Source organism: Chlorocebus sabaeus, chromosome 8, assembly GCF_047675955.1.
Source record: "Chlorocebus sabaeus isolate Y175 chromosome 8, mChlSab1.0.hap1, whole genome shotgun sequence".
NCBI lineage: Eukaryota > Metazoa > Chordata > Mammalia > Primates > Cercopithecidae > Chlorocebus > Chlorocebus sabaeus.
This window is the reverse complement of record NC_132911.1, coordinates 21,617,867-21,751,946: the sequence shown is the minus strand read 5'-3', so window position 1 is coordinate 21,751,946 and position 134,080 is coordinate 21,617,867. Positions and strand designations below refer to the sequence as shown.

Genomic DNA, 134,080 nt, shown 5'->3' with positions numbered 1-134,080 from the left:
GGGAGGCCTAGGCAGGCAGATCAGTTGACACCAGGAGTTTGAGACCAGCCTGGGCAACATGGTGAACCCGTGTCTCTACTAAAATACAAAAATTAGCCAGGCATGGTGGAGCATGCTTGTAATCCCAGCTACTTGGGAGACTGAGGCATGAGAACCGCTTGAACTCGGGAGGTGAAGTCTGCAGTGAGCCAAGATCATGCCTTTGTGTTCCAACCTGGGCAACAGAACAAGACTCTGTTAAAAAGAGAAAAAAAAAAAAAGAAGAAGAAGTAGGAAAAAAGCCCCCAGAAGGAAAGTCTGGGAAGAAAAAAGGAATCATGAGTGTAGTAAGTGACTGAATAAAGGGGTAATAATAGTGTGCAATAGATGGATGACTTAGCCTAGATCCTCAGAAGGTGGGGCCTGAGACAAAGATTAAGTGCAAGTATTTGACTGGAGAGTGTGATCCCAGGGACTAGGAGTGAGGGACAGGGGAATGATGCAGGGAGGGAGGGAGAGCTTACTCAAAGATGCATTAGGAAGTTGGCCACTGCTACAATGATCTGGGTGCTGTATCCATCAGGACCATTTGAGAAGCCATATGAAGTCCATGGCAAGACTACCTATCCTTCAGGAGCAAGGAGGATGCTTGTACCATTGACTCTCTCCTTTCCTTTGGTCAAAGACATACCTCAAGGAATGTTAAACCCCGGTACTTTGTAGTTGCACCATGGTGTTCCCATCCTGTTCCATGCCTTGTCGTCAACATGAAAGTCTCAGGGAAGAAGGGAGAAGATGCACAGAGCAAGCCTGAGGTTAAGTACTATCAGGTTGTATCTGTGTAGACCTGGTGGTTACCCACAGAGAACTGGTCAACACAGTGCTGCCTAAATAAAGAGAAAGGTAAGACTGAGAAGATGTGCAAAGGTTCATAGAGATGTCCAATACAATGAAGTTTTTAAAAAGCCAAAAAAAAAAAAATGATAGAGCCAAGAAGTTAAGAAAAATAGGCATATAAGTCAGGAGAGAGATAATTATAATAAAAGCATTATAAGGTTCTGGAGGAGGGTAATAAGAATTAACTCTACACTCACTAAGTATGCACATTAAAATTTTTTAAAGAAATAAAGTGAGCCTACACAATATGGTGAAACCCTGTCTCTGCAAAAAATTAAGAAAAAAAAATTAGCTGGGCATGGTGGCACACGCCTGTAGCCCCAGCTACTAGGGAGGCTGAAGTGGGAAGATTCCTTGAGCCCAGGAGTTTGAGGCTGCAGTGAGCTCTGATCATGCTACTGCACTCCAGCCTGGGCAACAGAACAAGACCCTGTCTCAATTTTTTTTTTAAGAAATAAAATCTATATATTTCCAATCAGTGGAGGAAAAACGAATGAGAAAAAATTAATCTAAACAAAAAGACAAAGAAGAATAAAAATTTATCACAGAAAAATCTGGACAAAAAGGAAACAAAATAAATGACAGAAATAAATTCTACTGTGTTAGTAATTACAATATAAATATGTCGAACTTTCCAGGCAAAATACAGAGATTGATCAGACATGGTGGCTCACCCTGTAATTCAGCACTTCGGGAGGCTGAGGTGGGTGGATCACTTGAGCTCAGGAGTTCGAGACCAGCCTGGCCAACATGGTGAAACCCTGTCTCTACTTAAAAAAAAAAAAAAAAGAAATTAACCGGGCATGGTGGCATGTGCCTGTAGTCCCAGCTACTCAGGAGGCTGAGTCAGGATAATCGCTTGAACCCAGGAGACGGAGGTCACAGTGAGCTGAGATCATGCCACTGCACTTCAATGTGAGCAACAGAGCAAGACTTTGTCTCAAAAAAAAAAAAAAAAAAAAAAAAAAAGCAGAGATTATCAGATTGGATTTTAAAAACAAAAATCCAGCTATATAGTGTTTAGTAGGTACAGATAGACATAAGTAGACATGAAATACAATGATAGAGAAAGGTTGAAATTCAGATGGTGAAAACATAGGCCCAGTGCTTTGGGAGGTGGGAGATGACTTAAGGCTAGGTGTTCAAAACCAGCCTGGGCAACCTGGTGAGACTCTATTTCTACAAAAAAAAAAAAAATTAGCTGGGTGTGGTGATGCATGCCTGTAGTCCTAGCTACTTGGAAGGCTGAGGCGAGAAGAGTGCTTGAGCAGAAGAATTTGAGGTTACAGTGAGCTAGGATCCTGCCATTGCACTCTAGCCTGGGTGACAGAGTGGCATCCCGTCTCTCTAAAAAATAAGAATAAATAAAATCAAGCAAGCACTAACCCCCTCAAAAAGCAAGCAAGCTGGAGTCGCCATGTCAGTATCAGACACAGAAAACCTTACAGCAAAAAGTAGTATTAGAGAAAAAGGGGCTCACTTAATAATGACAAGATTCAAGGAGTTAAAACAATTCTAAATTTACATGCAGCTAATGACATAGCATCAAAATATATAAGGCAAAAGCTGATTAATACGAAGTAGAAAAATCTGCCACCATAATAGGAGACAACAAGCTCTCAGTAATGGACCAATCAAGCAAACAAAAAAAATTAGAGAGGCTGTGAAAGATTTGATTGACACAGATAATATGCTTTATTGCCTTTATTTTGTATTTGCTATATATTAATACAAAATATATTGCCTATATTTTGTATTTGCTGTTTGTTTAACAAATACTTACATAGGGCTTATTATGGACCAGGCTTTTGTCAAGAACTGCAAAGTTTTTTTGACCTAATGCCTTTGAGAGCCAAGATGGTATCACTGCTCACTTCAGTGAAATTCAGGGATAAATTTCATACCGTCTTTTCTGATTGGATGACTCCCATTATAAGGATAACTCCCCATAGAGTATACATAAATAACAAGTCAGTTACCTCTGAGCAGTTTAGGGTAGCCTCATTTGACGAGATCTCTGCAGTTGTCTAAGGGTCATACAATCTACTCGTGGTGTTTCCTTAAGGTCTCTTACCACTCACTGTAAGGTTCAAGTCACCGTGATTTACAGAAGGAGGCAAATTAATGCCTAGCTTCCACATACCAAGGGTGCTCATGGTGGTCCTGGGAAAAAACGTGTTGTTTATCATGTTGGGGCCCCCCAAGTAGGATGTTACATCAGCTGGGTAGGCACAGGTTGACAGTGCCTCCAACATAGCCTCCCAGAAAGTCTGTAGCTCTACAGTTCTTAGACCAGTTCAAAAAACTGGATATGGTCCTTATTTTTGTTCTTTTTGTTTGTTTGTTTGTTTGTTTGTTTTGAGACAGAGTCTCACTCTGTTGACCAGGCTGGAGTGCAGTGGTGTAATCTCAGCTCACTGCAACCTCCACCTCCCAGGCTCAAGCAATTCTCTCACCTCAGCATCCCAAGTAGCTGGGATTACAGACGTGCTCCACTGCCACCAAGCTAATTTTGTTTTTGTTTGTTTGTTTGTTTTGTATTGTTAGTAGAGACGGGGTTTCACCTTGTTGGTCAGACTGGTCTCAAACTCCTGACTTCAAATAATCCACCCACTTCAGCCTCCCAAAGTGCTGGGATTACAGGAATGAACCACCATGTCCAGCCTGGTCCTTATTTTTGAAGGAACTACAAGAAGGTAGCCAGCTCACCCTGCTGTATTTATCCACACCACCAGGCAGTGGCATTCATCCACTCAGTGGAATGGCTGAAGAATGGCTAAAGGAATGGGGGTGAGGAAGGCATCTGGAGGTGCTGATTGGTGTTTTATGGGAAGGTGCAAGAGATAGGTCCAGGTCCAGCCCCTGCTGATGCCAGCAAACTTTTAGCTAAGATGAAGGAGGATGATGGTTAAATCAAGGTCAGAGTGGTCTGGCAGGGGCTGGCAGACTCAGCAGCCAATTAAATGTAATGGGGCCGGGCGTGGTGGCTCATGCCTGTAATCCCAACACTTTAGGAGGCTGAGGTAGGTGGATCACCTGAGGTCAGGAGTATGAGACCAGTCTGGCTAATATGGTGAAGCCCCATCTCTACTAAAAATACAAAAGAAATTCGCCAGGCATCGTGGCACATGCCTGTAGGCTGAGGCAGGAGAATCACTTGAACTCGGGAGGTGGAGGTTGCAGTGAACCAAGATCGCGCCACTGCCCTCCAGCTTGGGCAACAGAGTGAGGCTTTGTCTCAAAAAAAATAAAATAAGGAGCTTGCAACAGTTTGAGAAAACCAGGGTATTTTCCTTTGTAAGGAGGCTCCAGAAGCAGTTATGATAGACAAACATTACTGTCCTCCTCTCTCCCATATCTCCCGGGGACTGAGGTGGTCCCTGTGGTCCCTTCCTGGCCAAAGTCATTACTCTGCCTCCACGGTGTCTCATTCCAGTAGCTATAAATTAACCTTGTGTCACACCCAGGCCTAAGGGTCAGGTACAAGAAGGACAAGGCCATTTTTCCCTAGAAATCCAGGCCAAAAGAAATACCTAACAATTTCATTATTTGTTATTATTATTTTTTTGGAGACAAAGTCATGCTCTGTCACCCAGGCTGAAGTGCAGTGGCATGATCTCAGCTCACTGCAACCTCTGCCTCCTGGGCTCAAGCAATTCTCCTGCCTCAGCCTCCTGAGTAGCTGGGACTACAGGCGCACACCACCACACTGGACTAATTATTTTTGGGATATTTTTAGTAGAGACGGGGTTTTGCCATGTTACCCAGGCTGGTCTCGAACTCCTGACCTCAAGTGATCCACCCACTTCGGGCTCCCAAAGTCCTCCCAAAGTGCTAGGATTACAGGTGTGAGCCACTGCACCCGGCCCAATTTCATTAATTAAATAGTTAGGTCTAAATGTCTTGATACATATTCATGTCTTCACAACTTAGTAGCCATTTGAAAGAAAGAACACATATGAGTTGAAATAAAAATAATACTTTTATCCTTTTTTTTTATTTTTTGAGATGGAGTCTCTCTCTGTGGCCAGGCTGAAGTGCAGTGGTGTGATCTCGGCTCACTGCAACCTCTGCCTGCCAGGTTCAAGCGATTCTCCTGCCTCAGCCTCCCAAGTAGCTGGGACTACAGGCACGTGCCACCACACCCAGCTAATTTTTGTATTTTCAGTAGAGACAGGGGGTTTCACCATGTTGGCCAGGCTGGTCTCGATCTCTTGACCTCGTGATCCGCCTGTCTCAGCCTCCCTAAGTGCTGGGATTACAGGCGTGAGCCACTGCGCCTGGCACTTTTATCCCATTCTTAAGTAACCACGATTACTTGCTAATGGGATGTGCTGGGAGCTGCTGAAACCTTGGTATCAGGTTGGATACCACTACACTTATCTCTACACTGGTATTCATACAGTATTTAGTTTTTATCACAGCAACTGCAGAAAGTCCAACTTCACGAAGTTAGAATGTTATCTAAAGGATAATAATCTATTGTTGAAACCATGATCTATCTTTTCATAGCAGTTTGCATGATTTCCTACAGATGTTGAGTATCATCATGTTTCCCTTAAAAATTTAAAATATTCTCTGGTGCTCCATGGGGCTTTCTGCTGTGGCACCTTGGGTGCCTCAGGACACAGTTTGAGAACTGTGGTCTCACACAGAATTATTCTTCAGTTTGGGGGACAAAATCCTTGGAGAAAAAAATCAAAATCAGATTGTCATACCTTTTTTTTTTTTTTTTTTTGAGATGGAGTCTTGCTCTGTTGCCCAGACTGGAGCGCAGTGGTGCGATCCTGGCTCACTGCAACCTCCTCCTCCAGGTTCAAACAATTGTCATCCCGTAGCCTCCTGAGTAGCTGGGATTACATGTGTCCACCACCATGCCCAACTAAGTTTTGTATTTTTTCAGTAGAGATGGGGTTTACCATGTTGGCCATGCTGGTGTCGAACTCCTGACCTTAGGTGATCTGCCAGCCTCGGCCTCCCAAAGTTCTGGGATTATAGGCATGAGCTACCACGCCTAGCCCAGATTGTCATACTTGATATTACTTCATAATTAGTTTGAATGTTAACAAATTATATAAAGAATTAATATTAAACACACACACATACACTTAATCAGCATTGAAGTTGAGTCCCCTAGGCCCCCTTTTGGCTGGGCAGCCACCACGGGGTGAACTAACCAGGTGGGATGGGGCTGCCATTAGGAGAAAGAAAGAAGCATCGTGCCCAGAAGCAAATCCTGAATTTTCAAAATAGTTCTATAGAACATCCCCACTTTTCATCTTGATTAGTACCCAGGCAGTGGTCAAGAGGGAAAGCTCTCTTTCTAAGAATGGTCATATTCAGTGACCAAACTATCTTACTAATATATAGGGACCAGGAAAAGGCAATGGAGGCAGAGTCAGAAATTGTATTGAGCTGATTTTTGAGGAGGCTGTTCCAACACTCAACAGTACTAGATGGCTGGGCCCAGTGACTCATGTGTGTAATCCCAGCACTTTGGGAGGCTGAGGCGGGAGGATGACTTGAGCCCAGAGTCAAAACCAGCCTGGGTAACATAGAAAGACTCATTCTCTAAAAAAAATAAATAAATAAAAATAATTAGCTGAATGTGGTGGCACATGCCTGTAAGTCCCAGCTACTTGGAAGGCTGAGGCAAAAGGATCACTTGAGCCCAGGAATTCAAGGCTACATTGAGCTATGATCACACCACTGCACTCTAGCCCGGACAACAGAGAGAAACCCTGTCTCTAAAAAAATAAAAAATAGAAAACACTGGATACCTGTGGATGGTGGGCAGTCTAAAAGTCCCATTGACGACGTTGTGCCCATTGCCATAAAAGGTTGTTAGACTGCAATGTCCAGAAAGCCAGAAGTATGACGAAGATTAGTTTATAGCACCTCAAAGTTAGTTTCATGTGCCAGAATCAGTTGATTGGACCAGGACAACAGCACTGTGACCTGAAAAAGTGTCAACAGCAGTGAGCCAGAAGCCCCAAAAGGGGTTCAAAGGTTGGATGGACTCAACTGCCACACCCTGTGCAATGCGGCCTCCTCCCCGGAGACAAACAGCTCACCTGTTACTCCTTTTATTAGGAGTCGCAAGTCTGGCATGCAGTGATAGCTTGTGCATCTGAAGCAGAGTCCTCTACTGGGTGCCCAGTCTGTGGGGGGTGTGCTGCCATGTCTGGTACAATGATCGATCCAGAAAGCAAAGGTGTTAGTCTGGGCGGTGCAGACTCAATTGGCACCTTGATTCCAGTTGGTCTCATCAGAGAATACACCCTTACCATGGGCACCTAGATCGACCAAGACAGTTCAATCAGCAGCTGCAATTTGTTTCCACAGTTCGTGGCCAAAGACAAACCCAAAAAAGACAAAAATCTTTTTTTTTGAGACAGAGTCTTGCTTTATGGTCCAGGCTGGAGTGAAATGGTGCAATCTTGGCTCACTGCAACCTCTGCCTCCCAGGTTCGAGCCATTCTCCTGCCTCAGCCTCTGAAGTGGCTAGGATTACAGGCACCCGCCACCACACCCAACTAATTTTTGCATTTTTAGTAGAGATGGGATTTCACCACGTTGGCCAGGCTGGTCTCGAACTCCTGACCTCAGGTGATCCGCCTGACTTGGCCTCCCAAAGTGCTGGGATGACAGGCGTGAACCACTGTACCCAGCTAACATAAATCTTTTTAAAAAAAGTATTACTTTTAGACATGTGTCTCACTATATTGCCCAGGCTAGAGTGCAGTGACTGTTTACAGGTGCAGTCATAGCTCACTGCAGCCTCTACCTCTTGTGCTCAAGTGATTCTCCCACCTCAGCCTCCCAAATAGCTGGGACTGCAGGTGTGCACCCATACCAGGCTAGAGAAATATTTAATCTGCCAGTTTGTAGTTTTCCAAGTGGCACAACTAAGGAGCTAGGTCATTGTCAGCAGCCTGAGTCAGTAAAAATATAACAGGAGGTTCATCAAAGAAGACTGACCTGGGTTATGAGAACAGCTGTGAGTTCTGCCTACCAAGTGGAACGACCATATCTGCTTTCCATTCCACACAGCAGCCCAGTGGACAGCACTGACTTCAGCTTAGCCAAGCCATCAGTGAACCAGGCACAGGCTTTTAGGGGAACCTCTGTGGATTGTGAGCTGTGGGGCGGAGGATAAAATGTCCCCTAAAAGAATAGCCGCCGTTTTTTGTGGTGGTGGTGTTGTTTTATGTAAAGCCAAAATGCCACTAGGGCCAGGCCAGCTGCATACTGAATGTATCATTTCCATCGGACAAGAGGTTTGTCAGGCCCTTCCCACATTGTTAGCTTTGAGTTGGAATCATGCCACCCCAAAATGGGACTAATCAGTCACCAGGCCTTTATGAGGATGTGCTGTGTACACTTTGTCAGGTGCTCAGGTTTTTTTGTTTGTTTGTTTGGTTTTTGAGACGGAGTCTCGCTCTGTCGCACAGGCTGGAGTGCAGTGGCACGATCTTGGCTCACTGCAAGCTCTGCCTCTCGGGTTCACACCATTCTCCTGCCTCAGCCTGCCTAGTAGCTGGGACTACAGGCGCCCACCACCATGCCCCGCTAATTTTTTGTATTTTTAGTAGAGACGGGGTTTCACTGTGTTAGCCAGGATGGTCTCGATCTCCTAACCTCGTGATCTGCCCGCCTCGGCCTCCCAAAGAGATGGGATTACAGGTGTGAGCCACTGCGCCCGGCAAGGTGCTTAGGATTTTTTAAGAGACAGCATCTTGCTCTGTCATCCAGGCTGGAGTGCAGTGGTGTGATCCTGGCTCACTGCAGCCTTGAACTTCTGAGCTCAAGCAATCCTCTCGCCTCAACCTTCCGAGTAGCTGGGACTACAAGTAAATGCCACCTCTCCTGGATAATTTTAAATTTTTTTTTTTTTTTGTAGAGATGAGGGTCTTGCATGTTTTCCAGGCTGGTCTCAAAATCCTGGCCTCAAGTGATCTTCCTGCCTCAGCCTCCCAAAGGGCTGGGATTACAGGCATGAGTGCTCGGTTTTGATGAGAACCCAACAGCAAATTAAGAGCTGCTTTTCAAAAGGGGTGTATCTCTTAACGTTGGGAAGACAACAAATCTAAAATCCCCCAAGAGGCACCTCCAGGTGATGGTTGCCTCCCTTTGGCACATGCCCCAATCAGCAAAATCATCAGTCAGCAGGACTTAGGTCAAAGGGGTCATTAGGGTTTTGGGGTCCCGAAGACCCTAGCACTGCTCTATGTGCAGTACTTACCAGTGGGTAGAATCCCCTTCAGCTTTTATGAGCATTCATAGAACACTGATGTAAAACACCAGTGCCTGTTGTACATGCAGCTTGGGGAGCCACAAGGACTGTATGTTGAATAGACTCAAAGCCCTCCTCTGTAAGGTCAGTGTCCTGGAAAAGTGACGGACATTCTTTCGCTGGGAGGAAGCTAGGAGACTTTCCTGCCATTATCAGTTTTTTTTCCCCTATATGCTCAGAAATGTGGTTACGGATTCTTTAGTGCATACTTGCAGCATTCACACAATAATAGTCATGCCTCTATTCTTTCAACCAGCACTTATTTGGTGCCTATGGTGGGCAAGAAATTAGAAGTCCTGGGGATACAGGCATGAACAAAACCGTCTCTACTCTATAGCTTGTGTTCTAGGGGGAATATCAGACAGAAAAAGGGAATACATGATATGTCAGATGGTGACAAGTGCTATGGAGAAAAAGAAAACAAGAAAAGGGGTGTAAAGAGTGTCAGAGGCCAGGTGCAGCTCACTGTTGTAATCTCAGCACTTTGGGAGGCTGAGGTGGATGGATCACTTGAGGCCAGGAGTTCAAGACCAGCCTGTCCAACATGATGAAACCCCATCTCTACTGCAAACAAAACAAAACAAACAAACAAACAAAAAATTAGCCAGGTGTGGTGGTGCATGCCTGTAGTCCCAGCTACTGGGGAGGCTGAGACATGAGAATTGCTTGAACTCAGGAGGTGGAGGTTGCAATGAGATGAGATAGCGCCACTGCACTCCAGCCTGGGTAATAGAGTGAGACTGTCTCACAAAAATAACAACTTAAAAATTAAAAACAAAACAAAAAAAGAGTGTCAGGGATGGGAGTTTACTAATTTATGTAGGGTAGTCAGGAAAGCCTCAGAGACCTGAAGAAATGGAGGAAACAAGACATGCAGCTATCTGGGGAAAGCAAGTTCTACGCAGGGGGAAAAGTAATGGGAAAGCCCTGCACCTGGAACTGGCCTGCTACAAGACAAAAGTAGCAAGGCCTGTGCGACTGGAGTGGGATGGCCCAGGAGGAGAGCGGGACATGAGGCCCCTGGGGCCCCAGGAAGGTCCCATGCTAACTTCTGTAACAGACTGAACAGACTGGCGGTGGATAGGAGCGGGTGATGTATCATTGAAGAGGCAAAATGGGGCCGGGCATAGTAGCTCATCCCTGTAATCCTATCACTTTGGGAGGCCAAGGCGGGAGGATTGATGGAGCTCAGGAGTTTGAGATCAGCCTGGGCAACATGCTGAACCCTGTCTCTACAAAAAAAATAGAAATTATTTTTCTGTATTTCATATCATGGTGATGTGTGCCTTTGTCTAAAAAATAAAAATAAAAAGAGGCAAATGTAAAAATCTGATAAAAGGATGTTTGGTTGAGAGTGGCAGTGCTGGAAGTGGGGAGAGATGCTAATAGTCTGGACAAATTTCTTTGGATTATTTTGAAAAATGTAACCACAACACCATTATCACAGCTCAAAAGAATGAACAACAATCATTTAATATTATCAAATATCTAGTCAATATACAAATGTCCCTAACTGTCTCAGGATTTTTTTTTTTAAAGTTTGTTAGAATTGTCAAAGATAAAGCCAGGCCAGGCACAGCTTCTCATGCCTGTAATCCTAGTGCTTTGGGAGGTTGAGGGAGGATAATCACTTGAGGCCTGGAGTTTGAGATCAGCCTGGGCAACATAGTGAGACCCCTCTACCAAAAAATTTTAAAAATTACCCGGACATGGTGGTGTGTGCCTGTAGTCCCAGCTACTCAGGAAGCTGAGGTGAGAGGATCACTTTAACTCGGGAGGTCGAGGCAGCAGTGAGCAATAACCACAACTGCATTGCAGACGGTGTGCTAGAGTTTGACTACATCTCTAAAAAATTAAAAATTAAACAGCCAGACACCAGTTAAAGCAGTGAAGACAGATTTTATTTAGTAACTACTAACAGTAGGGGAACAGCTGAGTTCCATTCTAATTTTCAAAGAGGTAACTGGACCTCTTAAAGGGAGAAAGAGATGCGGGGTGTGGTGGCTCATGCCTATAATCTCAGCACTTTGGGAGGCTGAGGTGGGAGAATCTCTTGATCCCAGGAGTTCAAGGCCAGTCTGGGGAACAAAGTGAGACCTTGCCTCTCTCTATATATATATTTTTTAATTAGCCATAATCCCAGCTACTCAGGGGGCTGACATGGGAGGATTGTTGAGTCTGGCAGGTCGAGGCTGCAGTGAGCCATCCACCTCCCCATTCTCTTTCTCCTTTTGAGACAGGATCTTGCTTTGTCACCCAGGCTGGAGGGCAGTGTTGTGATCATAGCTCACTAGAAATAGAAAGTTTAAAGCCATGATTCTGGATGAGATTGCTGAGGGAAGCAGGGTAGATGGACAAGAGAAACATTGAAAGGCCAGAGCCCTGGGCATTCCATGTTTAGAGCTGGAGAGATGAGAAGTGCCAGGAAAGGAAGTGAGGCACACACATAGCCCCTGACATAAACCATCCACACTGTCATGACTCAGTGGTCCAGGATCACCCGAAGCAGACGATCCGCCTACTGATGTATCTTCAAAAGCCTGCAGTAGCCTAACACTAAGCCCCAGTGCCCATGCCACTCACCTCACTTCATCTCATCACAACGACATTGTACCAACCATCTCACATCATCACAAGGATGAGTACAATAAGATGTTGAGAACCACATTTACATAACTTTTATTACAGTATAGTTATAATTGTTCTTTTCTTACTGCTGTTGTTAATCTCCTACTGTGCTAAGTTATAAATTAAACTTTATCATAGGTATGTATGAGTAGGAAAAAACAGTATATCTACAGCTCAGTGCTTTCCAGTTTCAAATATCCACTGGGGGTCTTGGAACTTGTCCCCTGCAGATAGGAGGGGACTACTGTTTTGTATCCTGTGGGGCTGTATGTGTGGAGAGAGGGTGAATATGGGAGTGGTCTGTATGTGTGAAGGGGATCCATATGTGTGGGTGAGTGGGTGAGGGAGGTGTTTGCTGGAGCCGTATCTTTTGAGTGGACAACAGGGAACGGGATCTAAGGCCCACAGAAGGGTCTGGTCTCAGGGAAGAGCAGACAGTTCATCCATAGGTTTCTTTTCTTTTTTTTTTTTTTTGAGACTGAGTTTCACTCTAGTTGCCCAGGCTGGAGTATAGTGACACGATTTTGGCTCACTGCAACCTCTGCCTCCCGGGTTCAAGCAATTCTCCTGCCTCAGCCTCCCAAGTAGCTGGGATTACAGGCATGTGCCACCATGCCCAACTAATTTTGTATTTTTAGTAAAGACAGGGTTTCTCCATATTGGTCAGGCTGGTCTCAAACTCCCGACCTCAGGTGATCCGCCCACCTCGGCCTCCCAAAATGCTGGGAGTACAGGCGTGAGCCACCACACCCAGCCAAACAGTTCATCCCTAGGAATAGGAGACAAGAACAGGCACCTGGACACAGACTCAAGATGTGGTAGTGGGAACCACACCCTCTCCGACTGCTTCTATTTTCTTTTTCTTTTTTTTTTGACACAGTCTTGCTCTGTCACCCAGGCTGGAGTGCAACGGCGCAATTTTGGCTCACTGCAACCTCCGCCTCCCGGGTTCAAACAATTCTCGTGCCTCAGCCTCTTGAGTAGCTGAGATAACAGGTGTGTGCCACCATGCCTGGCTCATTTTTGTATTTTTAGTGGAGATGGGGTTTCACCATGTTGGCCAGGCTGGTCTCAAACTCCTGACCTCAGGTCATCTGCCTGCCTCAGCCTCCCAAAGTGCTGGGATTACAGACATGAGCCACCATGCCCGGCCGATTGCTTCTGTTTTCTTAATGCATTAAGAAGCAGTGTCCTCAGCTGAGAGTGAGAACTGGGGAGAGGCGTTGGAGGCTTGAGGATATAGGAAAGGGAAATGGGAGAGTAAACAGACAAGGAGAACGGTAGTTTATGTTTTATTTATTTTTAAAAATAAATCGTTAAATAAAGGTTCATAATTCCCCCACCCCTGCCAAGTAACAGAGGCATGTATCATGTTTCCTTTAAGGAAAGCTCCTGGGAGCATCCTGTCTTAGTCCATCTGGCTGCTGTTACAAATACCACAGACTGGGTAATCTGTAAATAGAGATTTATTTCTCACAGTTCTGGAGGCTGGGAAGTCCAAGATCAAGATACCAGCAGCTTCAGTGGCTGTTGAGGGCTTGCCCTCTCTGCTTTAAGCATGACAAGCATGACGCCTTGTTGCTGTGTCCTCACGTGGAAGGTGGAAAAGGGACAAACATTCCCTCAAGCCCTTTTATTAGGGCACTAATCCCATCCACTAGGTGGGAACCCTCATGGTCTGATCACCTCCTAATGGTCCTGCCTCTTAGTACTGTTGCATTGGGAACTAAATTTCAACATGAATTTTGGAAGGTCACAGACATCCAAACCTTAGCACTGCCCCATGTTTATGATTACATACCATTGTCCAGAAAGTAATGATAGAGTCACCTCTGCCCTCAAAAGAGGCTGAGAATGTGGTCTTTGTATTGAATGAGTACGTGCCCTCCTAAAAGTCAAGGCTTATTATCATGGAAGAAGGAAAGAGTGGATATTAAGGAACAACCAAGAGCCTCTATCACATCTTTTTTTTGAGAGAGAGTGTCTCGCTGTTACCCATGCTGGAGTGCAGTGGAGCGATCTCGGCTCACTGTACCCCTACTTCCTGATTTCATGTGATTCTCCTACCTCAGCCTCCCAAGTAGCTGGGATTAACAGGCTTGTGCCAACACGCCTAGCGAATTTTTGTATTTTTAGTAGAGACAGCGTTTCACCATATAGGTCAGGCTGGTCTCAAACTCCTGACCTCAAGTGATCCGCCCGCTTTAGCCTCCCAAAGTGCTGGGATTACAGGCGTGAGCCACTGCGCCCAGTCTCACCTTTAATCTTGCCAAAGCCTTTACCTTAGTTTCCATAGAAATAAGAACTTTTTCTTCAGCACTCACATTATATCATTTATATATTTAATAAAAATTATGCATTTACCATAATTTTATGCATTTTTCTTTTTTTTTTTTTTTTGAGACAAAGTCTCACTCTTGTTGCCCAGGCTGGAATGCAATGGTGTGACCTTGGCTCACCTCAATCGCCACCTCCCAGGTTCAAGTGATTCTCCTGCCTGAGCCTCCCGGGTAGCTGGGATTACAGGCATGTGCCACCACACCTAGCTAATTTTGTATTTTAGAGATTTCTCCATGTTGGTCAGGCTGGTCTTGAACTCCCGACTTCAGGTGATCCGCCCACCTCGGCCAATCTCCATCTCAAAGTGCTGGGATTATAGGCAGGAACCACGGCACCTGGCCCAACATTTGTACACACACACACACACACACACACACACACACACGTATTTTTTTTTTGAGACAGAGTCTCACTCTGTCACCAGGCCGGAGTATAGTGGTGTGATCTCAGCTCACTGCAACCTCTGCCTCCTGAGGTTCAAGCAATTCTCGGGCCTCAGTTACCCGAGTAGCTGGGATTACAGGCACGTGCCACCACGGGCCCAGCTAATTTTTTATTTTTAGTAGCGATGGGGTTTCGCCGTGTTGGCCAGGCTGGTCTCAAACTCCTGGCCTCAAGTGATCCACCCACCTTGGCCTCCCAAAGTGCTGGGATTACAGGCAGGAACCACGGCGCCTGACCCAACATTTGTACAGTTTTAAAAACAGAACATTAATTACACATTTAACTACAAATGCACTGCGATGCACATGAGAATAGATGCAAACATTCTGGAGGGAAAAATCTATCAAAAGCCTTAAAAATCTCATAGGATAGGACTTAGCAAACTCCTGGGCTCAACTGATCCTCCCATCTCAGCCTCCAGAGTAGCTGGCACTATAGGCTCATACCACCACGCCCAGTTAATTTAAAAAAATTTTTTTTTTTTTCTAGAGACCAGGTCTTGCTACGTTTCCCAGGATGGTCAGGAAAACCAAGTAGAGACTCCTACGGAAATAATTGAGGATCCCGGCAATTTAACAGGATTGTTTATCTTTTTTTTTTTTTTGAGATAAGCTTTCACTGTCACCCAGGCTAGAGTGCAGTGGTGCAATCTCGTCTCGGCTCACTGCAACCTCCCCCTCCTGGGCTCATGGAATCCTCCCGCTTCAGCCCCTCAAGTAGCTGGGAATGCAGGCGCAAGCCACCACGCCTGGCTAAGTTTCGTATTTTTGGTAGAGATGGGGTTTTATCATGTTGCCCAGGCTGGTCTCAAACTCCTGAGCTCAACTGATCCACCAGCCTTGGCCTCCCAAAGTGTTAGGATTACAGATGTGAGCTACCACCCCAGGCTGCATCATTTTTTAAATGATGAAAAACTAGAAAAAAACTAAATAGCCCAGAAATGGGAGATCGCTTGGGTGAATTTTTATAGTACAAAGACGGATTCCAATATAACCATTAAAGTTGAGTTGTACAATGTAAGAGACATTTCTAAAGGAATTCTTGTGATCATCTTGCCCTGGGGAAAGGTCTGAGAGTCACACTGAATATAGCTAGTTTAAGTACTGGTCATGCTTTCATTGGGAATATACTGTTTTGAGGGAATGAATCGGACAGAACTGTGTTGGCAGCACGGCACAGCCTCAGGATGCTTCACTCAAACTGTGAACCCATATGCCAACTCTCATGAATATGGCTGGTGGTACCCACCAGCCACTCCACTCCCACCACTTTATACGGAGAACCTGAACTGCAGGGGACAGAAAGCGAAATACCCACATTTCCCTAAATCTCTTGTGCTAGCATTCTGGGCATGCATGAGGTTTTACCAGTTGAGGTTTGAAAGGTGGAGGTAAACCTGAGGCCGCCTTCTTCACTTTGGCCGTTTTCCACTGCCAGAGCTGTGGATGAGCTTGACTCTCCTCTCTCTCACACCTAACATCGAATCTATCAGCAGATCATGCTGGTGCTACCCTTAAAATCAGTATCTAGAATCCAATCACTTCCCAGTGCCTCTGCTGTTAGTGGCCTGGCCAAGTCACTGCCATCCACTGCCCAGGGACTCCCTCAGCCCTGCTTCCCGCTTCACCCCCACACCGGCCAGCTCACCAAGTCACTTTAAGAATAAAGCCGGGCTGGGCGTAGCGGCTCATGCCTGTAATCCCAGCACTTTGGGAGGCCAAGGCGGGTGTATCACCTGAGGTCAGGTATTCGAGACCAGCCTGGCCAACCTAGTGAAACCCCAACTCTACTAAAAATACAAAAATGGTGGCAGGCACCTGTAATCCCCGCTACTTGGGAGGTGGAGGCACGAGAATCACTTGAACCTGGGAGGTGGAGGCTGCAGTGAGCCAAGATCATGCCACTGTACTCTAGCCTGGGCGACACAGCATGACTGTGTCTCCAAAAAAAAAAAAAAAAAAAAAAAGAATAAAGCCAAGGTCCCTGTGATGGCCTAAAAGCCCTCTCTCTCCCTCAGCTCCAGCCAGTCTGTCTGACTCTTCACTCAGCCCACAGCACTCTCCCCACCTGCATCAGATCCCGCTGGTTCACTTCCTCAAACTATACTGTCTCAAGGAGGTCTACCCTACTTGCTGCAACATGCCCGGCACCACCCAGAATCCCCTGCTCCCTGCAGGTTCCCAAACTCTTGTCACCTTTTAACCTTCTTCCTTAAGCGTATCCTCTGTCTCCCTCACTAGAGCACAGGCTCCTCCAGCAGGACACAGCCCTTTGTTTAACCACTGCTTTCCTAACTCCTGCAGGGTGCCTAGCACACAGCAGGCACTTTCTTCAGGTGTGCCAGGGTCCAGGTACAGCTGTGTGGTTCCCCAGAGGCAGTTGGGGCTGTGGGATTCCCTCATCCCTGGCTGGCAACTGTGGCAGTGTGTTGTGTTCTAGAACTCGGTCGAGCTTGAGTCTCCACCCTCCTGATTGTGGAAGAGGGTGTAGCTCCCTCACCATCTGTTCTACGGGGTTCTGATTCCTGGATGCTCAACCTATGGCTCATTCCTCCAGCCTTCCAACGAGTCTATAAACTTCTCTTCCTGTATTAACTCTTTCTGCATAGAATACCTAGAATGGTTTCTACTTGTCCAGTGAAACCTCATGCATGCCCTGGAATATACATAAGATAAAGTCTCCAGGCCAACAGTGATCAAGACTGCATTTTTCTTTTTCTTTCATGTAAGCTTTCTAGATGTGAAGACTGCATTTTTTTCTGACTAGATCTTAAATGTAGATGAGCCAAATAACAAAGTCCAACTTCTGACTCAGTTTTTGGGGAGATAGATCAGTGTTTACCCCAATGGAAGGGAACAGGAGAAATGTTTCAGAAGAGCGGAGGCAGAAAGTGGCCACGGCAGAGGGCTCCTAAAGCTAGCATCCCATCACCATCTCTGTTTTTTCAGATGACACCCCTAAGACCTGAGCCCCTTCTGGACCCCACACTCCACCTGTAGAACTTCAGTGGGGCCTTGTGTGGCCGAACCACAATCCAAGAGACATGTTCACATCATTTGTTGCTAGCCACCACCATCTCGAGGGGAAATGCCCCAAATGTGGAAGTATCTGACACCAGGACTGGGGTTTGGAGCACTGGATGAACAGCGTGGGTGCCACTCTTTTACTGTGTACTGTCCTAAGAAAGAAAACCCTTTCCCTTTGAAGAGCCTAGTGCTGAGTGCCCAATTCAATCGGACCACGCAGGGCGGTCTGAGGATTAAAAGATGCTACCTTTAATTCCTTCAGCTAATTCAGAAGTATGTGAAACACAAGATACTCATTAACGTGGAAGAACCGGATGTGTGTGCTTGTGGGTGCATATTATCTATTTTTCAGAGACAAGGTCTCTCTCTGTTGCCCAGGCTGGTCTTGAACTCCTGGACTCAAGTGATCCTCCCACCTCAGCTCCAGAGTAGCTGGGACCAAAGAATTGTACGTATTTTTGAGTGAGATAGAGTACACGATAAAACCACATAATTTATATCATTATAAATAACATACAAAATTTTAAAGGCTGAAATAATATACATGAGCAGTCATAAAATATAATGAAATCATGTTCTTTGCAGCAACATGGATGGAGCTTGAGGTTATTATCCTAAGTGTACTCAGAAACAGAAAATCAAATAGCATATGTTCTCACTTATAAGTGGGAGCTAAATAATGGGTACCTATGGACATAAAGACGGAAATAGCAAACACTGGGCACTCCAAAAGGGGGTGAGTAGAAGAGTGGCAAGGGTTGAAAAGTTACTGAGTACAATGTTCACTATTTAGGTGATAGGTATGACAGAAGCCTAATCCCCACCAGTACGCAATATACACAAACATGCACACGTGGCTGGGCGTGGTGGCTCATGCCTGTAATCCCAGCACTTGGGAGGCTGAGGCAGGTAGATCACTTGAGGTGAGGAGTTTGAGACCAGCCTGGCCAACATGATGAAACCCCCATCTCTACTAAAAATACAAAAATTAGCCAGGTGTGGTGGCACGCGCCGGTAATCCCAGCTATTTGGGGGCTGAGGCGGGAGGATCACTTGAACCTGGGAGGCAGAGTTGCAGTGAGCCAAGATCACACCACTGGGCGACAGAGCGAGACTCCATCTCAAAAAACAAAACAAAACAAAACTAACATGCACATGTACCTGCTAAATCTAAAATATAATAATATACACTAAAATGTTAAAACTGATTTTAGTAGAATAACAGGTAACTAAACATTTTAAAAATCTAGGCCTAGATGAATACTTAATGATTTTACATTGTGGTATTTTTTGAACATGGCAATAGCTACTGTGAATGGTCTATCCAACTGCCACTCCAGCTTCCTCCCTACTAACAAAACCCCAGCTCAAGGGCAAGTGTGCTCAGTGCCAGGGGACGCACAGGGGATGCACTAGTCGACCCATCCCCCTTTGCCAGGGCCCGGTCCGAGAGTGGGCATGCAGCCCACTCTGTAAAGAGACAGGGGTGAGGCTGCTGGAGCTGCTGACGGTTCTTCCCGGATAAGGACAGAATAAGAATGCTCCTTTACTACTGTCCACTCTGGCTGTGGACAACGTCATTTGGAGAATGATGCTTGGCACAGGAGCCGCCACTTTGCAACACTGAGGATGGCAGAGCAAATGGTTCCAAGGAAATTGTGATGACATTTTGGCTTCCACCCAACTCTAGAACTATCTATTTACAGACTTCTTGCTATGTGAGATAAACATTCTCATTGCTTAGGCCACCGTCAGGCTAATTTTCTGTTACTTGTGCTGATCACATCCCGTTATAGACAGTTATCTGCCTGGCACTGAATAAATGCCTCATGTTCACTCTAACTTAAAAGCAACCCTATTAAGCTACTAGTGTCTCACTCTTACATAAAATAAATAAAATCAAGCTTAAAGAGGATAAGTGATTTTTTTCCAACCCAAGTTACTGGTGGAGTCAGATTCAAACCTAACCGTGACTCGATAGCCCGGACTCTGCCACTTAATCATGTAGTTAGAAAAGTGTGCAAGCCTATTGTTCCTTCTTTCTGTATTTCACAGAAAGCGTATACACAGATGCAGGTAGCAGCAAATTTGCATCCACTTGCACTCATGTATGAATTTGGCTTTGGGCTCTTCTCCTCTGTCATTTGTCTGTATTCCTTGGTAGAAATGCATGCCTCACAGGCCCGACAAAGGCGGCGGACTCTCCTCTCTTTACCCACACTTATTGATGAGACCTAATTTGTGCATCAGTGATCTAGAGACAGGTTGTGCGGACTTTGATACAGAGTCATAAGGTTCAAGTCAAGACATCTGAACGGGCAAAATGAACGTGAAAGCAGTACAGGTTCTTCCTCAAACTTTCCTGGAAGAGTCAGAAAACTGAAGATTGAAAAACACCCAATATCTAACATCAGGCCATTGAGTTCATCCAAAAAAAGCAGAAGAGTATTTCTGAACCAAAGAAACAGAACAGAGAGGATGAGAATGGAGACCTGCTGGCTGTACATCAGCTATTTAAAGGAAGAAAGGCTGGAGCCCAGAACTAACCAAAGCTTAGCCTTCAACCAAACAGGGCTTCCCGGCACAGGTTTCCAAGGAACCCTTTCTGCTCCAGTCCTCTACAACGTGAAGAGCCCAGAACAACACTATCCAATGGAGCTGACATGAGCTTCAGCGCCGGAAAGGGCAATGTGGTCACCAAATAGTCAGTCAGCCTCACAGCTGCTGGCTGGGCAGGTTGAGGGCTTTATAGGAAAAGCCCAGCCTTGACAAATGAGTTACAGGCTTGAGGAACTTTGAAAAGGAAGGTGAGCCTGAAGGAAGATGTACCCAAAATCTAAGGGGCCACTAGGAATCAGGGATGGGGGTGGAGGGGAAACGGTTCTTCCTGGGCCCCTGTGGTTCATACTGTCCCAGAGGCCATGTGCCACGACACCAGCAAAGGGAAGCTGTGCCATCAGTATCTAACAGCCACACAGGCCGCCACATGAGACTTTTTTCTAACCTGCAAATGTCTCCCCAGCTGAACCAGGGAAAATACCAGCCCTACTGTCAAGACAAGAGGAGAAGCTATTCCTCCAGGGACAACACAGTACAATGACCTGGTAAAGGGAACAGGATCACAGACCCAAAAAAGTAACCCTGAGTAGGTGGCTCTGGCAGTGCTAGGACAGGAGACAGAGGCCGGCCTCTGTAACCCAAAGTTTTTGAAGTGGGTATCATCAGCCAAGTGTCAAAGAGGCCATTATTCAATATATCCCTAACTTCTCTTACCAAGGGTTTAGTTTTGTTGTTAGCAATATATGACTCCAGCTCATACATGAGTAATAACTGCAAAGGAAAGAGTATGGGGAACATGTCCTGGGCCCAACATGTCCCCCAAAGGCTTTTGCAGGGTGCTGGGAGGAAGTCTCTGACTTCTTCCTTTCTGTTACCTGCAGCGATTACAGTAACTCACACAGGAGGCACCTGGCTAAGACGAGCCAGGAGAAAAAGGCATAGAACAGCCTGACACCATAAATTTAGGGCATCAGGCCCGGGGTGAGGACAGGATATAAAACAGGAAGGGGCAAGAGTGGGGACGGGAGAGCTCTAGTCACTGCTTCTGGGAGACTTGAAATCTCTATTTTGTTTGAAAATAGACTCAGGTAGAGAAAAAGGACATGAATATTTATTGAGTGCCTGCTGGTTCTGGCCTTGTGCGTGGCCTTGTGCAGTTTTCATCTATAACAGCCCATGAATCCTCACCCAAACCCTGGGAGGTAGGTATCATCCCCATTTGTGTCGGATGAGGAATAGGAGGCTCAGAAAGGTTAGGTAGTTTGTCCAAGGACACAGAACCAGGAACTGGCCAGCTTGGACCGAGAGCTTAAGTCTCAGACTCAATCCTTGCGCTCTCTTCTATGCCGCCTCCGGGAGGAAGGAGGGAGCACCAGTAGAAGTTGCAGTCCTCACGCTTCCTGCCCCGGCGGCCCAGCAGGCACCAAGAGAAGCCAGCCCCTACCCACAGACCCTCCCCACCTACCTTGGGAGGATGCATCAGTGGATGAGATTAAGACATAAATACAAAAATAAATAGCAGGGCCAAGTCCCCAGCAGCAAGGATGTGCCATCTCCATGCTGCAGGAAGGTTCACTGTGCCATTTACAGCTGCTATGGGAGGAAGCCCTGGGGGACCTGGGACAATGGCTGCCAAAGGCTGAAGTGGGTGGGCTCAGTGGGCCCCTTCTGGGTCTCACAGATTCAAGAACAAAATATCTGGAGCAGGCAGCAGCCGTGGGCACAGGCACCGTCCTCCTCCATCTGCTCATTTTACCGGTGTTTGTGATCCAAGAGGGATTCAAAATCGGGGGAACATACAAGTTTGTGCTTCACGTGTCCCAGGACTGTCATCTCCCCTGTCCTACTGTCTCCAAGGCCCACGGACACCAGCTCCTGCCAATGGACAGAGACAGTGATGAGAACCACCACCACGTGCCCAGCATGTAGAGCTGTGAATGGGGACATGATACTCCCAGAAACTCCCTCCCTTATTTAGCACTGGCTCTTCAATCCTCCTCCACTCCTTAAAGGGTCCCTCCCTTGCCCTAAGGAGGCTCTTACCTGCAAGAAGGAGCAGGCTGTTCCCATGGTCACATCCAGAGTCACCTTGCCCAGGAGGAGTTGCACCCTTCCAGACTTGCGGATGAGTAGCTTGCCAACCTGACCCTCTGTCAGGTCAGCCAGGGTACAAGCATTCTCTGCCAGCTTGGCTTCCTACGCAGAAAACCAGAAGATGGACACTGGGCTAGCAGCTCTTTCCTCCATCTTTCATAAACCCCCTTCTACTCCCCAAGAGAAAGGCACAGCAAAGGTCAGAATGAGCTCCCCAAAGAGTGCCTTCTCCTAGGGCTGTCTGCTATGGTTAAAATACAAAACCCATAGCAAACAAATACATAAATGGACAAAATATCAGTAACTGCTGAAGCTGAGTTCTGGTACATGGCAGTTTATGTTCTCATTTTTTTTTGAGACAAGGTCTGACTGTTTCACCCAGATTGGGGTGTGGTGGTGCGATCTTGGCTCACTGCAACCTCTGCCTCCTGGGCTCAAGCCATCCCCCCACCTTAGCCTCCCAAGTAGCAGGGACTACAGGCACGCACCACCATGCCTGGCTAGTTTTTGTATTAGCCATGGTGCCACCATGTTGCCCAGGCCAGTCCCAATCTCCTGGGCTCAAGTGATCCTCCCGTCTCGGCCTTCCAAAGCGCTAGGATTAGAGGCATGAGCCACCGCACCTGGCCATATGTTCTCTCATTTGTATGTCTTTGAAATATTTCCTTGTAAGAAGTGAACACACACCCCTGCAACACACACACACAATTGGGGTTGGAGGTACAAAGCCCCATGGCTCTTGCAGGCATCAAGAAAAACCACCCATTATTGTCCATTTCAGCCAGGGTGGCACGGCTTTGCTTCCCGCTACAGGTCACCACTTCCCCTCTTAGTCCCCGACTCTATCCCACAGGCCTCTGCCTGAGCATACCCGGTCTTTCTCCTGCTTGATGAGCACCATCTGTCCATCCTCACCCTGCACCTCTGTCTTGATGGGCTTGATATCCTGGGTGGGCGGCTGGCCAGGGAGGGTGTCTGGCAGCTGCAGAAACAGTAGTTCCTCCTCCTTGGTGAGGCTCAGCTCCCTGAGCAGCTCTGCCACGGATACATCCTTTGGGAGGCCTGGGGTCTTCCTGGCTGCTTTGGGAGGAGCCTTCATCTTGGCCTCTTCCTCATCTCGTGGCTCCTCTTTCACTGCCCAGGTGATAGAAATGGAATGCTATCACGTGACCACCCTCCATACCAGCTCACTGTTACCAGCCCTTTGCCCCCGTCTGCTCCACTGTCACTCAGCCAGGGAGTGGGAAGGGGGCACTGGTTATAGAGAGGGGCAAGAGACAACATGTTTAAATCTCGCCTGACTTATCTAAAAAGCGACATCTGAGGCTGGGCCCACCGCTCCATGCCAACACAGGAACCCTCTGCGAGGGAGAATCGGGCATCTTTGTTCAGCTCATGTATCTTACAGCCGGGATGGGAGGACCTGCTCATGAGCAGTAGTCAGGGACACATGCAAAGGATGCCTGATGCACAGGATTCCTGGGGAGCAGCCATGGAATTGGAGATGAGAAGTTAACTGACAAGAGTACCTTTCACAGCAGGTACGTCCACCTCCATGTCTTCTTCCTTGGGGCCAGTCAGCCAAGGTTTAACATCTGGTTCGTCATTTTCTTCCTTAAAAAGCCACCCTGAGTGAGCCAGCGGCAGCTGCACAGGCATATTTCGAGTGTCGTTCCTCAGCCCGGGGTCATCGAGGAACTGCCAAAAAGAGTCTGAGTCATCCAGCCTGCTAGCACATGCACCTGGACTAAAGTCTGCTTTAGTCCCTTTCTAACCAAAGATTCCCGCTGCTCCCCAGGATTCCAGGACATCAGTGAGCTCTTCTGCCCCTCACCTGGCTCCCCAGAAGCCCTGTTCTACAGCCACAAGGAAGCCCCTTCCCCACAGCCTCCTGGTACCCACATCGTCCTTCTCCAGCATGCGCAAGATCTGTTTAGTTTCTTCGTCTGTCTCTCTCTTCTCTTTTTTGATGTTGATGATGTGAGAAGGTCCCATGTCTGATACATCCACTGTCTTATCCCAGTTCCCTGTGGGAAATCACCCAGGTCACTAGGGATCAATAAGGAAGATGCCAACAGCAAGGAAAACTGAACTGGGAGTGGGGAAATTCCACTGCTCTCGCCCTTCTCTTGGGCAGTCTGAACTGAAATTCACTGATTCCTTCCTTGTACCTTTTTTCTTCATCATTTCAGCTGGGCCCTGCTCAAAGATGGAGTGAGACTGGATCACTTCTGGGCGGCCTCGTCCTCGTCCATGCCCCTCTCGCTGTCGGTCTCTGTCCCTTTCACGCTTCTCCTTCTTGACAGTTACTTCTTCCTTAGGCCTGGAAAAAAGAATGGATTAAGGGAAACCACTCACTCATTGTGTCTCCAAAAACTGGCCTTACTCTCCCATACCACTTCACTCCAAGACAGCGGAAAGTTTGAGCCAATAATTACACCATGAGAAGCAGAATCCAATCCTAATTCTAGCACTTTTCTCACTTCCTTGATGAGGCAGGATTTTTTCAGTTTGCTTTACTTTACGTTCTTGTCCAAAAATGTAGATTTTGGTTTGCATTGGGACTGAAAGCAGGAAGGCAGAAATGCAAAGGAACTTCAGGGAAAGCGTGATACATCTTTGTTTAAACTATTGGCTCTCAACTCGGGCCATCAAAGAGAATCACTCCATTCTACTGCCAACAAGTTAAATCACAATTTCTAGAGATGGAACCCTAGACAGCAGTATTTTTTTTTTTAAAGCTTGCACATTAGAATCACCTAGGAGCCAGGGTTGAAAATCACTAGTGAAAAGAACTAAAGATATAAATTTAAATTTTGGAGCCACAAACCTAGTTACTTCTCCCCAAAGCCCCAAATTCAGAGCAAGTAAACAAGGGGCAAGTATTCAGAAGGACTAGCTACTTACTCTTCCTTGATCTTCCGACTGATGATATTTGGGGTGAAGGTTTTCTGAAAGCAAAATACAGGAGTCACTGATGTGTTAGGTTCTGACCCCAAAGTACAGAGGAAAATAAAAATTCCCAACGGGCATCTTCTACAGACCATGGCCACCATGACTCTCTTTGGCACATTCCACAGTGCTGTCAGTTTTATAGATACACGTGTGCCTGAAAAGAAGGAACATCATGGTGTGGTGGCAGTGGAGTTACGCATAGAAGAAAGGGGAACCAAAAACCATTTTTAACCAGCAGCCTTGGGAAAGAAGATCCTGAAAGAAGGTCCTCTGGGACTTCTAAAAGCAAAGGAATTTCTCTGGTCTCACCTCTTATCTTCAAACTGCTATAGAGACCAGTCAGTATCATGGGGGAACATCTCTAGCAGCAAGGCCTAAGTAGGGAAGGCCACAGATCTGCCAACACTCTCAATCAGTGTTGGCAGTGTTTTTCCATATTTTCCACGGCAAAGTTAGGTTTTTAAAGACTGCTTTATGTCCGGGCGTGGTGGCTCACGCCTGTAATCCCAGCACTTTGGGAGGCCAAGGCAGGTGGATCATGAGGTCAGGAGTTCAAGATCAGCCTGGCCAAGATGGTGAAACCCTGTCTCTACTAAAAACTACAAAAATTAGCCAGGTGCAGTGGCAGGCCTCTGTAATCCCAGCTACTCGGGAGGCTGAGGGAGGAGAATCGTATGAACCCCGGGAGGTGGAGGTTGCAGTGAGCTGAGATGGTGCCTCTGTGCTACAGCCTGGGCGACAGAAAGAGACTCCGTTAAAAACAAAACAAAACAAACAAACAAAAAAAAACTGCTTTTTTTGGCCGGGAGCGGTGGCTCACGCCTGTAATCCCAGCACTTTGGGAAGCCGAGGCGGCTGGATCACAAGGTCAGGGGTTCAAGAACAGCCTGGCCAACATGGTGAAACCTTGTGTCTACTAAAAATACAAAAATCAGCTGGACATGGCAGGCACCTGTAATCCCAGCTACTCAGGAGGCTGAGGCAGGAGAATCGCTCAAACCCGGGAGGCAGAGGTTGCAGTGAGCCAAGATCATGCCATTACACTCCAGTTTGGGGGACAAGGGCGAGACTTCGTCTCAAAAAAAAACACCAAAAACCTGCTTTATTCTTCTGTCATCCTGACCCCACCCCTTTCTGGGCTACTCTTGACATCCACAGTCATATACACATGGGAGAGGCCACAGAGCCTCGAATGCCATGCCTGGGATTCACGATACTCTAGATAACAAGTTTGCACACTGAGATGGTGAATTCTGAACCCTCTAAGACTGTGAAGTTTATGCCTGCCTGGCTTTCATGGGTTTCTTAAAGACGTCCAAACACACAATAAGAGTAAATAAACACTGTTCAAATTGCTTTTGAACGACTTTAACTTATTAGGATTCTCTGTCTTTCAACCACCTCTGGGAATCATTTCAACATTTTGTACTCAGTACCTAGATTTGAAGATAGGACAGGCTCCCTAGAATTTAAAGAGGGGTAGGCTTGAGGCCCAACGACACTCCTGACACATAGTAGGCCCTGCACAAACATCAGTTGAATGCCGGGGCTTGGAATTCAAGGTAGTTGAGTTTCTTTAGAAACGCGCCGTTGGATACCTTCTTGACTCCCCCGAGGGTGAGGTCCCTGGAACGGATGGAGGGAAGGCGGCCGGGGGTGAGGGGAGGCGCCGGCCGCCGCCCGATGAGCCCCCGGGCCCCCGTCAGGAGGGGTCGGGGCCCTCCTGCAGTGCTGGGCTCGCCGGCAGCGTTTCCTTCCGACATGTTGCCTGGGAGAGAAGGGGCGACGAGATTACCAGAGTGTACTGACACGCGGACCCTGGCGGAACCCAACCCCCTTGCTTTCCGGTCCCCAAGTCGGTGCGTCCCTCCAGTGGCCTCTCAGCTCCTCCCCTCCCACGTGGCGAGATTCCCGGGACCACCCAGGTGAGAGCCTTTGGCTCGCGACACGCCCTCTCTCCAGGAACCCCGCCCAGGAACCAGGCAGGGGCGCACCCGGGCCGCGGCTCCACACCGCGCGTCACCACTTCACCTGCGACGCGACCCGCTGCCAGCTTTAGGTCTCCGCACCGGGCGGAAGTCTGCGTGGCACGGCCTGGGCGCCGCCATCTTGGCACGGGGCGGATGTGACGTTTCGGGGGCGGGACTGGGCCACAGTATTTATCAGGCGGCGCTTCGCTCCCCTCCGCCTTCTCTTCCCGGTTCTTCCCGGAGTCGGGAAAAGCTGGGTTGAGAGGGCGAAAAAGGATGAGGGAACCGGTCTGGGCTACGCTATGTTGCGGTGCTCGGGGGTCTTGGCCCCCGGGCGGTGGCGTGGAGGTGCCGAGATCAGGGTCGCGGGTCTTGTCGGCCGCCAAGCCGCAATGTGAGGCTTCGCCTCGGCGGAGCCCCTGGGAGCTTGGGGGTAGCTGCTCGGGATGGGACGAGGGGCGCGGCACAGAGAGCGAGACCTGGACTTAGAGTCGGGGAGTCCTGGGCCATGCCGAGCTCTGTCTGTGGGTTCTCCATGGTGACCTTGGAGTGGTCACTACCTCCGGGCAGCGACCTCGCCCACTCTCGGGGACCCCTTCCCTGTGCTCCTGGTGGAGTCCTGGGGTGAGGCTGTGAGGGCAGCGTTGGAACAGCCGCAGTGGACCAACCGGTGCCCAGTCACACCCGCTTGGGATCACGAAGGCGGTGGCCCTCGGGTGCGCTCTTGGTCAAAGCCTAGACAGAATTGGAATACCGAGTTTGCTCTACTGCTGGAGGAATTTAAAGAACTTTTATTGACTCCAGCGTTTGTGATATAAAAAGTGTCATTTAATGTTATCTCCCATCCCCCAGACCGTATAAAAACATTATTACGGGGAGTTTGAGGAAAGGAAATCGTTTCTACCAGAATGCCATGTAGAGTACTACTATTAAAAATGTTGTAATGTGTCTAGTAGTCTTCACAGAGTTGTATCACAATTTCGTATCCTTTTTCTTTTCTTTTTTGAGACGAGGTTTCTGCATACTGCAACCTCTGCCTCCCAGCCTCAAGCCATGCTCCCACCTCAGCCTCCCGAGTAGCTGGGACTCTAAATACATGCCACCACGCCCGGCTAATTTTTTTTTTTCTTTTTTCTTCTTCTTTTTTCTTTTCTTTTTTTTTTTTTTTTGTATTTTTGGTAGAGATGGGATTTCACTGTGTTGCTCACACTGGTCTTGAACTTCTGAGCTCGAGTGATGCCACCCACCTCGGCCTCCCAATGTGCTGGGGTTACAGGCGTCAGCCACTGCGCCTGGCCTGTATCCTCCTTTTTCAAATAACATTTCTCTGTTACGGCATCAAAGACTGTGTAGTTCTCCAGTGGCTGTATCATGATTTAAGTATTTCCCTGATTGTTTCTTTTTTCCCTGTTTTAAATAATGCTGTAGTGAATATCTGGTACATTCGACGTGCTTTTTTTCGATTTTGTTTTGGTTTTTGTTTTCTTTCGGATTATATTCCTGAGATAGATTTCCCGTCCTGGGATAACTGGCCAAAAGAAGGTGTGTGTGTGTTTTTTTTTTTTTAAGTAAATATTTGGGATGGGCTTGGTGGCTTACGCTTGTAATCCCAGTGCTTTGGGAGGCGGAGGTGGGAGGATCGCTTGAAAGGCTCAGCAGTTCGAGATTGCAGTAAGCTACGATCCAGCCCCCGCACTCCAGCCTGGGTGACACAGCAAGACCCTATCTCTAAAAACATTTTTTTAATTAAACTTTTTATTTTGAGAACATGGTAGATTCATGTAGAGTTGTAAGAAACCATGTAGAGAGATCCCAAGTATTGTTTACTCATTTTCCCCCAGTAGTAACATCTTGCCATCAGAATATTGACATTGGTGCAGTCAAGATACAAGAAGTTTCCATCACCACAAGGATTCCTCTAGCTGCCCTTTTATAGCCACACTTCCCTCCCCCCACCTCTTCCCACCACGAATCTGTTTTCCATTTCTGCCATTTTGGTATTTCAAAAGTGTTATATAAATGGAATCGTACAGTATGTGACTTCTTGGGATTGCTTTTTTCACTCGGCATTGTTCCCCGGAGATCATCCAAGTTGTTGTGTGTATCAATAGTTCGTTCCCTTTTATTACAAAGTATTCATGGTTTCTTTAACCATTCACCCTCTGAAAGACATCTGGGTGGTTTTCCGTTTGGGGTTATTATGGATAAAGCTGCTGTGAAAATACATGTACAAGATTTTGTGTGAACATAAGTTTTTATTTCTCTGGGATAATTGCCCATGAGTGCAATCATTGGGTCATATGGTAGTTGTATCTTAGTTTTACAATAAACTGCCAAGCTGTTTTACACAGTGGCTGTACCATTTTGTGCATGCACATTTTATGGTTCTTCATTCATATTGCTAAATTGCCTTCAAAAAGGATTGTGTGGCCGGGCCTGGTGGCTCACGCCAGTAATCCCAGCACTTTGGAAGGCCAAGGTGGGCAGATCACTTGAGATCAGGAGTTCCAGACCAGCCTGGCCAACATGGCGAAACCCCGTCTCTACTAAAAATACAAAAATTAGCTGGGTGTGATGGTGCATGCCCATAATTCCAGCTACTCGGGAGGCTGAGGCACGAGAATCGCTTGAACCGGGGAGGTGGAGGTTGCAGTGAGCTGAGATCACGCCATTGCACTCCAACCTGGGCGACAGGGGGACACTCTGTCTCAAAACACCAAAAACAAACAAAAAAACCCCACAAAAAAAAAAATAAAAAAGATTGTGCTGAAATGCATCAACACTAAGAATGTGTGTATATACAATAATCAAACGTATACACATATACACACATTGTGGGCTTTTGATAGAGTCCTGGGTGAGGCTGTGTGGGCAGCCTTGGAACAGCCACAATGGGTCAACCAGTGCCTAGTCACACCCATCCTGGGCTCACAGCAGTGGCCCTCATGTGCACTCTTGGTCAAAGCCTGGAAGGAATCTGAATACCAAGTTTGCTCTACTGTTGGAATTTAAAGAACTTTTATTGGCTAGGTGTGGTGGCTCATGCCTGTAATGCCAGCACTTTGGGAGGCCGAGGCCGGTGGATCACCTGAGGTCAGGAGTTCGAGACCAGCCTGGCCAACATGGTGAAACCCCGTCTCTACTAAAAGTACAAAAATTAGCCAGGCGTGGTGGCGGGCATCTGTAATCCCAGCTACTTGGGAGGTTGAGGCAGGAGAATCGCTTGAACCCAGGAGAAGGAGATTGCAGTGAGCCAAGATTGCGCCATTGCACTCCAGCCTGGGCGACGAGAGCAAAACTTCATCTGAAAACAAACAAACAAACAAACAAACAAACAAACAAACAGGCCGGGCACAGTGGCTCACACCTATAATCCTAGCACTTTGGGAGGCCAAGGTGGGCGGATCTCAAGGTCAGGAGTTCGAGACTAGCTTGACCAACATGGCGAAAACCCATCTCTACTAAAAATACAAAAATTAGCTGGGTGTGGTGGCGTGCGCCTGTAATCCCAGCTACTTGGGAGGCTGAGGCAGGAGAATAGGTTGAATCCGGGAGGCGGATGTTGCAGTGAGCCAAGATCGCGCCACTGCACTCCAGCCTGGGAGACAGAGGAAGACTCCATTTCAAAAAAAAAGAACTTTTATTGACTCTGAAATTTATTGACTCCGTACACACACACACACGCACACACAGGTAGTACATAAGAATATATAATTTTAGGGTGTAGTGGCACCCACCTGTAGTGCCAGCTACTTGGGAGGCTGAGGTGAGAGGATCGATTGATCCCAGGAGTTGGAGGCTGCAGTGAGCTCTGATTGTGCTACTGCACTCCAGCCTGGGAGACAGAGGAGACCTTGTCTCAAAAAAACAAACAAAAAAGAGAATATATAATTTTTTGTCCACATCCTTTTGAGTATTGGCTCTTAGAATTTAAAACTTTGCTTGCCAATTTACTAATATATTAGTATTTTGTTATGTTGCTTTCTAAACAGACCTTTTTCAACTTCTTTCTGCATGTTGATTTTACAATAATCAAACCAAACTTATACCCTTTTCCTGTTCCCTACAGAGCTACACGCAACAGCCCTTAGTTTCTAATGAGAGCACGGGGTGAAATAGCTTTGGTTTCATTCTGTTGGGCTTTGAAGTTCACCAAGTAGTAGCTTTCCTGGTTTATTTTGTATTTTTAAAATACACTCATTCATTTTAGAAAATTTGGAAAAATTGAAAAAGCACTGAGAAGGAAAAGCTATCCATTATTATCCCATCAAATGTTTTATATACTTGAAGTCATTTTTCTATGCATTTAGATTTTTTTTTTTTTTTGAGATGGAGTCTCGCTGTGTTACCCAGGCTGGAGTGCAGTGGCACGATCTTGGCTCACTGCAAGCTCCGCCTCCCGGCTTCACGCCATTCTCCCGCCTCAGCCTCCGAGTAGCTGGGACTACAGGCGCCCGCCACCACGCCTGGCTAATTTTTTGTATTTTTAGTAGAGACAGGGTTTCACCGTGTTAGCCAGGATGGTCTCGATCTTTTGACCTCGTGATCCGCCTGCCTCGGCCTCCCAAAGTGCTACAATTACAGGCTTGAGCCACTGAGCCCAGCCGCATTTAGATTTTTTTTAATTGGGATATTTTACACAGGGGTCTTTTAACATTTTTATCTATTTATTTATTTTGAGACCAGGTTATGAGACTGGCTAGTTTTTGGTAGAGTCGGGGTTTTGCCATGTTGCCCAGGCTAGTCTTGAACTCCTGGGCTCAATCCATCCACCCATCTCTACCTCCCAAAGTGTTGGGATTACAGACGTGAGCCACTGTGCCCAGCTGAGCTTAGTTTGTTGTTAATAACGTTTTATTTTCACAAATATCATAATAAAGACAATAATCTCATTGTAATTTAACAAACTCTTAAGAACAAATACAGTCTTCTAGGTCTAAATGCAGGTTTAAAAGGTATGACAGATTCTGTCAAAAATCTGTTCTTGTGAATTTTTTTTTTTTTAAGATGGAGTCTTGCTCTGTTGCCCAGGCTCTAGTGCAATGGCATGATCTCGACTCACTTGCAACCTCTGCCTCCCGGGTTCAAGCAATTCTCCTGCCTCAGCCTCCCAAGTAGCTGGGATTACAGGTGCGCGCCACTACGCCCAGCTACTTTTTGTGTTTTTAATAGAGATGGGGTTTCACAATGTTGACCAGGCTGGTCTCAAACTCCTGACCACAGGTGATCCACCTGCCTCAGCCTCCCAAAGTGCTGGGATTACCGGCATGAGCCACTGCGTCCGGCCTTTTTTTTTTTTTTCCCTGAAACAGGGTCTTGCCCTGTCGCCCACGCTGGAGTACAGTGGCTACTCACAGCTACAATCATAGCTCACTGTAGCCTGCAACTCCTGGGCTCAAGGGATCCTCCTGCCTCAGCCTCCTGTGTAGCTGGGACTACAGGTGTGCACCACCATGCCCAACTAATTTTTAATTATTTTGTAGAGACAGAATCTCACTATGTTGCTCAAGCTGGTTTCAAACTCATGGGTTCAAGCGATCTACCCTCTTCGGCATTCCAAAGTGTTGGAACTACAGGCGTGAGCCATGGCGCCTGGCCTCCTGTGAATTCTTCATGGGCATTAAAAATGAATAAGAAACTGTTTTGAATATGTATTGGTAGAGTAAAAGGAATGTGAAATATGAGAACACTATCCAAGTTCAAGCTATTACATGTTCTCTGTGTAATTTGTCCTTGTTTATTTGCATCATTTTGCAGGCCATTCATTTGCTGGTTCCTCCTTATCGCCTTGACGCTTACATGTTGGAGAGCTCTAGAATTCTGTCCTTGGGGCCGGGTGCGGTGGATCAGACCTGTAATTCCAGCACTTTGGGAGGCCGAAGTGGGCTGATCACGAGGTCAGGAGATCGAGACTATCCTGGCCAACATAGTGAAACCCCGTCTCTACTAAAATACAAAAAATTAGCTGTGCATGGTGGTGCGCTCTTATAGTCCCAGCTACTTTGGAGGCTGAGGCAGGGGAACCACTTGAACCCAGGAGGCAGAGGTTGCAGTGAGCCGAGATTGTGCCGTTGCACTCCAGCCTGGGCAACAAGAGCGAGACTCCATCTCAAAAAAAAAAAAAAAAAAAAAAAAAAAGAATTCTGTCCTTGGAATTCTTTCCTATTTTCTCTATACAAACTCCCGTGACAATGGTCCAGTTTCTCAGCTTCAAGTGTACTGTGTGCTGATCACTCCTAAGGGCTCATCTCTAGTCCAGTGCTCCCTGAACCCCTGATGTGTCTCTGCCTATTCCATACCTCCAGTTGGATGTCTGCTTGGGCATCTCAAAACCTATGTCCACATCCAAACTTTTTTTTTTTTTTTTGAAACAGGGTCTTGCCCTGTCGCCCAGGCTGGAGTGCAGTGACATGATTTCCACTTACTGCAACCTCCGCCTCCCTGATTCAAGCAATTCTCCTGCCTCAGCCTCCTGAGTAGCTGGGATTACAGGCACGTGCCACCACACCCAGCTAATTTTTGTGTTTTTAGTAGAGACGGGGTTTCACCATGTTGGCCAGGCTGGTTTCGAACTCCTGACCTCAAGTGATCCACCTGCCTCGACCTCCCAAAGTGCTGGGATTACTGGTGTGAGCCACTGCACCTGGCCACATCCACACTTTTTTGATCTTTCTCCTCAAACTACTTCTTCAAAGTGGTTCCCATCTCAGTAAATGGTAACTGCATCCTGCTAGTTGTTCAAATTAAAAATCTTGCAGATTTTTTTTTTTTTTTTTTTTAATGAGACAAGATCTTTCTTATTCTGTTGCCCAGGCTGGAGTGCAGTGGTGTGATCTCGGCTCACTGCAGCCTCAACCTCCCAGGCTCAAGTGATCCTCCCACCTTAGCCTCTCAGGTAGCTGGGACTATAGGCGCACAGCACCATGCCTGGTTAATTTTTAAAATTTTTTGTAGAGTTGGAGTTTCACCATGTTGCCCAGGTTGGTCTTGAGCTCCTGGGTCTCAAGCGATCTGCCCACCTTGGCCTCCCAAAGTGCTGGGATTACAGGTGTGAGCCACTGCACCCAGCCTTGCGACTTACATATCAGCTACGACTTATATATCAGCTATTATATATCAGTATATATAATACTACGTCTTATATATCAGCTGTTCCAGGTACATCCGGGATCTTCCCACTTCTCACCACCTTGGTCCAGGCCATCATCATTTATTGCTGATTATTATAATTGCCTCCTAACTGGCCTCCTTCCACCTGAATCCTCCAAGTCTAGTCTCCACATAGTGCAACTGACCTGTTTCACTTTGGGACATCTCTGCTCTAAACTTCCCAATGGCTTCCCATTTCAGAGTAAAAATCAGAGGTCTTAGAATGGCCTGCGGCACGGCCCTGCATGATCTCTCCCGGCACCTACCATTTCTCCAGTCTCAACTCCTTGCACACTGGCTCCCCCTGCTGGTTCTGGACTGTATCAGGCAACATCCTGCTTCAGGGCCCCTGCACCTGTTACTTGCAACGCCCTTCCTCCACAAAATTCTACATGGCTCCCGTCCATCCTTTAATCAGGTGGTTTTTGTTGTTGTTGTTGTTTTGTTTTTTTTTTTGTCCCAAAGTCACCTTTTCAAAGAGTCCTCCTCTGATGGCCCTATTTAAAATCTCAACTCCCAACTTCTCCATGACGTTTCCTATCTCTACGTACCGACTTATTTTTCTCTAGAGTATTTATCACCACTCAACAGACTACAAAGTTTGTTTATTTATTTATTTACTTACCTATTTAATTATCTGTCTTCCCCCACCAGAATGTAAGCCCTATGAGAGCAGGGAATTTTTTTTTTTTTTTTTTTTTTTTTTTTTGGTTCTCCTTTCCCTGCCCACAACTGCAGGATCCTCATTGCCTGAAACAGTGCCTTATACATAGGTAAGCACCCAGTGAATTTTTTAAAATGGATGATTGAATTCCAATTTGTGATGAGATCAACTGGAAAATTTGGATGTGCATTAGAAAGAATAAGAGTAGATTATTTCCAGAAAGCAATTGAATTTTGGCACCATTGATGTCAAAGCCATCTGTGAGTTGTATTATCATGTCTTCTCTATAGATTATTCTGTAAGTGACTCTTAATAGAGTAAATGTGGCAAGTTTTGGGTGCATGGAGGGAAGGCGCTTTATCATGGTGATCGCTTGTATTCAGTATGCCACACTCTTGTCCTGGTTTTTTTTTTTTTTTTTTTTTTTTTTTTTTTTTGGCAGTCTGACTCTGTCACTCAGGCTGGAGTGCAGTGGCAGGATCTTGGCTCACTGCAAGCTCCACCTCCCGGGCTCAAGTGATTCTCCTGCCTCAGTCTCCTGAGTAGCTGTGACTACAGGCATGCACCACCACGCCTGGGTATCTTTTGTATTTTTAGTAGAGACAGGGTTTTGCCATGTTGGCCAGGTTGGTCTCGAACTCCTGACCTCGGACAATTCGGCTGCCTCAGCCTCCCTAAGTCCTGAGATTACAGGTATGAGCCACCGTGCCTGGCCTTGTCCTGGTACCTTGCCAAGCAGTGCACAGTGGTGTTCCATATTTCCTACATCATGTTCTTCCACTTTGGGTATAATTTACTGACTATTCCAGTACTGCAGTTCTATATGAGTCCTTCTACTTACGATTCTCTTTCATCATTCTTGATCTTTTTCTCTTGAAGTTTCCTTTATCCCTCCAACATTCTCTCGGTGTCTCTTCTATAGTTTGTCTGAGTTCTTTAATATAATTCATCATGTTCCCATGTCTTAAAGTGATTAAATATTTAAGTTTTCTACAAAATCTGAGATACGTATATATATTTTTTGAGACAGGTTCTCACTTTGTCACCCAGACTGGAGTGCAATGTTGTGATCATGCCTCACTGCAGCCTCCAAATCCTGGGCTCAAGCAATCCTGCTGCCTCAGCTTCCAGAGTAGTTAGGACAATAGGCCCATGCCACCATGCCCAGCTAACTTTTGTACTTTTTGTGAAGATGGGGTTTCACCATGTTGCCCAGGCTGGTCTCGAATTCCTGGGTTCAAGTGATCTGCCCACTTCAGACTCCTAAAGAGCTGAGATTACAGGTATGAGCCACCGCACCCAGTCATAAAATACTTATTCTTTAGTTTAGTAAATGCTTTTAGAATTAGGTTAATGCTCTTCCTTAAAATAGATGACCAGTGAAGATTGTAGGTTGTCTAAACATAATTTCAAAAAGAAAATGAAATAGGCACTGAGAAATCCATGTAGTTCTTATAAATACTCATGACCCACTCTTGTCATTGTAAACACATGTAAATGACCAAAGCGGTTTCCATGGACTACCTGGATATATGTGCATTCATTGGCTCACTGGATCTCCACACTGAGCTCAGCCATAGGGAAATACACATAAACATTTTGAATCTATGAAGTGCATAAGCAGTATTAAGACTGTAAATATGTTTTACTTATAGTCTCATTCTCTATTACATCAGACTCTGTATTTGCTATGCACCTTTCTACCAGAAAGAATCTGGCCCTGGTACTCAGACAGACCTGAATCTGAATACTAACTAGTTTTACTACTTACGGCCTGAGTACTCTTTCCCACCTTCCACCTTTTTTAAATGGAGTTGATCAGCTGGGCATGGTGGCTCACACCTGTAATCCTAGCACTTTGAAAGGCCAAGGCAGGAGGATCACTTGAGGCCAGGAGTTGGAGACCAGCCTGACCAACATAGTAAGAACCTGTCTCTATAAAAACAAAAAACAAAAAACAAACAAACAAACAAACAAAAAGAGTATGTGATGTACAGAAAAGATATTGGTAAGTGAAAAAAGAAGGTTATAAAACAGCATTCTTTCATTCTATTTTTGTTAATAAATTCTATACATGTATTGGCTGGGTGTGGTGGCTCACATCTGTGTAATCCCAACTACTTTGAAAGGCCAAGGCGGGTGGATTGCTTGCATTTAGGAGTTTGGGACCAGCCTGGGCAACACAGTGAGACCCCATCTCTATAAAAAAATTAAAAAATTAGCCAGGTGTGGTGGTGTGCGCCTATAGTCTCAGCTACTCAGGGGACTGAAGTGGGAGGATTACTTAAGCCAGGGAGGCAGAGGTTGCAGTAAGCTGAGTTTGTGCCACTGTTCTCCAATCAGGGTGACAGAGCAAGACCCTGTCTCGAAAAAAAATTAATTAAAATAATTCTGGCCGGGCGCGGTGGCTCAAGCCTGTAATCCCAGCACTTTGGGAGGCTGAGACGGGCAGATCATGAGGTCAGGAGATTGAGACCATCCTGGCTAACACGGTGAAACCCTGTCTCTACTAAAAAATACAAAAACCTAGCCGGGCAAGGTGGCAGGCGCCTGTAGTCCCAGCTACTCCGGAGGCTGACGCAGGAGAATGGCGTAAACCCGGGAGGCGGAGCTTGGAGTGAGCTGAGATCCGGCCACTGCACTCCAGCCTGGGCGACAGAGCAAGACTCCGTCTCAAAAAAAAAAAAAAAAATTCTATATATGTATTTAATGTGTATTTCTGAATGGTGGGAAAATGAGAGATTTTATTTCCCTCTTAAATTTTAAAATGAAATGTGCTTGTCTCTCTACAGTGATCATGTGCTACTTGTGTAATAAAAAGTTATTAAAAATAAAAATGCAGCAGAAATGCATCTTGGCGGTTGTTTGGTTTCACAGGGAGTGAGTTATACTTGGCACATTATGCTTTGCTCTTACCACGTGTTTCCTCTTGTGATCTGTAGAGAAGTCCTCTGAGGTGAGAAGTGGCAGAAGTTCCTAAAGGGCTGTGCCTTCACCTGTCGCCGGCACGCAGCTCCACAAAGGGGCGCTGAGATGGTTACTACTCATACTTGGGCCACAGGACTCTGTCACTCAGGCTGGAGTGCAGTGGCGCAATCTCAGCTCACTGCAACCCCCACCTGCCAGGTTCAAGCGATTCTTGTGCCTCAGCCTCCCAAGTAGCTGGGATTACAGGCACCCACCACCGCACCCAGCTAATTTTTATATTTTTAGTAGAGATGGGTTTTCACCATATTGGCTAGGCTGGTCTCAAACTCCTGATCTCAGGTGATCTGCCCGCCTCAGTCTCCTAAAGTGTTGGGATTCTTGTGAGCTACTGCACCTGGCCTGGGACAGAAGTGTAGTCCAGATGTCACGTGCTGGCCATCACCAGGAGGTTACATTTTGCATCTCTTCTGAGCTCATCAGCTCAGCGTGGGTATGTTAGAGCAGGACGTAGTCATGCTTGGCAAAGGGAGTGCTTAGTCCTGCCTCAGTGCCATGCACCACCCCACATTCTGTGGTTCAGGACCTGGCCAGACTCGCTGAGGTTCTCACAGCCGTTTAAGGCAGGGTTGGCTTCTGCTTGTCTTTGCATTCTGTGAACTCTCACTTTCTGCTGCTATTACCTCCTCTGACTTTTGCACTGAGAGCTGCCACCTCGACTCCCCCTTGGTGAGTGTCTCTTAGGCTCAGCTCACACCTTCTCCTGCTCACCAAGACCTCACCCTGGGCCTGCCTGGTGTCTGCTGCCCCCGTGCCAATCCTCCCCACCCCAGCCGCACTCCTGCTTCCACAGCTTCCTCTGGCCTGCACCCTGCATGTGCCCTGGAGCCGCCCACTGTTCTTTCTCTGAATCAGTATCTGTGCCCTGCGATTTAGTTGTATGCTCCTCATTCTCTAATTGTGTCCTCTAAATGGCCATCTTCTCTCCCCTAGAAGACTGTGGCCTCCTTGCAGGCAGATGCTGTCGATATCATGGGAATGAGAACAGTTTTGACAGGTGACTGGCACTTCTGATGTGCCAGGCCCAGGGCTGGACAATTTACCTAATTATTTCATTCCATGATGACAATAAACCTGTGTGATCCCATTTGACAGATGAAGAGAGGTTGAGTGGCTTGTCCAAGGTCACCTAGTTGGGCAGCGGTAGAGCAGGGATTCTCAGCACATCCATCTGACTATAAGCCTGTGCTTTTCACTGCTGCTGCAACCCTTTGTCCCTGCTTGTTGCTGGACTCACATTTCCTTGGGTGTTCTTCCTGATGGCCTCCACTGAGTCTGCTTCTTGATGGCAGAACAGCCTCCTGCTGCTGTGAAAGATATTACATTCTCTCCCCAAGATGCCCAGGGCCGGCTTCCTTTGTGCTCAGAGAGTGGGGTGGGCTGAGGACACTCAGAGCTTGGTGTGTTCTCCCACCCCCACTTTCTTGCTCTTGTGCACCCTGCACTGTGCCACAGCCTCTCTCTCAGCCCCTTTTCCTGCAGACACCCAAGCTGCCAGTGGGTTCTCGCCAGACCCACAGGGATCCCTGAGCTGCAGGTCTGCCATCTCTCACTAGAACTGGTAAGAAAATGGAACCACAGTTCACCAAAAGGCCCCAAGGAGAGGCTCCGGACTGAAGATAGTAACCCTGGGTTCACACCCTCCATCTGGACCTTTCCCCTCTATAGCCTCCCTCCCCTTCCCCCAATCAGAGTCTTTGCTTTGGGGCCCAAGCCCTTGGCTAAGCTCCACCCCTCTCCCAGCATCCTAAAGTTTGGGGGCTGCATTCAAGTCAGAGATTTCCAAGTAGGGGGTGTGTTGGAGGGACTTCTGAGGGCAGCTTGTCCTGGAAGAATGGGGGAAAGGCAGCGTGTGTTGCTGTCCCTGAGGACATCTGTGTAGCTCCCTGGGAGACCCTCTGCCCTTTCCCCCTCCCACCAGCCCGGCGAACAGGGACCAAGCCTGCTTATTATCACCTGACGCTGCGCAGCCACTGATCCCATTGGTGGAGCCAGATTCGGTCTGGCTCTCTCGTTCTTTCTCCCTTCTCTGCCTCTCTCTCCTCCACGCTGCTTTGATTTCGCTCTTGCCTCTCTTCTTGCGCTGCTCAGCTGGGAACATCGTCTCACCAGGGGCAGCAGCGACACGCGCTGCACAGCCAGACAGGAGCTGGCTGCGGGGCATGGAAGCAGCCTCCTTGGCAGCCGGGAGAGGAGCGAGCGCACACCACTGCCTGTGACCCAGGCGTCCGGCTGCTGTCCCCTGCCTGGGATCTCATCCACACAGAGGTCTCTCCCTGTCCTCCCTGCCAGCTTTTCCTCTGCAGAGCCCAGTGGAGCCAGGTGAGTACCCTTCCTCCCTGGAACATGCTGCTGTTGATCCTGAGTAGCCAGGAGCTGGGGTCGCTAGGGTCCTGCCACCACCCAGGGTGTCCACCTGGACTGCCAGGCCTGACGACCTTGTCCCCTCTCCCCCAGGCCTTTGGCAAAGTGGTTAATGGCTGAATCCAGTCTCTGGGGCACCATAGTTAGTCACCCCGTGACCATTCTGCTGCAGTCAGCGATGCCAACAGGGACAGCAGGGTGGGGGAAGCATTCCCTGTGGCAGGGTGGCTGTTCTGAATGGACATGGGGAAGGGGCACCGGTGTGAGCGGCATGTGTGTGTGCGCGCTTGCGAGTTGGCTGGAGGCTTGCTGGCGCAGATAGGTCTGTCTGCCGGCAATCATGCTCATGTGTGGGTTTTGAATGGTGTGAGGCATGTCTAGAAACATATCTTTCTGGCACACGTGAGGTACGTGTGTTGGGGGGACTTATCTGAGTAGCCTGTGGGTGTGCGTGGGTGGGGACACTATGAGGCAGTATATTTAGGGGTAACCATGTCCCTTGTCATGTGTGTGGGAGTGTATGCAGACAGGGGCTTTCTATGTGGGGAGGTGAGACCCAGAGCAGGATGGGGTGGGTAAAGAGAAGAGGGGGCAGAAACCATTGTCTGCGGGCAGAGCCACGTAGGTGCACAAACCTGTTGGCACGAAGGCTCAGGGCTGGCAGAGTGTGGCCAGAGGCAAACACATTTTCAAAGTCTGTCTTTGAGCCGGGCGATGATTCGAGAGAGAATACTAGACTTCGGGCGGGGGCTGCTGTGTGTATGAACACACATGTGTGTGTGCAGGCAGGCGTGTGGGTTGCGTGCCTTCTTGTGGAGGTGGCACGCATGCATGTTGGTGCCTGTGGCGTCCTCTTTTCCCCAAATATGGCTTGTGAGGAGGTGTGCGTGGACGTGTGTGTGTGAGCCTGTGGACATGAACATGTCTGGGTGTGCATGGAGGTGACAGCTTGAAGAGGGAAAACTGCGGGGCGTTCTTAGAATGTAGAAGGTGGCGGGAGGCACCTGAGTGTGTAGATGGGTGAGTGGGAGTGAGGACGTCCGTGGAGGTGTGGGATGCGGGTGGGTGGGCACTCTTGGCACATGTGTGTATGTGCATGCGTGCCTGCCTGTGTGTGGGTGTGTACATGCCTGTCTTGGGGTGGATCCACACAGGAGTGTGGGTGTTTCTCGGGTGTTGCCTCAACCTGTCCCTCACACCCTGCCCTTCCCCAGTCTTCTGGGTGTAGAGAACTTGGGTTCACACCCACCCCTCTGTCCACCCCAGCTCACTCACTGCCGCCCTCCCAAGTTAGGGTGGGGATGTCATCTCAGCTTTCCCAGAACTGCAGGGAGGAAGGGACAAGCAGACACCCAGGTCCTGGAGACCCCTACCACCACACACAGCTGCCCCTATTTCTAGGAGGACTCCAAGGAGAGGCAGGAATAGGTGCCTGCTCATGGGATGAGTGTGGGCTGCTTCTGAGTGTGTAGGTGGGTGCCACTCAGGGCCTCTTGGGTAGGAGTGTGTCTGTGTTCGTGTGCGTGGGTGCGTGTGTGTGAGGCACATGTGTGTCTCCCTGGGAGCTTCTCACCAGGATCCCAAGAGGTGGTAACTCCTCACTGTTCCACACCTGTCCCCATGAATTACAGACTGGTTTATTATGGTAGGGTTGCTTCCCAACACCCAATCCCATCTGTTTGATTTTGGGGTGGGCCTGGTAGCACCCCCATGCTTATTTACCGTAGGATTCCCCATGCACAAAGCCACTGGCATTTTGGCTCTGGAGTGGGAGGCTAAGATGAAACAGGACTTGAGTGACACCTGGGGCAGGTAAGGGCCATCACCCTTAGCCTTCACCCTGTACTTGCCATCCAGGCAACTCACAGGTTAATACAGAGGTGCCAGGCTCTGGAGCAAGCTTAATTGACAGGAAGGTGTGGGCTGGATCCTCTGGAAGCTATAAATAAAAGTACCTGCTTTTGCAGGCACAAGATGCCCTCACCACTAGCTCCTGGGCAAGGGGAGGAGAAAAAGAGGGAGAAAGAAGAGAAGGAGGTGACACTTAGAAAAATGAGGGGTGCCGGGAGCTGGGATGGAGGAAGGGATTGGAAAGCAGGAGACCAAATGCCCCTGGAGAACGCCCCTCCCCCATCTACGGTCCCCTCCCAGACGCTGTCACTCCCCTTCCCTTCTCTTTTCCCCATCCCGGAGCTAGGCCAACCAGGCCAGAGTCACGGCCAGAGTCAGCTCTTCCCAGCTAAAGCACACATGAGAGTGACCGTGATGAGGTCTTCTCATAGCTGGACAAGCAGCAGACATAGAGGGAGAACCAAAGGAGGAAGACAGGGAGGGAGAGAAAATGCAGTTGCTTGAAAGGAAATGATAGAAGGAGGGAAAGTACAGGGTGGAAACACCACGGACACCCACGCATGCACACACGCCACACATGTGCCCCTCCACCCCCACATATGAGGGGACACCACCTTAGCTTAATGATCAAGAGCTTGGGAGCGGGAGTTCAAATCATTTGCTCCCTGCGTGGCCTTGGGCAGGTTAGTACCTTCCCGACCTCAGTTGCCTCATCTGTAAAATGGAGATAATGATAGTGTGTCGCTGCTTCCAAGCTTGCATGAGAGGTCTGTGAAGTTATGAGCACAGATGTTAATGTTAAAAGTAATGATTGAAAGGAGTCAAGAGAAGATTGGCCGAAGAGAAAGAGGGATCGTCAAAAAAAGTTATGGGTGGAAAAAAGAGCTTGAAGCCGGCTGTGTCGCGTGCCCCTCCCACCACGAATGTGTCCACATGCACCAACGTGGCACTTGTCCTTCCAGCCATGTACCGTGGCAACCCTTGCTGACCCCAGCGAGGAGAGAGGCCTGAATCCGAGGGCCCTGGCACCTGTGAGCTCTTGGCTGTCACCTGCCCCAAGCCTCGCACCTCCGCTCCACAGCAGGTGCTTCCTGTGTTTCCTCCGCCTCTCACCCGTCCTCTCCACCCCCACCTCTTTCTCTTTTCACGCCTGCTGGCTGAGGGCCCCCTCCCTCCTCGGCTCCATCTGCTGCAAATCTGTCCCCGCCCGGCTTTGCAGCGTTCCCACTGCCTCTGCCACCTGTCAGGTGCCGTCTGCTCTGCAGACCCCTCTGAGGAGAGCAGAGAGCCCCCCGGGCAGGCACCCCGTTCCACCCTCCATCAACATTCTCCAGCCTCCCCTGTGCAGTCTTTCCCATCTAATTCATGAGGCAGGTGGATTCCAGGGGTCCTTGAGGTTCTGCCTCAAAAGGGCTATTGGGAAGAGGACATTCCAGAAAGCTCGCTGGGGGCAAGGGAGGTACTGACCCTTTTCCTCCTCCTCAGTCCCCACAGGAGACAACCCTGACGGGAGCATGGAGCTGCTGTCCACGCCCCACAGCATTGAGATCAACAACATCACCTGCGACTCCTTCCGCATCTCCTGGGCCATGGAGGACAGTGACCTGGAGAGGGTCACCCATTACTTCATTGACCTTAACAAGAAGGAGAATAAGAATTCCAACAAGTTCAAGCACCGGGTGAGTAGAAGGTGTCCCAGGAGCCCCTTCCCAGCTCCTGTTCCTGAAGGAAGCCGGATAAGGGAACACCTGGAAGTGATGGCTTGGAGTCAGAGGCCTGGTTAAAATCCACACTCTTCTTCCTGTGTCATTTTGGGAAAGTTACATGACCTCTCTGAGCCTGAGCTCCTTCCCTGGTGAAGAGGGAATAACAATGCTGAGCCTCGCGGGGTCGTGGAGAGGATGCAGTGAGTCATGTTTGCGTGGTGCTTGGCCCAGCGCCTAGCACAGAGGGAGCGCTGTTATCAGCGCCACGACTGAGACTTCAGGCAGGGGCAGAGAGCCCGGGTGGGGTGGGGCCGCAGGCATCGCCTATGGGGATGACGTCTCAAGTCTCCACAAAGCCCCGGCTCAGGGCACAGCCTCGCTGTTGGCTGGATGGGCTACGCGGGCCTCGGTCTGGGCGGGGCCCTTTTGCTGTGGCCTCAGTTCTCCCTCTCCGGCCCCTCACCTGCTGGCCTGCCATTTGCTTGACTTAGAAAAGGAATAGGAGAGAGTCTTCCGTGGGTGTGTCCTTTTCTGGGGTTAAAAGCCAGTGTGGGGGTGGGTGGGAGGAAGCCCCCCATCCTCTCAAGCTGGCAGAGGCAGGGGGAGTGAGGCGGCCAGCTGGCTCCCAGGCCAACGGCACCGGCGTGGGTTACTCACCCGCTCTCTTTCTCTGGAACCGGCTCTCCCGATCTGGGTGTCTTTTGGCAGGCCAGTTGCCACGGTGACGTGAATGTTCAACACCACCCCCTTAACCCTCCCCCCCAAAGAATAAGGCATATTTTCCCTTCCTCCCTGGCTTCTCAGCATTTGCCGTTGCCGTGGAGACGGCACTGCAGTGTGCAGAGCTCTCAAAGTCTCCTTAAAAAATGAAGGCCTTGCTGCCCTCAACTTCGTGGCTTTTCCCCTCCGTTCCCAAGAGAACAGGGTGTCAGGGGGGTTCGAGGAGGGGCCAAGGCTGGGGAGCATCTGTGTGGCCTTCCCAGGAAAATGGTGGCCAGGGTAGGAAGCCAATGGATCCTCAAGATTGGTCCTGCTCAGGAGAAACAGGGCCATCTGGGGAGTGGAGATTCTGGGGTGACGCCCAGATTGGGCATGAACCCCTGTTTGACGCCCGGCTCTCTGTCTGTACCCTATTTCTCAGGATGTCCCCACCAAGCTCGTGGCCAAGGCAGTGCCGCTGCCCATGACCGTGAGAGGCCACTGGTTCCTGAGCCCCCGCACGGAGTACAGCGTGGCCGTGCAGACGGCAGTGAAGCAGAGCGACGGGGAGTACCTGGTGTCCGGCTGGAGCGAGACAGTGGAGTTCTGCACTGGGGGTGAGGCCCTGCTTTCACACCCCTGTCCTGCTGCTTGGCACGTCAGGCTTAGTTGTGGTCAAAGCGGGGCTTCCTGGTAGTCAAGCAAACACTGATGAACGCCTTCTGTCCACCAGGCAGCATGCTTGGGCCACAGGGAAGGCACACAGGCATGACACCCTCCCTGCCTCCAAAAGCCGCCCTTTCTCTTCTCTCACTGGAGGCAGATGTGAACCCCACTAATCATGTTGGCAAGACCACTTCCATTAAGAAAGGGAGTTACTTTTCTGGCTTGGTACCAGATCACAGGCATCTTTTTAAACACTGTGGTCAAAGGTGCATGATGTAAAATTTGCCATCTTGACCATTTTGAAGTGTACAGTTCAATGGTATTAAGTATATTCACATTGTTGTGCAGCCAATCTCCAGAACCGTTTTTTCTTGGAAAACCAAAACTCTATACCCATTAAACAACCACCCCCCATTTCCCTCTGCCGGCTACCATTCTACTTTCTGTTCCTATGAATATGAGTCCTCTAAGTATCTCATATCAGTAGTACAATTGTACAGGATTTGTCTTTTTGTGACTGGAATATACCGGATTTACTTCCTTTTTAAAACTGGATAGTATTTCATTGTATGGATAGACCACATTTTGCTTAATCAATTATCTGTCAATGTGCACTTGGTGGAGCAATCACATTTCGCTTGTTCTAAGCCTCCACGTAGCCTGGGAAAATGGCCCCTGGTCAACGGCCCTGCAAACTCTCTTAGCAGAACTGAACTTGTAGACTCCAGCACAAACAGCGGGCTTATGTGTGCTTGGTCACTCGTGACTCAGGGTCTGTCTCCACAAGATTGCATTCTTTTGGTGTTCACGGTGAGAGCTGCTCCAGATCTCTCTGTCACACGGAAGGGGCACAGAACATTCTCAGCCCCGGGCCTCTGAGGCTGCTGGCTCCATCCTTTGCCAAGATTTATGCCCCAAGTCTCCTTGAGCTGCTGTTGTCTTTTGAGTGGTGCTTTTTCTTTTTTTTTTCTCCTTCTGTCTTTTTTTTTTTTTTTTTGAGATGGAGTCTCGCTCTTGTCGCCTCCTGGCTGGAGTGCAGTGGCATGATCTTGGCTCACTGCAACCTCTGCTTCCCGGATTCAAGCGATTCTCCTGCCTCAGCATCCTGAGTAGCTGGGATTACAGGCGCCCACCATCACGCCTGGCTACTTTTTTGTGCATTTTTAGTACAGATGGGGTTTCACCATGTTGGCCAGGCTGGTCTTGAACTCCTGACTCAGGTGATCCGCCCGTCTCAGCCTCCCAAAGTTCTGGGATCACAGGAGTGAACCACCGCGGCTGGCTGAATGGTGTTTTTTCTTAGTTCTGCTGCAGAACCCCACTCTCTGGAGGCCTCTTGCTTCCGGAGGGGAAAGCTCGGTTTCCCCTGAGACCTCCATGTGCAGTGGGCATTTAATTCAAATTGGGGATCTGGCTGCAATCCAGTCCACACTCCTCTCTCCAAACCAAGCACCCTGGCCAGGGATGCATCCACAAAGAGGGAAGGGCAGCTTCTTCTAATTTGTACCAAGGAGCTGTATGTGCCAGCAGTAGCCTTCCTGGGGCTCCAGGGTTCAATGTTGCTATCCTGTTTCCAGCCTTCCCTGTTTCTCCTGAGATGCTCAAGCTGAGAGCCATTGCTCCAGACCCAGGACTGCCTAAACATTGCCTGGTCTCACTTCTCCCTAGCCCCTCAGGAGCCCTCACCTGTAGCTACAGCTGGCTTCCATGGGGGGACGTGGGCAGCCTCCTATCTACTGGGTTTGAAGGGCTTTCCCAAAAGGACCTCAAGCCCTTTCAAGTCTTCCTTTTTCCCATGAGTCCTCTTTTCACATGAGGATAGCCTGGGATCACAGCCCCTGGGCACCCTGGTGGGATTACTGGGCAGCCCTCTGCCTTTTTCTGACCCAGAGAGCCCCGAGCCTCTGGCAGTGTTGTTGCAGAGGTGATGAGGACAGACAGCATGCAGCACTCTGTTTCCAGCAGAGGCCAGCTGGCCTGTTCCCATCTGAGTTTAAGGTTCTGTGACTGTCTAGTCGCCTCTGCTGTTCTGACAGACAGAGGTTGGCCGGCACGCACAGGGTGGGGTGGGGTGGGGACAGGAGGTGTTTGTGCTCCTCAGCTGGCCCTCAGCTCACCCACTGCATCTGGGATCTTGCAGATTATGCCAAGGAGCACCTGGCTCAGCTGCAGGAGAAGGCCGAGCAGATCGCAGGCCGCATGCTCCGCTTCTCCGTCTTCTACCGCAACCATCACAAGGAGTACTTCCAGCATGCCAGGTATGGGTGCAGGCTCCCGGCTGGACCCGCCAGGCCTCTCCTCCCTCCCAGCCCTTCCTGTTCCTGTCCTGGCTGTCTGAGGTCACCCCCAGCCTTGTGGCTACCAGTCCCTCCTCTAGGATTGACATGCCCTAACGTCACCAGGCTGGCTCTGAAGAGACTGCTGCTTTGGGGATTGGGCTCAGGGAAGATCAAGGGCTCTGGGGACAAGGCCTTCTGCAAGAGTGTTGTACTAATGAGCCTGGGAGAACGAGATCTGGGTTTGCTCCCGCTCTGGGACAGTTCTTTTCATGGAGGTCTACCACCACAGGTCTCTCTGATTCAGGCCCTTGGGCCAAAGGGCAGGTGGCAGGGAGTGCATAAAATGAGTGTTCTGATCACAAAAGGTTTGAGGAAGCACCCAGCTCGTCGCTTTTCAAACTGGGTGCTCCCTCCAGGGAGACGTGTCCGTGAACCCCTTAGAATGCTGCCATGGGGTTGGGGGGACCAGAGGATGAGGCTTGGTGGGCCCCACACCTGATGTCCAACCAGAGCAGCCTCAATTTTATTTGCCTGTGAGCCTTCCACATATAATTTCTTTTGGGGAAAAAAAGAGAGAGATGCTGCGGTCTAAAAGTGTTCGAAAATTGGTGATCTGATCCAACACCCTTGGCCTACAGAAGAGGAGCACGAGGCCCAGAGGGAAGCAGCTTGTTCATTCGAGCCAGGGAGTCACTTGTCACTGAAGACAGCCAGGATCAGGCAAGAGTGAGGCAGGACCAGGAGTACCCACCCTCCCCAGGCCTGCTGGAAAGTGCTCCAAGACCACATCCTTCTGAGGCTCAGCCAGGGCAAGCAGCTGCTCTGCCTCTTTTTTTTTTTTTTGAGACGGAGTCTCTCGCTGTCACCCAGGCTGGAGTGCAGTGGCGTGATCTCCGCTCACTGCAACCTCTGCCTTCTGGGTTAAAATGATTCTCCTGCCTCAGTCTCCTGAGTAGCTGGGACCACAGGTGTGCGCCACCATGGCAGGCTAATTTTTGTATTTTTAATGAAGCGGGGTTTCACTATGTTGGCCAGGCTGGTCTCAAACTCCTGACCTCAGGTGATCCACCCACCTCGGCCTCCCAAGGTGCTGGGATTACAGGCATGAGCCACTGTGCCTGGCCTCTGTCTGCCTTTATCCTTAGAGTCAGGGCAGTTTTAACCTCAGGGCAGTGAGGACCTTGGGAGTCTTTGGGGTTTGTATTAAAGAAGCAAGGCCTGCTTGGTGACTCAAACCTGTAATCCCAGCATGTTGGGAGGCTAAGATGGGATCGCTTGAGCCCAAGAGTTCAAGATGAGCCTAAGCAACATAGTGAGACCCTGGTCTCTACAAAAAATTTAAAGAATTAGCCAGGTGTGGATCACTTGAGCCCAGGAGTTAGAGCTTGCAGTGAGCTGTGATTGTACTACTGCACTCCAGCCTGGAAAGTGAGTCAGTGGCCCAGTTTGGACTCCTTTATCAGCGAGAATGAGAGAGACAAGGAGCACCCATGTGTGCCAGGCACCTTACTTGGTCCCAGGATGTAAAGATAAAGGCAGAGTTCACCCTTTTGAGAACCTCAGAATCCAGTCAGAGAGACAGTATGGAAAGATTTCATGTGAAAAGTACGTGTAATTGTTGAGCACAGTTCAGTGTCCTGGCCAGGTGAAGTGGCTCACACCTGCAATCCTAGCACTTTGGGAGGCCAAAGCCGGAGGATCACTGGAGGCCAGGAGTTCAGCCTGAGCAACATAGTTAGAAGACTGGGTGTCCTGCACATAGTAGGCAACCAAATATTTGTCAAGTGCAGGTGTCTGCTGTTCCTGGAAGGTTTTAGAGGGGAACAGACGCGTGGCTGAGGCTTGAAGGCTGATTAGAAGTGTGCCAAGCCAGACAGAGGAAGGTGGAAAGGGTGGTCAGTGCAGCAGAGGGAAGAGTCCTGCACAGGGGGCACAGAGGCAGGAGACTGCGTGTGCAGGGGGTGGGTAAGGAGGTGTGATGGCAGGAGGTGGGGAGTGGCGAGGAGACCACAGAGATCAGATCATGAGCCGCCATGCTTTTCACGCACGCCCCATCAAAGGGTTTCAAGTTGGGGAGTGACAGCTTCACATCTCTTCTCTGAGAAGGAGTGGGCTGGATGAATCCCTCTCCAGGGCCCTCTCTGCTCTTGCATTCTGGAATGTTCTATTTGCAACTAGTGGAGGCGGCTGCGGGAGGGCTGGGAGCTGGGCTGGCTCCCTCCCTCCTCGACCACACGCAGCAGCCAAGCCTCAGCCCGGCTCACCAGCCTCATCTTCTCTTCCCTTTGGCGTGTCTCCCTGGGGTGGGCAGGACCCACTGCGGGAACATGCTGCAGCCCTACCTGAAGGACAACAGCGGCAGCCACGGCTCCCCCACCAGCGGTATGCTCCACGGGGTCTTCTTCAGTTGCAACACGGAGTTCAACACGGGCCAGCCCCCGCAGGACTCCCCCTACGGCCGCTGGCGCTTCCAGATCCCAGCTCAGCGCCTCTTCAATCCCAGCACCAACCTCTACTTTGCGGACTTCTACTGCATGTACACGGCCTACCACTATGCTATCCTGGTGCTGGCGCCCAAAGGCTCCCTGGGGGACCGCTTCTGCCGCGACCGCCTGCCCCTCCTGGACATTGCTTGCAACAAGTTCCTGACCTGCAGCGTGGAGGACGGGGAGCTGGTCTTCCGCCACGCCCAGGACCTCATCCTGGAGATCATCTACACCGAGCCCGTCGACCTGTCCCTGGGCACCCTGGGGGAGATCAGCGGCCACCAGCTCATGAGCCTGTCTACTGCTGATGCCAAGAAGGACCCCAGCTGCAAGACCTGCAACATCAGCGTGGGCCGCTAGGGACTCCTGGGGAGCTGGGGGGCGAGGGAGAGAGGAGCAGAAGGTGGAGGTGGGTAGCCCAGGTTCAGGGAGCTTGCTTTCTCTCTCCTGCCCCCCTGCTCCCTCCACTCTGCCCAGCTGCCCTCCCCCCGCCCCTTGGCATTGGAGGCAACAGACGGTGGTCCTCTTGGTAAGTGTGGCCCACCCCCGGCCTGGTGGACGTGGAAAGGCTTCTCCTCCTCCGTAGCTGGCAGCTGGGCTGGATTTCTGGAGAACTTCCCTTTTCCTCTGGTTTCCTTGTCCTACTGTTCTTTGCCTCATCCAGGTCTCTATCTCCCAAAGACCTGCCCACCTCCTGGGGCTCTCCCAGGGAAGCCCCTCTGGGCCAAAGCCCACGTGTAGCTTGGCTGCCTCCAGAGGAGATGCAGAGAGCTGTGGGGCGATCTTTCTTAGTCCCACTCACCCCACTCAGGGCCAACCACAGAATGCCCCCTCCCTGCTGAGCTGGGTCTCTGGGGCTTCCCACTCCAGGCCCGGATCCCTTCCTTCTATAAATAGTCTCCTGCACCACCATGACACCCTGGCTGCTCCTTGCCCCAAAGAACCCTCTTCCTGCATGGGAGAGCTGTCCCTCCTTCTCCACCTGCCCACTGGGACACTCCCCCTGCTCTCCAGAAAGAAATTCTCTTTCTTCTCTTGGCACTGGGGGCGTCAGGCTGTCGGGTGTTCCTTCCTTCCATACCCCAGCATACCTTCTCCTTGCTTAGAGTACGGGGGTCTGAGACAGCAGCCACTGGGGTTGAGGAGGGGGAGGAGACCCCTGAGACCCAGAAGTGCCCCTTCCTCAGCTGGGAGTGGGCCGCCTCATGCTCTGCTGGAGCCTGGCATGGAACATGAGATCTGCGAGCTGTCCCGCGGGCCCCGGCACCCCGCCCAGCCGTGCACTTTGCTCACTCGCTCTGCCGTGGTGCCGTGACTGTACCGTGCCCATGCGTGACCTGGACTGTGGACCCTCTGCTGCTCCACCTCTCCCCTGCCCACTGGCTCTGTCTGCTCTCCTGCCACCCTGCTGGCCGGGAGCCCCTCCCCGGGGAGTTCTTGGTGACGTCCTTCCCGGGCCTCCTTGTGTTTTTGCCTCATTCCTACTGTCGCACAGGTCACCAGGGTGGACTCCCTACAATCAGCAAAGCAAACAGAGAGCCTGTGGGAGGGGCTGACAGCAGCCGCCGGCTGTTTGGGGGATGACGGAGGTGACATCAGGCGGAGAAGAGTGCAGCCTCACAGTGACTTTCTCAGAGGTGACGGAGATGATGGATGAGCGGCTGGATTTCCATGACGAAGGACGGAAGCATCGGCGGGCCAGCAAGACCATACCTCGGTGAGGGGCAGGTGGACAACCGTCACCTCTCTGTAGCCAGGGGGAATTGTGTGGCCAGCTGTCTCTCTCGGATGGGTCAGGAGGCCTGGAGGCTTCCTGGGGAAAGAGGTGTGGAGAAGGAGAGAACATGGCCCAGGCCCTTTCCTTCCCCCTGTGCTGACAGCATTGCTGTAGGGGTGGCCTGCTGCCCTCCCCTGGCCCTCATGTCCCCCCGGGGCTGGGGTCCGCCTGCCTGTGCTGTGCTTGCGACGTGCATCAATAAACCACCATGGCCTGAGGGCCCTGCTCGTCTCAGTCCATTTGAGCTGCTGTGACACAATACCACAGACTGGGTGGCTCAAAAACCGCAGATTCATTTCTCATAGTTCTGGAGACTCAGGAGGTCAAGATCAAGGTGCTGGCAGAAGCTGTGTCTGGTGAGGGCCTGCTTCACAGATGGCTCTTTTCACTGTGTCCTCACAGGGTGAAAGGGATGAGCAAGCTCTCTTGCCCCTCCTTTTTTTTTTTTTTTTTTTTTTTGTAGAGTTGGGGGGTTTCACCTTGTTGCCCAGGCTGGCCTCAAACTCCTGGCCTCAAGTGATCCTCCCACCTAGGCCTCCCAAAGTGCTTGGGATTATAAGCATGAGCCACTGCTCCAGGCCATCTTGGGCCCGTTTCATAAAGGCACTAATTCCATTCATGTGGCCCCACCTTCATGACCTCATCTCCTTCCAAGGCCCCGCTTCCAAAAATCATCACCTTGGAGTTAGAATTTCCACCTAGGGCTGGGTGCAGTGGCTCAGGGCGGTAATCCCAGCACTTTGGGAGGCTGAGGCAGGTGGATCACAGGAGGTCAGGGGTTCAAGACCAGCCTGGCCAATATGGTGAAATCCCATCTCTACTGAAAATACAAAATTAGCTGGGCGTGGTGGTGGGCACCTGTAATCCCAACTACTTGGGAGCCTGAGGCAGGAGAATTGCTTGAACCCAGGAGGCGGAGGTTGCAGTGAGCTGAGACTGCACCATTGCACTCCAGCCTGGGTGACAGAGTGAGACTCCATCTCAAAAATAATAAAATAAAAGAAAATAAATGTCAACCTAGGATTTAGGGGGGACATAAACATTCAGACTATAGCACCCCATCTCTTTGGGCCAGTGATGGGGTGGGTGAGTTCTGCAAACCACAGAGGAGCTCAGGTGGGAATGCCCACAGGACAGGCCACCTGGAATCAGCTCCAAGGGAGCACCTGGTCCACTGTGGGAGGCGGGGCTCAGGATGTAGAGCCGAGTCTCCAGCTTGGAAGGGACTTTGGAGTCTTTTGGTCCCACCCAGTGTTTCCCATATGGGGCCTCCCACATGGGGCCTCCCAGGAGAGGACCCACAGCATCTGGAGGCCCCATTTGGAGCCTCTGGAGGCTTTGAAGCCTTCCTACTACAGCAGCTTGCCATTGCTCCAGACCCAGATGCCACCAAATGTCCCTGTTCCAAGTGCCTGAGTGTGCCCGCTCCCCGACAGAGCTTCCGTTTACAGATCCGAGTCACTTCTGCATCTATCATTTTATCGTTGTCATTATTATTTTTGAGAGGGAGCCTCACTGTGTCGCCCAGGCTGGAGTGCAGTGCACGATCTCAGCTCAGTGTAACCTCCCCCTTCCCAGGTTCAAGCAATTCTGCCCCCTCAGCCTCCCAAGTAGCTGAGACTACAAGTACATGCCACCACACCTGCATCATTTTTGTATGTTTAATAGAGATGAGCTTTCACCAGGTTGGCCAGGCTGGTCTCGAACTCCTGACCTCAAGTGATCCACCCACCTCAGCCTCCCAAAGTGCTGGGATTCCAGGCATGAGTGAGCCACGGTGCCTGGCCATTATATTTATTTCTTGAGACAGGGTCTTCCTCTGTTGTCCAGACGGGAGTGCAGTGGCATGATCGTGGTTCACTGCAGCCTCAACCTCTGGGACCCAAGTGATCCTCCCATCTCAGCCTCCAGAGCAACTGGGACCACAGGCATATGCCACCCTGCCCAGCTAGGTTTTAAAAAATGTTTTATTTTGTAGAGACGGAGTTTCCCTGTGTTGCCCAGGCTGGTCTCAAACTCCTGGGCTTAAGTGATCCTCCTGCCTCCCAAAGTGCTGGGATTATAGGCTTGAGTCACTGCACCTGGCCTGCATCTATTATGAACTTATTGATACGGTCCTGTGCTGGAGTAGAAAAGCTCTAGAGAAGTCAAAGTCCTCACCAACACTGCCTGACTCAAGGCCACGTTCATGTGTGTCATCCAGAGCTCAGGGCATAACCTTTTTGGGGTAGAAAGGAAAGCGGAAGGGCAGAGGACGGCTCCTGAGGGCCTACTATGCACCAGGCATCTGGGTGCTGTCACACACATCAGCTTCTTTAGTCTTCACGATGTTTCTGGGGAGTATTATTCCCACTTAACAGAAGTAGAAACGGAGGCACAAAGCCTTGCTCGTGTCTCATAGCCAGTAAGTGATAGTGCCCAGGCTTTGACTGAGAAACCAGAATCTTCCCCTTTTCCGCCCTATGCCTGTCTCCTTTAGTGTATGTCAGGGGCTACCTGGGATAGTCCTGTTTCAGACACAGTGACACCCCCAGGGGTCCCCTCCACAAAGCCAGTTAAGCAAGTCTGTGCCTAGTTCCAGAATATCACCAGGGGGGGCTGTGGAGTCACGGACGGCATGGAAGCTTGTTTTAAAGCCGTAGTGGAGTGGAGCAGGACGTGGTGCCATGCACCTGTAGTCCTAGCTACTTGGGAGGCTGACGTGGGAGGATCACTTGAGCCCAGGAGTTCAAGGCTGCAGTAAGCTATGATCATGCCACTGCAGTCCAGCTTGGGTCACAGAGCGAGACTCCAAGTTTTGAAAACCAAAGGGAGTAGTGGGCAGTAGCTCAAATCCAGCATTCTGAGGATAGAGTGACTCGGGATCAACCCTTCTGCCTCTGGGTGGGCCTGCACAGGATTCTCCACTCCCAGGTGAGAGGGCTTCAGTCCTCCAGAGGGTCAGGCTCCAGTCTTCCTTTTGTGAACCCTTTTGGGTTTCTTGGGAGGAGAGATTGGCTCCCAGAGACCTCATAGTGGAGCATGAAGGCAGAACGGAGGTAGGGTTGTGGGGGTCCCCAGGCAGGTTCCTTCGGAGAGCCTTCCGCTTCTCCTTCCTCTGTCCAGATGGCAAGTCCTGGCGTACAGCCAACCCTGCCATACTTGCTCGAAGCACCAGTCAGACAGAGCTGGGTCAGAAGGTCCGCTGGAGTCCACCCTGGGGTCCTTTCTGGCCTGTTTTGACTTGGTGGAGGGAGAGAGGTCCACATGCCAGTGCACACACACACACCCCTACACACGTACCCTCCCTGGGCTGGATTTAGAGGACAGCCTAGAAGGCACAGACAGCTCCGAGGTGAGGGACAACCCTGAACCCATAGCTGCCACTGCCCAGCTGAGGGGCCCTGAGTTAGCTCTGTCTGGCAGTGCAGGCAGCCAGGGAAGAGAAAGTGGCAGCCACAAGGGGAGGCTTCAGATTCCAGGTGAGGGGTTCCGCTGTGTAGGCACAAACACATAGACATACCTGACACAAACACATGGTGGCACATGCTTGGTCCCCGACACACACAACTCACAACCGAAACTCCTCTTCTGCGGTGCACACCCACACTTCACTGCCGTTCCTCTGTCCCTGGACCAGCATCTTTCCTTTTAACCCTGGGCATCCCACAAAGTGGAGGGAGGGGAGGCACCCGCTCTGAGGACGCTAGCAGTTCCATTCGGCTTCTGTATGTGTCTCTTCTCCATGCTAGGAAAGAGGTGGCTGGGGTCCCAAGGAAAGGGACGAGGAGGGTCCATTCCCCGAAGTGGAGGGAGGCCTTCAGGAAGCGGAGCTGAGGTGATTGGCCATAAAACAGCTTGGCCACAACATCTGGAGCAGATTGAAACCAGATGTTCAAGGGATGGGGGAAGGGAGGGTGTGGGATGGAGGGGGCTGGGGCAGCAGAGGCGGCAACTCTGGTTGGCGGGAGACTGGGCTGGGGGCTCAGGGTTCTCCGGGGAAGACATCTGGCTGCCTTGTCCCTCACTCTCCGAGTCAGGCATTACTATTTTTGCAAACTGGAGCAACAGATCTTTTCACAGATCCTAGAATCAGCCTTGTGCGTAGGGACAGTCGAGTACAGGGTGTGACTTGGGAGGTGCCCAGAAAGGGCCACCAGCTCGCCAGAAATATGTCCCTTGCTGTCCTGCAGCCCCTCCTTGCTGTGGGCTCAGCGTTGCCCCTCCAGCAGGGGGAATTCTACACTAAGCTCCTAGTGCCTGCCTGGAAACTACTTTTGTACCTGAAAGTTTCCTTTTAGCACAGGAGTACAGTTGTCTGGGAGCTAGCAGAGGAAAGGAAAAGCAGGCCCATTTATTAAGAGCCCCCTCTTTGACAGGCACCATGACCGGCTCTCTTCCAAGGTTATCTCATTCCTTGTTTTTCCTGTCACTCAGACTGGAGTGCAGTGGTGTGATCTCGGCCCACTGCAGCCTCAACCTCCCAGCTCAAGCAATCCTCCCACGTCAGCCTCCTGCATAGCTAGGACTACAGGCATGCACCACCACTCCCAGATAATTTTTTAAACATTTTTTGTAGAGACAGGGTCCGACTAGTCTCAAACTCCTGGGCTCAAGTGATCCTCCCACCTTAGATTCCCAAAGCATTTGGGATTACAGGCATGAGCCACTGTGCTTGGCCTCATTCCTTCACAACCATATCACCCCACACTGAAGAACCTGAGGTTCAAAGAAGTGATTCATCCAGGGTCGCATAGCCACCAAATGGTGGAGCTGGTGTTCAAAATGGGTTTTGTTTGCTCTCAAGCTTGTCACCTTTTTACTACTGGGGATCCTGTAGGGTTAGAGGGAGGGGCAGGGAAAAAGAAAAAAAGGGAGTGAGGGACAGAGCCAGGCACTCAACTTTCCTTGTTTTACAGCTGAGCCAACACTTGTCGCTGGAAGCTGCCACATCTCTGCTGAGGGTTCCAGTCACTTCAATTGCCTGGTGCCCTGCCCTCTGACTGCTTCGGAGACAAGATGTTGGATTTTCAAATCTGTCTCTCAGGACATGGCAGGAAGGGTGCTGGGGACAGGTGATAGGTTTGGGGAGCAGAGGACCAGGGAGGGGGCAGCGGGCCAGTGTCACAGAGCTAAGCGTAGCAGAGCCAGGTCTCCTGACTGCCAGGCTCATGCTGCCCTCTTGCCCGACGGCTCCAGAAAGTTCGAAGCTCCCAGGGATGTGCTCACCTTGACCTGGCTACTGGGGCTGGGAGTGTAGGGTCGGGGCAGCTGCATCTTGGCTTTTCCCGTGTGAATGCTTATCATGAGTGCAGGACTCCGGGGGACCTCAGCTAAGCCCCCAGGGGACCTCAGGTGCTGGACACAGGAGGAGCAAGTGTACCTTCCTCCACCATGGAATCACCTGCACAGAGGGGCAGCTGCACTGGGTGGGGGTGGGGGGCTCATCTAGAACCCTGGGCAGCTAGAAGGTGAGGGTAGGCTGGGCCTGCAGAATGCATCAATTTACCAGATTCTGAAATACGCATCAGTGGCCTGCAACCAGCATCTGAGGGGCTTCCATCACCTGAGGAGGCAGATCCTTGCTCCTCCTCCACTTCCTCCTCTCCCTCTCCATCCTCTCCCTCCTTTCTCCCCTCCTCCTCCTCTCCAGCCACCATCTTGTCTTCCTCAGAACTCTCCAGCCTCCGTCCTCTGAGTGTTCCTCCTCTTCCTCCCTGTCTTCTTCCTCTTCGTCCTCCCCTCTCCTCCCTCTCTATCAAATGGATGCCCTTATCCTTGCTTTGGGCTGCCTCCTGCCCGATTGCAAGCACTTGGGGGTGGACATCTGGGCATCCAGACAGGCCTGTACCCCTGCTTCTTGGCTGACCAGGGCAGAGGATCTGAAACTGCCATGTGGACCTCCTTGGTGGTCTTCAAAATCTTTGTTCACTCCATGGGGTGGGTTGGGAGCGCCCGCTGTGGCTGGGGCTCCTGCACTGCGTCAGTTTCGGTGTGGGTGGTCTCCAAGATACTCTGTGCCAAAGTTCTCCTGGCTGGGCCTTCCCTCAACCTAGGGCACTACAGCCCCTTGCCTACCTCTGAAGAGGGGCCTATGGAATGTCTGGAGGGCTCGCTGGGTGGGTTCTTGAGTTGCTGGAGGAACCTGTGTTTGCGGGTGATGGAGTGTTGAGTCATGTGCCCAGGTGGCTGCGTGGGTTATCCTGAGCCTGCCTCTAGCTGGCGGTTGCTGTCCATAAGGACCCTGTTTGGGGTGGGGGGACTCAATGTATCTCTGTGGGTTGGAGCCCCTGCCTGGACAGGGTTATGACCCTGGCCTATGAGCTAAGACTGTGGTCCTTGGAGCTTCCGAAGGACCCAGAGGGCTGGTAAGGAGACCTATGGCCACTGACCACAACTTCATGGCAGAGCTCATGCCAAGTGGGTGGGCAGTGTCTGGGTGAGATGCCCAGGCAGCTGCCCCAGCGTAGGGATCTTTCCATTCTGTCATAGCCCTCCAGGCTGTCCTGAGCCTCCTTTTCAGAGGAAGAAGCAGCAGGGAGGAGAGGCTGTGACATCACAGCCTGTGACTTTACTGGCGCAACAAGCAGTAACTCCTCTGGGCACCTCTAGCTCTCTCTTAGGGCCCCGGGGCCACACTGGTGGTCAGGCCTGGAGGAGACAGCTGCAGCCTGAGCAGTAGAGCAGGTTGGCTTCCTGGAAGAAGAGGGCCCTGTGTACACATCCAACACTCGCAGCGTGCCTGGTTTCCACTACTACCTTCTGCTTAAAGAGCCAAGATGGAGTCCCCCATGCCAGACTGCTTCCTGGGAGTAGGGGCCCCTGCAGGTCCAGACAGCATCTGACACAGCCTCAGGAAGGATCCAGGAAAAGCCTGTCAGTCCACTGAAGGCTCTAGGAAACACTGGGGCTTGCAGCAGGCCACCTAGCTCTCTCTGGACCCTGGGAGCAGCCAGCTCGGGCATAAGAGCTGGGGCTGCTCTGGGCTTTCTTTCCCTTTGAGAGCCACGTAGAAAGAGGGGAGAGAGGGAACTGAGATGTGATTTCTCCTCCTGGCCTCTGGGAGGCACAGGTCTGGGATGGGGAAGCAGGGTGGGCAATGGCAGGAAGGAGGAGGCCGGACAAGACAGCTTTGGGTCGCCTGGGAAGAGGGGCCAGAGCTGGGATGTTTGCTCAGTGGCTGCTGAGCTCTGGCTCTTGTCTCCACGAAGACAGGGGGATCCATGGGGAGCAGCACTTGGCATCTGACTGGCAGGAAGGCAGGCACCAGGGGCCAACTGGACCTGTCCTAGCTGATGTGGGTTTTCTGGCCCCCGTTTGCTCACCTAGGTGGACACCCTTGCAGCCCACCTGCTCCTTCCCCAGATGCAGAGACAGAAAACCCAGACGGACAGACACCCCTGACCCCTTTCACATCCTTCTTCCCTCCCTACCAAACAGCCTCTTTATGGAATGTTCCACCCCTCCCCTCATGGGGGAGGACCGCAAGCAGAGCATGTGGTGTGTGTGCACGCTGTGATGGGTGCCTGCGAGAACATGTGTGCCTGAGTGTGAAATCACAGCCTCGGGGGCCTGGGATCAGGGGAGGGAAGGGCAGTCCACAATGCCAGGTGCCCTGGCCGCGTGCCGGCCTCCACAGCAAGCCCATACATCTGGAACATGACAGCCCCGCCCCCACGGCCCAGACAGCATCTGGCACAGGATATTGGCTGTAACACTTTCGGTTTATTGGCTGTGGTGCCCTGGTGTGGCTGACCGGCCACTGGGCCTGAGAGAAGCCCTGTCTTGTTTCTCCATCCCCTCCCCATCAGCTTCCCACAGCGGCTCCTGGGGGACACACACAGACACTTGTGCCCCAGGAAACGGGGGGGTGTAGTGGGGGCTCAAAATAAAACCAAATCGAGGCTGGAGCAGGGGTGGGAAATGAACATTACAATGAAGATAATGCCCCCGGCGATACACAATACAGCGTGTAGACACAGGGACGGCAACGGGGTCCTGCTGACATTCCTTCTTGCCACCAGGCAGGGCCCCCGAAGAGAGGAATGGTGACTTTGAAATGTCTTGGGGAAGCTCTGCTCCCCAGCCCCGGCCGCTTGCTGGTTGAGGGGTTGTGGGGAAGTGGCTTACGCCGGAGTCCAGTTCCCCCCACCTCCTATGGACAGTCTCACCGGGCCATTGGCCCTGCAGGTCCTGGGGCCTGGGGGAGAGGCATGGTGCGTCGCCTTCCGCCCACCCCCACTGTCCAGTCTAGGTGACCAAGGGCAGCAGGCTCCGGTCCCCGCCCCTGTTCAGGCAGTGGTCACTTCCTGCTGTGGAGTGTGTCCTGGAACTTGGTGCTGGTGTATCGCAGGTGGAAACCTTTTTTGGTGATGGTGTCATCTGAGTGGAACTTCACCAGGACAGAATCTCCCGCCGAGTACACCTCCTCAGGAGGCTGGCAGAGAAAAGGGATGGGGTAAGGCGAAGGAAGAGGGGCTGGGGCTGCTCTCCTGTCTCCCCAAGATCCCCGGCTCTGAGGGGCAGGAGGCTCCCGGGCAGCCACCAGATTCTCCCCGCTCCTTGAAGCGTGGGGCTTCTTGCTAGTTTAATGAGGAACCTGGGGAGGGGAGAAGGCGTGGGCTGAAGAGAACTAAGTTCCTGTAAACCCAGCTCTACTATAACTACTAACTGAGTTGTGTAGTCTCAGGCAAGCCACCTCCCATCTCTGGGCCTCACTTCCCTCAGCCACAAACAGGAGCAAAAGCTCTCTGCTCTCCATGCCTAGGACGGGTGCTAGGGAAGAGCAAAGGACCGGACTGATGTCAAAGTATTTTGCAAAGGGAGGGGTTCTTTGAATGGCATGACTTCCTGCCGTCCCAGCAGACTCTTAGGGAAGACCGCACGGCCACTTCTCTGCTGGAGTGTGGAGGAAGTTTTGGGGAGAAGCACAGTGTCCCCCAGACCTGGACTCTGCCATCCCTACACCTCGCCCCGCCTCTCCTCTGGCACCTGGCCAAGGTCTGCTCCCAGGCCCTTCTTAGATGCCTCCTGCAAGCCTACTGAGTGAGGTCAGCCGGCAGAGCATCGGACGTCAACACCCTGGCCTTCCAGGCACAGAAGAAATCATTTCTGAGAACCTTGAGGACATTCCCAGTAGTTGTGCCAGGAGGCCCTGATCCTTCCCCAAGTCCCTTTGGTGGACTCAGCCTGGGGGAGGTCTCTGGAAGAAGATACCTGGGGACATCCGATTTCGTGTGTGATTCAGAAGAAAGAGCAAAGAGGGGAGGGGACACTAGCCTGGCAGCCAGGGGACACCAGGGCAGCCAAGCTGCTTCAGACTCCACCTTGTCCCAGCCCCTGCCAGCCACACGAGGGCTGAAGCTCTGCTCCTGGGGAAGGTTGGGCCAATGCTGGGTCCAGCAGCTGCTGCAGCTTCCAGGAGCTTTAACCCTTCCTGGGGCACCCAGGCTGCCTGGGACACAGCCATGAGATAGGCAGGGGACCAGGGAGGTGACAGGAGGGACAGTGTGTTTCAAAGTGCATGCAAGCGGGTGTGCCTGTGTGTGTGGGGGTGTGTGTGTGTGTGAGAGAGAGAGAGGGTGGGGGTGGGGGGGAAGAGAGAGAGAAGGGTAGGAAGAAAAGTCTGTCTCTTTGAAATCCTCAGGAAAGGACAAGAAAAAAAAAAAAAGAAGAAGCTGCAAGCTCTTACAGGGAGGAAAATAAATCCTCCGCATAAGGCTAGCCCATGTCCTTAGGTAAAGGCCCATCAAGTTGAATTTTGCTCATTGCCTCTGAATGTGCCATTTTATGGACCAAGAAGCAGTGCCCAGGGGCCACTGGGACAGCAGCAGGAAGAGCTTTGGGACAAGCTGGCCTCTCACCAGGAGGAGAAATTGGCAGAGGAAATGAAAAGGGTATTTATGGCTCCAGCAAAAGGACTGGTGAGGGCCACTCCGCTCAGGCCCCCTGTCCCCGACTCCGTTACCAACCTCTGCCCCCCATTTCAGGCCCTCGTGGGCTGCCTTGGAGGAGGCGTAAGGAAAGGAGGGACAGGGGAAGCTCCATCCCCTGCAGGCCCTGGCCAACTGGTTCTGAAGCAGGCCTGGGTCAGAGGCCATAGGAACCTCTAGGTTGCCCAGAAAGGACTGGGTTTCCTAGGTTGGGGATGAGGCAGTGTCTTTGAGCACCCCCAACCAGGCTGGGTCTCTGGGTGCAGCACCACACACATGCTGCACTCAACTTCCGGGGCCTGTGTGGGTGCTAGGTCTTGGGGATTGGGACAAGAAGGGTGGAGGACAGTGTGGGGCATGGGGCCAGGAGGGCAAGGGGCAGGGGCCTCACCCCTGAGCCACAGTAGCGCCCCAGCCTGGGGGCTGTGCTGTCGTAGCCGTCGAAGAGCTCCATGTAGTCGTAGCCGCAGTCAGTTTCCTCCTCCACCTCAAAGGTCTGGAACACGAGCTCCACACCGTAGCCTTCCTCGGCCACAATGACCCACTCACAGTCCACACCCCCAGGGTAGTTGTTGTCGCCAAACTGGGCGTGGGAGTAAAGGTCCTTGGTCTTCACATCTGCCCGTACCTGGCCCCCGCACTCTGTAGAGGACAAGATTGGCCACCAGCCCTGAGCACCGGAGGTGCCAGGCTCCATGGCGCACCATGCCGAATCCTCACGGCAGGATGGAGGCCTAGACGAAGGCCACATGGCCAGTGATGGGTGGGTGGGGGTCTGGCCCAGAACAGTGCTCTGCTGCCCCATCTCTAAATAAAGGGACCTTGGCCCTAGGATGAGGGGGACAGGCGGTGAGGCTCGCTGAGAGGAAGGCAGCGTGGAGCGGCGGCACGAGGCACCACACACTTTGTCTAAAGAGGACATTGCTCATTTGCTCCAGCTGACGGCTGTCATGGAAGAATGTGGGCCTGGTGTTGCCGCAGCTTCCATATTCAAGAGAGAAGCCGTACATCTGGGTTTTATATGAAAACCTCTAACTTTTAAGCGTTGGCTCACATTTAAAAAAAAACACAGCCTGGGCCAAACATAGCAGGTCTGAGGGCCAGATGGAGTTCCAGGCCTCCGGTTTGTGACCCTGTGCTGGGAGGGGCAGAGGACAGTGCATGGGGCCACCCTACTCCCCAGGCCTTCTGGCCTCTGTGCACCTGGCACTCAGGTCTCCCTAGAGGAGCTGGGGAGAGGGCCAGGTCGGGCTGGGTCAGGGACTGAGTTGAAGGGGAAGAGGAGAAGCTGTGGACCATCAGCTCTGGGGATGCCCTGACAGGTGGCTCAGGACCCAAGAGGACACTGCAAAGCTCCCGCGTGGCATCCTTGGTCTGGCACTCAAGGTGTCCCCCTGGGCTCCAGCCTTTCTCTGCAGCCACATCATTCCCACAACCTGCTGTCCTCACACACCCGTTGCTCCGGCCAAACCAAATGACCTGCTGTCACCTGGGCACACCCTGGGCTTGGGCTGGGGTTGCGTCTCTGCCTGGGTACCACCCCCTGCCTTGAATGCCTCTATCAGCTCATGCCCAGTTAGGCCGGGGTACCTTTCTTCCTGCCTGGCTCCCTCTTGGACTCATGCTGTCACAGGCAGTGCCTGCCTTGTCTCTCTCTTGGACTGTGAGTTCCTAGTATAGGGTTGGGAGCAGGGGTGAAGGGCTCATGCCTGATTCAGGTCACGTGCCCCTCAGTCCTCTCACAGAGGGGAGCTCAGTCCATGGCTGCTGAATAAATAAGCAAGTGAAAGCCGAGCAAGCCCCTCGAGGGCTGGGATCTTTGCTTGGTCTGTTTGTGGGACCTGCATTTAGGATACAGCCTCATCCATACTACGTGTCAATAAGTATCAGGAGACTAGGCCGGGCATGGTGGCTCACGCCTGTAATCTCAGCACTATGGGAGGCCAAGGCCAAGGATCACTCCTGAGGTCAGGAGTTTGAGACCAGCCTGGCCAACATGACGAAACCCTGTCTCTACTAAAAATACAAAAATTAGCTGGGCATGGTGGTGGGCTCCTGTAATCCCAGCTACACAGGAGGCGGAGGCAGGAGAATCACTTGAACCCAGGAAGTGGAGGTTGTAGTGAGCCAAGATCAAAGCACTAGGCTCCAGCCTGGGCAACAAAGCAAGACTCCATCTCAAAAAATAAAAAATAAATAAAAATAAAAATAAATAAATAAATAAATATCAGAGAATGAAGAGTATATTGTGAGTTGGTGTGTGGCTGGGCTGCTGCAGTGGCCAGCATGCTCTCAGGGGGACCTCTGGGGGCTTTCCTGTCTGTCCCTGAGTTCCCTAACCTCTCCTGCCCGTCGTCATCACTGCCATCCTAATCCCTAACCACATCCTCCTATCCCTGCCTGGTTCTCAGGACACGATGTTTGCATCACCCACACCCCTGGCCCTGGGTCACAGGGCTCAGTCCCTCTATGCCTTCATACCCGCTTTGTAACCCCCGACTCTACCCCTGTCTTAGAGACCAGGCTCAGTGAAAACTCCCACAACCAATGACAGCACCTGTGGCGTGGGAAGCCTGGAAGCCCTTTCGCTGGACCGAGTTATCTGAGTAGAAGCGCAGGAACATGCGGCTCCCTGTGGCCAGGACGGGCTCAGGCTTCTTGCTCCCACAGAAGCGGCCGAGGACGGGGGCCTTGGCGTCTCGCCCGTCGAACACCTCCAGGTGGTCATAGGCACACTCAGGCTGGGACTCGATGTCCATCTCCATGAAGGTCTAGGGGGATGAGGAAGGAGCACAGATTAAAAATTTGCCTGGAGGGCAGGTGGGGCGAGGACAGGGGCCCCAAACCTAGGCCTCATGGACACCCATGGGAGCGGCCACAGCTGGGGATGACAATGAAGGAGGGCCAAGGAATAGGGCAAAGGCAGGGATGCCCCTAACTTATACTGGGAAAGGGGCTCCGTCCAGGTCAGACTTGGGGTCTCCTGGGGATAGCAGGCCTCTGGGCTCAGCCTGCAGCCTGTGTGGCTCTGGGCAGTGCCTCTGACCGGGGGTGGCCACACCACATAAGGAGTGGGAAGGGGCCCCTTACCAGCTTGACCCGGTGCCCGGGGGTGCTGGAGATGGCCCACGTGCACTCCTTCTTGCTGGGATACTTGTCAGGCCAGTTGGGGCTGGTGATGGTACCACTGGTGGATGTCACCTTGTGGTCACAGCCGGCTGCAGGGAAGTGAGTGACGAAGGAGATAGAGAGGGACCCCAAGCTCTAATGCCTCCTGCGGGGAAGGCCCTTCCCTCCTGCCCCGCTCCTTCCTTCCATCTCTTGTCCCACTTATGAACTGGATGGCAGGCAGGCATCATTTCTTTTTCATGAGGTTATCTGTGTCTGGGGAAAATCTAGCTGCCTGATTCCTACGAGAGCCTTGAGTGAGGCCTCACATGGCAGCACTCAAGAAACAGCCATCGCAGGCTCCCCTGGACAACCCCTGGACCTTTGTAGGTATTGGGCGGGCCACAGTGGTCACATCACCTGTGCCTCTCCATTTTTCTTTTCTTTCTTTTTTTTTTGTTCGAGATGGAGTCTCGCTCTGTTGCCCAGGCTGGAATGCAGTGGTGTGATCCCTGCTCACTGCAACCTCTACCTCCCAGGTTTAAGCAATTCTCCTGCCTTAGTCTCCTCAGTATCTTGGATTACAGGTGTGCACCACCATGCCCGGCTAAATTTTGTATTTTTAGTAGAGATGGGGTTTCGCCATGTTGGCCAGGCTGGTCTCACCACCTCAGGTGATCTGCCCACCTTGGCCTCCCAAAGTGCTCGGATTACAGGCATGAGCCACTATACTTGGCTAATTTTTGTATTTTTAGTAGAGACAGGGTTTCACCATGTTGGCCAGGCTGGTCTTGAACTCCTGGCCTCAAGTGATTCATCTGCCTTGGCCTCCCAAAGTGCTGGGATTACAGGCATGAGCCACTGCACCTGGCTGACCTGTGCCCCTTCTTGAAGCTGTCATCTACTGATCTCCAGCAGCCTGGACAGTCACAGGGGACTTTGACACCTGACTCAGTTCTCCCCACCCCCACTCCTGCTACCCGCCCAGGTGAAGTCAACAGACACATAATGGTCCACCCAAGACGGCCTCTCAGTTCCTTGAGGGCTTTGTCATCATCCACTGTTTCTCCACATCACAAACACATCACCCCTTTGTGGCCACTTCCTGTTCCTTGGGGTGCTCAGGACCTCACCTTCCTGACCATGGTCATTAGGCTTCATTAAAATTAAAAAACAAAAACAAAAACCGGTTCTCACTTTGCTACCCAGGCTGGAGTGCAGTGGTGCGATCATAGTTCACCATAGCCTTGAGCTCCCAGGCTCGAGTGATCCTCCTGCCTCAGCCTCCCGAGTAGCTGGGACTACAGGCATGCCACCTGGGTAAGTTTTTTCATTTTTAGTTTTTGTAGAGATGGGGTCTCACTATGTTGCCCACGCTGAACCTCCCTGGTTTCAAGCGATCCTCCTGCCTCAGCTTCCCAAAGTGCTAGGGTCACAGGCATGAGCCACTGTGCCCGGCTGGCCTCTTAGTTTTAGAGAGACCTCCAGGGTCTTGATCTTTCCATTCTCTCCCAGTATTTCCTCCTCGACTGACTTAACTGACTGCAGGGCTGACCACTCAGCCTGCTCCTCTGCACCCTGCGTGGCCCTGCATCTCCGGCTCTGCATGGCACCATCTTAGAAAACCCCACCTGTGGCTCCAGCCTCACCTGGGCCCCCAGACCACTTGGCACTCTGGATTTGGCCTTTACCAGCTCCATCTCTCACCTCCTTAGTAACTGCTGCCAACATCCAGCCCCCTCCTCAAGCCACTGTGTCAGCTCCCAGTGGTAGACCCCCTCTCTCCTACCTCCTGAGAAAGCCAGGGCCCTCCACTATGAATGGTTTCAACCTCCAGACTCTGACCTGCAAACCCACCTGCCCTGCTGCCCTGCAGCCTCAAGTGTCCCTCCTCCCCGTCAGGATGCACTGCCCTTCTGGGAGCCGCAGCTCATTGCTGCCCACACCTGGGAACACTCACACCACAAATGATCCAGCCTCACACTCTCCCTCAGCTCTGCAGCCTCAGAACCTTCACACATCCTGAAAGAGCTCTCCCAGGCCCCTCCAGCTACACCCCATCCTCTCTCCTTTTCTTTCCAGCTTGTCTTCCGGAACACTTGCTATGGCCACTCTCACTGCCGATCTCCTCAATCCACGGCAATCTGACTTCTGCCTCTGAAAAGCATGGCTTCCCCGACTCAATTTTTTTTTTTTTTTGGTAGCCGGGGGTGGACAGGGTCTTGCTCTGTTGCCCAGGCTGGAGTGAAGTGGCGCGATCCTGGCTCACTGCAACCTCCGCCTCCCAGGTTCAAGCAATTCTTGCACCTCAGCCTCCCAAGCGGCTGGGACTACAGGCTTGCCATGTTGCCCAGGCTGGTCTTGAGCTCCTGAGCTCAGGCAATCCGCCCCCTTCAGCTTCCCAAAGTGCTGGGATTATAGGCATGAGCCACCACGCCCGGCCCCAACTCAAATTAAAAAGCTGATGATCATTATTCATGATCATATCATCGGACATGTTTCACTCAGGGAAACAGGCGGCCAGGCACTATGGCTGGTGGGGAATAGGATGGGCAAGATACAGCATGAGAGCCCCGAACACAGGGCCCTCGCAAGTCCCTGGTGGAGGCAGGTGAAGCTCTTGTCTACCCACACTTGAACCATAAGCTGTCACCATTACCCATCGGTGAGTTCACACAGCTCCCTGCCCTCCCTCTTTGCGCTCTGGCCTTCCATGCCCCCTGTGTTCCTTGCGCGCCCATGTCTCTCCCCAGCTAGGCTGCAATCTCCATGGGAACAGAGGGGCTCTTGTCTTGAATTCCCTACATATCTTTGCAAAGTGCTGGGTCCTCTGTAGGAATCAGGAAATGCTTACGGATCTGAAATTAACCTACCACCTGAGTAGGAAACCACACGTGCTTCTAGGGTGAATCAGCAGATGGAAAGGTAAACAGTCCATCTTCTCCAGGAGCTTCACCCCTGTCCTGGCTATCTTATGGATTCTGTTCTTTATCAAACAACCTTTTGACACAACGGAGTACAGAGGCAGAATGCAGTGTAGACAACATCAGTATAAGGTCCCCTCTGGCTAGTTCCATGACTCAGGAACTGTGTATTTGGGAAGCCTGAAGTCACAGGGTTGGAAGCCCTCGACTGTCCACTGGTTCACCATCGAGGCCTTCGGTTCTGTGTCTGCTTGTGAGCAGCGCATCTGTTTATACTGGGTTGTCAACCTAACCGGGGTAGGAAGAATCACTTGCCAAGCATGGTGCTAAGGGCTCACAGCCATGTCTATAAAGCTTAGTACCTTGCAAGGTAGGCATCATTTTTATTATTTTTTAGTTTTTGAAATGGAGTCTTGCTCTGTTGCCCAGGCTGGAGTGCAATGGCATGATCTCGGCTCACTGCAACCTCCGCCTTCCAGGTTCAAGCAATTCTTCTGCCTCAGCCTCCTGAGTAGCTGGGATTACAGGTGCATGCCACCACGCCTGGCCAATTTTTTGTATTTTTAGTAGAGACAGGGTTTCATCATGTTGGTCAAGCTGGTCTTGAACTCCTGACCTCAAGTGATCCGCCCACCTTGGCCTCCCAAAGTACTGGGATTACAGGCGTGAGCCACTGCGCCTGGCCTATCACTTTTTATCATTTCATGGATGAGGAAACTGAAACACAGAGAGGTTGAGTGACTCACCCAAAGTCATATAGACATTCAGTGGTAGAGGCAAGTCTATGTTGTGCTGCTGGGATTGGACACACCCAGCAGGCAAGGGCCACAGGGGAATCCCTGACTTAGAGCGGGTCTGTGAGGTATCAAGGCCCAGGAGGTATTAGGGGATACTGGTGATACCCTGAGAGCTGTTTTTATTTTGCTTTATTTATTTATTTATTTATTTATTCCCAGTCTGTCACCCAGGCTGGTGATGCCCTGAGAGCTGTTTTTATTTTGCTTTATTTATTTATTTATATTTTTATTTGCTTTTCCCCACTCGGTCACCCAGGCTGGAGTGCAGTGGTGTGATCTCGGCTCATGCAGCCTCAACCTCCCCAGACTCAGGTGATTCTCCCACCTCAGCCTTCAGGGTAGCTGGGACTACAGGCGTGCACCACTACACCCAGCTAATTTTTTGTATTTATTGCAGAGATGGGGTTTCGCCATGTTGCCCAGGTTGGTCTTTAACTCCCGGGCTGAAGCAATCTGCCCGCCTCAGCCTCCCAAAGTACTGGGATTACAGGTGTGAACCACTGCGCCGGCCTATTTTACTTTATTTTTAGTTTAAAAACCTGTTTAAAAATAAAATAGAGACAGGGTCTCACTATGTTGCCTAGGCTGGTCTTGAATGCCTGAGCTCAAGCGATCCTCCTGCCTCAGCCTCCCAAAGTGCTGGGATTACAGGCATGAGCCACCGAGCCCAGCCTAGAGTTATTTTTAAATGTGTGCAGGGCTTCACTGCCAGGAAGGCAGTGGCCCTGTTCTGAGCATCCCCAGGGGTTATAAGTGTGACCGATAATGGTAACAGATGCCATTGTGCTTGCAGTGAGCCAGTCCCTGCTTGGGGCATGTCAAGCTCCCAATGCCCCTCTGAGGTGGGTACTATTATTCTTATCTACATTTTACGCAGGAGCAAACCAAAGCACAGAGAGGGTAAAGAGTCACTCAAAGGCACACAGCTAGCGAAGCAGCAGGGCTGGGCCAGGCCACCTGGCTCTGGAGACTGTGCTCTTACCCACTATCCTTTCTTGCCTCTGTGCCAGTAGGAAGTCACAAAGAGACTTGGACATGGTTTTAAGAAGCGCAAACTAGAAAAGTCTGAAAATGAAGCCTCGAAGCAGCCGTGAGCTCCTCCTCTCCTAATGTGGGCAACAGAAGTGAGTGTGTGACATTGCGGGAGGGGGAACGACGGGGCCTCAGAGATCACTCCGGCCCCAGAATCTAAACGGAGGCTGACAGAGATGACCCGCTGGCCTTCCACTCCCAGCAGCAGGTCCTTCAAGCCCAGACGCCCCTGGCATGCAGCCCGTACCTTCTTTGCAGTCGTGCTTGTTGTCATGGAGGACGAAGCCACTGCGGCACTGGCACTCATAACTGCCGAATGTGTTGACGCAGTCCTGCTGGCAGCCGCCGTTATCCTTGGAGCACTCGTCCTTGTCTGCAGGGGAGCAAATAAGGGCAGACGCTGGGTCTGTGCAGAGCTGAGGTCTGGACGCCCCAGGGGAAGTGGAGGCCTGGCTGGGCTTTCTCTCACCGGGACAGAGCAACAGCCGGCCAGAGCTGGCCAGGCCAGGTGGTGGGGAGTGGGAGGCCAGGCGACAAGGGGGTCCAAAGGGGCACTGCGTCCAGCAGGACCAGCTGAGCGGGGCCCAGCTGTGGGGAGAGGAGGACGGGGGTCCGAGCGGACCAGCATGGGTCACCATTACCTGCTTACTGGACAGATGGACAAGTGGAAAAACAGACACATGGACAAGCAGACTGCAAGAGAAAGGAGCAGGACGCAGGGGTCCCTCTTTTACTTCACAACAGGAAATGTCACAGACACCATCAAAATGGGAGGGGGTAGGGCACGGGGAAGGTTCCCCGGTCCGCGGACGGGCACAGTGGGGAGAAGAGAGCACCAGTTCTGTCCGGCCAGAGGGAGGTGGGCCGGAATGGCAGAGTGGAGGCGGGGGGTGGGCGGGCACCGAAGCCCCCATCCCATTCCGTCCAAGGTGAGGTTCCTGAGTAACAAGGGGTCCGGGAGGCCTGGCAGGCCTCACTGGGGGGTCCGGTTTCTTTTCTGCACTCGGAATTTGAGCTGGTGGGGGCGTCCCCGAGGGGGCTGCAGAGCTGGCCTCTTTTCTGAAACGAGAGAGAGAGAAGGAGAACAGGGACCAAGGGGTGGGGGTGGAGGGCAGGGACCAGGGAGGGACAGCAATGAAAACCAGACCCAGGGCCTCTGAGGTGGGTCCGAGGGCAGGGTGGGACGGGAGGGCAGGCGGACATACATGCGGGGTAGTCATGTCTGGGCGCAGCCAGGGCACGGAGGGCTGGGTTAGCAGGGGCAGAAGGCACAGCGACGGGACAGAGACAGAGCCTGTGGCAGGAGAAGGCCTGGAGGGATGGCACGCATAGCCCACTAAGTGTGCATTGCATCAGGGAAGGAGAGAACTGGGGAGTCATCGGTGGAGGGGAGCAGTACTTGGGAAGGGCTGGGAGAGCTCCACTCTGGCTCTCATTCAGGTGGCAACATCTACAGAGTGTGTTAGACACACACACACACTCACAAATACACCTGCAGACCCAGTGCGTGGAGGTACTGTTACCCAAATGTGGCAACACAGGTGCTGGTCCGCAGGCACACACATACATATGCACACGGTACACACTACCCACACACGCACAGACACACAGCTCCAATGCACCATGCAAATGCAGATACAGACACAGCCAACTACACACACATCCTCACTTGCCCGCCCAGCCTGTGTACAGGTGCATACAAAGAATATACACTCTGCACTCCCACCTATGTGTGAGGAGGCAGGCACAGATATCAACGCACAGGCACAGACACACCCAGGGACAGGACACATCTGCACACACAGGTGCATGGACACCTAGACCTGGATACAACGTCACATGTAAAGGCAGAGATGTAGCTCATTAGCAGATGGCTCACAGAGGGGCAACGGCCACGTGTCAGAGACCCACACATACACTCACGCGACAAACACACAATCTGTGCCCCAAAGCCCAGAAGTGCACATGGTCACGGGTGTGTGTGCCACAGCCACATACATTCAGGTCTGTCTGTGGTCACTTGGGGGATGGTGTGCATGGCATAGAAGCAGGCATATCCAGGGAAGTTGAGGGATCCCAGTGGACTCCCAGAATTCCCGAGATGAACCATGAGGTGGAAAGATGCCTGCTGGCATTGAACTGGTCAGGCGGGGATCTGTGCAAGGGGGCCTATTCCTGATCCCCATCAGGACGGGGGCCCAAGGGCTGGAACATCGGCTTCCAGAAGGCCCTGCTTCTCCAACCCATGACCAGGTAGGCTAGACCCCGAGGGGCCACAGGAACCCAGGCCAAGAGGTGGAGTCCCCAAGTCCTTCTCAAGGGTTCTTGCTCAGTTAACACATCAGAGGGGGCCTGATCAAGAGCCCTCCATGAGCTGCCTTTGAATCAGCCCTGCAGAAAATGTGGGGGTGAAGGGCACCCTGCAAGCCATCCTGGGGTTCACTGAGGACATCTCCAGTGACTGTGCTAGAAGCTTTGGGGGGTCTAGCTTATAGACTGAGCAAAGTCTTCGCTCCATCCCTTCCTCACATGTGTGCCCTAGAAACCTAGTCCAGTGTCTGGTACACAGCACGGGTAAAATTATACCTGCCAAATGCAAATGGACGGGTAAGTGAATGGCTGGATGAATGAGTGGGGGAAAGTGAGTCCTGAGGAAGGCTGCTTCCGTGTCCTGGGCAGGAGTGGGCAGCCTCACCTGGGAGCTGGGGGGAGCAGGTTGCAGGGGGGTGGGGTGGAGGAGGTGGGCATGGGCCCAAGCAAGGAGGTGGCACTCACCCTACAGTGCCCAAATGCCCCGGAAGGTGGCAGGGGTCAGACTGAAGGTCTTCAGGCTCTTTCTTCTCCTTCTTGGCTTAGGGTCTCCTCGGTGGGTGTCCCAAAAGTCCAAATAGCCCCCCTTCTCGGGGGCCAGAGTCAGATGCCCCAGGCCCTGAGGGCTGAGCCTCGATGCCCCCAGTGGGGGTCCTCTGCAGGTTTCTTGTACGATGGGGCAATGTGTGTGCACACGTGTGTGTGTGGGCGTGTGTGTCTCTGTGCAGGGCTGCGGGTGGGGCAGGCATAGTGTCGACCGGGGCATGGGGGCAGAGCAGTAACTCCAGGCCTGACAGATGTGAGTGTCGGTCCCCTGCCCCCTCCAAGACTGGAGCAACAGAAGGGCAGAAAGAGACAAGAGTAAGCAGGTAATGGTTTCCCGGGGCAGAGCCTGCCCCTGAGCAGGTGTTACATCCTCTCAACCCTCTGGCGAGCACCTCTTAGGAGTCCCAGGTGGGCACAGGGAAGGAAGAAATTGGCCTGGCATGGGGAGGGTCTCAGCAAGCGGGGGCTAGGGGTAGGAGGTCAACGGGCAGAGCAGGGTGGCTGGCAGTGCCAAGCAGGGAGCCAGTGCAGGGGCAGGTGCATGGCATCCAGGGGTCAGGCAGGGGTGCAGGGCAGCCACAGAGGGGGCTTGAGAAGGCAGGACCCTGGGCAAAGGAGGGGAGAAGGAAGGCAGCAGGGACTCGGCCGTGGGCATCCTGCCTTCCTGCCTATTCCCTGTCCAGCCCAGCAGGCAGGCCGGGAGTGAGGATCCATGGGCCTCCTCCAGCCAGACCCTGATCTCCCTCTCTCCCCGGCTCCACTCCACTCATGCCCTTCACTGCATGGGCCTGGGTCCTGTTACCTCTGGGGACCACCAGCTGCCTTACAGCCTCACCCCGGGGTGAAGGGCTGAGTGATTCACAAAGAAGGGGAGATCTCCTGGACCCGGAGGATCAACTCAGAGAGGCTGGGCCAGGGGCTGCTGATCACCATTGAGACCACCCGAAGATGGGGCCATCAAAGGCCCAAATGAGGCCAAGGGACTGGAGCCCAGGCCTTAGGTGGGGCAGCTGTCAATCAACATGTGCTAATTGGATCTGAGTTCCTGCCCACCGGCCCAGGGGAGCCCTAAGGCTTTGGTATTGAAGGAAGCAAGTGACTCATCCTTCTCCTTTTTAAAACAATTTTTAGAAACAGGGTCTGGAGTGAGTGATGAGATCATTGTTCATTGCAGCCTCAAACTCCTGGGCTCAAGCAATCCTCCTATCTCAGCCTCCTAAGTAGTTGGGACTACCAACACACATGACTACACCCTGCCAATTTTAAAATTTTTTATAGAGATGGGGTCTTGCTATGTCGTCTAGGCTGGTCTTGAACTCCTGGGCTCAAGTGATCCTCCCGCCTCAGCCTCCCTGAGTGCTCGGATTACACGCATGAGCCACTGCACCTAGCCACGACTCATCTTTCTGAAGGCCCCAGTATGAACCTATTCGGCTTGTAGAGGGTCTGATTAGAAGCCCGCCACTGCCAGAAACTCTGCCCCACACAGTCCAAGGCAAACACCTGCCTCTCCTCCATCCACCCACGTTCTTAGAACTGCCTGTTCCTAGGACATGCCCTTTCCCAGGCCTTGGCTTGCACAGCTCCTGACACTTGGAATACCCTTTTCTTCACTTCTGGGCGCTGATTTCTGAATGCTTATGTTCTACCCATCCTCAGGCCCCAGTCATTACAGCCCTGAGGGCTCAGGAATAATGGGATTTGGATATCAGAAGGGCTGGCTTGATGGGGGAGTGAAGTGGTGGGGAGCAGGGGCCAGACTCTGCCTGCCTGGCACCAGGGAGGGCTGGGGAGTACAGGGGTGCAGGGGCAGGGAGAAAGGGAGCCCTGTTCTCTGAGGAGAGGCGGGGCTAGGAGCTGGGCAGTCCAGGGATACCTGAGAAGAAGTGGGCCTTGAAGCCCTTTTTGGACACGGTGTTGTCGGACTTGAACTCCACGCGCATGTTGTTGTACTGGGAGGTGATGACCTCAGGCTTCTCAGAACCACAGAACTTGCCATGCAGCTTGGAGTCGGCTGTGAGTCCACTGCGCACCTCCACAAAGTCATACTTGCACACCTGCAGGGAAGCCCAGCTCCAGGCCCGCCTCCTCCAGGAAGCCTCTCTTGACTACTCCTGCCCTCGGGAAGCTCTCTGCTCTGCACATCCTTTAGCCTTGACTTAGCTGCTCCCCATCACTGGATCTTCCTGTGCTCCCCAAGCCAGCCCTAAGCCTTCCCTTTCTCCACACCCCTCCACACTTCCTCCCACTTGCCACGTGTTCCCCCACCCCCTTCGGGGCCCTCCCTCCTGTGTGTCCCGAGCTGAGAGCAGTCTCTCCTTGACATTTGCAGAGTGTTTCTGCTGGGGCTGCTCTCGGAGGACACGAAGCAGGCATCGAGCTGAATGCCCACGCCTCACAGCTTCCTGCCCCACCTCAGCCCCCGGTGGGCACTTACATCATTGCCCTCTGTCTCGAAGAAGTCAAACTGCAGGGAGATGCGGTACTGGGTGGGGGCCACTAGCTGCCAGATGCAGTTCTTGTTGGGGGGGTACTCCTTGGGCCAGCCTGGGCTGGTGATGGAGCCGTTGAGCTTGGTGAGGAATCCGCCACAGGCAGCTGCAGGCACAAGGAAGGTGGCGTCATCTGCGGGGAGCCCCTGCCATGGGAAAGGGCTGAGACGTGGGCTGGGAAGCAGTAAGGAGAAGATGGGGAGCCTGTGGACTCCCCAAGGCTCAGGGACCTGTGTCTGGTCCCTCTGGGGCAGACGGGAGGAGGCAGGGTGGGTTCGGTGTCTTCGGGGGTGAGCCTGTAGGGAGGAGTGGGGGAACTAAGGGGTCGTAAGTGTGGCCATTTCTATCTTCTCTGCAAATGAACAGGCCAAGGATCTGCCAAGAGGGAGTGAGGGGAGTAAGCGGCTCAGGCAAAGCAGTTCAGGGAGCGGTGGTCCTGGGAGGTGCAGGAAAGGGAGTGGCTCAGGAGCACGGCAAGATTGGCCTAGTGAGCTGGAGCCATTAGCCTCGGAGTGCCGTCCCCAGCATCTCGGGACGATGCGTGGAGAGGTGGAAACAGTGCCTGTCCCACAACAGGGGCTTCCCAACCTGTAGATCATAACACCCTGGTGGGTGGTGATATCAATTAGCAGGTCAAGATGGTCATTTACAAAAAAACCCAAAAAACTGCCCAAGAATGAGAAAACAAAACAAACCCAGAGCCAGAATGCAGCCTACAGGGGGACAGTGTGTTCTTGGGGTTGCAATGTGACATGTATTTCTTATCCATGAGCTACGAAAAGAGTGTTGGGGTAGCCGTCTAGCTTTTCCAGGAAGGGGTCTGTCCAAGGGCATAAGAAATCTTGGCAGTGACTCAAGCCTGTGATCGCAGCACTTTGGGAGGCCGAGGCAGGAGCAGTACTTGAGGCCAGGAGTTTGAGACTAGCCTCAGCAACAAAGTAAGACCTCATCTCTACAAAAAAGTTTTAAAATTTAGCCAGGCAAGGTGGTGTGCGCCTGTAGTCCCAACTACTTGGGAGGCGAGGTGAGAGGATTGCTTAAGCCCAGGAGTTGGAGGCTGTGGTGAGCTAAGATTGAGCCACTGTACTTCCAGCCTGGGTGACAGAGAAAGAGCCTGTCTGAAAAAAAAAAAAAAATCTGGGTGGGTGGGCTGGGGCCAGGGAGAGAACAGGGTCGGAGGCAGTCTGGGGGCACTCACCCTCACAGCGGCGCTTGTCTGGGGCCAGCTCGTACCCGGGGTCACAGCTGCACTTGTAGCTACCCAGGGTGTTGAGGCACCGCTGCTCACAGCCCCCGCGGTTGGGCCGAGAGCACTCGTCCACCTCTGTGGTGGGAAGGAAAGGGTGTCACAGACCCCAGGCAGGGGCCTGGTCACTCTTCCCACCTCTGCTTGGGAGTCAAGTCCAGGGTCCCTCATGATTCTTATGACCACCCCTCACCCCCATTCAAGGGAAGAAGTTGGCTGTGACCCTCACTTGTCCAGTCAGCCCCAAGACCCACCCAGCTCCCCGATGGCTGGAACCCCACAGAGGGACCCCACAGAGCCTTCCTTCTGAGCACACGGACTGGGCTAGTGTCTCTCATGTGCCGTTCCTTGACTAAGGACCCCTCTTTCATTTCTCCATCAATCCTTATGTGAAGCCTGTGGCGGATGGACTGTTACTGTGCCCATTTTACAGATGAGAAACTGAGGTTCAGGGAGAATATCCTGCCCAAGGTCACACAGGTAAAAAAACCTCCAACTGCCTTTTTTCCTCCCTGAGTCCTACAGCAGGTCCTGCCTCTAATCCACATTGGGGGATCTCTTCTCCCCAGCTAGCCCCAAGCTTCTTAAGGGCACGTCCCTGGGGTCTCACTGGCATCCATAGGCCTGCTAGAGTCTCCGTGTTGAATGAGTGAATGAAGAAGGAATGAAGGTCATGGAGCACCTTGGGGCAGGGGAGAGTAGGACAGGAGGCACCTTTGAAAAAGTTGACGGCAAAGCCCGCTTTGTTAATGGACCCGTCAGAGACGAACTTGAGCCAGAGGCGGCTGGATGTGCTCTTGATGTCATCGGGCTTCTCGTAGCCACAGTAGCGCCCGATGAGGGTGCTGCTCTCACTGTGCCCGTCACGCACCTCCAGATAGTCGTAGGCACAGCTGTCGTGGCGCTCAATCTAGGCGTCGAGGCTTCATCAGTGGAAGGGGCTCTGGCTGCCAGAGACCCACCCCCGGGAGCCCAAAGAGAGGCAGCTGTCCCAGGGAGCGAGTGCAGGATTCAAATGTCAGATCATAGGGCTGATGACCTACCTCAAAGGACTGGAATGTGAGGCCCACGTGGAAGCCCTCAGACACCTGGATCCGCCAGATGCAGACTTTGCTGGGCCGGTAATCATCTGGGTAGTTGGGTGATTGAATGTGGCCATAGTCCTTTTTCACATCACCCCCGCAGATGGCTATGGGGACACCCAGGATAGGGTGGGAAGGAGTGGTGAGTCGGCATGCTCTGCCCTGCTGGGGAGCTCTTTTCCCCACTCCTCCAGTCCCTCCCATGTCCCCCAGCTTTTCAGTTCCCCACCAACCCCCCAGTCCCAGGCAATCCCATCATTCTCTCTGCTTCTTCCCTTGGGGACCCATGGTCTTGCCCCTCAGGTGCCAGGAGGGATGTTCTAGGATGCCCAGAGACCTCCTATCTGACCCCTCCCGCCCACCGCCTTCCTCAATACCTTCGTAGACTGCAAAGAAGCCCTTTCCGACCCAATTGCTGCTGCTGCGGAATTCAACCCAGAGGCGGCTGTCAGTGGAGACGATGGGCTCAGGGAGTTTGGACCCGCAGAAGCGGCCTGCACAGACAGTGTGGATGAAAGACTGGTGAACCCTGAGGACACCCCCTATAGAGGCCCCACCTCTCCAGGAGGCGTGGGTGCTTGGGCCCTGATCTGTGGCCACTCTACTTCATACATTCTCAAGACTGTACACCCTCCGGTTGGCTTCTGTCTGGTCCAAGGTCCAGCTTGGCTTTGGAGAGCCAGAGACCACTTGAGGGATAGGATATGAGTCTATTTCTAAGAGGAAAGGTAGATCTTTATTTTTCATTTTATCTTATTTTATTTTTTTGAGATGGAGTCTCGCTCTGTCACCTAGGCTGGAGTGCAGTGGCGTGATCTTGGCTCACTATAACCTTTGCCTCCTGGATTCAAGAAATTCTCCTGCCTCAGCCTCCCAAGTAGCTGGGACTACAGGCATCTGCCACCATGCCCAGCTAATTTTCATATTTTTAGTAGCGATGAGGTTTTGCCATGTTGGCCAGGCTGGTCTCGAACTCCTGACCTCAGGTGATCCACCTACCTTGGCTTCCCAGAGTGCTGGGATTTCAGGTGTGAGCCACCATGCCTGGCCAAGGTAGATCTTTATAATGTTCAACTATATATGTGTTCTATTTACCTTTCTAAAGAGCATATTACCATCATATTTACCTTTTCTTATTTGGTCTCTATGCAAAGAAGAGACTAAATCAGAAATATAATCAGAAATAAACATGACCTTCTTTACACATTACAAACTGCCCTCACAGACATGCTTTTATTTGTTCAAATGCAAGGGATGCCCCAGGACCCTAAATAAATCCCAGAATCTGGGGACTAGGTCAGAAAATGTCCACTTTGAAATAAAAATGAGTAAGAATCAACATAAGTGGATGAGGTCGGCCATCTGTGGAATTCTTTGTAGTCAAGAATCAACTAGGAATGAGTTGTGTGTTCCTAATAAGGCCGGTGTTTCCCAACATTCAGCAAGGGACGGAGGGTGCTGGCCCAGGAATGTAAGTTATGAAAAAGAAACTCCCATCTTGGAAAAACACTAACACGTCTGCGAGAGGAAGTGTTGTAAGGCCAGCTGCTTTGAGTGACCAAAAAGAAATATTTAAATATCGGAAACTGGGGCGAAAATAGAGGTTGGCAAGATCTGTCTGGCTGTTTTAGGCACAGGCTAAGAAGAAGAGGTTCTGTTGCCCACAGAGTGGTCCTGAGCTTCTTATGATCATGTCCAGCTAGGAGGAGATTCATACAGCTCCTCGGGCTTGCTGCAAATACCCTCTAGGATCACCTGCCTCCCTTTGCCCTAATTCTAGGTTCATTAAAGCACCTTCTGTTCTGTGCTTCTGACCCACTTATTCCCACTGACTCACCTCCTGCCCCCTACCCTCCTCGGGACAAAGTATCCTATGCAAACAAGGTCGGGCCACGGCGCCCACTGTGCAGCCCTCGGCAGTGAGTGAGTTAGGAGATGGGCTGGCGGGTTATGATGACTCTCTTTTGAGCCAGGCTGCACTGTGGGCACTCAAAAACCAGAAGGGCAGACAGAAAAAAAATAGTGGAGCCTCTGAAAGTGCCCAGATGAGGAAGAGAGCCTGGGGCCATGGGGATGCACAGAACTGTCTCTCTCAGTCAATTCTGATGACTCCTTGCACCCACTGGGTGACAGCCGACTTCACAGGGAGGCCCAGAAGCCTGCACTGGGGACTCCGAAGTCCAGATCAAGGACAGCACTTGCCTAAAGTCACACAGCAAGTGAGCAACGCAGCTAGCTGGGACTAATGATGCCAGGACTCCTGGCTCCCACACCGGGATGTCATCCCTGGCCAGTGTTGGGCCCTGGAGGGAGATGAAGAGTGTGATGAGGGTGGTTCAGAGAGGGAATCAGCATGGAGGGGGCAGGGGGTGGCTGGTGCTGTTACCTCGGAGGGGTGCCTTCCTCCAAAAGCCATCTCGGACCTCCACGTAGTCGTACCAGCACAGGCGGCTGCGGTACAGGTCCAGGGATGTGAAGTTCAGGATGATCTAGGGCAACAGGGGAGGAAGAGGGTTAGGCTGTCCTGAACATTGCACCAGCCCTCTGCCAGCCCCATGATGACCACCGCCTGCCTTACTGGAGGCAGGTCACCCTGGGTGAGAGCTAACGGGCTCCCGAAAGGAGCTGCTGGCACAGAACCGCCACTCCTCCACAGTGGTCTGCGTATGGTCAGCTTTCTTCCCAGAAGGTCCAGGAGGAGGAGCAGACATCACTTTGGGTAGAACCCCTGGCTCCAGCTCTCTTCATAGTCAATTAGATAACACAACCCACAACACCTTCAAGAGGAACTGGTCTCCACAGCGGTAGGAAGGGCCAAGGGCTGCATGAGGATACTGAGGGGTCTGAAGTAGGGACGAAGGGTCCCAAGAGGAGAGGCAGGGGGAAAGAAGGGCTGAGTCACTAATCATCACTTTTTATTTTCTTTTATTTTTTTGAGTCAGGGTCTTGCTTTGTCACCCAGGCTGGAGTGCAATGGTACAATCACAGCTCACTGCAGCCTCCACCTCCCAGGCTCAAGCTATCCTCCCACCTGAGCCTCCCAAAGTGCTGGGATTACAGGAGTGTGTCACTGCGCCTGGCCCCATCATTTATTGAGGGCTAATTCTGGGCAGGGGGATACACTAACTGCTGAGAGGACACCAGATCTGAATCTGTCCCTGTCCTCAAGGAGCTCTGGGCTTAGGGAGGGATGAGACATACGCATGAGAAAGCTCAGACCCCAGTCACAACAGCCTGGGCGTGAATCTCCACTCTGCATTTTCTGCTGTGAGTTATCAAGCAAACCACGTAACCTCTGAGCCTCTGCTATGCGTGCAATGGGGAGAACAGTCCCTACCCTGACATCACACTTCCAAGGCACAGGCACTGTCTGTCCTGAGCACCTCATTTCAGCCTCCGAGCTCAGGAAACGCTCGCTCGCTACTGGAGGAATGTTACACCTTGGTGAGTACCAATTCTCTTTAGCAGATGGGCATTTTAACAGGTAGAGAGTTTAATGGTTTCCCTCCATTTCCAGGGGGAAACCACTTCCTCGGTAGGTTCCAGAGTGGGCCCAAAGCCTGTCGGGTATTCAGAGTTCCAACAAGTAGGGATTCCAGGGATGTGTTCGCCGTGACCTGCGAGGCCAGTGCAGCGAACACTCGATGGTCTCAGGGCTATCCCGCTCTGTGAGAGCTGGGTTCTCCACTAGAGAAGGGGACAGTCTGCCTCCCTTGTACCTTCTTGGAGAGTTAGAGGCAGAGTGGAGGCCAGGATGAGAAAGATTCCAAGGTGGGCACTGACAATTGCTGTCTGTAGCCAGGGTCAACTGGCTAGTTGGGGAGGAGCTCCTGGCTCCCGGTCACTCTGACATGGGCCCTATCAGAATACCTGGTGATTCCAATATCCGCCTAGAGGACCCTTCCCATTTCTTGGCCGCTCAGTTCCCTGACCTCCTCTCTCCACCTCTCTACACCTTCCCGACCACACACCAACACGTCACGCCGTGCAGGCCGGCTTCATCAAGAATTGTCTGCCCCTCTACAATCTCAGTTTCTAGGGCTTCACTCTCCATTCAGTTCCCAGTCTTTCCCTCAGTTCTCATCACTGCGACCTTCAAGCCACTGCACCCAGGGCAATGCCACTGCCGGTCACCCCCATCTATTCTCTCTCCTTACCCAGCTTAGCTCCACAGCCCATCCTTTTTCTTCTATTCTTTTTAAAAAATTCTTACATGAAGGCTGGACGCGGTGGCTCATGCCTGTAATCCCAGCACTTTGGGAGGCTGAGGCAGGCAGACCACGAGGTCAAGAGATCGAGACCATCCTGACTAACATGGTGAAACCCCGTCTCTACTAAAAATACAAAAAAATTAGCCGGGCGTGGCAGCGGGTGCCTGTAGTCCCAGCTACTCGGGAGGCTGAGGCAGGAGAATGGCGTGAACCCGGGAGGTGGAGCTTGCAGTGAGCTGAGATCGCGCCACTGTACTCCAGCCTGGGTGACAGAGCGAGACTCCGCCTCAAAAAAAAAAAAAAAAAAAAAAAAAACCTTACATGAGTTTAACTATATTTATTTGGGGGGTCTCTTATTAATTATGGTATTCTGTGATATAATTGAGTAAGATCATGTTTTTGAAAAGTACACTATAGGCCGAGCGTGGTGGCTCACTCCTATAATCCCAGCACATTGGGAGGCCAAGGCAGATGAATCACTTGAAGTCAGGAGTTTAAGACCAGCCTGGCCAAATTGGTGAAACCCCATCTCTACTAAAAATACAAAAAAATTAGCCAGGTGTGGTGGCATGCACCTGTAATCTTAGCTACTTGGGAGGCTGAGGCAGGAGAATCGCTTGAACCCAGGAGGCAGAGGTTGAAGTGAGCCTAGATCGTGCCATTGCACTCCAGCCTGGGTGACAGAGCGAGACTCTGTCTCGAAAAAAATACAAAATAAAATAAAGCACACTATATATTACTCTTGGTTATTATTATCATCATCAAACGTTATTGTTACTATTATAAGTCCTGGCATTTTGAAACTCTGAAGATGCAAGTCTGTTCTAGCTCCTGCGAGGGAGTGGATGGCGTCTCATTACCTAATCTTTTAACTTTTTAGAAAATGATCAAATGTGGACAAGACATGGTAGCTCACACCTGTAACCGAGCACTTTGGGAGGCTGAGGCAAGCACTTTGGGAAGCGATCACTTTGATCGCTTGAGTCCAGGAGTTTGAGACCAGCCTGGGCAACATAGTGAGACCCCATCTCTACAAAAATTAAAAAATTAACCAGCTATGGTGGCATGTGTCTGTAGTTCCAGCTACTACGAAGGCTGAAGTGGGAGGATCACCTGAGCCTAGGAGGCTGAGCCTCCAGTGAGCCAAGATTGTGCTGGCTCACTGAATGGAAATTTGGTTTTATTTTATATATATATAAAAAATGTGTATTATATAATATATAAGATGCATATTATATATGTATGTGTGTGTATGTGCGTATATATATCTATATATATCCATCAATAGAGATCTGCAGGGGGCAACTGAATAATTAAATTGAGATAAATCAAGACAATGGCAATCTAAGCAGCCATAAAAATGGCTGAGTGCTGGCACGGAACGGCGGGCACAATTCATTGCTGAGTGCAAGGTATATTGCAAAAGACCATATACGTGTGCATACAATTCCTTTTTGTCTTGTATATATATACATACATATATACACATCCATGCTTACGTGCATGTGTATACCTAGAAGGGTCTAGAAGGAGACACCAGAAAGTGTTCCCAGTGCTTAGTCACCTCTGAGGAGTGGGATCTAGAGGAGGGTCTAAAGGAGAAAATTCACTTGTTATTTTACGCATTTCTAGATTGTTCAAAAAGTTCGTTTACTGTGTGCATGTTATTTGTATATCTAACAAACAACAAAAACAAAGGAGTTGCTGGATGGAAGAAGGGATGCAGAGGGCCGAGTGAGGGCGCTCTGGCTCCTGACTCACACCCTCCACCACTCCTCCACGTGGCCTCCCGGGGCCTGCCAAGCAGTTCTGCTCAGCAGCTGTGCTGAGGACAAGCACCGCTTTCCTTCATCCTTAGAAGCAGCCTTGGCTGTGTCTGGAGAGGATGATGTCAAAGCTGCTGAGGAAGAAACCACGCCCAGCCGGCAGAACCCCAGAGGGCCCACCCGAGACCTCCAAAGAAGCAGGAGGAACCAGAGGTCACATCACTCAGGAGGAAGAAACCTGCACTGGCTGAGAGAGGCATGCTACAGAGAGGCCCAGTGATGGCTATATTGAGACTGGATGTGTCAAATTAAGAGTTGTATTGGCTTCTGTCGTGTGGAAACAGCTGTGCTGTGGTGGCAGGGGCAATGCCCTTTGCCAGAGAAAACCTGGCCAGCCCCACCACTTCCGGGCTGGTGACTTGGGCCTGTGGCTCGGCTTCCTTAAGCCTCAGTGTTTTTGTCTGAAATTGAGATGGGGCCGGGTGCGGTGGCTCATGCCTGTAATCCCAGCACTTTGGGTGGCTGAGGTGGAAGGATTGCTTGAGCCTGGGAGTTTGAGACCAGCCTGAGCAATATAGTGAGACCTCATCTCTACAAAAAAATTTTAAAACTTGCTGGGCATGATGGCACATGCCAGTGGTCCCAGCTACTCGGGAGGTGGAGGTGGGAGGATCACTTGAGTCGGGGAGGTCCAGGCTGGAATGAGCCATGATCACATGAGCCATGAACAGAGCAACTCTGTCTCAGAAAAAAACAAAACAAAACAAAAAAAACCCCAAAACTGGAAATGATCATAATGGCTTCACTGGGGAGTTGGGAGGATTCAATATGGGGTGCAGAGTCTCCTGAATATAGGAAATACTCCTCAAGCTTGCTGCATGCTGGCAGGAGAGAAGTAATAGGACACCTCACTTCTGGCCACAGCGTGCCAGTTAAGCATCTTGCCCCTTGGTGACTCATTGTCCGGCTTCAATCTGACCTAGCTGCATGATCTTTAGGCCCATCAACCAGTTCCTCTGTGCCTCCATGTCCTTATTTATAAGAGGGTAATGACGATATGATCTGCCTCCCAGGACTTAGGGGAGTTCAATTCGTATATGTGTAAAATTTACAAGTGCCCAACTCAGAGTAAGCACTCAATAAACGTTAACTTTGCTGGTAGAATGAAGTTTGCTTAAGATTTTTTGGTATTTGGAATGGTTAAGACAAGAATCCTGGAATTAGAGAGAAATAGGGTTCCTGGGGAAGTGGACCAGGATTTCTTCATTTAAAAAGATTACGGGGCCGGGCGCGGTGGCTCAAGCCTGTAATCCCAGCACTTTGGGAGGCCAAGACGGGTGGATCACGAGGTCAGGAGATGGAGACCATCCTGGCTAACACGGTGAAACCCCATCTCTACTAAAAAATACAAAAAACTAGCCAGGTAAGGTGGTGGGCGCCTGTAGTCCCAGCTACTCGGGAGGCTGAGGCAGGAGAATGGCGTAAACCCGGCAGGCGGAGCTTGCAGTGAGCTGAGATCCAGCCACTGCACTCCAGCCTGGGCAACAGAGCGAGACTCCATCTCAAAAAAAAAAAAAAGATTAGGGACTGGGCTGGGCGCGGTGGCTCACGCCTGTAACCCCAGCACTTTGAGAGGTCAAGGCAGGCAGATCACCTGAGGTCAGGAGTTTGAGACTAGCCTGGCCAACATGGCAAAACTCCATCTTTATTAAAAATATAAAAATTAACCAGGTGTGGTGGCACGTGCCAGTAGTCCCAGTTAGTCGGGAGGCTAAGGCACGAGAATCACTTGAACCCGAGATGCAGAGGTTGCAGTGAGCTGAGATCACACCACTGCACTCCAGCCTGGGCAACAGGGCAAGACTCTGTCTCTAAAAAATACGATAAAATAATTAAATAAAATTAAAAGATTAGGAATATAGGAAAGATAGCAGCAGCTAACATTAGTTGGGTTCTATGTGATAGGTACTACTCCAGGGACTTTATGTATAATAATTTGTTTAATCCTCATACCTTTATGAGGAGGAGATGGTTTTAAGAAGGGACTCATGGTCAGCAGATCAAACATGATAGCACCTCCCTTGTGGTAGGTACTATCGCCAGGCTCATTTTATAGTTTATAGATTACAGAGGCTCGCACCTGTAATCCCAGCACTTAGGGAGGCCAAGGCAGGTTGATCACCTGAGGTCAGGAGTTCGAGACCAGATTGGCCAACATGGCGAAACCCTGTCTTTACTAAAAATACAAAAATTAGCCAGGCATGGTGGCATGTGACTATAGTCCCAGGTACTCGGAAGGCTGAGACAGAAGAATTGCTTGAACCCAGAGGTTGGGGTTGCAGTAAGCCGAGATCATGCCACTGCACTCCAGTCTGGGCAACAGAGTGAGACTCCATCTCAAAAAGTATATATGTAGATAGATGGGGAAACAAAGGCACAGAGAGGTTAAGCAACTTCCCCAAGACCACACAGCCACTACATGGCACAGCTGTGAGTCAAACTCAGGCACTCTGGCTCTTAAAGTTACACCCTCCACCAATCCTCCACATGGCTTCCCTGGGCCTGCCAAGCAATTCTGCTCAGCAACTGTGCTAAGGACAAGTGTCCATTTTCCCTTCATCCTCAGAGCCCCATACCCTTCAAGAAGCGGAACTTGGGTAGGATCCAGCACAGGCTTTGCAGAGAAGGCAGGGATCCCTTTGGCCTGGCTGGGGATGTGGAAGTCAGGGAAGGCATTAAGAATTTGGGTTGGGCTGGGCGTGGTGGCTCATGCCTATAATCCAAGCACTTTGGGAGGCTGAGATGGATGGATCACCTGAGGTCAGGAGTTCGAGACCAGCCTGGCCAACATGGTGAAACCCTGTCTGTACTAAAAATACAAAAATTAGCCAGGCATGGTGGCACACACCTGTAATCCCAGCTACTCGGGAGGCTGAGGCAGGAGAATTGCTTGAACCCAGGAGGCAGAGGTTACATTGAGCCGAGATCGTGCCATTGTACTCCAGCCTGGGGGACAAGAGCGAGACTTCGTCTCAAAAAAAAAAAGCTGATGAAACCCCGTCTCTACTTAAAATACAAAAATTAGCCGGGGGCAATGTCAGGTGCCTGTAATCCCAGCTACTAGGGAGGCTGAGGCAGAAGAATTGCTTGAACCCGGGGGGCAGAGGTCGAGGTGAGCTGAGATCGTGCCACTGCACTCCAGCTTGGGCGACAGAGTGAGACTCAGTCTCAAAAAAAAAGGAATTTGGGTTGGACCTTAAAGAACAGGTAGCATACCAGGAGGCAGGGATGGGAATGAGGGTGGATACTACCAGCTCTAAAAGTTCTTATCTTTTTGGCTCCTTTGCAAACATTTGATCCGCTGACCATGATTCCCTTTTTTTTTTCCCCTTTTTTGAGACTGAGTCTTACTCTCGCCCAGGCTGGAGTGCAGTGGCACGATCTTGGTTCACTGCAACCTCCATCTCCCGGGTTTGCGCGAGCAATTCTCCTGCCTCAGCCTCCCGAGTAGCTGGGACTACAGGCGCCCACCACCACGCGCAGCTAATTTTTGCATTTTTAGTAGACACGGGGTTTCACCATGTTGGCCAGGCTGGTCTCAAACCCCTGACCTCAAGTGATCCACCCGCCTCGGCCTCCCAAAGTGCTGGGATTACAGGCGTGAGTCACCGTACCCAGCCAATTCCCTTCTTAAAACCGTCTTCTCCTCATAAAGGTTTTCCTCTATTGCTGGGGAACCACTGTCAGTCCTCTCCGCGCCAGCTGCTCGTTACATGAGTGTAGACTCGGGGGATCTGAAAAGGCTTTCCAGTTGACTCTTTTACTTTGATATACCCAAGACAGGCAAAATCAATTGTATATGGTAAGATTTACTTATCATTCACATTTCTGGCAATAAGCTGAGAATTGGGAGGCAAATGAAAAACCACTTCTCCACAGCCAAAATAGATGTCAAAGTCCATCCACTAAAGCAGGTGGCATTATTTCAGGTTTACCTTTGAAAGACCATAGACTTTGGAGTCAGAAAGTCCTGGAACGGAATGCCAATTTCACCACTACTACCTGTGTAAACTTGGGGAGATTTATTCAAGCGCTTGAAGCCTCCATTCTCTTGGCTGTACAGTAGGGATAACAGTACCTAGGTCGTAAAAGTGTTACAGGGAATAGCCAGGTCCTGCATGTAAGGTGCCTAATGCTTTCTGTGGTACATAATCGTTAAACAATAGAGAGGCCGTTAGTATTCTACTACACCAGGCTCTGTAGGTCCTTTCAATGTTCATGTCCCCAGGGTGTCACTTGGCTTCCCTTACAACTCTCCAATTTTATTCAGGACTGTGGCTAGTTTTTACTTCGGGTACATCTACAACCACTCGTTGACTAATCTGGAATTTTTATACTTAGCCTTTTTCTCTTTCTGCAGCCCCAGGCAGGCTTCTGAAAAAAAGGACAGGAGTCCTCTGGGAATCGCCGTGGAAGCAGCACCAAGGCAGAGAGAGAGGCTTTGGGGGCAAGGCCATGTGTGTCCACTAGAGAGACTAGTGCCAGCCCAGGCCAGCCAGGAAGACCAGGGAAGGAAGCTGATCCTAGCCCAGATGCCACACCCCTGTTGACTGCATAAAACTCCCGGACAGGAAGGTAAGTAGCGTGCCACCTGACTCCGCTGCTCAGGGCCAGGGACTGTCTTGCGCGTCTGTACATTTCCGGTGGCTGGCCCAGTGCTGGGCACATAGTAGGCACACAGGTTTGCTGAAGAGCACTAAAGTCATTGTCGAAATGCAGCAGGGCTTTAGAACACATATAGTATCGCAATCACCGACTCTTGTGTCATAATCCAATTTTGTGTAATTTTGGAGAAGTTACTAAATTTTTCCAAGCCTGTTTTCTCATATCCAAAACAGGAATAATGTTAGCATCTGGCCCATAATGTTGCTGTGCGATAATGTTGGACATAACACACATAAAGAATTTAACATGGCCAGGTGCGGTGGCTCACGTCTGTAATCCCAGCACTTTGGGAGGCCGAGGTGGGCGAATCACCTGAGGCTGGGAGTTCGAGACCAGCCTGACCAACATGGAGAAACTCTGTCTCTACTAAAAATACAAAATTAGCTGGGTGTGGTGGCACATGCCTGTAATCCCAGCTACTCAGGAGGCTGAGGAGGTTGCGGTGAGCTGAGATCGTGCCATTGCACTACAGCCTGGGCAACAAGAATGAAACTCTGTCTCAAATAATAATAATAATAATTTAGCACATAGTTGCTCAATCATATGTTCAGTCAGTTAGTTATTGCAATTATTATCGGTGGGTGAGATTTCCCAAGGCTGGAGTAATTAATGGGAACCCTCTAGAGGGAAACAAAGGAAGCCAGGGCATAGCTGGTAGAAAACAGCAAAAAAGGAATGCAATTTTTTGTTGTTGTTTTGAGACAAGATCTTGCTCTGTTCCTCTGGCATGAGTGTAGTGGTGTAATCATAACTCACTGCAGCTTTGAACTCCCAGGCTCGAACAATCCTCCTACCTCAGCCTCCCGAGTAGCTGGAACTACCAGCACCCACCAGACACCCAGCTAATTTTTAAAATTTTTTGTAGAGATGGAGTTCCGCTATGTTAGCCAGGCTGGTCTCAAACTCCTAGCCTTAAGTGATCCTCCTGCCTCAGCTTCCCTAAGTGTTGGGATTACAGGCATGGGCCATATACTGGCCAAAATTGCCATTTTTAAGAGAGATTCAGAACAAGGAAGAACGGGTTCACTTTTAAGGGAAGATGGTAGAATGTCAAGCAAGAGCGAAGCCAGAATTACTCAATTCTCAATAAAAATCTGTCCTACGTAAGAATGATCTTCATATTACAACAAATGAAAATAAGCATTGTTTGAAAAGGAAATAGAAGCTCAATAACACAGAAGGAGGAGAGCCCGTGAGCATCTCACTACATTGATTTTGTCTCCAAGCTCATCAATGACATCAGAGGAGACAGTCAAATAATTTGCAGATGTGATCAGCATGTGTAATCTGCAGGACTCAGAGTAAAAGCTTTCCCAGTCTTCAAAGGGGTGTGTGTACTGGAAGGAGAGTAAGGAGCGGATTCTGGGAATTGCAAACCACTGGGCCAAATGTCAATCCCCAGTGAAACAGATGCTCTGTGACCATTTAGAAAAGAAACACTTGATGACTAGGAGCCAGTTTGGGTTCACTGGAAACAAGGCAGGTCGAACACATTTGTCTTCCTTTTTAAAGGGGTTTTATCAACTGGTGGAACAGTAGATTTAATTTGCTAAGGCATTGCATCTTACGTATTCAGCATTTATGAAACACTTCCTGGGCCAAGGATAGAAAGATGACCAAGGTATGGTCTCAGAAGGAGCGCACATCCTGGTCAACTGGTGGTCACCTGTGGCTGGATAGTCATGACTTTAAGTGGCATCATAACGGATGTCATAACTCTTCTCAAAGCCTAGATTAACAGATTAATGTCAATTTGGAGGGAAATCTTGGTTCTTCTTTGGTTTGTGTGCCGTTCTATGTTTTGATCAAAGGCCAGGATGCAGACTTAGAAGACATGCTTATCAAAGGAGCTCATGGCAGAGGTAAGAGGAGGACTACCTGATGGATAGTGACATTCTGATTCAAAATGATCTCGAGATGTCGAACTGAACAATGCAACCAATAATAGAATCGAAACCAGCTCAACGCTGCACTATGACATTAAGAACCGTGCCCCAATCAAGGAAAAGAAAGTCTTGTAGCTCATTCTTGGGAGCAATAAAAATATGAAGGACACAGAAGGTTTGGGGTTGGTGCAGAGGTCCAGACTCTGTGAAAAGACCGTGAATGGCTCTAAGGAGGGATAGGAGTAATCTCCCCACGTTACGAGGACTGACATGGGAAAGAGGGAGTGAATTATCCTAAATTGCTCTTGAGGAAAGTACTGGAGCAAGTAAGGAGTTTAAGGGAGAAGAAGAGATGTTGTAACATTAAGACCTGGCTACAGGCCAGGTGTGGTGGCTCATGCCTGTAATTCCAACATTTTGGAAGCCTGAGCCAGGAGGATCACTTAAGGTCAGGAGTTCGAGACCAGCCTGCACAACATGGCGAAACCCTGTCTCAACCAAAAATAGAAAAAAAATTGGCTGGGCATGGTGGCACACATCTGCAGTCCCAGCGACCTGAGAGGCTGAGGTGGGAGGATCGCTTGAGCCTGGGAGGCAGAGGTTGCAGTGAGCTGAGATCGCGCCACTGCACTCCAGCTTGGGTGACAGAGTAAGATTCCATCCCAAGAAAAAATAAAAAAAGAGCTGGCTAGAGAACAGAATGAATTATTCTGAAAAGTAGTGAGCCTCTCATCACCTTAGGTATGCAAACAGGGATAATCAACCATGCAGTGGGAAACCTGACCGGACAGGCTTGGGGGCCCTCCCCACACTCGGTGTCCACCCTGCTTGCCACCAATTAGTAATGAGTAGGGAAGGCTCCCTGAAGGAGGTCACATCCGAGCTAGACTGTGAAGATGGAGACAGCTCTGACCCGATCCCGTAGGGTGCCCGAAGCCAGCCCCACGTGGCAGTAAGTATGAGAACTGGGCACTTCCCCACAAGGTAAGACAGAAGGTGGAGCTGAGCTTTCTCTATGGATCAGAACTGATATAGCTGGTGACAGGTAGAGGAAGGAGAAATAGAGTGCCAGTGGAGAGCCAGGAACAAAAAATCAGGCCCACAGAGCAAAGACCGGAGGGTCCTGGCCTGAGCAAGAGGAAGGGTGGATGGGAAGGAGAGACCCACCAGGCAGCATCCTGCTGGAGACACTTCTATCATTCCTTAATTGTTTCCAGGACCAGAGCCTGTCAGAATTGGGAAGAGCCCTTCAGGAGCCCCTGGCCCAAGCCCTGATGAGATGGATGAGAGTTGAGGGTCAGGCTGAGCAGCTCATCCAAGGGAACCCAGACCTGAGAAGGGCTCCAATCCCACCTCAGTCCTTGTCAGCTGTGTGACCTTGGGCAAGTTACTTAACCACCCTGTGCCTCAGTTTCCTCATCTGTAAAATAAAGGTGGAGGTAGCCATAAAAGAGGTGATGTAGGAAAAGCACCCAAGAAGAACTAGATAATCAAAATAGACCTACATAGTAAGTGCTATCTGCAAATTAACACTAATTTACAATTATTGGGAGATGCCGGGGAAGGCGGTGAATGCCAGGAGCCCCTTCCCACAGCAGTGCCTCATCAGCGCTGTGGACTCAATGCATTTACGGTAACCAGGTAGGTCGCTGGTACCCATATTGATCCCCACCGTGGGGGAAGTCCCTGAGGTATGGGGACCCGCAGGGGAGGGGAAGGCTCAGAGGCCGAGCCCACACGTACCTTCTCCCCGGGTGTGACGGAGATGCGCCACACGCAGTGCATGTGAGCAGAGTAGCCGTTGGGGTATTCAGGGGAGGAGAAGTTGCCCGTGCTGTCTTGCAGGGTCTCTCCGCAGGCTGTGAGGAAAGGAAATGACAGGGCAGGGCTGCAGGCGCCAAATCCCCCCACCTTCTGGCTCACCCACCCCTGAGCCCTGGCATCCTCTGAGGGAGGGGAGAATGCCCGAGGAGTGGGAGGGTGTCTGCAGCAGTTCTGTCCCTGTAAGATCCACCCCCTCCGCCTCACATACAGCACACACCATCCTACCTCCCAGCCCAGTGCTGCCCTGTTTGTGAAGGCAATATGGGTTCCAGAGTTAAGGTCAAGCTCCCTTGGTGGGGCTCCGTGCCACCACCTCCCTCTCCTAGGATTGCCCTGTTCTTCCCCACTTCTGCCCCTACAGACCCTCAGAAGGTGGCAGCTCAGCTTCTGACCACCACCTGAGCCTACCCCCAGTGGCCTCCTTCACTTGGACACTGCCCCTCCTATGGGGTCCCCTCCCCCGCCACGCCATTCTCTAAAACTTGCAGCCTAAGCCTTCTTGGTGGCACCAGGCACCTGGCCTCTGCCTCCCTCAGGCCCTGCCCTCCACACCTTCACCCATCCCTTCTCTGCCCTGACCTGGGCACTTGTAAAGCTTGCGGGCTTGGGCAATGTCCCCCTTGCTGAGCCGTGTCCTTTGGCCAATGGGAGGTTTCACCCCGTTCACCTCATACTTGGGGACAATGGTATCCAGGAAGATGCCCCTGAAGAAGAGGGAGAGAAGGAAGGGTGAGCGTCTTATGGACAGTGGGCAGGGAGTGAGTGGCATGCCTATCCGTACCCACAAGTCGCGACCCTGCTGGAGCTCAGACATTCCTCAGCAGGGTCAGGGCCGGGTAGAGACGTCTCACCCTGTCATTACACTGCCCACTGACCAGCAGCCACCCTGCTCCGTGGCAGCCACACCACAGGAGTCGGGGGAGCCCCAGGAACACTTTGGGAGGTCAGGGATGCAGGTCCAGGGTGCCCTGAGACCCACTGGTGCCCCCAGTTCAGGCTGGCCACAACTCCCAGCCCCAGAAAAGCTACAGGCCCCTAGCGGGTCATCTTTCCAACCCCACTGGGCCCCTGCTTCTGCAGCCCCTCATGCTGCTCCAGCCCTAACTAAACTTCCCCCAGGACTCCCTAGGCCAGCTACTCACCCTGCTGGCACAGGCTGCATCTGAATGCACCTGGAACAAGGCCAAAGGCAGGTTCCACTGCAGCCAGACCAAGCCCCGGGGACAGCCCCACCAGCTCCCCATCTATCAGTGTCTCCTGTACCCCCCATTCCTCCCTTCTGAAGCCTGGGTGTTTGCACTGGGAGGAGCAGAGTGAAGGGAAGGCAGGCAGCCCTCCACCTCCCCAGGGCCCCTGACTCACACCCAGCTGGGTGGATCACAGCAGGGGGTGCGGTGGGATGCGGTGGGAAATGTAAGGCCGGGTCTGTGGGTGTGGGGGGGCAGAATGACCTCACCACCCCTCCTTGGTCTCTGTTCCTGCAGGTCTGCAGGCCGGAAAAGTGGATCGGGTGGAAGCACTGAGAAGAGGGGGCAGGGCCACTGTCTGGGACACAGACAGAGGATGAGCAAAGCACCAGGCCTGGGAATGGCCAGGCCAGGAAGGAGTGTGAGGAGGAGGGAGGCGCCATTTCCCACACTCTGCTAAGGAGAAGCTTGGGGGAGGGGAGGCTGGGCCACCACCTTTGAGGGTTCTGGTTGTGGCTTCTGGGGACCTGGGCATCGGATAAGGAGGATGTGCTTTGGAGTTGGGCACGAGGGCTAGTCCAGGGCAGGGGCCTGGCTTCATGCAAACTGGCCAATTACAAAAAAAAAAAAAAAAAAAAAAAAGCAGACTAATTAAAAAGGAATGGCTGGGCATGGTGGCTCATGCCTGTAATCTCAGCATTTTGGGAAGCCGAGGTGGGAGGATTGCTTGAGCCCAGGAGTTTGAGACCAGCCTGGACAATATAGTGAGACCCCATCTCTAAAAAAAAGTCATGGTGGCATGCACCTGTCATCCTAGCTACTTAGGAGGCTGAGACAGGACAATTGCTTGAGCCTAGGAGTTTGAGGCTGCAGTGAGCTGTGACTGTGCCACTGTACTCCAGCCTAGGTGACAGAGCAAGACCCTGTCTCAAACAAAAACAAAAACAAAAACAAAAACAAACAAATGACCCACAAATAAAAGCTCAGCACCCTTTGGGCTGATAGTTTGGGGCTACCGCACACTGCTTGGCTTGCACAGTGGTTGGGTTCAGCCTCCTCCACCAGGTGCCCTGGGTGCACACAGTGGTAAGGCCCTGCCACAGCCCCACCCATGGAAGAGGACAGGAGGGCAGGCAGCATCCGTGAACCCTCTGCTTGGAGGCCACAGTCCCCCGGAGGACCACTCTTTTCCTGGGTCACTGCCCCAGAAGTGGGAGGCAGAAGGAGAATGGCCTACAGAGGGCAGGGTGGGGCTGCCCCAGCAGTGGCCCAGCCCTGACCCCATCTCCTACCTGGAGAACGTGTTCCGAGCATAATGCATGATGCTGTCAAAGTCATAGGTCTCCCCCAGGGACTCCACCTCCTGAGGCTCCATCTTCAGGAAGTTATACTCCTGCCCTGAGAAGATCAGGAAAAGGGTGTGTGGGGAGGGAGGGAGTGGGTCTGCCTGGGATGCAACGCTCCCTTTCCAGGGCAGGAATGGGGTCCTTCCTGTATCTGAGAGGCCCCCCCTACCTGAGGGTCTGGGGAGCAGCCAAGGGGAGCCTGGGGAGTGGGGAGGGTCTCAGGAAGAGTCCTATCCAGCAGAGGGCCTGGTGAATGGAGGACTCAAGGGAACATGAAAAGAAAGCACCCATTTCTAGAGCCGAAGCTGAGAAGGAAGCAGTGAAGAGTGGAGAACGCCTGGGAGAGAGGGAGGAGGTGGGAAGGGAGGGACAGAGATATCGAGAAAATGAGAGAAAAGCCCTCAGAGGGCAGACCAGGCAGAGGACAGAAAGTGGGCAGAGGTGGGGAGAAAGGCCTGAGCAGTCCCCAGGGCGGGCCCACTACGCCCATGCCCCACCCTAGAGGCTGCCCGGGCTACCGCTGTCCAGGACCAGGACCTGGCCCAGCCCCGCAGAGGAGCTCCGCAACGGATGCAGGTCCTTGATCTGCCATGGAGGAGGAAATGCCTCAAAGGCAAGGGCCGGCTCAACCCAGGCTAAGGGTAGCGCTGAGGGCCCAGGCGATGACGGCTGGCAGGAGCGGCTCCCACTGCCCCCAGGGTCCCTAGAGGTGGGGGTTGGGGCAGGAGCCGCCCACCAAGGCCGCACCGAGGGGCAGGTACCTACCTGGCTGGATGTTCTCACGAACGATGGAAACGTGGCGGTCCCGGTCTGGCCGAGTGTGTTCGTGCCAGAAGCCGACGACGTGGCCCAGCTCGTGGACCACGATGCCGAACTTGTCACAGTTCTTGCCGATGGAGATGGCCTGGGGGCCCCCGCCGCGGCGACCCACGTAGGAGCAGCACCTGGAGGGCGGGGCCAGCTCAGGGGGGCGGTCCCGAGCTGGGGGAGTGCATCCACTCAGGGGCGGGGCCAGGCTGCCGGGGGGTGGGGGGGGAGGGGAGCGGAGGGGAGGAGGGGCCTGAGCGCCGAGTGCCCAGGCTGTGTGCTGGAGGTCACAGCCACACAAGGGGCAGTTCCTGGGGAGATGCCCCATAGCAGGAGGGGACGAAGGGACCCAGGGCTGTGCCCAGCTGGGGGCAGTGGCAGTGCCCAGGGGAGAACCTGGGTTGGGGCAACGGCGGAAGGTGTAGTTCCTAGGGCTTCCTGCTCACCCGCAAGGTCGATAGGTGAACACAATATAGCTGTCCTCGTCCGTGCGCTCCAGAAAGGTGACACAGGTATGCTTCTCCCAGTGCCTCATGGCCTGCCGGAAGACTGCCCTCTGGCTACCTGCCAGGAGGAAGGAAGACAGATTGCCATGGTGTCCAGGCGGTCCCATCCCCTACCCACCCCCTACCCACCATAGAAGAGTCACAGCCATTCTGAGAGCAGACTGCCCAGAAAGGAAAGTGTGGGCACTCGGGCTGCAGATGGCACCCACGCCTCCGTGCCTGGCAGGGCTGCCCCAAGTCCAGGCCCAAAAGCTGGCTGCACCCTGGGCCCCACAATAGCATGCTCACCAGTGAAGTTTCCCCCAATGACAAAGGGGATGACCCCATCGGGCCACACACGCTCTGGTCGGGAGGTTGCTGCCCGACGGCTCCGGGATCTGCCTCTCCATCTCCCACAGGCTCCCCTCTGAGGCTGCCCGTTGGTGCTCTGGCAGCTGGGGGTAGAAGTGTTTCCTGGAACTGAAAGAGGAAGGCATGGTGGCTAGTGAGTGGAGAGGAAGACGAGGAAAACAAAAGCATAGTCAAACCTCATTTTTCATGGATTCTACGCTTGCAAATTTGCCTACTGGCTAAAATTTATTCGCAGCCCCCAAAATCAATACTTTCAGGGCTTTCATGGTCATTTGCGGACATTTGCAGAGCAGTGAAAAATTTCAGTCACCCAACATGCATGTTCCTAGCTGAGGTCGAACAATTCAATGCTCTGCCTTCTGCTTTCGGCTCCCATCGTGTAAACAAGGGTCCTTTTTGAGGTCTAGTTAAAGTGCCCTGTTTTTTGCGTTTTTGTGCGCTTTGTTGAGGGTTTTGCTGTTTAAAACAGCCCCTGAGCATAATGCTGAAGGGCTCTCTGGGGTTCCCAAGGGCAAGAAGGCTGTGATGTGCCTTACAGAGAACATATATGTGCTAGGTAAGCTTCTTTGAGGCATGAGTTAGAGTGCTATTGGTGGTGAGTTCGATGTTAATGAATTAGCTCCATATTAAGCAAGGTGTCTTTATAAAGAAACACTCATAAAACAAGGTGATGCATTGATCAGTTGACAAAAATGTTGTGACCAGAGGCTTGAAGGAACCTGACCCTGTGTTTTCCCTAGGAGCAATGGGTCAGTATTTGCTAATGTTTTCAGTGACTGTACAGAGTAACTATAAAGTTATTCTGTAACTTCCACAAACAGTGAGAATTGACAATAATCATAAAAGAAAACAAAGGTGCACTCATTTTCTAGGAATTGTGGGGATCTGAGATTAGGAAAATATCCCTTCTCATTGAATAAACCTTGACGTTTGTGGAACATTCAGAACTCTATGCTTTCTTTTGGTTTCCCAAATTCATGTTTGCATTTGACATAGGAGCTCTAAGGCATGTGGACAAGTGTCATATTGTATTTGGCACATGAGGAAACTAAAGCCAAAGCTTTGCCCAAAGTCACCTGGTAGTTTAGCAGGGGACCCCTCCATGCAGCTTTCCCTTGTGCCATACCTACTAGTCCCCACTAAGGTCACATGAGCCTTACTTGTTAGCAGGCCACCAGGTCACCATCCAATGCCACCTACCCTTATTCCATAAGGTACCACATCAGGATCTTCTCTCAAGCTGGACAGGAAAACTTCAGGCACACCACAGTGTTCCAAGAGCAGGCCCTCAATAAGAATCCCTGCCCTTTGGCATGGTGGCTCATGCCTGTAATCCCAGCACTTTGGGAGGCCAGGGAGGATGGATCACTTGAGGCCAGGAGTTCGAGACCAGCTTGGCCAACACCGTGAAATCCCGTGTCTACTAAAAATATAAAAAATTGGCCAGGCGTGGTGTTGCATGCCTGTGGTCCCAGTTACTTGGGAGGCTGAGGCACGAGAATTACTTGAACTCAGGAGGCAGAGGTTGCAGTGAGCCAAAATGGTGCCACTGCATTCTAGCCTAGGTAACAGAGTGAGACCCTGTCTCAAAAAAAAAAAAAAAAAAAAAAAAGAAAGAGAACAAAAGAAAAAAAAATCCCTGCCCCTGCCCTTTGGGAAGGGGAGGGCTATTTGTGTGCTCTCAGGACCATGTCTCAAACATCAGCATTGGCAGTGAGGAGCTTTCACCCTTCTACAGAGCAGTGAGGGGCTGGAGAGAACAGACACAGTCCAGCCCCTCATCCCTCCCATTCCCGCATCCATGCACAAGTACCACATGAATTTTTAGGAGTTTGGACCACAATCAAGGATAAGAAGAAAGCATCCCTGGCCTTAAAGAGCTTTGAGTCCAGCTAGGGAGACATAGAAGCAAATCCTTTCAATATGGTGTGATAAGTGACAGGGTAACAGTGTAAGCACAGACAAGGGAGAAAACAGGGAAAATGGAAGGATAGTCATGTTTGGGGGGCAACTGGGAAAGATGAATAGGAGAAGCTCCTGAGATGGGCCTCAGAGGATGCACAGAAACTTGCAAAGTGGGAACAGGAGAGCCCAGGAGGGACTGCAGTGTTGGGTAGAGTGTCAAGATCTGGAGTGAGAAAGCTTGGGTTCCTGTCCCAGCTCTGCCACTCACTAGCTGTGTGATCCTGGGCAGGTCACTTTACCTCTGTGAGTCTTAGTTTCTGGACCTGTCAAACAGGAGTTGTCCTGACACCGCCTTTAAAGGTGGTTGGGGACAGTCAGGCTAGACAATACTTTTGAAAGTGGTTTGTAAACTGTAAGCAGAAAGAATGTCAGTTCTTAGTTGCTGGGGATGTCTGTATTTACTACTCCTCTGGGGAAGGGATGAAGATATCCCAAGGGAAGATAGGCCCATGTGCTGAGGTCAAGCTCATGGCCTCTGTCCTGGGAGGGCCTGGCTGGGAACAGGGAGAGTCCTTGTTTCCCTAGGACTGGAATTCATTTCTAGGACACAGAGGGCCCTTTGGCACCCGACTTACCTGCACCTTTGATGGAGGACTTACGAGTGGAGTGCTGTCTAAGATCCGAAGCCTGCTGTACCTGGAAGGCCCTCAGGTCCTCTTCGTCCAGGGCAATGTCCCCAAGAAAGGCAGCTAAAGAGAAAAGAAGAAGCCAGGGCTGAGTTAATCCCCCTTCCCAGCCCTGGGTGCGACGTGCTTCTAGCCCCACCCCTGTGGGCACCAGCCCCCAACCTCCACAGCAACTGTGATCCTCAAATGCCATCTGAACAAGAAGGAGAAGGGCAGTTAGGGATCAGTTTACAGAATTTCTTGGGAAGTTCATGCTTACTTTTCAGTTAAAATCCCAATAAAGCTGATGCTCGGTCCCTACAAGGCTGTTAGCTCATCATTCTTTGGGGAGTGTGGGGCAGATAGGGTCTCACCGCTGTGCCCACCTAATTTTTTAAAATTAGCAGGATCTTGCTATGTTGCCCAGGCTGGTCTCAAAATCCTGGCTTCAAGTGATGCTCCAGCCTCCTCAGCCTCTCCAGTGGCTGGGAATACAGGTGTGAGCCACAGAGCCAACATTCTTCAGCAAATACTTAGTTAACATACTACTGTGGTCGAGACAATACCCTAGTCATTAGCAAGACAGAAGAGGTCCCTGCTCCTGTGGAGCTAACCTTCCATAATATGCAAGTAAATAAATACTGACCTAGGGTCTTCTAGATAGCAATGGGAGCTATGAAGAAAATAAAACAGGGTGTGCTGAGCATGTGGTGTTCACTCAGCAAATGCTGTTTCAGTTTAACCAAGGTTGGGGGGTCTATGAAATAAAATAAGCCAGGTGCAGTGGCTCACACCTGTAATCCCAACACTTTGGGGCGGGTCGAGGTGGGCGGATCATTTAAACTCAGGAGTTCAGGATCAGCCTGGGCAACATGGTGAAACCCTGTGTCTATAAAAAATACAAAAATTAGCCAGGCATGGTGATGTGATGCATGCCTGTAGTTCCAGCTACTCACTCTGGAGGCTAAGGCAGGTGGATCAATTGAGCCTGGGAGGTCAAGGCTGCAGTGAGCTGAGATGATGCCACTGCAATCCAGCCTGGGCAACAGAGTGAGACCCTGTCTCAAAAAAAAAAAAAAAAAAAAAAAGGAAATAAAATTGCACCAATTTTCATTAGAACAGATAAGCATCTTTGGGAAACGAAGATACCTTCCGGGAGCTTCCCAGCTAGGAGAAAAAAGTTTAACAGTTCTCAAGTAATTCCTATTCCAAGTCTTAGGCTGCTCAAGCAGAAAGGCCAGAGGGGAAGAGAGCCTCCCTAAAGGGCCATTCCAATTCCAGTATGTGGAGCTGAGGAGGGATGTTTCCAGAGACCCGGCTGAACTGTCTGTCTCCCTTTTGAGAAGTCTGTAGAAAAGGAAGCAGACGCCATAGAACTGGCCGCTTTGGAAGGCGCTCATATGGGAGCTGCATGCTGAGCTGAGCTGGGCTGGGGGAGGCGGGAGGCTGGGCTAGAGGTGGGACCCACAGCGGCTTCCCTGCAGCTCCACCCACCGCAACATCTGCTTCTCATCCAGGCAGAGCGCTATACAGTCCTGGCGGTCGCATTACACAAATTGTTTTAACCTTGAGGACTTCTACACAGGTTTTTCCTCCCCAGTTGGCCTCACTGATGAACACACACACACACTGACTTCATCACATACAGAATCAGACACCCAAGGTTAGTGTTCCTACGGACACATGGTGGCATCCACACCCTTGCCATCCAGTGCAGAGCCATCAAAGCCAGAGACACACATCCTTGCACGTGAAAGCAGCGCCCAGCACTGCACTTTCAGGCGGGAGACACTCCAGGATGTTCAAATGAATGAATTGCTACGCTGATATTCTTCTGGCTTGCAAATACATGCCCAGAGACACACCCTCACCTAGACAGGATCAACAGAATGTGGGAGTGACTGTGGCAGTCATCGAGGCCAAACTTCCATTTTATAGATGAGAAAACTGAGGTCCCAAAAGCAACAACTTAACTGAACCTACACTGCTAGTCACTGGAAAACTGGATGTATAACTCAGGCCTCCCCATTTCCAGTCCAGCGACCACTGAACTCTCTAGAACCCCTATTGCAAATACATATACACAAAAATAGATATTCAGACAGACACATCCACAACAAAATACACACACAGTCACAGTTTTTAAAAAACATACATGCACAAGCTTCAACACACACAAACCAGATGCAAGCTCTGAACTCATTAAGCCAATAATAGTCGTGATAATGACACCTTATGTAAATGTCTGTTGAAATTTTTGTGGTGCTTTCCAATTGGGAAAGTACTTTCCCATTAATTAATTTAATCCTGGCCTGCCCACAACATGCCCAGTAAGCCACACTCCACACCATGCTCTTGCGGAGGAGTGCCCCATTAGAAACTCTCAGAGAGAGATAACCTAAGTGGCGAGGCTCCAGCCCCGCTCCCTGACTTTAGACATCAGAACACTTGAGCCTATGAAGGGCAATGACTCACTCAAGGTCACCAGCCAGTAAATAAGTGGCCCCAAATCTCTTCCAACCCATGAGAAAGCTACTTCTTACTTAAATCGCCATCCTTGGCAGGTGGCCTTGGCTCAACAACTGATGGGACAGCAACAGAAGATGCTTCCCAGGTGACATGCAAGAGTGGCCTTAGCAAGGACATGAGATGGGAGGTACACTCCAAGGAAGAAGCAGCAGGTTCATACTCGCCATTCACATAGATGTGCATGTGCCACATGAATGCCTCCACACTTAGACTTGTGGATATCTTTCTTTCTCTTTCTCTTTTTATTTCTTTTTTCTTTTCTTTTCTTTTTTTTTTTTTTTTGAGATGAAGTCTCACTTTGTTGCCCAGGCTGGAGTGCAGTGGTGCCATCTCAGCTCACTACAACCTCTGCTTCCCGGGTTCAAGCAGTTCTCCTGTCTCAGCCTCGCCCAGTTAACTTTTGTATTTTTTTTTTTTTAAGTAGAAACGGGGTTTCACCTTGTTGGTCAGGCTGGTCTTGAACTCCTGACCACAGGTGATCCTTCTGCTTCGGCCTCCCAAAGTGCTGGGATTACAGGTGTGAGCCACCATGGCCGGACACACGTGTTTTACCTTTCACAGACATTGTACCTGCAGGCTCCCACACCCAAACCCACAGGCATCATCCCATACAGGTGTGTCTGGACATTTAGACTCACCTTTGGACACAGAGCAAAGGGCAAGGTCTTTGGAGTCAGACAGACCTGTCTTGGAATCCCAGGTTGGCTACTATTAGCTGACAAGCCATGTAAACTCTTCTAAGGCTCAATGTTCTCCTAGATAACAGAATCTGTCTCCTAGGATTACTACATGAAACAAGACATATACACGAACCCCTTAGCATAGAGCATGCAGCACGGTAAGCACCGCCCGCTACTTTAATATTATCCCAACACAACCCGTAAGCTCAAAGTCAGCTCTAGACCTCCTCGGGGAATGCTGTCTCACCCACACTCTCTGCCCCCACCCCTCCTTGAGTGAAACCCCAGTGCAGAGGCCACAGAACTGTGCTGGCCTGCGGGTCCAGGGCCAGTGTAGAACCAGGGCAGAGCAAATGTAAGGCAGGGCAGGGCATGGCCCTGGCTGCTGAGCTCCAGGGGTGAGGATGTCATGGCTGAAGAATGCGTGGGAACCGAGTGGGGGTGGGGAGAGAGGAGATGGACAGGAGAGCCTTAGGGGCAGGAGCTGGGCCTTGGGGCACTGTGCTTTTGGGCTCCCCTCTGGAGAAGCAAGGGAATCTGGATGCTAAGGAGTCTAGGAGGTCTCTCCTTACTCAGAGGAAGCCCTGGGGTCACGGTCAGGGTAGTAGTTATTTTCGACACAAGATAAAAATTTTTTGTGTTGTTTTCCGGCTGTAAACCTGCCAGGAGCACCGTGGCTGAGCCCATCTGTGTGCCTGGGCCTGGGAAGAATCTCACTCTTCCAGGTCAACCTCTGGACTCCACTGTCTCCTCGCCCAGGGCAATAGCAAGGCATCCCCTCCTTGGGAAGTGGGGAGAGGAAGCTGGCTGGTGTAATGAGCCCCAAGGCTATATGTGCAAGACTGACGCATGTCCCGTGGTACAAATGCAAGCTTCTAGCTGGGGGATGACACGTACAAACCCCTGCAAACATGTGGATGGACTTCATCACATGTGAACACTTCTGCAGAGGTGCACGTTTGCACCCATGCCTGCATGTACTCAGGAAGACCCATGCCCACACCGGTGAACATGCTTGCCCACAAGGCAGCGACATACCCACGCATGTGCACAAACACACACTCAACCGCTTCCCCATGCAGGATCTTGTGTTTTTACACACACAAATAACTGCAGGCATGCACGGTGTTTCATGGGCCACACTCCCCAAAGGACAAGGGTGCACTTAGAAATAGACAGAGATGCACTTGTGTGCGACAAAGAGAGCGAGGGACGGGAGACAGAGATTAGCTGACTCCCTTGGATCTCCTTAGGAGGTTCTTAGTGGCCTGAGGAGTGGTGCTTCTACTCCCCCCACCCCAAAATCTTCTCCCCAAATCTCTAGAGAAACTAGATTTTTTTATTTTTTATTTTGACAGAGTCTTGCTTTGTCACCCAGGCGAGAGTACAGTGGCGCAATCACAGCTCACTGCAGTCTCCAGCTCCTGGACTCAGCCTTGAACTCTCAAGCTCAAACTCCTCCCACTTAAGCCTCCCAAGTAGCTGGGACTACGGGCGCATGACACCACCCCCAGCTAAGTTTTTAAGTTTTTTGTAGAGATGGGCGTCTTGCTGTGTTGCCCAGGCTAGTCTTAAACTCCTGGCTTCAAGTGATCCTCCTGCTTTGGCCTCCCAAAGGCATAAGCCACTGCGCCCAGCCTATAATTCTTAAGAATCCCTTCTTCCTGGGAAATCCCTGGGCCCTGCCCCACCCCATCTAGGGCCCAGGGACAGTATAAGTTTTTCCTCCCCGCTTGGGGCACTGAAATAAGAAGGTGACTCAGGGGCAGGGGCCTGGGTGGGTGGGGTGACTCAGCTGTCTAGAGGGGGAGTGTGGTCTGGTGACAGGAGAGATTACTTCTAGACCTCAGAGGGTATACCCTAATCCTCTGTGGCTCTCTGATGTCCAAACCTGGGCCAGGCGGCCCCCTGGGTGGGGATGGGGATATGGGCTGGTGAGAGCTGCCACCTCCCACTCCTGCAGACTCTGGGCTACCAGATGAGGTTGAGGTGGCAGCAGGGGCCTCACTGGCCCATTTTAACACTGGCACAGGGTTACTACCGAGCCCTGTGTGCGACGTGCTTCTAGCCCCACCCCTGTGGGGTCAGGCCAATGGGCTTCTCTGATTATGGAATCAACTGTGTCCCAATTCCTGCCTCCAAGGTCTGTCCAGGGGGTTGTTGGCTAGTCACCTGGGGTAGCCAAACAGTGCTGGGAATCTTGCAGAAGGACCCCCTTCATGGTTTGGCTGATTTCCTGACATACAGGAAACCAGGGCTGCCTCAAAATCTTCCTGGGCAAGGGCTAGTGAGGGCTTGGTGGCACCAGCTCTGAGCACACAAACAGACCAGCTTGGCTTCCTGCCCAATGTCCTGTTCTCACCCAGAAGGTCCAGGAACCTCTCCAGGGTATCAAGGATCTTAATTTTGCCCTTAGTACAACGGCAACCATAACTTGACCAGTAATGGCCCAACGAAGGGGCCTGGCTACCCTCAGAGCAACCCAAGGGGTCACAGGTAAGCTGTGGGAGTCAAAGGGGTTTTCACTTCCAGCCCTTGAAAGGAAGCAGGGACAGGCATGCCTGCCATCATCACCTCCAGCAACTGGAGGTCAGGGCTGCAGAGGGTACAGGAAGCAAAGCCAGGCAGGAGAAAGCAACGTGGAGAACAGAGCTGAGGGGCCCGTGGCTGGAAGACAGTGGCACAGGGGTGTGGGTGTGAGTGCCTAGGAATGGCCATGTGAGTGTCTTCCAGAGGTGGGCAGCAGATCTCAAGCATCAGTCATACCCCAGAGGGAGGCCTGATCTGACCCAAGGCCTGGCCTTGTCAGGCCCCAGGGCCCTCTCAGCCGCCCCCAGGCCTGGCCCAGCGCCCCACCAGCCTCACTTCACCCGGTTGGAGTGCTTTCTCCAGAGCCCTTACTTGAAGCTCCAACTCAGCCAGCCCCACCCTAGCATGAAACCTGAGACTGGGGGGAGAGCCCTCAGCCTCTTGCTGCTCTGAAAATCACTCCCATTTCCAACAAGAAGGGAAAGACATCAGAATGGCTTCCCACCCATTCTTTAAGGCCTGGCCCCAATTGCACCTCCTCCACGAAGACCCCCCAGACCTTCCCAGCCTGCTGTGATCACTTTTCTCTGCCACCACCAGGCTGCAGAGGGGTAGGAGACTCCCTGAGCCTTTAGCGTCCTACTCTCCAATGTGGCACTCAGTGTGGCTTGGTTTGTGCCGTTGGTTATATCTGTAGGTGTCTTGGGTCCCTACTGGACTGTAAGCTCCTTGAGGGCAGGGTCCTAGCTTGTACATCTCAGTACCTCCCACAACATCCATTCCAAGCCCTAACACATATTAGGTATTGATGGATTGATGGATAAGAAGCACAAGGAGACAGCAGCAATCCCACACTCCTCAAAAAAAATGAAGTGAGAGTCTGAGGCACAGAAAACAGGGAGGAGGCAGCCCACATTTATTTAGCTCTGACTCTGTGTTAAGCACTATTAAGTGTTTTATGTATGTTCTCATATTTAACCCTTACCACCAACTCTATGGGAAGATGTATAATCAGTCCCATTTTACAGGTGTGAAAGCGGCAGTCCAGACATGATCATTACCATTCTGAGGTAGTACAGCTATAATGAGTGGCGGGGTCAAGATTGAAAGCTAGATGTGCCTGCCTTCAAAGTCCATGGGCAGTCCACTCTGCCCTGTGCCCACTCCCAGCACCCAGCAAGAAAGATGACAGCGAATGTCCTGGTTTACCCGCAGCCCAGCAGGCGTGGAGGGGGAAGGGCTGAGGGATTTGCCCTGATCTTCTCTAATGGATGGTCTCTTATTCCTGCCTGTGGGCCATCCTCCCAAGAGAGTCCCTGAACAGGGTCTCCAGAGCCAGGACTAGAGCAACCTGCCCCTCCGCCCCTTGTGCCCCACACAGGCAGTCCAGTTCTAGGAACTATGCCACTTCCCCTAGCTCTGGCTATTTGGAGATGAGCTGAAGTCAGAGAGGCAGGAAGTGGAGGAAAAGTTCTGTTATCTTGTCCCTGTGTGTCCCCAAACAGCCTGCCCAGGGGCATCCAATCGGGCAAATGGCCCGAGTACCTGGCCATCTGGTCACTCCAGGGGCAGGACCCCTCTGGACCCAGCAGGAGTGAAGGGGTTACATAGGATCTTCAGAGACAAAGAACACACACACACAGGCAAACACACACTCCGGGGTCCTGACCTCGGCTAATTAGCCTCTGGTGTCTGGGGGGTGACAGAACTGATATACAATATCTGGGTTCTCTTTGTATTTTCCCTTTTTCCACCCCAACTTGGCCTTGGCAGGGGTCTCCGGGCACATAGGGACAAAAGTAAGTCCCCCTTCTGAGCTGGCTTCTCTGACTTTGACAGCTGTCTCCTAAGTCCCAGAAAGCTGCAGCTACTGGCTAAACCACGGGATACCCAGAGAGCACGATCTCAGGGAATCCCTGGCAAAACTTTCTTCTTCCACTTGGGCTGGGTGGTGGCCTGGGGGACCTGCTCCTTGGAGACTCAGGCCTCCCAGCTCCAAGCCAGACAGATGTGCAGCCCCAGGGCAGCCCAGACAGGCTGGAAAACACTCAGCTCCTGGAGCAGGAGAGATGGGGGAGAAGGGGAAAGAACGCGCGCGCACACACACACACACACACACACACGCACAGGAGTTTGGCCAGAAAAGTTTCCTACAGAAGGAAAAGCCGCCTTGCCCGCCGGTTTTCCCGGGACCCAAGGAGACTTCCCCTGGAATCCTCTGGGAAGATGAGAGGCAGCGGCAGCAACTTCCACCAACAGCAGCAAAACTTCAGTCCGAAAAGTCCCCCAAACCCCCCTCCCTCTCCCCCTCGTTCTTTTGTTCCCCACTGCATTGCCAACCAGGCAGCTCCCGGCTTCCCACACTGGACTGTCCTCCCCCAACCCCAAACCCGAACCCGCCCGCGCCTCCCCGCCTGGCCCGCCGCCGGGGGGCCGGGGGGCGCTCACCCGCCTTGCAGGGGTCTTTGTAGTTGAGGGGCTCCGAGTCGTCCTCCTCCGCCAGGTCATAGGTGTAGTCGGCCAAGTCCAGCGGCCGGCCGGGACGCGGGAGCAGCAGCAGCCCGAGCAGCAGCGGCAGGCGGGCCACGCCGGGCATGCTGGCGGGGCGGCGGCGAGGGAAGCGGGGCACTGGAGGCCAGGGGAGGGCGTCCCCTCGCCCGCTCGCTCGCTTGATCGCGACCTCGACCGCTCCCGCCCTCGCTCCCCGACCTCTTCCCCTTCCCTCCGCTCGCCTCCCTCCTTCCTGTCTCCCGCCCCCCGCTCGGCCCGCCGCTCCACGCTCGTCCTCGGGCTCCAGCCGTCTCCCTCTCCCTTCCCTTCTTTTTCTCTCTTTCTTTCTCTCCCTCCCTCCCTCCCTCCGGCTCCCCCCCCCCCCTTTTTAGGGAAATGAGCTCGCTGGAGGGCGGGTTTTCGCCCGAGCTCGGCCCCCCTCGGGGCCGGGACAGTGCTCGGCCGGGCCGGGCCGCGCGCCAGCCGGGGCGGGGAAGGCGCAGAACCGCGCGCCCTGGGAGGGGGCTCGGGCCGCCCGGGCCGCGGGCCGCGGGCCGCGGGGCCGGGGCGGGAGCTCGGGCCCCCGGGGTGCCGGGAGGGCTGTCGCTCCCGAGGTGCCCTCTAGCGGCGGCCTCCCCCGCGGGCGCCGGGCCGAGCCCCCTCCCCGCCGCGGGACACGCTGTCAGGTCCTCCCGCCGCCCCTGCCCCGCGCCCCCGCCTCGGGTCGGTCTCTCCGCCGGCGTCTCCCTCGCTCGCCTTCTCCGACCCTCTCTCTCTCGCGTCTCGCTCTCTGCACTCTCTGTCTCTCTTGCTGTCTCGGTGTCTCTCCCTCCTCCGGAGACGCCGCTGGAGGGCGCCGAAAGCCCGTGGATGGCTCCCCGCGAGCCCCTCTCCCCCGCCGGCGTGGACCCAGTCCCCCAGCGCACTGGGACAGAGGGAGAATGGCAAACCCCACTCTGCTCTCCCAAGGCACTTCCCTTCCCGGCCGGCCCCTGCCGGGGCAGGACTGTGCCCTACAGAAAGATAGAAGAAGACCCTTTGCGTTTCAATCAGGCTGCTTTATTCTGTTGTGGCAGGAGTTCCCAGGCCCCTGGGCACCACCTCTGCCCGCTCCCATCCTCTCCCCAAACTCCCATTTCTCCAGGGCCTGTCCCTGCGTTGTGGGCAGAAGCAGCTTCTTGCCCGTCTGCAAAAGCTGCAAAAGACCCTTTGCCCAGGGCGTTTCCTGTCCCCCTGGGGCTTCCACTGACCCTGTGAAGCAAAGGCATGTTGAAGATGGACAGAGAGGATCGGGGGAGTGGGAAGTACCGGTCTGCGAGCCTCCCCTCCCCTGAGCTCCCTGGATGACCCTGCTTCAGTGGATGCCCCAGCGCCTGGTCAGCGCGAGTGCTCCTCCACAGCCCGGGCAGGTGGCCCAAGCGCTCCCAGCGACCCTGGGATCACACCTGCTCACTTGAGGAGTCCTAGATGTAGTAGAGCGGCACCTCGCCACACAGGGTGCTCACGGCCATGCCCAGGAAGGCCGGGTCCCCTCTGGAGGGTGCTGAGCCTGCATCTCGCCCCTCCACCTGGTCCAGCTTAGAGGAAGGCACTGCGGGCTTGGCCTGCGGAGAGCATTCCATTTGGAATCTAGGAAATGAGTTTGTATCCCGTGTGCAGCCCTTATTGTGGGACTTCAGGTATATCAGGCAATCTCTCTGAGCCTCAGTTTCCTCACCAGTAAAGAGGGGCTGTGCTAGAGTCAGAAGCCACCAGGTAGTGAGTGGACTGAGCTGAGCCCAGCAGCTTGGCAGTGGGGTGGGAAGGGAAGGAGTCGTGCAGGGGAATAGGGAGAGGGGCAGTCAGCTGGCAGCCAACAAGGAACGGTGCTTTACAGGTGACAAATAGCCACCATTCAGATGCTCCTCCCAGCAGCCCTGGGAGGGAGACAGCCCACTCCTTTCACCCACACACACACCTGGAAGTTCTGGACTTTTCTAGTGAGAGCCTCAAGACCGGGGATGCTCTCTGGAGCTGTCTTCATGATGTAGCACCAGGTGCCAGGGGCTGGCTTGTAGGCGATCAGGAGCTAGGCACAGAATGCTGGAGATGATTTGGGGGTCCCTGCTGTGCTCTCTCCCTGACCCAGGTCCTTAGCCACCTCCCTCTAGGTTGGGCATGGGAGTTATACTAGAATCTGGGGTTCAGGCCAAAAGGGCTGGAGGAGGGGGAGAGATGGATGTGGATGAAGTGGCCCAGCTGGGTGGCTCTAGCAGAGCCTTGTCATTGGTCCCAGGGTCAGGAGGTCTGGGCATACCCACCCGCTGGTAGTCATACACCACGAGGCCAGTGGAGCCGATGGAGAAGGTGGCAGTGGTACCCAGGTACCCACTCAGGGCCAGGTGTTGCTGGGCTTCCGGAGCCCCGATGCTCATCTCCAGAACCTGGGGAAAGGGCATGGAGCTGCCTGGTTTTCCCCTTTGCTACTCAGCCTGTGGTACCCATCCCCATCCTCAGGCCTCTGTACTCAAATGCGCTTCCCTCTTTCCCGAGAGCTCAGAGAGGCTGAGTGGAACCAGGTGCTGGAGGGAGCCGGCTGTCCTGCTGTGGGGCAGGGGCCCTGTGGAAAAGCCTGGGCTGGATTGCCACCTGGTTTGTGCCTCTTTCCTTCTAGCTGTGCCCCTTACCTCCTCCCCTCCACTCCCCTTGGACAGTTTCCTATCGCCCATCCCACCTAGCCCCTCTGCCTGGCATGTCCTATGCCCACTGCCGCCCCATCCCACACCTCTCACCATCTCCGTGTGTTTCTGGCTCATGTGGAGACCCATGAGCAGGGCTCCCACAATCACCACAACGACAAGGACCACCACCACCACCACGATGAGAAGGCGTTTCAGGTGCACCGGGCAGCAGGGGATGCCAAATCGGCCCCGGGGAGCTGCGGAGTAGTCCTGACACGGTGGGGCAGGCAGGGAGACAGGCATGAGGTCATGAGGCTGCCCCTCTTCTCCCTGCACAAGCTGGACACCCTCCCACGGCCACCTAGGGCTGGACGGTCAATGCGATGGACGGACAGGGAGGGGTTGAGGAGATCAGAGAAGGCTTCTTGGAGGAGGTGGCCTGGATTCTAACAAACCCATAGACACATAGAAGCTTAGAAGCAGGGTCTAGTTTTGAGGGACCCAAGAGAGCCTGCTTCACCTGTCTCTTCCTGCTGTGTCCCCCAGGCCTCTGGCATCTCAGTCATGGTCAGCCCCTCCCTGTTCCCCAAGTGATCACCTCCATGTGGTGACACAAAATCTCCCTCCTTCCTGGAATGCCTTCCACCTTCTCCAACAGGTGAGCTCCTCCTTATTCTGGCTCCAGCTCATGTGTCATTTACTCTGTGAAGTGTCCCCTGACTTCTGAAGTTTTCCATGGCTTCTGACTCGGAGCTGTCTACGGATGGCCCTTTCAATCGACCCCAGTCATGGCTCTCGGCCCACGAACAACTCCACAAGGGTCCCAGGCTTAGTGGTCTTGGTGTCCCCCTTCCTGACTTACCACAATCCTAGGTTAGTTGAGTGAATGGATCTGGATAAGGAAACAGGCCAGGGAGGATAGAGGAGGCAGGGCCCATCACACACACGCGCACACACACACACACACGCAACCACACTCACCGGCGGGCTCTCCATCAGGACCTCTTTGCTGCCCACATCCATCTTGCTGCAAGTGCTATGCTGTCCTCTCCTGCTCTCCCAGGTGTGACCAGGGTCTTATATGTGTCCATAGGGAGAGAGGACAGAGATAAAGGATCAAGCCCCCTGTGTGCCAGCCAAGCCCTTGGCTTTGAAGCTTGTTTGTTCCTGGCCCTCCAGAACTGAAGCCCAGATAAGCCAGCTGTGAGAGCCCCCAAGTGCCCTTGGCCCTGGCACATGAGTCCTCTTGGCCCCAGCAAGAGCAAAGCTGGGCGAGCTGAGCAAACTTGCCCTTGGGCCATCTGCACCTCTCACCGTGGGTGTCTTCCTGGTGTGGCCGCCTTCCTTGCTGGCACCTGCCCCTGCTGCCCTGTGGCTTTCCTGATTCTTCTGCCAGCCTGAACCTCTCAGGCAGCCAAGGGTCTGACCATCACGTTTCGCAGCAGAATTTCTCGATGCATAGGGATGCACTTCAGGAAGGGGGTTCTGAAGGCAGCACCTGTAGACTCAGAGAGGACTCTGCCTAAAGCAGGAGGTGATTTGACATCACTTTTGGGGGTTTCATAAATCTACATTTCCCTGCAAGGACCAATTCCAACTTCAAGCACTCTTTCCCTTACCTCGTCTCCTCCCACACATCTAGTACCAGCCTCAAACTTGCCCCCAGTGATTATTTTCCTGATTCTGGAAACTGACCCCACTGGTGGCAAGCTCTTACTGATGTGCAGTGCTTCCTTCTTTGCTCTGGGCTTGTCTGTCAATTGCAGGCTTTGCTGATGGCAGATTCCAGGTCTGACACTGCTTTCTTCTGTCCGGACAGCCCTGCACAGGGCTGGCTCTGGTCACTGGTGGGCTCCCAGTCTCCCCATCCTCAAATCAGCCCACTCACCCTGTGGTCTACACTCTACCCCTCTAGACTCCCCCTTCTACATCCTCTGATCCTAAATTTGCCCTGAGAATGATACTCACCCAAATATGATCAACTTTCAGGACTGTCTTCTTCTCTTTTCTCTCTTTCCTAGTGCCTTCCCTAAAGCCATCTCCATGTATTTACGAGGTCAAATCTGCCAATGACTTTGGGCTGGTTCACCCTTTCTCTCAGGTTCCCTTTCACTCCTTGGGCCAGGTGGTCTCTAAAGTCCCTTCACCTCTAAACTCAGGTGGCTGTGGCAGCGTCCAGGCCTGGGCTTGCTCCCTTAACCGCCTATCTTTTTTTTTTTTTTTTTTTTTTTTTTTTTTTTTTTTGATAAAGACAGCCCCTTTATCTCCCAGGCTAGCATGCAGTAGCGAGATCACTGCTCACTGCAGCCTTGACCTCCTGGACTCCGATGATTCTCACACCTCAGCCTCCCGAGTAGCTGGGACTACCAGAGCATGCCATCATGCCCAGCTAATTTTTGCATGTTTTATAGAGATGGGTTTTTACCATGTTGCCCAGGGTGGTCTTGAACTCCTGGGCTCAAGTGATCTCGGCCTCCTAAAGTGCTAGGATTACAGGTGTGAGCCACCATGCCCAACCAGCCTCCTGTCCTTTAACATGCCACCCCAGTTCCTGCCCCCTGCCCCAGCCCCCTCCCACCAGGGCCCTGCCCTTTGGTCATGAGCTGGCAGGTTCCCCTGTCCCCCCCTCCACCTGGAGGGCCTTCGGCCCCAAGGTTGCATAACAACATGGCGTCTGAACTGAGAGCCCCTGAGAAGCTGAGAAGCGCAGGAAGGAAGAAAGGGAAGGAAGTGTTTGCTCCCACCACCCTCCTCACCCCGGAGCTGCCCCTTTCAATATTTGCCTAAGACTCCAGCAGCTCGAGAGCATCCTAGGACAGTGAAAGGAGGGGAGGGGTGCCGGGAGGAGGGGGAGCCCAGAGAAGCATCCTCTCAGCTCGGCCTCAGCTGTGTGCAGGTGCCAGATGTAGGAGACAGCTCGCCTGCAGTGCCCACCCCTGCCCTCCCCCAGGGCCCCCACTCCTGCCCCCATTATCCTGGCAACATTGCGATTGATCGGCTGACTCACGCGTACTGGGCCTGAGCCAGGTGGGCAGCCAGCCAGCGGGAGAGCCAAGCACTGCAGGCATCTCGGGGTCCCTGTGGGCATCTCAGGAGGCCGTGTTGTCCTCACGTGGGACTTGTTCTTAGCAGGCACTGTGGGTGGGGCTTGCCACCATCACTGGGTGCTAGGAGAGGGGTCTCTTTCTTTGAAAAAGCCTCTGCTCTTTTGGTCCTTGGTCTCCCTTGCCTGTTGCCCTTAGGCTGTAGCTGTCATAAGCTCTGTGGCTGCTGTTGCTGCTGCTTCTCCTTAAAACTCATTTTTGCTTGAGGGCTGAGGGAGGGTGCCCGCCTCCTGGAGCACTCACACTAACCAGGTGAAGGTCCTGAGTTCCTTGGAGAAGGAAACACAGAAGGATCTTTAGCTGGGTGTGCAACCTTCCCCCTCCCCCATACCAGCCCTATCTGCAGCCTTCTCACTTTTTTGCCTTTTCTCCTTATGGGAGAAATGCTTAAGCCATTTCTCCCTCTGTGAAAGCCAACCTCCAATCCCTCTCCACTTCTCCGGTGTTATTTATTTATTTATTTATTTATTTATTTATTTATGTAGAGACAGTGTCTCACTCTGTTACCCAGGCTGGAGTGCAGTGGTGCAATGACAGCTTCATAGCTCACTGCAGCCTTGATCTCCTGGCCTCAAGTGATCCTCCTACCTTGGCCTTCCAAAGTGCTGAGATGACAAGTGTGAACCCTGCATCTGACCTTCTATCTCTCTGAATGCCACCCACCCAAATAGGCCAAGTGCCATTGGCACCTGCTCTGTGACCTCACTCCAGTTCATGGTGCCCTTTGAAATCCTCAGCCTCTCTGTGGCACCTTCACCTGCCATTCAGCACACATGAATGTTCTTGTCAGCTACATGGGTGATTTTTGTTGCTCTGTCTTCCAGCCCAACTGCAGGCCCTGGGAAGGAAAGGAGCACTCTTCCCATAGGCTTCTTTGAACCTGCCACTGGGCAGGAGGCATGCAAACAGCCAACACTTAATGATAGTCAATGATGAGACCAATACCAACAGTGGTCAACAGTCCATGCCTTCTGTATGTGGAGGTCTCAGTGCTTCCACTGGCCAGCTCTGGGACCCAGCGTGAGTCATTCTGCTTTGCTAGGCATTAGTATGTTCATCTGTGAGATGGGTCAGGTACTAGCTGTCCACCTCACTATGCTATTATAAGGACCGAATGGCATCATGGGTGTGACATCCAGTCATCATCATTAGCATCATCTACTTCATCCTCTAGGGGACCTCCCACTAGCTAAGAATACAGCCCAGACTCGCCCTCATTGTCTGTTTCTGGGTTGACCCCCTCTGAGAGCCCTGGGCGATGGACAGCCCCACAGTGGCCACCCCTTCTGTGTGGGCCTCCCCGTTTCCTCCTCCAGCCTCTCAGCTGCAGGGGTGGGGACAAGATTCACTTTGCTCTTTGTGTACTGGGCAGAGCCGTGCCAGGGACGGGTGGGGACAGTTGCCCAGCTGCCCCAGCCCCCTCCCTACCCCCACTGCTTCCCTGCCCCCAAGTTGGCATGGGGAGGGCAGCTAAATGTGTGGCAGCAAGTAGACATCAAAGGGCAGGGGCATCCCTGGCTGGGAGAACACGACTTAAGCTCAGACCAGAGAATCCCCTGCTGGCAGAGTCTGGGGACAGCTGGGGAAGCGTCTTAAAGCCAGTGGTCTCAGTCCCTGGACTGGTGTGGAAAGAGCACAAGACTAGAAGCCCAGGCAGCTTCTTGCCAGGCTCCCCTTGCCCCGTGCCTATGAGCTCTTAGGACAGTCATCCTCCGCCACGGGGGAGCTAACATGGTATAGAGCAGTAGTCTTCAAGCTTTTTGGTTTCAGGACCCCTTAACACTCTCAAAAAGTACTGAAGACCCCAAGAGCTTTTGTTTATGGGGGATATGTCTGTTGACATTTATTGAGAAATTACATTTTTATTTACATATGAATTTAAAATATCAGTAATAAACCCATTATATGTTATTATATAAATCACATTTTTAATGGAAAAACTATTTTACAAAGCAAAAATAAAATTAGAAAGTGTCACTCCTTTACAGTTTTAGAAATCTTTTAAATTTGGAACTTCATAGAAGTGAAAAGGGCAAATCATGTCTTAACAATATTAGGAAAATTGTTTTTACCTCAGAGGCAGAGGAGGCCCAGGGCTACACTTGGAAGAACCCTGCATGGAAGGACAACCGTGAACGTTGAAGTTGGGCACAGTGGGCGGAAATCCCTGCTGATACATTTTTCTTCTGGTGCGACAGGCCTCACTTTTCTTGTCTGTAAAAGGGAATTACTATCACCTGCCTCAAACTATTGAGAGGATTAAGTAGGGAAAGTACAGAACACTTGAGATAGCAAACTTAGCTAGCCTCTTTTTGGGGGGCCTCAGTTTCCTCATTTGTTAGACAAAGGGCTGGACTGAAAAATATCTAAAGCGCTTCCCAGCTTCAACAGGCTGTGGTTGAGCAGTGAGAAATGTTCCAGAATTCCACACAGTCCCACTCCAGCTCCAGAGGCTGTGTTTCCCTTTTCAGCTCATGCTGACACAAAGGTACATTCTGTTCAGTGGCGCGTGGAAAAACATGTGAATTCAGTTAGAAGCGCACTTCAGACTCCTCCAGGACGCCCTTGTGCTTCTAATCTTGCATGCTAACTTAGATATGCGTCTGCCACTCACGACATGCCCATGATGCTGCCTAGGGGATGTGTCCCCCCCATGCAAAGAAATCCAGGTACACAGAAGCACAGAGATCCCTAACGCCGAAGCGCCTCCACAAGGCAGTGTGTGCATGTGCCCGTGCAGAGACAGGTGAGCACCGGCGCGCACGGTCGTGCCCAGCACACGAAGGCACAAGTACAAGCTCACACGCATGCACTCACGCGCAGCCACACACGCGGATGGCCCCAGAGACAGCCCGGGAGAGCACACAGCGGCCACTCCTCCCCTTCGGTGACTCCCAGACTCGGGCCTCCCACCGCCGCCCCGCGCGCGCCCCCGCCGCCCGCGCCGCAGTCCGCATCCACCCCGCGCGGTCAGCCCCGGCTGCGGCTCCAGCTCCGCGCTCCGCGCTTCTCTCCCGAGCCGGATCGCGGGAGCGAGCAGGGGAGGGGACCGCAGCCGGCGCCCGAGGGCAAGAAGAGTCCGCAGGTGGGCCCCTGGCTGCGGCAGCAGCTGCCGGTGGCCGGGAGGTGCCAGCCCGCGCGGGGTGGCCCAGCCGCGGGAGCGGTGGGGCGGGTCCGCGGCTGCCGGCCCCAGGGAGAGCTCGCGGGCAGCATGGCGGGGCTGCGGGCCGGGCGGGGCGCGGCGCCGGGGCTGCTGGCGCTCTCCGCGCTCGGCTTCTGCCTCATGCTGCAAGTCAGCGCTAAGAGGCCCCCCAAGACGCCCCCCTGCCCGCCCAGCTGCTCCTGCACCAGGGACACCGCCTTCTGCGTGGATTCAAAGGCAGTGCCCAGGAACCTGCCCTCGGAGGTCATCTCCCTGTGAGTGTCCAGCCCCGGCCTTGGGGGTGGGGAGGGAGAGGAGGCCGAGGACAGCTCTGGGAGAGGACAGGAGAACCCTCGCTCCCCCTCTTCAGAGTGTGGGGACCAGGGGGACTGCAGGGGTCCTCAGGGCTGGAGAGTCCAGGCACCAGTCGGGCAGGGAGTTCTGCAGTTTTGCAGCCTCAGCGGCCATGGGTGGGGAAAGCAGGAGTTCACCACCAAGAATGAATCATCACCACCAGGAGCGTCAGTGAGACCTACTGTGTGCTGGGCTCCAGACTTGGGGGGGGGGTTGCTTACACGAGCATGTGGACTCCTGCCTGTGATGTCACACCAAGGGCAGGAGAGTGGCAGCCAGGGCAGGTGGGAATGAGCTCTGACCTCCCAGCACCCTGGCATGGGGCACACGCCTGCCACTGACCAGCCACTTGGCACCCAGCCCAGCCAGCCTGTCACTTGCAACAGCCAGCCTCAGGGGCTCCCCTTGTCTGTGGGACCAGAGAGGTTGTGAAGTCCTTAGGGACCAGGATGCCAGCCCCCACCCCCATGCCCCATCTCTCAACAGCACCCAGCCCATTGTGGGTGTTTGGATGATGATGATAACGGTGTGGGTGATGGAACCTTTTCTTGCCTGAGAGGGAAGCTGAGAGTGGGGCCATGGGTGCCTCAAGAGGCAATAGGGGAGGACTGTGGTGAAGGCAGGCAGTGAATTTGGGAAGAGAAGGGAAAGACACAGGTGGGGGCCAAGGTCGGTGAAATGGGGCGTTTCCAGGGCAAGTGAGTACAAAAGCCTCTGCCCTCCATGTTCACCTCTCCCTGCCTCAGCACAGCCCCTGCAGACCCCACAGTACTGACTCGGGTGTCCCCGCAGGACCCTGGTGAATGCCGCCTTCTCAGAGATCCACGATGGAGCATTCTCCCACCTCCCGCTGCTGCAGTTCTTGTATGGATAGGGCCTTGTGGAAGGGTTGGGGGAGCTGTGGGGATGGTAGCAGGGAACAGATCCTGGGCTGGGGAGAGGGAGAGTGGACAGAGGCAGCCTCTGGAGACAAAGATGCAGTGTCCCTTGCGTTTATTCTGATAGGATGTACCCAAAAGGTGGGGCAGCCTGGAGTCAGGGGAGTCGGGGCAGCAGGAGGACAGCTAGGGATGGCACAGAGAAGCCAAGCACGGGGGATCTGGGGATGGGCTTGGCGCCTCTGGAGACCCAAGAGAACTGGGTGCGATAACCTGGACTAGTGCCTAAGGTGGGCTCTGTGGGGCCATGTTAGAGACAGGTGACCCCAGGAATCACGGATCCCAGAAAGAGCTGGGGGCTGAAAGAAAGGGATGGCAGGAGTGTCTCCAACTCTACAAGATGCCGTCCATGAGGGACAGTTGTCCATGATGGGCTGGAGTGGGACAGAATGAGGGTGGGGGAGAGGGAGAGGAGATGCCACTGGGGAGGGCCAGGAGCTGGCTTGACAAGAGAACTCTGCCTCGGCCCATGTTTAGGAGCCAACAGGGACCCTGGGAGCTTCTGGGGCCAGAATAGGCTCCTGCCTGGCCTTGTTGCCCAGGTGGCCCAGGGATTCCCTATGGGGTCCCTTGGGGTGGCAACAGGGCAGCCAGGTCTTGGGGAAGCCCAGGGCTGAGGCAGTGGGCTGGGGGCTGGGGCAGCAGGCACACCCTTGGAAGCTCCAATTCCACCTTTGTCTCTGCAGGTTGCTCAACTCCAACAAGTTTACACTGATTGGAGACAACGCCTTCACAGGACTGTCGCACCTGCAGTATCTGTGTGTGGGAGGGAAAGGGGCAATGGGAAAGAACAAGGGAGGGGGACCCCAGGCCTGGGAGGTCAAGGGACTGGGTAGGGATTGGATGAGAATGCCGTGGGAGGGGGAGGTGATGGGAGGCGAGAGTCCTTGCATCCCGTGATGGCAGGACCCGAGCAGAAGGTTGTTTCATTCGTTTTACCTCTACCCTACCTGATGCCCTATCCCTATGGCTTGATGATGCCAGACTCCATTTGGAAACCTGTCTTGGGGACATGGGCTGAAATCTAGGCTGGGGCATAGGGCGAGTGCTGCTGGGGGTCTGGCATCCTGTGTGACCACTGAGGCAAGTTCCCGCTTTCCCCAGCTTCATTGAGAACAATGACATCTGGACATTATCCAAGTTCACCTTCCGAGGACTCAAGTCCTTGACTCACCTGTGAGTACGTCACACATATACACACTGCACCAAAGCCCCACCTCTCCTGTGGCCTTTGGCCTTGGTCATGATCTTCAGATGACCTGGGGGTCTCTCTTGCAGCTCGCTGGCCAACAATAACCTGCAGACACTGCCCAGAGACATCTTTCGGCCCCTGGACATCCTGAATGACTTGTAAGGCCCGAGTCCTACCTCTTCCAACAGTGCCGCAGAGGGTGCATCCCTGGAGGGAGTGGTGTGGGAGTCAGAACTGGGATGGTCGTAAGGTCTTGAGAAGCTGGGAGGGCTTGGGTCTGGGGGCCCCTGAGCAGGTGAGGAGGCGGAGTTAGATATAGATGGTAGCCTTCCAAATTGCATTTTTTCTCAAAGTGCGCCTGAGACACCATGTGTGTATGTTTTTGTTTGTTTGTTTGTTTGTTTTTTTAGATGGAGTCTCACTCTGTCACCCAGGCTGGAGTACAGTGGCACAATCTTGGCTCACTGCAACCTCCACCTCTTGGGTTCAAGTGATTGACCCTCAGCCTTCTGAGTAGCTGGGGCTACAGGTGTGTGCCACCACACCTGGCTAATTTTTTGTATTTTTAGTAGAGACGGGGTTTCACTATGTTGGCCAGGCTGGTCTCAAACTCCTAACCTTGTGATCTGCCAACCTCGGCCTCCCGAAGTGCTGGGCCAAAAATGTGGTTTTCAAGGCTGGGCATGGTGGCTCACGCTTGTAATCCCAGCACTTTGGGAGGCCAAGGAGGGCGAATCACCTGAGGTCAGGAGTTTCAGACCAGCCTGGCCAACATGGTGAAATCTCATCTGTACTAAAAATACAATAATTATCTGGGTGTAGTGGCAGGTGCCTGTAATCTGGGCTACTTGGAAGGTTGAGGCAGGAGAATCACTTGAACCTGGGAGGCAGAGGTTGCAGTGAGCCAAGATTGTGCCATTGCACTCCAGCCTGGGCAACAAAAGCAAAACTCAGTCTCAAAAAATTAAAACAAAAACAAAAACAAAAAACAAAAAAATGCACTTTTTTTTTTAAATTTATTTTTTTTAGACAGTCTTGCTCTGTCACCCAGGCTGGAGTGCAGTAGTGCCGTCTCAGGTCACGGCAACCTCTGTCTCCCAGGTTCAAGTAATTCTGCTTCAGCTTCCCGAGTAGCTAGGATTACAGGCATGCACCACTACACTTGGCTAATATTTGTAATTTTAATAGAGACAGGGTGTCTCCATGTTGGTCAGGCTGGTCTTGAACTCCCGACCTCAGGTGACCTGCTCGCCTCTGCCTCCCAAAGTGCTGGGATTACAGGCGTGAGCCACTGTGCCCGGCCAACATGTGCTTTTTTTTTTTTTTTGAGACAGAGTCTCGCTCTGTTGCCCAGGCTGGAGTGCAAAGGCGTGATCTCCGCTCACAGCAATCTCTGCCTCCCAGGTTCAAGCGATTCTCCTGCCTCAGTCTCCCAAGTAGCTGGGACCACAGGTGTGTGCCACCACACCTGAGTAATTTTTGTATTTTTAGTAGAGATGGGAATTCACCATGTTGGCCAGGTTGGTCTCAAACTCTTGACCTTGTGATCCACCCACCTCAGCCTCCCAAAGTGCTAGGATTACAGGCGTGAGCCACCACGCCCAGCCTGTGCTTTTTAAATTTATATTTGATTGGACTCCACATTAAAGTCCAATCAGGGGGAGGAGAGTTTGAAAGTTTTGAGGAAGTAGTATATAGCATATAGTAGTGTATAGCATAGCCACACTAATTTATCATTATTTATAAGAAAATAAAAGCCTTGGATTGTGGGAGGCTTAGAGGAGCAGGGATGCAACGTACTGCTGTTCAGGTTGCATACTGCAAAAACCAACCTGGCCAAAAAGGTCAGCAAGGGCTGAAACTGACTCCATATTCTGCTGGCCAAGCCTGTGTCTATGGGGCTGTGTCCAGCCAGAGGAAAACTTTTCTCTAATCAATACGAAGATGCATGTGAAAGACTCGCAGCCTTGACCAGCTCTATTTCTGAAAACCTGGAGGGCCTGGGTGGGCAGAGCCCTGAAAGCCTGTCTCTCTCTGTGCCCTCCTCCTCTGCCCTCATGATGCAGGGACCTGCGAGGCAACTCACTCAACTGCGACTGCAAGGTGAAGTGGTTGGTGGAGTGGCTGGCACACACCAACACCACGGTGGCGCCCATCTACTGCGCCAGCCCTCCCCGCTTCCAGGAGCACAAGGTGCAGGACCTGCCACTGCGGGAGTTCGACTGCATCACTACGGGTAGGAGGTGCCCCTGCCTTGGGTGTCAGTCCACGTCTACCCCAAGGCAGCTTTACAGGCGTGAAACCCCCCACCCTGCCCCACGACACCCAGTGGCAGCAGTAAAGCAACCACCATCACCCAAGCAGCCCTTCCCCCTCCCTCGGGTCTTCAGTAACACACCTCTCATCTTGCAGATTTCGTGCTGTACCAGACCCTGTCCTTCCCAGCAGTGTCGGCTGAGCCCTTTCTCTACTCCAGTGACCTCTATTTGGCTCTGGCCCAGCCAGGTGTCAGTGCCTGCACCATCCTGAAGTGGGACTATGTCGAGCGGCAGCTTCGAGACTATGACAGAATCCCAGGTACCTGCACCCAATCTGGTTCTGCTGGCCCTTGCCAGGGGGAGGAGGGAGTGGACTCCGTCATTCAACCCCATTGAGTTCCTGTAGGTAGAGGAATAGATGAGACATACCCTCTGCCCACAAGAACTTTCCAGTCTTTGGGAGGAGGCCAATATACCCTGGGCAATCAGGGAAGGCTTCCTGGTGGAGGGGGAATACCTAAGCTGAGTCTTGAAGGATAGAGGAAAGGGAGGACTCAGAGGTGATCCCCAGGTTTCTGGCTTACATAATTAGATGGACCGGGAAATGAGGAGGAGACAGAAGTGACTATTGAGCAGTTTTGGATCTACTGAGTTTGAACTGAGTCTTGAAAGCTGAAGGAGACTTAGCTAGGAGCAAAAAAAGTGGAAAGAGTGTTTTGGCAGAGGGAACAGCATGAAAAAAGTCAAGGAGGTGTGCAATAACTTAGTATGTGACTGTGTGTATGTGTGCAAATCATAAGCAGCTTGTATGACAAGGGATAAGGTTCAAGGTGGGGAGTGGCAACCAGATATTCATGAGTACCAGCTCAGTGACAGGGTTTAGGCAGAATGTGTGATCCAGTCTGCATTTTAGAAAGCTTCTTGCATGGAAAAAGGCTAGGTGTGGGGCCAGACATGAGGGCAGAACAGTAGGGGGATATGTGCCTGTCTGCTAGAGGGGTGCTGGAGCCTGGACACGAGACAGTAGCAGTGGGGATGGAGGGAGATATTTAGAAAGAAGGGTTAAACTGACACAAGATAAAATAGAAAACTTACATTGCCCTGTCTCCATTAAGGAGCTTGAAGTCAGTATTAAAGAAAAAAACAAAAACAAAACACTTTCCCCTAAAAAAACCTCCTGGCCCAGACAGCTCCCCTGGTGAATGCTATCAAACATTTAAGGAGGAACTAACACCAATCTACATACATACTATTAGAAAGTAGAAGGGAAGGCTGTCGGGACTTGAGGACTGATCAGGGAAGGGTAAGTGGAGGAGAGAAAGGTGTTAGGGATGACTGCCAGGTTTCTGGATTGGGAGACTAGTGGAGCCACAGCTGAAATCAAGAACAGAGGAGGAGGAGGGCAGGTTCAGCGATGGGTATGGAGCTCAATTGTGAGTTGTGAGTCATGACTGAGTTTGAGGTGCTTGTGTGGGTGTGTGGGCCAGAAGAGTCTGAGGGTAGATTAGGAGCTGGGGTGTGGCATGGGGATCATTAGCATCTGGGCAGGGCAGACCAAGCTCCAAAGAAGGGATTTAGGCAGTGACTGCCAGAGCTTGAGGCTCTACACAAATTTCTCTTGGGGGAAAGGTGACCCCACCTTTCCCAAGAGGAAGGAGGGGTGAATTGGGGATGTCAAAGTGGAGATGCTGGGCAGCAGCTGGAGACCCCAGGACAGGTGAGCAGTGTGTGGTTTGATGTGCTGGTGCCCCAGAAGGGCTCCAATGAAGCTGATTGTGAGTACAGGTGCACATGAGCATGCATTCTTGTACATAAAAGCCCTTTCAAAAGTGAGAACTCTTGGGAGGATGTGTTCTCATGTGCTGTGATGCAAACAGCAAGGTGTCTTGGGTTTACCTAAGATTCCTCTCCCCTCTGTGGATCCACTCAAATTCTTCCTCCCTTCCCTGCCTGGCCACTGCCAGTGGGGTAGCTTTGGGCAAGTCACTTGCTCTCTCTGAGCCTCAGTTTCTTTCTGTGTGAAACAAACAAAATCACAGGGTCCTTTCCAGAGTAATGAATTCCTCGTCGACGTAACATGTGCTTACATTCAGCATAGTGACTGCACATAATAAAAATTCAATAACTGACATTATGGTTAAGCAACGAGTCACTATCGAGGGATACCTATTTTGTGCTGTATCAGCTTATATATAACCCTAGGGGTATGGGTGGAACAAGGGTGATACTAAAACTGGCTATTAGCTGTGAAACAACTGGAAAGCATTGAGCGCTTAGTGGATGAACTTCAGTGTGGGTGGAATGGTATAGTGCAGAGTCTTAGTCCTGGCCCAAGGTTAGAAGGGACTGGCCTTCTCCAAGGGGGTGGGATGGAGTGGGAGCTGCCAGCCTGCCTGATGCTGCCTGCCCCTGTCCTGGCACAGCCCCCTCTGCAGTGCACTGCAAGCCGATGGTGGTGGACAGCCAGCTGTATGTGGTCGTGGCCCAGCTGTTTGGTGGCTCTTACATTTACCACTGGGATCCCAATACCACGCGCTTCACAAAGCTGCAGGATATTGATCCACAGCGTGTGCGCAAGCCTAATGACCTAGAAGCCTTCCGCATCGACGGCGACTGGTACTTTGCCGTGGCCGACAGCTCCAAGGCGGGCGCCACCAGCGTCTACCGCTGGCACCAGAATGGCTTCTACTCCCACCAGGCGCTGCACCCCTGGCACCGCGACACCGACCTGGAGTTTGTGGATGGCGAGGGCAAGCCACGGCTGATTGTGTCCAGCAGCTCCCAGGCACCGGTCATCTATCAGTGGAGTCGCACACAGAAGCAGTTTGTGGCCCAGGGTGAGGTGACTCAGGTGCCTGATGCCCAGGCTGTGAAACACTTTCGTGCCGGCCGCGACAGTTACCTGTGCCTCAGCCGTTACATTGGTGACTCCAAGATCCTGCGCTGGGAGGGTACCCGCTTCTCGGAGGTGCAGGCCCTGCCCTCCCGGGGTTCGCTGGCCCTGCAGCCCTTCCTTGTGGGTGGCCGCCGCTACCTGGCACTGGGCAGTGATTTCTCCTTCACCCAGATCTACCAGTGGGATGAAGGACGACAGAAGTTTGTGCGGTTCCAGGAGCTGGCTGTGCAGGCTCCTCGGGCCTTTTGCTACATGCCTGCTGGGGATGCCCAGCTACTCCTGGCCCCCAGTTTCAAGGGACAGACGCTGGTTTATAGACACGTTGTGGTGGATCTCAGTGCCTAGGGTGGTGCCGAGGCCTCTGGGCTCCTCAGGGTGGCCACTGGAGGATGGGTGGGGGCCTCTGTGAGCACCACATGTGCCTGTGTGAAGACGCGAGGCCAACCTGCATCCATGCCCTTGCATCTGCACATGCCCAGTGTGCACAGGCACACCCTGTGGACTGGCCCAGGGGTACATGCATCATCACTGCAATCAGCATGAACACCAGGCACCCCTGGGACACCTAGCGCCCAGTTCCTGTGACCCCAACCATAGCCCCCCCTCCTCTGCAGCCTTCCGCACATTCTGCCCCCTGTCTTATGCATATGAGTGGTGCAGGGTGCTGGGAGCGAGGGGGGCCGCACCCTCCCATCCTTGTGCTTCTCCTCCTGGCCCTCTGGTCTTTCCTGTTGGTGCTCCAGGCATTGTTTACCTGCTCTTGCTCCCCACTGTAGCCCACGGCCATATCTGTCATACTTCCCCGGGGGCACTCACCCATGCCCCAACCTGTCTGCATGCTCACATGGACGCGGACAGACACACTCAGTTGCACACTCACACGCCCGGTCCGCACTCGGTGTCTGTCCGTAAACATGTCAGGGCACGTGTGCATACAAGCAGATTCAGCACTGCCTACCAGGCTCTCCTGTTACCTTGCCTTTCTGCTTGGAGGGGGCCCCCTTTGCTCACCCCCAGCGTGCCCCCCACCCAGAACTGATAAGGATGAGAATGGTGGTGCCAGCTTCTGAGGGCCTGCTTGGCAAAAGCCCCTCTGCCTGAAGCAATAACAACAGCAGCAAAAGCAACCCCGGGGAGCTGCCGGGGTGTCTGTCTCTGTTCTCCCTGGCGTTTCCTTCATGGCTCTGAATCCCAGCTCACCCATGGATGGAAGACACCCCCCCTTCAACTGAAAGCCTTTCTGCCTTCCTTCCTGTGGCTGTTGCTTTCTCAGGCTTGGACTGTCCCCTGGTTCACCCTGTCTTTGGGATGTGGTCCCTGAGCTGGGCAGGCTCCTTGGGTGGATTAGAGAGCTGGCCCAGCTACAAGCACCTGAGCTACCTGCAAGGGTGCCCAGAGTGGAGCTTGGCCTGAGGGCATGTTGTAGCCCTGGCCCCCCCAGTCCACAGAGGCCCCCAGGAACACTGCCTTTCAGTGGACAGGGTAGGGACTGGTGGGAGGGGCCCCACGAACCTAGCTTCTGCTGCCCTCTGCTGTCTGCTGAGATGCCAAGCTAGTGGAGAGGGAGTGGGCTGGGGTGGCCCTGCCCTGTGCCCAAGTGGTGTGATGCTCCTTGTGGCAGGATACCAGGGTACTGGGGGGCAATGCTATGATTCACTTGCTTCAAATAAAAAGCTCCCTCCCCATAACCGGCTTTCGGGTGTCATCAAAATGTTTCATTGAAAATGGAGCCTGGCCCTGCCTGCCCTGCCGCCCACGGGGAGCCTGGCAATGGCTTCCAGACCTTCTTCCTCCTGGCTCCCTTCTTTCTGAGAAGTGGGCATCCCCAAGGTCAGCTGGGGCTGGGGTCAGGGATGACAATCAGGTGCTGGTGTGATGAGTCTCCAGCACCTGGGGCTGACTCACAGCTAGTGTTCCTTCCTGGAGATTACAGTCCGGGCACCCACGAAGACTTGAGTCTGTCCTGCCGTCAGGCCAACTCCAACCAGTGGGGCTGAGGATGATCTCAGCAGTCCCTCTTCTTTTATCCCGATGCCTGTTCCTCCACTGGGCAAATGTCTGTCATTGCCACCACATCCACCCAGATGAGACCTGGGAGTCCTAGGTGACATCTGGGTCTCTCTTCTCCCATATTTCATAAGCCAAGTCCTCTCCATTCTTTGTCCCAAAGGTTTGCTAGATGGGCACTTTTTTGTTTTGCTCTTTCCCAGCTCAAAGCTTTGTCCAAACCCTCCTCATCACCCATTGTCTTCGGTCACTTGCCAGCCCCCGCCAACGCGCTTCCCAGTCTGATTTTTTTTTTGAGTTGAGTTTCGCTCTTGTTGCCCAGGCTGGAGTGCAACGGCGCGATCTTGGCTCACCACAACCTCTGCTTCCCAGGTTCAAGCGATTCTGCTGCCTCAGTTTCCCAAGTAGCTGGGGTTACAGGAATGTGCCACCATACCCAGCTACTTTTTTTGTATTTTTAGTAGAGATGGGGTTTCTCCACGTTGGTCAGGTTGGTCTCAAACTCCTGACCTCAGGCGATCTGCCGGCCTCGGCCTCCCAAAGTGCTGGGATTATAGGCGTGAGCCACTGGCCTGGCCTTTTTTTTTTTTGAGAAACAGTTTCTCTCTTGTTACCCAGGCTGGAGTAAAGTGGCCCTGTCTTGGCTCACTGCAACCTCTGCCTCCCAGGTTCAAGCGATTCTCCTGCCTCAGCCTTTCGAGTAGCTGGGACTACAGGTGCCACCACCACGCCTGGTTAATTTTTGTATTTTTAGTAGAGACAGAGTTTCACCATGTTGGCCAGGCTGGTGTTGAACTCCCGACCTCAGGTGATCCGCCCATCTCAGCCTCCCAAAGTGCTGAGATTATAGATGTGAGCCACCACGCTCGACCATCGGTCTGATCTTTGTAACACACACGTTCCTCCTGTCCTCCCCTGCTCAGGAACCTGCCTTGGCTTCCTGCTCAACAAGCCCATGAGCCTCTGCCCAACATGAAGATCTTCTGTGACCTGGTCCCACTGTATACACCCAAGCCCTGTGGGCAGTCAGGGTCCCTCAACATCTCTGTGAGTGGAATTGAGGGGCCGGGTGGGGTCAGTGCTCAGGGTGTCAGTGCAAGTAATGAGGTCTCGGGGACAGCACGCTGAATGGCAAAACAGGTGTTGTTGAGCGGCTGGGACCCCTCTTCTCTTCCCCCGTGGGCTTGAGTAAACGGAATCCTTTTGTGGCCTTGTGTGGGTTGGTGATAGTGCAAGGGACAAGAGATGGAAACGGGGCAAATGACAGATCCTTGGGCAGGGTGCTTGCTGTGTGACCCTGGACAGGTCAAATCCCTTCTCTGGGTCTCCAGGTTTTCATTTGTCCTTCAGAGCCCCTTTCAGCTCTCGCATGTCACAAAACCCCCTTCATTTCTCTGTCTTCAGCGAGCACCTGTGAGCAGCTGGGCGCAGAGGATTGGGTCATAGTCAGAGAGCCCAGGGAGCTCACAGCCAGCCCAGGGAGTGGAGAACTGGAAACAGTGGGGTCTGGAGCGTGGATAACATGGGTGTGAATTCTGGCTCAGTCCCTTCCCGTGGTGTGAGATTTCAAGCAAGTCAGCTGATTCTCCTGAGCTTCAATTTCTCCTTCTGTGAAGCAGATTTAAAAACTCCACTTCACGGGTTCTTGATTCTGCCAGCCGGGTGAAACCAGCTAGTAACACTCAGCCACATTACTTAGTCTATTTGTGCCTCGGTTTTTCTTATTTATAAAATGAGTATAATCGTGATACCTACCTGACAGGGTTTGTTTGTTTTTTCCAGCTTAGGCTGGAGTGCAGTAGTGTGATCTTGACTCACTGCAACCTCCGCCTCCTAGGTTCAATTAATTGTCCTGCCTCAGCCTCCCAAGTAGCTAGGACTACAGAAGCATGCCCCCTGCCTGGCTAATTTTCATATTTTTAGTAGAGACGGGGTTTCACCATGTTCGCCAGGCTGGTCTTAAACTCCTGACCTCAATGATCTGCCCTCCTTGGCCTCCCAAAGTGTTGGGATTACAGGCATGAGCCACCGCGTCCTACCCTGACAGGGTTATTTCTCATGAGAGTGAAATGCATTAGTATATGTAAGTCCATTGGTGTAGTGTTTTGCCTTGGTCTATAGGAATATATGAAAACAGAAGTGGCTCAGAGAAGGGTGTTTTGTGCAAGAGGAGGAGGTGGATCTTTGGAGAGAACTGTCTGTGGGTGACGGTTCCTCACCCATCCTCAGTCTCGGAGCCCTTGTGCCCCATATCTTACCTGTAGCCTCTGACCCGGCCTCCTCGTCCCCAGCAATAGGTGACTTACCTGCTTTCCACCTCCTCAAACATGCTCTTAGCTTAGCAGGCACCTCCATCATCCTGGGGAGGCCTGTCCTTCTTTTCCAAATGGGAAACAAGCCCTTATCCTGTGCTTGGGAGAGGTTGCCAGGGAAAGTGGGTTGAGTCTCCCAGACATGCTGGCACTCTGCTGCCCAGTAGAAAGATAAATATCACTTTGACAGCTGCTGCCCCCGGGGGGAGCTCTTCTGATGGGTGGGAGGCACTTTCCTCCCTTGGCCTGAGTGCCCAGCTTTCTGTGTGTGCCTGCCGGGTCACTTGCCCTGGGGCTTGTCCACGTCCGGAGTGCTGCTTAGCAACCCAGTAGAACTGGGTGACTGTGTCAACAGCTCAGGACCAAAGGCTGCAAGAGGCAAGGTCCACTCACTCTGCCAAGACCAGGGATGGTGACACTCCTCAGCTGCCAGCCTCTTGCCCTCCATGCTGAGCCTTGCTGTCAGCGCAGACCTCTGACTTCTCTTCTCTTAGATTTCCCAAGCACAGGCATTGGGACCAGGAGTCTCCATCCGTGAGACCATTCCAACTGAGTGGGCTTTGGGTGGGCCCAGGGAACGTTTCCCAGCAAATGGGGGTAGACAGAGGCCTGTGATGCTAAGGTCAGGCATGTGGCCCCAGAAGGCAGCCATCGGGGAAGGGACAGTTCTGCAGCACGCACCAAAGGACCCGAGGCTCACATGTGCAGTGACCTCCTAAGTCATGGATGTCCCTTTCCTCCTGAGCTGCTCCAATCTTCGGTCACACCTTTCCTCCTTCAGGGAGACCCAGGACACTTTTCACCTAGAGAACCATGTCTGTGCCTAAAGATGGACAGGGGCTGGGGCCTTCCTTAGGGGTTCCTCTAGCCCTTGGCCTTTTTGGTTATTCCAATGTGTGTGTGTAAGGGGGGACAGGCAAATGTGAGGGGGTGGTTAAGAGAGGAGAGGGAGACATGGGGCCTCAGGGGAGTTTCTGCTGTGGGCTGGTTTCACTGCTAGCTCTCACACCCAGCAATACCAATAAAACTGATGATAATAATTAAGACCATATAATCACCATGTGTTTATTTATCCCCCAGAAGCCTCCTTTCCCTGGCCCCATGATTACCTATTCCATCCTTATGATAGCTGGTGGGCGTTAACTGTGGCTCCAATAAAAAGCAGTAACTGCCTGTGTTTCCACCCCACACGCCCGGACAGCTTTGCTCCCACCCTTTGCAGGGTGGGAGGGACACTATTTTCAGAGGGAACAACAGAGGCAGTAAGCTGAAGATGTCAAAAAGAATGAAACCTCACAGGGCAAGTAGTAGAAGCAGCAACGTTTGCCTTCTGTTTTAGAGCCTTCCCCCTTCTTCCTGGTGTCTGCCTCCGGCCCAGAGAAACTTCTCGGGTTCCACGACCCTCTGCAGGACCACTCAGCCTGCAGCTGCTGATCTTTCAGAAGACTGATCAAGCCAAGCATGTAGCCACCAGCCGGAAATAAATACCACTGGGTGATACTGGGAAAGTTGCTTTTCACCACTGAGCATCCTATTTCCTACATGGTAAAAAGGATGTTTGCAAAGACTAAGACCTTGCGTGCGAACGTGCATTACAAAATGGCAATGGTTGATACTACTATTAAGGGCCCAGTGATATTTGTGTATTTGGCTCAGAGGAATAGGTGGAATTTCAAACTTCTGCTGAAGAAGGAGTGTGGGAGCTGGGAGCTCTATCCAGAATGCCTCAAATCATCGCGGTCAGCCTGCCCCGGAGTCAGGGCTCTGGAAAGGCATCCCAGAGAGAAGGGAACCCCTGAAACCTGCGGGGGCGAAGAGTCCCTCAGGTTCCCTCTCCCCCCACGCCTCCCCCCTTTCCCTCCTGGACCCACTGGTGTGAGACCCGGACTTGGGGGCGCTCAGCCAAGCTTCCTGCCTGAGCCTGCAGAGATCCTCCCCTCTACCCCACCAACCACATCTCATGCCTTTAGCCATTTCACAGAGGGGAAAATGAGGCGAGAGGGAAAGACACCGGGAAAAGCCAGTTAAGGGTCGGGAAAACTCTGGAGTCCAGATTTTCTTTGTGTGCCGACCCCCACACTCCCCCTGCTTTTTCGTTACAGCTTCCCACGCTCTAATCTTTCCGATTGGGAAGGTGACTCCACTGTGGGCCCCACGCGCGAGTCCCGCGGCACATCGCCCCTTTAAGGGGCCGGCCTCTCGCCTCCCTGACCTCGCCCCGCCCCCTCCGCAGCCACACTGCGCCTGCGTGGCGAGCCGGAGCCCTGGGGTTGGGCAGCACTCGGTTCCGTGCAACTTTCAAGTGAGTTGCAAACTCCGCCCTGCAGGCCGGTGCTGGTGGCCCGGCGCGCTGGCACCGCGGCGACCTGCTCCAGCGCGGGACCAGCAGCAAGGGCCGAGCGCCGGGTTCTCCGCAGCAGGAAGGGCGGGTGGGAGCTGTAACTGTCCCGGCCGCGGGGCGCGCCCGCTCCCAAGTCGGCTTCCTCCCCGCCGGGGCCGCTTTGCCTCGGGTCTCCCCGTTCTCCAGGTCCCCTGAACTGCACAGTCGGAGGCCGTGGGCGGCGGGCTCTGCCTCCGCCAAGGAACAGCCGGATCGCCCCTCTGCTTCCCGCAACTGCCCTGATCCCCCCCGTTCCAGCCCTTGAGTGAACGTCCTTCTGAGCGGCTTCCTGGGGTTCTCCCCACGTCCCCAAGGCCGGCAAGATGGTGTCCTGGATGATCTGTCGCCTGGTGGTGTGAGTATGGCCGCCCTCAGACCTCCACTACCCCGGGGTGCCGTCCCGCCCCTGTGGTGGAAGCTGTGGACGTCTATGGGAGGAGGAACTTTCTGAGCTCCGCCCTCCAGCACTCCCTACCAGGGTTAACGGACCTGTGGGCTTGCACGCGGTGTCTGGGGTACCGCCCACTCCCCGCCCCACCAAGCCTCGTCGGCTGAGGACGACCCCTGCCACACGCCACACCCACTGCAAACAGATGCCTGGGGCCGAGGGCCACAGGCCTACTTTACTGCCCCTTGGCAAACACAAGGTGATATGGCACGTTGTGGGCGGAGAATCCAGGTGCCTGCTTGCCATCTGAGCAGTCACATGACTTACCATCCTGCTCCTCACCTTTGAGTACGCCAACACCTGGCTCCCATAGCACCTTCTGCAGCCCGGCAGTACCAGGTCTGGTGACCATGAGCCTGATTGCATGCCCATGGGAGGGCACAGTCTGGTGTTCTCACCCACTTCGTGGAGTGGCTATCCTCTCGCTCCATCACGCACCCATGGGCCACCGGTGCAGGCCTGGGCAGGCTTGGATGTTTGTAAACAGCAGGGTGGGGAGGTGGCCTCCAGGGCTCTGACTCAGGCACAGGTTGTACAAGCCAAGCGAGAAAAACAGGGCGGGTACTGCCACCTTGCACCCCAGTGGGGAGAAATGGCCACCTGGCAAGGTGGGAGTGGGGCATAGTGCCCCTCACACTCCCCATGGCTGCTCTTCCAGGCTGGTGTTTGGGATGCTGTGTCCAGCTTATGCTTCCTATAAGGCTGTGAAGACCAAGAACATTCGTGAATATGTGAGCGTGGGGGTTTGGGTGTGTGTAGTAGGACTCCGTGAGGTGGGGAGGGTCTGAGCTGGCTTCTCCCTCCTCCAGGGGCAAGGTCATGTGGCACTTCCTGAGTGGAGTGGGGAGGGAGAGAGAATGGGCCCTGTTCAAGAGGGTATAGATAGAGGGCAGGCCATTGGGGTGCCTGTGGAAGACCTCGTGGGTGAAGCTTGTTGGAGGCGGGCATAGGAATGAGCAGCAGTTTCTCAGAGCTCCTGTCCAGCCATGCGTGGGGGAAAGCAGCTATGCAGCCGGACAGGCTCCCTGGAATCTCTGGGCTAGACTGGCCCGGGTTGGGAGTTGGTGCTGCCAGCCCCAGGCTGACCTCTGCGCTCTCACCCCACAGGTGCGGTGGATGATGTACTGGATTGTTTTTGCACTCTTCATGGCCGCAGAGATCGTTACAGACATTTTTATCTCCTGGTATGGACACAGGGTCCGCAAACCATGGGTCGGGGTGGCCCCTCCCAGCCCTGCTCCTTGGCTCACCCTGCCCCCTGCGCTGTGACAGGTTCCCTTTCTACTATGAGATCAAGATGGCCTTTGTGCTGTGGCTGCTCTCACCCTACACCAAAGGCGCCAGCCTGCTTTACCGCAAGTTTGTCCACCCGTCCCTGTCCCGCCATGAGAAGGTACCCCAGGGGGAGGCGGGAAGGGAGGCTTAGGGGTGGGTGTGAGGGAAAGAGCTCTGGACCTGGGATTTAGGATGCTGGGGATACCAGGGTTCTATCCCAGTCCTGCTGCTGTTGAGGTGCAGGACCTTGACAGGGCCCAGCCTACCTCATCTTCTGGGATAATCGGGTGGGGTGCACATGAATGACCTTTGAGGATGGAAGTTGGTTTGGGGGTAGTGGTGGCAGCAGCTGGAGCATGGCCTGTCACTGAGGTGTGAATGGGTGGTGGCCCTGCTCTTGGTGTGTGTTTGTGGCCCAGATTTGTGGCTCTGGGCACCAGCTGGGGCTGGGCTGGGCTGGGCTGGGCTGGGTGGTGCCACAATCAGTGGCTTCTCAGAATCTGCAGAGGAAGAGGGACTCTGGCTGTCCACTTGAGCTCTCCTCCCCATCGGGTCCCCAGGAGATCGACGCGTACATCGTGCAGGCCAAGGAACGCAGCTACGAGACCGTGCTCACCTTCGGGAAGCGGGGCCTCAACATTGCCGCCTCGGCTGCTGTGCAGGCTGCCACCAAGGTGCGCCAGGCCCCCAGCCCTCCAGCAGCCCCCATCCCACCGCTAAGGCCCTTTGGGCTCATTCAGCTCCTCTGCCAGGGAGCCCAGAGATGGCAGCTGGGAAGCAGGGGTGAGAAAGTGACAGGGGATATTGGCAGAAGCGTGGAACTGGAGTCAGACCTTCCTTCCTGGCTCTGGCACTGAGCGTGAGCAGCGGCTCCTGCTCTCTGACTTTGGTTTCCTGTTGGTGCCACATTGGCGCGGGGCCAGAAGCTTGCTAAGCAGTTTTCACTTCTGCGTCTCAGCCCCAGTGATTAGCTGGTTGGCCGATTTCCCTGGGCAGTCTCCCCGCTGAAGCCTCTTCCCCCTTACAGAGTCAGGGGGCGCTGGCCGGCAGGCTGCGGAGCTTCTCCATGCAGGACCTACGCTCCATCCCTGACGTGCCTGCCCCTGCCTACCAGGACCCCCTCTACCTGGAGGACCAGGTGTCCCACCGGAGGCCACCCATTGGTGAGTGGGCAGAGGGACCCAGAGCCATGCCAGGAGGGATGGCTTCCTTCACTCGCACCATGGCTTCCCCCAAGGCTCGAGGAAGAGCTGGCCTGGCCGCAGGCTTTCAGCTTCACCTCCTCCACACAGGGTACCGGGCTGGGGGCCTGCAGGACAGCGACACCGAGGATGAGTGTTGGTCGGATACTGAGGCAGTCCCCCGGGCGCCAGCCCGGCCCCGAGAGAAGCCACTAATCCGTAGCCAGAGCCTGCGTGTGGTCAAGAGGAAGCCGCCAGTGCGGGAGGTCAGTGTGGGAGGACGACAGGAGGGAGGAGGGCTCTGCTGGCTGGTGCTCCCCCCACCGTCATGTTGTGCCTCCTCTCTCCCCAGGGCACCTCACGCTCCCTGAAGGTTCGGACGAGGAAAAAGACTGTGCCCTCAGACATGGACAGCTAGGGTCTGCGGCATCTGGCCCCTTCTTACCTCGTGCCCTGCAGGGCTCCAGGGCTATTTGGAGCGACCTTTGGCAGCACATCTGGCCTGCCTGCACCAACTGCCTGGGCCCCGCCCTCCTAACTCCTGCTGGTGGTTAAGGGCCAGGAGCAGATGCTGCCAAGGCCACATGCACCCACAATGTACCAAAGCAGGCTGGGCCCAGGGTTCTATTTATTGCCTTGCTCTGTCCTCTCCCTTCCCCAGTTGTGGGACAAGAGCCGTCCCTGAACCCCTGCAAATGAAACTAAACGTCCACCTGGGTGTGTTCATTCCTTCCTGTCCTTCAAAGTACTTGATAGCCTTTCATAAGGCCTGGCGCGTATGTCCTGGTTGTGTGTGTGTGTTGGTGAGTGAGGTCAGGTTTGCCAATGTTTTGATAAATAAATACATAAAGGGGTTCTGTTTCTCCTGATTCTTACTCCCATTGCTCGCATCACTCCCTTGAAATTGAACAACAGCCCAGTCCCAGCCTAGGTCTAAGGCTGAAGGAGCCCAGTCCTCTGGAGGAGACAGAACCATTGACAGAGAGTTGCGATGCAGCACAAAGGAGCTCTTGGGGAGCTTTTGAGGGCATTGATGGGAAAGTGGGGACCAGTCCAGAGGAGGGGTCAGAACCCAAAACTTCAGTTAGGCAGAAGTTAGGCCTTGGCAGGAAGGTGCAGCTGTAGAGAAACCAGTGGGAGCACAGGCAAGAGGGGCTTGGGGCAGCATGTTATTCCCATAGGAAGGTCGAAGCTAGGCAGAAGAGGCCTGGGGAGGAGTATCTCCTCTAGGAGCCTTGAAGAAGGAGCCCCCTGGGGCAGCTCT

The 134,080-nt window shown here is 52.5% G+C and overlaps 6 protein-coding genes and 1 pseudogene across 15 annotated transcripts; 3 read left to right on the top strand and 4 right to left on the bottom strand.

Moving 5' to 3' along the window:
- Nucleotides 1–18,083: 18,083 nt before the first annotated feature.
- Nucleotides 18,084–27,321, bottom strand: POLR3D (RNA polymerase III subunit D). Of its 2 annotated transcripts, none has more exons than XM_007961878.3 (9): nt 27,250–27,301; nt 26,817–26,986; nt 25,171–25,214; nt 24,435–24,586; nt 24,166–24,290; nt 23,793–23,961; nt 23,135–23,397; nt 22,213–22,365; nt 18,084–22,044 (listed from the first exon to the last, which is right to left on the bottom strand). In XM_007961878.3, the coding sequence occupies exons 2-9, from the start codon at nt 26,979–26,981 to the stop codon at nt 21,922–21,924; spliced, it is 1,194 nt and encodes a 397-aa protein (XP_007960069.2). In that variant the 5' UTR covers nt 26,982–26,986; nt 27,250–27,301; the 3' UTR covers nt 18,084–21,921. The 2 variants fall into 2 exon arrangements, with proteins under 2 accessions (XP_007960069.2, XP_007960068.2); XM_007961877.3 differs by having other exon boundaries at nt 21,259–22,044; nt 27,213–27,321.
- Nucleotides 27,322–39,797: 12,476 nt separating this feature from the next.
- PHYHIP (phytanoyl-CoA 2-hydroxylase interacting protein) lies at nt 39,798–52,048 on the top strand. Of its 2 annotated transcripts, none has more exons than XM_007961875.3 (5): nt 39,798–40,308; nt 43,687–43,880; nt 45,049–45,223; nt 47,413–47,530; nt 49,863–52,048. In XM_007961875.3, the coding sequence occupies exons 2-5, from the start codon at nt 43,716–43,718 to the stop codon at nt 50,395–50,397; spliced, it is 993 nt and encodes a 330-aa protein (XP_007960066.1). In that variant the 5' UTR covers nt 39,798–40,308; nt 43,687–43,715; the 3' UTR covers nt 50,398–52,048. The 2 variants fall into 2 exon arrangements, with proteins under 2 accessions (XP_007960066.1, XP_007960067.1); XM_007961876.3 differs by lacking the exon at nt 39,798–40,308 and adding an exon at nt 43,366–43,571.
- Nucleotides 52,049–59,498: 7,450 nt separating this feature from the next.
- On the bottom strand, nt 59,499–106,977 carry BMP1 (bone morphogenetic protein 1). Of its 2 annotated transcripts, XM_007961873.3 has the most exons (20): nt 106,628–106,977; nt 98,412–98,525; nt 95,809–95,979; nt 95,461–95,578; nt 94,973–95,151; nt 94,154–94,259; nt 92,254–92,378; nt 91,594–91,709; nt 79,649–79,751; nt 77,640–77,756; nt 77,224–77,369; nt 76,895–77,090; nt 76,133–76,258; nt 74,880–75,040; nt 74,319–74,499; nt 69,834–69,959; nt 64,816–64,943; nt 64,283–64,496; nt 62,117–62,367; nt 59,499–60,230 (listed from the first exon to the last, which is right to left on the bottom strand). In XM_007961873.3, exons 1-20 carry the CDS (start codon nt 106,773–106,775, stop codon nt 60,096–60,098), a joined length of 2,961 nt encoding a protein of 986 aa, XP_007960064.3. In that variant the 5' UTR covers nt 106,776–106,977; the 3' UTR covers nt 59,499–60,095. The 2 variants fall into 2 exon arrangements, with proteins under 2 accessions (XP_007960064.3, XP_072874085.1); XM_073017984.1 differs by lacking the exons at nt 59,499–60,230; nt 62,117–62,367; nt 64,283–64,496; nt 64,816–64,943; nt 69,834–69,959 and adding an exon at nt 70,281–70,645.
- Nucleotides 99,549–106,449, bottom strand: LOC140712182 (uncharacterized; annotated as a pseudogene).
- Nucleotides 106,978–107,706: 729 nt separating the features above from the next.
- SFTPC (surfactant protein C) lies at nt 107,707–114,796 on the bottom strand. Of its 4 annotated transcripts, none has more exons than XM_037983688.2 (8): nt 114,506–114,796; nt 112,337–112,702; nt 110,311–110,405; nt 109,441–109,599; nt 108,970–109,092; nt 108,627–108,737; nt 108,115–108,273; nt 107,707–107,920 (listed from the first exon to the last, which is right to left on the bottom strand). In XM_037983688.2, exons 2-7 carry the CDS (start codon nt 112,395–112,397, stop codon nt 108,133–108,135), a joined length of 690 nt encoding a protein of 229 aa, XP_037839616.2. In that variant the 5' UTR covers nt 112,398–112,702; nt 114,506–114,796; the 3' UTR covers nt 107,707–107,920; nt 108,115–108,132. The 4 variants fall into 4 exon arrangements, with proteins under 4 accessions (XP_037839616.2, XP_037839619.2, XP_037839617.2 ...); XM_037983691.2 differs by having other exon boundaries at nt 108,123–108,273; XM_037983689.2 differs by lacking the exon at nt 114,506–114,796 and adding an exon at nt 113,646–113,725.
- A 382-nt stretch (nt 114,797–115,178) lies between these two features.
- LGI3 (leucine rich repeat LGI family member 3) lies at nt 115,179–125,031 on the top strand. 2 transcript variants are annotated; one of them, XM_007961870.3, is made up of 8 exons: nt 115,179–115,850; nt 116,722–116,793; nt 117,554–117,625; nt 117,972–118,043; nt 118,146–118,217; nt 120,126–120,295; nt 120,472–120,636; nt 122,741–125,030. In XM_007961870.3, exons 1-8 carry the CDS (start codon nt 115,645–115,647, stop codon nt 123,556–123,558), a joined length of 1,647 nt encoding a protein of 548 aa, XP_007960061.1. In that variant the 5' UTR covers nt 115,179–115,644; the 3' UTR covers nt 123,559–125,030. The 2 variants fall into 2 exon arrangements, with proteins under 2 accessions (XP_007960061.1, XP_007960062.1); XM_007961871.3 differs by lacking the exon at nt 116,722–116,793 and having other exon boundaries at nt 122,741–125,031.
- A 4,752-nt stretch (nt 125,032–129,783) lies between these two features.
- REEP4 (receptor accessory protein 4) lies at nt 129,784–133,670 on the top strand. Of its 3 annotated transcripts, XM_007961866.3 has the most exons (8): nt 129,784–130,267; nt 131,019–131,091; nt 131,468–131,544; nt 131,633–131,753; nt 132,196–132,309; nt 132,663–132,798; nt 132,928–133,082; nt 133,169–133,670. In XM_007961866.3, exons 1-8 carry the CDS (start codon nt 130,236–130,238, stop codon nt 133,232–133,234), a joined length of 774 nt encoding a protein of 257 aa, XP_007960057.3. In that variant the 5' UTR covers nt 129,784–130,235; the 3' UTR covers nt 133,235–133,670. The 3 variants fall into 3 exon arrangements, with proteins under 3 accessions (XP_007960057.3, XP_007960058.3, XP_037839626.2); XM_007961867.3 differs by lacking the exon at nt 131,019–131,091; XM_037983698.2 differs by lacking the exon at nt 132,928–133,082.
- The last annotated feature ends 410 nt before the right edge of the window (nt 133,671–134,080 follow it).

Excerpts from the sequence above, each read along its gene's own strand:
- SFTPC (XM_037983688.2), bottom strand. The coding sequence starts at position 112,397 with ATGCCTGCAGTGCTTGGCTCTCCCGCTGGCTGGCTGCCCACCTGGCTC. Across the intron at positions 109,600-110,310 it reads TCCTGATGGAGAGCCCGCCG|GACTACTCCGCAGCTCCCCG; the intron begins GTGAGTGTGGTT and ends CCACCGTGTCAG. Across the intron at positions 108,274-108,626 it reads GAAAAGTCCAGAACTTCCAG|GCCAAGCCCGCAGTGCCTTC; the intron begins GTGTGTGTGTGG and ends TGCTCTCCGCAG.
- LGI3 (XM_007961870.3), top strand. The coding sequence starts at position 115,645 with ATGGCGGGGCTGCGGGCCGGGCGGGGCGCGGCGCCGGGGCTGCTGGCG. Across the intron at positions 116,794-117,553 it reads CTCCCGCTGCTGCAGTTCTT|GTTGCTCAACTCCAACAAGT; the intron begins GTATGGATAGGG and ends TTGTCTCTGCAG. Across the intron at positions 120,296-120,471 it reads GTTCGACTGCATCACTACGG|ATTTCGTGCTGTACCAGACC; the intron begins GTAGGAGGTGCC and ends CTCATCTTGCAG.
- POLR3D (XM_007961877.3), bottom strand. The coding sequence starts at position 26,981 with ATGTCGGAAGGAAACGCTGCCGGCGAGCCCAGCACTGCAGGAGGGCCC. Across the intron at positions 25,215-26,816 it reads CCCTCGGGGGAGTCAAGAAG|AAAACCTTCACCCCAAATAT; the intron begins GTATCCAACGGC and ends TTTTGCTTTCAG. Across the intron at positions 23,962-24,165 it reads GCATGCTGGAGAAGGACGAT|TTCCTCGATGACCCCGGGCT; the intron begins GTGGGTACCAGG and ends TCTTTTTGGCAG.
- BMP1 (XM_007961873.3), bottom strand. The coding sequence starts at position 106,775 with ATGCCCGGCGTGGCCCGCCTGCCGCTGCTGCTCGGGCTGCTGCTGCTC. Across the intron at positions 95,152-95,460 it reads TTCACCTATCGACCTTGCGG|GTGCTGCTCCTACGTGGGTC; the intron begins GTGAGCAGGAAG and ends CCCGCCCTCCAG. Across the intron at positions 77,091-77,223 it reads TCACATTCCAGTCCTTTGAG|ATTGAGCGCCACGACAGCTG; the intron begins GTAGGTCATCAG and ends CTCGACGCCTAG.
- REEP4 (XM_007961866.3), top strand. The coding sequence starts at position 130,236 with ATGGTGTCCTGGATGATCTGTCGCCTGGTGGT. Across the intron at positions 130,268-131,018 it reads ATGATCTGTCGCCTGGTGGT|GCTGGTGTTTGGGATGCTGT; the intron begins GTGAGTATGGCC and ends CTGCTCTTCCAG. Across the intron at positions 133,083-133,168 it reads GGAAGCCGCCAGTGCGGGAG|GGCACCTCACGCTCCCTGAA; the intron begins GTCAGTGTGGGA and ends CTCTCTCCCCAG.
- PHYHIP (XM_007961875.3), top strand. The coding sequence starts at position 43,716 with ATGGAGCTGCTGTCCACGCCCCACAGCATTGAGATCAACAACATCACC. Across the intron at positions 45,224-47,412 it reads AGTGGAGTTCTGCACTGGGG|ATTATGCCAAGGAGCACCTG; the intron begins GTGAGGCCCTGC and ends GGGATCTTGCAG. Across the intron at positions 47,531-49,862 it reads GAGTACTTCCAGCATGCCAG|GACCCACTGCGGGAACATGC; the intron begins GTATGGGTGCAG and ends TGGGGTGGGCAG.